At 41.0% G+C, this 121,965-nt stretch overlaps 5 protein-coding genes and 1 long non-coding RNA gene across 18 annotated transcripts; 4 read left to right on the forward strand and 2 right to left on the reverse strand.

The window, feature by feature from the left end:
• Positions 1-23,550: 23,550 nt before the first annotated feature.
• Positions 23,551-25,137, reverse strand: LOC117561020. The gene is made up of 3 exons (XR_004571275.1): positions 25,053-25,137; positions 23,961-24,040; positions 23,551-23,849 (listed from the first exon to the last, which is right to left on the reverse strand). It is a non-coding gene; the product is annotated as an uncharacterized LOC117561020 (long non-coding RNA).
• Positions 25,138-55,720: 30,583 nt separating this feature from the next.
• On the forward strand, positions 55,721-83,747 carry LOC117561070 (AP2-associated protein kinase 1-like). 10 transcript variants are annotated; one of them, XM_034238287.1, is made up of 22 exons: positions 55,721-56,554; positions 61,447-61,565; positions 62,137-62,245; positions 63,433-63,575; positions 63,711-63,832; positions 63,917-63,998; positions 64,667-64,799; positions 64,926-65,029; positions 65,483-65,562; positions 65,983-66,146; positions 67,607-67,788; positions 69,894-70,094; positions 70,695-70,882; positions 71,178-71,371; positions 71,462-71,530; positions 71,764-71,847; positions 74,292-74,396; positions 75,057-75,152; positions 75,803-75,970; positions 76,312-76,401; positions 77,001-77,100; positions 81,289-81,391. In XM_034238287.1, the coding sequence occupies exons 1-21, from the start codon at positions 56,395-56,397 to the stop codon at positions 77,093-77,095; spliced, it is 2,688 nt and encodes an 895-aa protein (XP_034094178.1). In that variant the 5' UTR covers positions 55,721-56,394; the 3' UTR covers positions 77,096-77,100; positions 81,289-81,391. The 10 variants fall into 10 exon arrangements, with proteins under 10 accessions (XP_034094178.1, XP_034094168.1, XP_034094170.1 ...); XM_034238277.1 differs by lacking the exon at positions 77,001-77,100 and having other exon boundaries at positions 81,289-83,747; XM_034238279.1 differs by lacking the exons at positions 76,312-76,401; positions 77,001-77,100 and having other exon boundaries at positions 81,289-83,747.
• A 528-nt stretch (positions 83,748-84,275) lies between these two features.
• Positions 84,276-88,326, forward strand: med22 (mediator complex subunit 22). 4 transcript variants are annotated; one of them, XM_034238291.1, is made up of 5 exons: positions 84,276-84,396; positions 84,605-84,761; positions 85,558-85,638; positions 86,258-86,466; positions 87,670-88,326. In XM_034238291.1, the coding sequence occupies exons 2-5, from the start codon at positions 84,639-84,641 to the stop codon at positions 87,866-87,868; spliced, it is 612 nt and encodes a 203-aa protein (XP_034094182.1). In that variant the 5' UTR covers positions 84,276-84,396; positions 84,605-84,638; the 3' UTR covers positions 87,869-88,326. The 4 variants fall into 4 exon arrangements, with proteins under 4 accessions (XP_034094182.1, XP_034094183.1, XP_034094185.1 ...); XM_034238292.1 differs by having other exon boundaries at positions 87,687-88,326; XM_034238294.1 differs by having other exon boundaries at positions 87,693-88,326.
• On the reverse strand, positions 88,326-92,107 carry cunh9orf78 (chromosome unknown C9orf78 homolog). The gene is made up of 9 exons (XM_034238289.1): positions 91,885-92,107; positions 91,105-91,164; positions 90,964-91,015; positions 90,792-90,862; positions 90,582-90,659; positions 89,599-89,796; positions 89,355-89,491; positions 88,850-88,954; positions 88,326-88,716 (listed from the first exon to the last, which is right to left on the reverse strand). Exons 1-9 carry the CDS (start codon positions 91,959-91,961, stop codon positions 88,619-88,621), a joined length of 876 nt encoding a protein of 291 aa, XP_034094180.1. The 5' UTR covers positions 91,962-92,107; the 3' UTR covers positions 88,326-88,618.
• Positions 92,035-95,615, forward strand: nfu1 (NFU1 iron-sulfur cluster scaffold homolog (S. cerevisiae)). Its single transcript, XM_034238290.1, has 8 exons — positions 92,035-92,175; positions 93,222-93,322; positions 93,412-93,547; positions 94,281-94,347; positions 94,444-94,561; positions 94,663-94,726; positions 94,830-95,004; positions 95,237-95,615. The coding sequence occupies exons 1-8, from the start codon at positions 92,117-92,119 to the stop codon at positions 95,273-95,275; spliced, it is 759 nt and encodes a 252-aa protein (XP_034094181.1). The 5' UTR covers positions 92,035-92,116; the 3' UTR covers positions 95,276-95,615.
• Positions 95,616-95,975: 360 nt separating this feature from the next.
• gfpt1 (glutamine--fructose-6-phosphate transaminase 1) lies at positions 95,976-121,207 on the forward strand. The gene is made up of 19 exons (XM_034238288.1): positions 95,976-96,101; positions 98,489-98,596; positions 99,116-99,223; positions 99,307-99,432; positions 99,544-99,602; positions 99,678-99,812; positions 99,900-99,961; positions 100,045-100,124; positions 100,204-100,312; positions 100,473-100,636; positions 102,896-102,991; positions 103,379-103,476; positions 103,662-103,782; positions 104,149-104,306; positions 107,081-107,195; positions 108,428-108,555; positions 109,930-110,097; positions 111,037-111,198; positions 119,675-121,207. Exons 1-19 carry the CDS (start codon positions 96,095-96,097, stop codon positions 119,717-119,719), a joined length of 2,049 nt encoding a protein of 682 aa, XP_034094179.1. The 5' UTR covers positions 95,976-96,094; the 3' UTR covers positions 119,720-121,207.
• The last annotated feature ends 758 nt before the right edge of the window (positions 121,208-121,965 follow it).

Below are 121,965 nucleotides of genomic sequence, written 5' to 3' on the forward strand. Positions count from 1 at the left end.
AAGTAACAAATGCATGGACTAGTTTCTCTACATCGTTTTGAGGCAAGATATGCCTAATTTTGGCAATGTTGCGTAGATGGAAGTAGGCGGTCCTTGAGATTGATTTTATGTGGGCGTTAAAGGATAAATCCTGATCAAATATAACACCAAGATTCCTTACAGTCTCACTGGAGGCCAAATTAATGCCATCCATAACTAGTATATCTTTAGATAGTTTGTTTCGTAGATTATTTGGGCCGAGTACAATAACTTCAGTTTTGGTTGTGTTTAACATCAAAAAGTTTAAGGTCATCCACGTTTGCCCCAAGGTCCCCGCCGGCGGGTACCCTTGTTTTTTTTTCTCACGACACTGTGTCTCAGGGGATCTTAATATTTAAGAACCTATTAATGTGTTATACCAGATTAACGGGAATAATCTCAGCTAACTGACGATACAAACCATTTTTACCAAAACAAAACACAAGTCTCATAAGAAGCATTCTAAATGACCCCTGAGCGAAATATGCTAACCTATTACTGCACCTATAATCACTCCTAGCTCCCTTATTACTTATACTAGGTGCACATCTAACACATCGTTTATGAACGCAAGGAGACACAGAATCTAACGGTGCCCACCTCAACACTGAAAGATACAAACTCACGACGTTATCAACAAAAACGTACATCAAAACATATGGAGCTAGTTAGCTCAAAATGGCTCTGGTAGTCTGGTCAAAAGTGGTCTTCAATGGCATTAAAACGATAAAAACGATGCTGAAGTTAATCCATAGGTTAATCCAATGTGTCTGTGTCACTTTGAATGATTTCTGATAATCCATGAGCAACACATCTGCTTTTCGGTTTTGAGATGTCAGAGCTAGAGACAGCTTCGCTCTGGAGCAAAACTGTGTGTGAAAAGCCCCCACCTTTTCGTTTTGCCATGTGTGTGTGTGGGGAGATTCCCCTTCGATTTTATTGGCTCTAACGGTCAGAAAGAGATGTCACATGTCAAAATCGAAGAAGGGGGGCCAGAGATAAGGAAAATCCACCCAAATGGCCCCAGAAGAGGTTTTTTTGTGCTAAATCTGTCTAAAAAGGTCAAATATCACTTGTTTTGCATCAATCTTGATACAGGGTACTTATTATATGTTGTACTTTGAATTCCTAAAGCTTTTAGTCTACTAACCCATCATCCAAGGTTAGTTTTCACTATAAGTACAGCCATAAACCTCAGGTTCTTTTTAATGTCCTCGACTCGATCATTAATCCCTGTGATGTTTCTCCAATTGTGCCATCGACTACTTTCTGTGATAAGTTTCTTACATTTTTTATTGAAAAAGTGTCTGCTCTTAGGCTAGCCCACACTAGTGCTACCCCAGATTCTGCTCCCTTTCTGTGCCCTGCTGTCCTCGACCACTTTGAGCCTGTATCCCTCTCTTCTCTCTCGGATGTAGTCATGCACCTGCGGCCGACAAACTGCACCTCAGACAGCATTCCCTCTCGCCTTCTCAGAGACGTCTTCGAATCAGTTGGAGCAAGTATTTTATTACTTATAAACACCTCTCTTAGCTCAGGATGTGTCCCAGCTGCCTTCAAACATGCCATGGTCAAGCCACTACTTAAAAAGAAAAATCTTGACCCCTCCATTCTCGCAAATTTTAGGCCCATTTCCCAGCTACCTTTTTTATCAAAAGCCCTGGAGCGAGTAGTTTACGCCCAGCTGCAGTCTTTCTTAACCACGCATGGCATCCATGAAAAGTTTCAGTCTGGCTTTAAACCCATGCATAGTACTGAAACAGCCCTTTTAAGAGTTTTTAATGATCTGCTCCTAGCCGCCGACTCAGGCAGCCCAGCTGTCTTGGTGCTGTTAGACCTGACAGCTGCCTTTGACACTGTGGACCATAGCATCCTGTTGTCAGGGCTTGAACAGTCCGCAGGCATCACAGGCTCTGCCCTTGCATGGTTCAGGTCTTACCTGACAGACCGTAGCTTTTTAGTGCAGGTAGGTGTCTTCTCCTCTGCCAAAGCCCCTCTTACCTGTGGGGTCCCCCAAGGCTCAATTCTGGGCCCCATCCTCTTTTTACTGTACATACTGCCCCTAGGTTCAATCCTCACGAAACACAATATCCCCTTCCACTGCTACGCGGACGATGTACAGATCTATCTGCCTCTCAAAGCAAATGTCAACTCACTACAGCAGTTGATGGACAGTTTAACAGAGTTAAAATCCTGGCTGAGCAAAAACTTCCTCAACCTCAATGAGAGCAAGACCGAGGTAATCTTTTTTGGACCCCAACCTCTAGCCTCTCCGGTTGATATTCTGGGCTCCCTAAGTAAAAACATCCTCCCCTCTGTCTTGAACCTTGGAGTGACCTTCACTTGCACTTTTAAATTCGACAAGCAGGTCAGCACCGTAGTAAAATCCTGCTTTTTTAAAATAAGACTATTGGCCAAAACCAAGTCGTATTTATCTTTTAAAGACCGGGAAAGGGTTATTAACGCCTTTGTGACCTCAAGACTGGACTATTGTAACGCTCTGTATGTGGGTATGGACCAGGCATCAATTAAACGCCTGCAGCTAGTCCAAAACGCAGCTGCACGTCTCCTGACTGGCCACGAAAAGCGTGACCACATCACCCCAATTCTGGCCTGGCCAATTCTGACTGGCTTCCAGTCCGGTTCAGAATTGATTTTAAAATCCTTTTATTTGTATTTAAAGCACTAAATGGGTTGGCTCCGGCCTATATAGCTGAACTCCTCCAGCGCTACACCCCAGCCAGAGCTTTAAGATCTGCTGACCAGCTGCTGCTGGTAGTGCCTAAGACCAGGCTCAAAACCCGAGGGCACCGAGCCTTCGCAGCAGCTGGCCCCAGGCTCTGGAACACTCTTCCCCTCCATGTGAGGTCGGCCCAGACCCTAGGGGCTTTTAAATCCACACTGAAGACACACTACTTCTCTCTGGCCTTCTAGTTAGAGTGGGGTTACGACTCCTGACTGTTCCATGTGTTGTTTTTATCTGTTGTGATTTATTGTGATGTAATGTGTTTTTATGTGTTTAAATTACATGTACAGCACTTTGGCTCGACCAAAATCGTTTTTAAATGTGCTCTACAAATAAAAATTGATTTGATTTGATAAGTACAAAATATTTTTTGGACGGACACTATAATTTACAGTTTTTTACCATGTTCAATCTGAATTTTCTTTAAAATAAAAAACATCTATATTGATTCTGACTTTTCTACATCCAACTCACAGGTTTATCATTACTTTGAGAAAAAAGATTATTAATGTAACCCTTTTAGAAGGGAAGATATGGTCATTTGTTCTGGGAATGTCATTTTCGAGTCTGAAACCTGAAAAACAGGCTCGGGGCCTAACAGGTTAAGTCCTTGAGGCAGTCTTGAATTTTATTTAGGTGATTGGTTTCATCATGCTTGATGGATAAATATAGTGTCATCCGCATAACAGTGGAAATTTACAGAATGATTCCTTATAATATTGCCTAGCGGGAAGCATATATAGTGTGAACAATATCGGGCCTCCCTCATGTATTTGTCCGGTTGCCGTTGGCTCCCATCCACGTAGCAAGTCCTCGTCGTCCTCTCCATCTCCTCCTCCAACAGATAATGTCCCTCCTGTCTGTTTTTCCTCTCCCGCTATTCCTTCGTTATCAGAACCAGACGGCCTACTTGGCTCCGAGGCCCTGCGGCCGGCACCGCTGCCGCTCGGTACATAACTAATCTGTCCTTCCTCATCCTGGCCTACTGGTTTCAAATAACCTGTAAGCTTCGGCATTTTTTGTAATAGCTGCTTGTCTCGAAACTCCTTTTCGCTCAACAATTTCCTTTTCCGAGCGCCACTCTCAAACTTTTTCTTCTCCGACATTTTCTCCTAAACAACCTTCATCTGTCACTCAATCACTCGCAATTTGAATAAGTCACATGTGAAACATATTCTCATTCTGATTGGCTATTAAGTGGTGCCCACTGACTGTTACGGAGTCATCATTTTTGGGAAAAATCTCTGGAATCCATCGATCTGATTGATTAGCAGAGCAAATAATCAAAATAGTATGGAGGGAAGATATTTTCGTTTGGATTACTGGTCTGAGGGAAGCTCGTGTGTGTGTGTGTGTGTGTGTGTGTGTGTGTGTGTGTGTGTGTGTGTGTGTGTGTGTGTGTGTGTGTGTGTGTGTGTGTGTGTGTGTGTGTGTGTGTGTGTGTGTGTGTGTGTGTGTGTGTGGTGTGTGTGTGTGTGTGTGGTGTGTGTGTGTTGTGTGTGTGTGTGTGTGTGTGTGTGTGTGTGTGTGTGTGTGTGTGTGTGTGTGTGTGTGTGTGTGTGTGTGTGTGTGTGTGTGTGTGTGTGTGATGTGTGTGTGTGTGTGTGTGTGTGTGTGTGTGTGTGTGTGTGTGTGTGTGTGTGTGTGTGTGTGTGTGTGTGTGTGTGTTCTTGCGTTTGTGTATTCTTGCGTTTGTGTGTATTGTGTTTGTTTCCCGGGGAAAACACTCACGAGAAACACCGGCTGTTGTTATTCCTGCTGTGACGTCAAGTTACTCCGTTCTCCGCTTGTAATTATGCCGTTACAAGCTGCAAAGTTGTATTTATCATCTGAATTTGCCGAAACAAGTTTAATATTCTGAAAGCCAAGACTTTGTTTATTTGAAATCAGATGAAAACAAACTGTAACGGACCCTGCCGTGTTATCTATGATTACTATAGTATACGCCTTACATTCATAATGTCAGAGGAGGGAGGGGAAGCGGCGCTGTGGAACAGCAGAGTGGCGAGGGAGAGCTGTCATCTTCCCTTTACAAGCTTCAAAAATGTATTTATCGTGTGATTTTGGAAATAAAAGTTTCATATTCTGAAAGCCAAGACTTTGTTTATTTAAAATAAAAATAAAACACCCTTTTTTTTTATTGGCTCATGATAGGCCCCCGATCTCCGTAGGCCCCTGGGCTTCAGCCCAGGTCAATCCATGCATTAAGGCGGCCCTGATTACATGAGTGTTTGATTATGATATGGGTTCTCAAGGCTTCAAAACAACACATTTTGTTTTGTAGCTTGTTGCATTATTAGTTGAGGTAAGAGTGCGGAGCAATTGCTTGTGAAAATGAAACCGGTTTGAACACATTGTGAACATCATGTTCAAGATGGTAAGATATAAGTAGTTCTAGGAATCAGTTCTAGGAATCGACTCCCTCCAAATGATCGCGACCTAAGATACAAAATATTTTATTATGTGGCACCACGTGAGATCGAATCCAGTTAAGTGGCTTTTTTTTCTGTCTATAAATATTCCATTTGTATTACCAGAAGTGGTCAAATTGTTCCAAGCAAATGCTCTGTCTATCCACAGCAAACACAGCAAACCCTGTACTGCTCCAATATTCTAACATTAGTGAAAAATCTAACACTGTGCAGACGTTACCTGTAGTGACATACTGACATGCTCCAATACCAGTGGCAAACCGTCAGGGCCTTCAAGGTATTCAGAGAATACCCTGGAACACTCAGATAAAACAAACAAAAAATGGATTTAATTATATAACTAAAATGTAATAAAATGAATAAATGAGGATCGTATCTGTGTTGTTGATCTGTAATATTACAGTGGTACGTTGATTTGTTTGTCCTTCTCGGACCATGCACTACGCATTTCAGTGGTGTTGTGTTAGAAAAGAAAGCAACCAATCAGATCTTGTTCTGGGTCTCTGGGTAGAATAACCTTCAACCAAGGTATTCTACATCCTTGATCGAATGCACTGGCCGTTGCACTGAATGAGAGCGTACGTTTGGACTGACAGTTTGATCAACCAATTGATTTGTAGCCCATGGGCGTATTCTTTCAGAGTTTCCCTCGGTTCCAGGGTATTCTAGAAGGCCCGCTAGTTAACTGGCTCGAGGCAGAGGATCTAGATGAATGCGACGAAGCAATTCATGCCGTTTTATTGTTTTTAACGTTGAAATGACATGTGCAACAGGTGAAGATGAAGTTGTTGCGGAATTGTTGTGAGTACCCTTTTCAAGACGACAATTCAGTGAAAAGACGGACATTATAATGCCGCGGAGGGGGGGCGGCGGCAGAGGCGGCGGGGGGGTGTGTGTGTCTACAGAAGGTCCAGTTGTGATAGACACGGTTCGCCACTGTCCAATACACAGTGTGTACAGTCTAACATTTTCCAGACGAAAGTCAAAGCCCAGGGCAGTAAGTGAGCAATTTGGGCCTTGCTTAATAAACAAGGTGTACCACCCATTTTCTCTTGTTGCATAAAGTCCACTGTATAATAATTAAGACAGGTGAAGTCCGTCAATCAGCCTTAACTTTTTCTACTAAGTCCATGAAGTTCTTATTTCGGCCCACAAACCCCTGTAACCAATGTTTCCAAGGACTTGTCATGTTCATTTGAAAGCACAGTACCTGTAGCCACAGTGTATCAAGGCAGGGTATTGTATCTTGATTTGCAGCGCACCACCCACATAAATTGGCCTCATTATAGAGCAAGTCATTTATTGTATTTTAAGCGTCAGAAGGGAAAGCTCTCCGAGTCATTTTTGGAAAAAAGTAAGCTGTTTTCAATTAATATAAGTGATTCACCTGATAAAACACAACACATACAAGTCAACACCCAGTGTGCTGCACTCATTTTACCTTGTACACATCCTTGTTTTCTAAGAACATTTAGACTTGTATTCATCCCTTAATCTCTAACCTTAGTGTGACCCTCACTACTTTCCCTTAAAGTGGCCCTATTGTTCTTTTGGGAGATTTTCTCTTTCCTGTAGTGTCATGTGTTTTTGTGCATGTCAATAGGCGCGTTCACACCAAGTACTTTTCCCACAAAGGTTCCTGAGAACTACGATTTAGTTGCGTTCACACCAGAAAGTCCCAGAAACTAAATTAGTTCTAGAGAACCTTTTTTACCCCCTTTGCAGTCCCTGCTAGAGAGCAGAGACTTTCGTGGGAGAAAAAGGTTCCTATGTCTGATTGGCTGGGCGGAATGCAAACCACGCCCCGTAAAACTCCCAACAACTTTTGTGAAGCCGCCATTTTATTATCCTCGCATTGCATTATTAGCATTAGCCCAGCGCAGAAACGCAGAGAGACTAACTTATGACAACACAAAATAAAACATGGGAGCGGTGGAGATGAGGAGGTGTCGGCGTTCTGGCCGTTTACTCCCCAACTCCGGGGACTTCCGGCCAGGGATTTTGGGCGGCAGTATACGCCGTGAAGTTGTTTGCGGCCTGCCAGTAAACCCAAAGCAGAAGAAGAAGAAGTGACGTCAGCGGCTTCATTTGCCTAATCCACCCCCAGGAACAAATTTCCGGTGTGAACGCGATCTGTACATAGTTCATGAGAACTAAAGAGTTCTCAGGAACCTTTGTGGGAAAAGTACTTGGTGTGAATGCGCCTAATGGTCTGCAAAGGCTAGTTTTGCTAGTTTTTGTGAGTTTCTCTCCCTCTGCCCCCCCCCCCCCCCCCGACCTCCATTGGACTCCTTTGTTTACTTTCGTAACATAATGACTTCACTATGTAATACTCGTGCTTCTATTAGCTAGCGCTCCAACATATTGTACGTGACATCTCTATGCGGTTGACCAATCACAACAGATCCAACCAGCTAACCAATCAGAGCAGACTGGGCTCTGGTTTCAGACAGAGGGTGAAAAGAGGTGCTGCAGCACAGGCAGTATGATAATATAAAAATAAATACCTTTTTGAACATTACAGTATGTAAACATGTCCCAGTAGAAGAACAAAATATAAATATGAAAATTAACTCAATAGGGCACCTTTAATTCTTGCTCACACAATTCCTTTTATACTCCATTCCTTCGATTATCATCCTCCCAACATCCACACATTTACACTCATGTAATGAACATATACAAAAAGCATCCCTCTCTAATATATGCTAGAAATGTAAAAATAAAAGATCATAAGTAGAAGATAATCATGTTAAATAAAGTCATGTTAAATGCAGCTTTGTCTTTCATGTCAACATTGAATTATTTATTTAAAATTAACTCTACCTGCACTAGAAGTAGTTGGGCAGCTGAATGTTATTTTTACTTACTATTCATGTCCTTTTCCATGAAAAAGGAGTTGGGTTGAAACCCAGGGTGACTGCACCTTTAAGACGTTGTTAGAGGGCTCAGCCCCTGGCGCCATGTAAAGCATATTGTAATAAGGCTTAACATGCTGATTGAAGATAAAGCTGAGAAAAGGAAATGTACTGTAGAGGAAAGGGAACTGGGTTGTGTACTCTACTACTGAATGATCCCTCATTGAAAAGAACAACATGTTGTAGTATTTTGACTTTATTTTTGTAGGGACTTTCCTTGTTGAAATAAATCATGTTCAGTGTTATTGGGAAAGCTTCATGACAGTATCTCTAATTGGTGATCCCAACAGGCTTTAGAGATAAAAGGACAGGAGGCCATGGGGAGAAGGCGGCATCTGCCTTCCTTTGTTTCTAAATTCCTCTGCTGCACGCAAGTCCCTTGACATGCTCACCTCCTCAATGCTAGTCAGACTAAGATTAGAAGGACACAACTCATCACTGTAGGTTTGCAAGAATCTTGACCGTCCAGTTAATGGTTGAGTTGCATTGAGGAGCCCGACCGTGCAAAAGGATAGATGTGAGCGTGGGTGGAGGAGATAGGTGAAGCTGATGTCGAGACAGCAAACGGACATGAATGGCATGAAAACACAGCAGAGCGCCATGCGATAGCATCTCCTCAGTCGGCTTCCTTTTTGCTTTGGAACATTGCTCGCATTGCTAATGGTATATGTAGGCATGGACGAGCTTAGACCTGTTCCTCTGACTTTTAAAATAGAACAGCCGGTCTCTGCGTTTTGGTTCTTCCTTCAGTGCCAGCTGAATAAACAACATGGCTGGAGAAACATGCCTTGTTATCCCCAAAGCCATTAGAGAGACAGCCTTCCCACTGAGCCACAATGCAGATAGTGCTGCCTTTTATAGATTAATTGGCACAACATGCCCAACCTATGTTTTGTGCACTTACTGGAACAGCATCCATGCCACCTCACTAAAGCCAGAGGATGAAGCACATTGTCAGGCGGGTTTTGTATTTCATCTTTGTGAATATCCACCTTTTTCCTCATTTCAAATGTCCTGTATATATTTACAAGCAAAGTGTTTGTGCAGCTCGTGTTTCACATTATTTCGAGTGAGTGAAAACGGTTTGACGCAAGCAGTGTCGACAATGTCAGCCAAAAGGTAGGGAAGTGGGAAATGAATCCACAGTGTCACAGTGTTGATTACAGTTTAGGAGAGTAGAAGGATTTCTAATAGGATTACATGTCATTGAGACGTAAAATGCTCCTGTAATTGTTTATCAGGAGCAGGCTAATGGCAGTGATCAGGTGGACAACACTACCATTGTGTGATTCTCTGTGACTGTTAAGATATTAATGTATGATAGTTCGTAAAGATTGATATAAATCTGACATCTCAAAATGTCTTCGGAAATGAGAACCCGGAGCCATTTGTTAATGCGCCCTGACCTCTGAACACTTGGATTTGAATGCCAAGTCGCACAAATGTGAACTTTGTTTCGATTTGACTCCTTTAAGACTTTTATTTCAAGCTTAAAAATAAATAAAAACAGCATTGTGCATTTACAATATGTCTATCGTCAATACTCAGCTATGTTTAAAGAAACAAAAACACTATCAACTGCATCTGGAATGGAAATTGATATGGAGTCACTTGGTCAAATGAAATGGAAACTACTAACAAAAAGGTACATTATTTATTAAATATTCATAGAAAATAGGAAATGAAGACTAAAATCTAAGTTAAAGAGCCTACTCGTCCAGCTGAGCATCACGATGCTGCATTGATTTGGTGTCACAAGGTCATGTGAAATAGAAGCTATTGACAACTATAAAAACACTCAAATCCAATTTAAAGAGGTCTGGCTACTCATCCAGTGTAGTATTTCAATGATGACAAGGAGTCACTTAGCATGGGAGCTATTGAAAAATAAAAAGACCCTTTGATGGAAAAATGCTGAATTGTCAATAAAATATTCATATAAAATAGAAACACTCAAAGTTTAACTAAAAGAGGTTTGTCCAACTCCTCCAGTGTTCAGATAAAATGCTACATTGGTCACATGACATGGAAGCTATTGTGATACAGTGCTGCATTGTGGGCAACAAAACAGGAAAGATGCTAAAACCGAGCCTAGCGTGTTTGTTTGGGTTTGTTCATAATGCGGACCTATTTGACATACATACATTTTGATACATTTTGTACAGTGGCGAACCGTGTCTATCACAACTGGACCTTCTGTAGACACACACACACCCCCCGCATACGCTCAATCCCCACCCCACTGAATTGTCGTCTTGAAAAGGGTACTGACAACAATTCCGCAACAACATCATCTTCGCCTGTTGCCAATTCAATGTTAAAAACAATAAAACGGCATGAATTGCTTCGTCGCATTCATCTATCCTCTGTCTCGAGCCAGTTAACTAGCGGGCCTTCTAGCACCCTGGAACCGAGGGAAACTCTGAAAGAATACGCCCATTGTATGATTGGTTGATCAAACTGTCAGTCCAAACGTACGCTCTCATTCAGTGCAACGGCCAGGGCATTCGATCAAGGATGTAGAATACCTTGGTTGAAGGATATTCTACCCAGAGACCCAGAACAAGATCTGATTGGTTGCTTTCTCTTCTAACACAACACCACTGAAATGCGTAGTGCATGGTCCGAGAAGGACAAACAAATCAACGTAACACTGTAATATTACAGATCAACAACACAGATATGATTCTCATTTATTCATTTTATATACATTTTATAAAATTGTATTTATATAATTAAATCGATGTTTTATTTGTTTTATCTGAGTGTTTCAGGGTATTCTCTGAATACCTTGACTGCCCTAACAGTTCACCATTAGTTTTACATTATACAGAAAAAACTGCTTTAAACATGTCCTGACTTGTTATGAAGACTTTTAACTTATTAGCTATCTTCGTATATTCATACTTCATTTGCGGCCAAGAGCAGCCCTGCCACAACTTGAATAGGATGTTTGTTTGTTAATGATTTTAAGAGATTCGTCTTTAATGCATTTTCTGTGCAGAGTTTCCACCCAACAAACAACTATTAATCCTCTGTGTTTCCCTGACTTTCACTCTGTCTGCTGCACAAATCTCCACTTCCCATTACTGCTGTAGCCTGATGTTGGCAGATTAGACCTGGAGTTAGCAGAAGAAGTGTCCCTTTATAAACTGATTTGAATGGCACTAAATGGCAGCGCCAGGTCAAATGGGCACTTAATAGCCAAGGAGACGATGTTTGCTGAGATATGGAAGCGATTGCCTTTTTCTCATTGTGACTTATGCTTATCGCTATGTCAAGAGTATCATGTTGTACATGATCTGCATGCTCTTTTGCTACAGCTATTCCATGTTTACGCTTTCAGCACATTCTCCATTCTTGTGATTAGAGCCTTGTCCTGTTTTTTTCTTTGTCTTACTGTTGTTGTTTGTGATGTTGTTTTTGTTGCACGCCATGAGAAAATAGTTTTGGTTATGTGTAGCGTGTTTGAACAACTATCTAAGTAAACTGCTACTTAGATCTTGAGTTTGATGTCATTGCTTTTCCACAGCTACAGCTATGTTACTCACTTTAGTTTGGTATGATACTGGATAAATAATGAGACCATACTTTTCATGAACTTACAATATTTTAGAAAGATTAAGCTAAGCGCTGGATGAACCCATGCGCATCCATCCATAGGACCATTATTTTCTGCATTCTGCATATGTGTGTTAGCACAAATCCTTACATGGTTTTGTACAGCATGTGTCTGACCAGCAAATATCCAACTGCACAAACCATTTGGTAATGATAGTTTCTCTCCAAGTGTGCCAGGTGAGACTTGTCTGCAACATCTGTGAAGTCAGGGTACAAGAATCTAAAGTAAACAATTTATTCATGGTCCTTTTTTTCAGGGTTAGGCTCAATAACTCATCTTTAAATTGAGAGATTTTGTGCAAAGGAACTTCCCACCGGAGGACAAATACTCCAAAGAGTCTGTACTTTAAATGTCATGGCCATACTGATCATAATTCCATTGTTGAGGTATACTAAAATAGATTTATATTGTGCAATTTTCCAAACTCACATTGGTTTCTCATAGTTTCTCAAGTATGTGTATTAACCGGTATTCACTCTCTGTCCTAAACGGCTTGTTGGAGCTCCGGCCCCCCCCTCCCTGTGAGCCCAGTGTGCTCTGATTGGTCGGGACGTTGCGAGGCTCACTGCTCAGTGAGCTGGCTTACTGGTGTGGTTTCCGGGTCGGCGATACAGCGAGAACAAGCGAAACTCATCCTGAGCACACACAAACACTCACAGCTCAAGTAAAAACAATAAGTGTGGCTAGATATTGAGTAAAAAAAAGGTTTATAAACGCTGTGAGCATTTCTCCGCGATCCCAACTCGTCTATTACCAACCAGGGAGCTCTATGCAAGTCAATGGGACTCCCTGTTAGTTGAAAATGTACGCTAAATGTCCCCCCCACTGCGTTTGATAGTGACGCCTGTGAGGAGCTCCGCGGATTGGTCCATTTCGGTTTGGTTTGGTTCCAAGAAACAAATGGAAAAAGAAAAATCTCCAACGAGGCGTTCTGGGGCAGCATAGACAGGTATTTTCTGTATTAGAGTTTTACTTTTTACTCGCTACAGGGTGTAACATAACACACAAGGGGATGTGTAATAACCAGAAAAGCATGACATGGGAGCTTTAAATCCAATAAAGTTATCTGATTATCCAGTCTAATGTCATAACCAGGGACGTGCACAGACATTTGGAGGGGCTATTGCTCTAAACTGGAAAAAGGGCAGCCCCCCCTCATAAAAACACAACACTGTCATTGCAAGTGACACTCAGTTGACTTTTATGTCCAACTGCTAAATTCGTTATTCAGGCACATTTTTTGTTTTGCGGTCCATTACTCATTAAAATATCTAATGTTAGTAACTATTAAAGAAAAAATGGGGACAATTCTGTTTTAATGTAGTTTGACCATTGTAACTGCTATGCAAACATACTGATAAAATAGGGCTTCTAATTAGGCTACCTTAAATAAACTCACTAATGAATGAATTATTTATTTAATTAATTAAACCAGTTCAATACGCATTATTCTTATCATTCTTTATGAGCTCAGTAACGGTAAGGCATCTAATTACTTATTTATTTAGTATTCCATAACTTAATAACAGAGATGGTCAAACTAAAGTGGTAGAGACATGGCAGAAATCCTACAATGAAGCGGGACAGTGAAGTGTTCTCCGTGAGAGGGCGATCAAGAGCGAGCGGCCCTGTTGAGGGAGTTTACAGATGAAAAGACACAGAAAGACAGAAGCACAATAGCAAGTATATTTAGGTGTTTTTTTTGTAAATAAACGACGGTGTCAAGAGGATGTTAAGTCCCCTGGTTTCTCCCCTTTACTCTAACTGGCATGAGAAAACTCAAAATCAATATAAGCCTATTTAAAAACGGGGACATTTCCGGGGACAGATTGACCTGGGGATTGGCCACCAAAGCCATGCAGGAACATGGTATGATCACCATAGCCATATGAGGCCGGAGGGCTTTCCTTTTTTTTTTCAAACCTTTATTTAACTAGGTGGTCCCATCGAGATCATCAATCTCTTTTTCAAGGGAGACCTGCAGTAAGTAGGTTACAACATGAAACAGAAAACAATAAAGGACATCATACATCACATTTACAGGGCTACATTTACATACCTATCGGCATTGACAAGTACCAACAGTATCAAATAGCATTGCACCTATCCGAGCTTTAAAAACATGCAGCGGAACCAATTTGCTCAGTTTCAAATATTTTTGAAGACTGTTCCAAGCAAGAGGAGCTGCGCACATAAAAGCTTTCTTACCTAAATCAATCCTCCTAGCACTTGGCACATGTAACAAAACCACAGCATGAGATCTCAGGCAATAGCTACCTGCAACTCTCCGTGTGATCAGAGAGCAGATGTAATATGGGAGTTTACCCAACATGGCTTTATAGATGAACATGTACCAGTGACTGAGCCTCCGTACAGTTAGTGAAGGCAAACCTGCCCTGGCATACAGGGTACAGTGATGAGTGAGTGCTTTACAATTAGTAACAAATCTCAGTGCACTGTGATAGGCAGCATCTAACTTGTGCAGGTCTGGGCAGGTGCATTCATATAAATCAGATCACCATAGTCCAGCACAGGTAAAAAGGTCACAGAGACTAGCCTTTTCCTGGCCTCAAGTGAGAAAAAGGAATTGTTTCTGAAAAAGAAACCAAGCCTCAACCTCAGCTTTTTAAGCAGATTATCGACCTGACGTTTAAAAGAGAGGCAATCATCAAGCCAGATACCAAGGTATTTATAACAGGCAACCAAAGTGGTCTCTGGTGTCTTCCTTTACTTCCAGCTGTCAGATTGTAAACAAAGTCACGTGACTGGGGGCAGATGACAGCGCTGACAAGGTGTGTTTCCTGCAGCGAGACGCTACAATACTAATTGTGGGCTTATCATGTTGATTCGGCCACAATAGAAACAAAAACAAAACTCTCGCTCTATCCAGAGGGGCAGGTCAGCCAAAAAGGGCAAACGGGCTGTTGCCCGGGCAACATTAGCCGTACTTGTGCACGTCCCTGGTCATGACCCACTTAGCCTTAATAGAGTTGGTAATAAAGCCTGTGAGCTAATGTTTTTGTGGGAGCGCACTGAAGAGATTAGTTCAGCTCAGCTGGCGTTAACAACACTAATAAAAAGTTGATTAAGCACGCTTCAGTGATTTCTTATGCATATTTTTAACACCCACTCTTTTCACTTGCATGGAGAAAGTTAATGCAGGCGTATACAGTGAGCCATGGGAACACCAGAGAGTTTCAGAGTCTATGAATTGCATTGGATTGGAGTTACTTCAGTGTATATACGTCTATTAAAGCCTGCTAAATCTACAGACAGTTTTCGATTGTATTAATTGTACATAGCAATTAAACATGTTAATTTAATCCACTTCTTGTTTCACTGCTGTTTCGGCCGTCTTACTCTTTTCAGAGTTCTCACAGAGAGTCTTCTAATTGAATTCCTCATTTATCTAAGAGTGAAATCATGCTTCCTTCTCGAGTTAGAGGCTTCCTGGGTTGATTGTCTCTTACATTCCCCTCCCGCCCCCCCCCCCCCTTAACGAGAGATGTCTGATGAGAGCTATCCAAGCATCAGGCTAAACACAATTTGATACTTTAGAGGTAGGATTGGGTGTTCACTTTATTGTTAACATGTAGTTGAATTGGCCTACCCAGAAGTAAGCATTACATTGTTCCTGTGGCAAACACATGTTTATGATACTAACACATTTTGTTCATTTGGATTCTTCCTACAATCACACTCTTTTGATTATTTTAATGTGTGTAAATGCAATCGGCAGAAGTAAAAAAACTAATGTAAGGTTATGAACAAACTACAACAGGGTCTCATGGCTGGGAATGACCACCACTGCAAAGGCAGCTAATGTTCTGCATGATGAAGTTTAGTAGTCTAATTTAGTCCTGTGTTAGCAATCGCTGTTTTTAACAAACATAATAGCTTTGGACATTCTCAAGTGGGGTATTTTTTGACATCTACAAAATAACATGTTTAAAAAAAGCAATGACTCTGAGACAAGGTAAGCGGATATGATCAAATGCTAACTCATTCTCCGGTTTTAGGACTCATTCCTGCACCACTCTGTTCTCTGACCTTAAGCAGAAGAAGAATAAGAAGAGCCTGATGTCAACATGTTTACCAGGCACACATTAGATCTGACTCTAGATTGCACACTGTCTCCATCAAATCTTATCACACGTCACAAACAGAGTTGCTCTGTTGATGTGTATCTAAATACGTTTGAACATAATTTGTTTTTTTTAATAAATGTAACAGATACCACACTTCTGAATGAACCTACTCAGTGTTTATTCTTAACAGGTGCACACTCTCAAACTGTGTCACAGACAATTTCAAGAGCCGTGGTGAATCAAGTTTCCCTATTGAGCTTTTTTTAACCCTCGATGCGATCGTGGTACAAGGGAAGTTTCCAGTGCCGCATGCGGGTGTGTTGAATGACGCTGTCGTGTGTGTGCTGTGTAAACTCTACCTCCATCTGTGGTGCAGGTAGAGCCCAGATGGCAAGATTGCAACTCACCAGGCTTTGACCCTGAAGCTTTCCAATCAACAGCTTTTCATCCGCTATGAAGAAAAGTGTTTCACTGTTCATGCAAGCCACATAAAGGAGAGATTGACTTGTTTTGCATAGCTTATGTCTCGCCTTCCTCATAAGAGAGTTGAAGAGTGATGAAGCTGGCATTCTGTTCCCTCTGAATGCTTTGACAGATCATCATAACTACTATAAATGGACTGCATATAAAGAGGCCCTATTGTGCTTGTTTGGTTTTCACTTTCCTGTGGTTTGTTATAATGGTTTTTGTGCATGTAAATGGTCTGCAAAGGCTAAAATCCCAAAGTTAGTTTCTCTCCCACTCTCCCCCCTCTTGTTTATTTCCGTAACATAGTGACATCACTATGTAGAACTCACGCTTCTATTGGCTAGTGCTCCAACGCATTGTATGTGATAGGCTAAGAGGCGGGACATCTCTAAGCAGTTGCTCAATCACAACAGAGCCGGCCAGATAACCAATCAGAGCAGACTGGGCTCTGGTTCCAGACAGAGGGTGAAAAGAGGTGCTGCAGCATAAAAATAAAGACCTTTTTGAACATTAAAGCATGGAGGCATGTCACAGTAGAGGCACAAAGTACCAATATGAACATTATAGGGCCCCTTTAAATAGCCTTTTTGCGACGATTGAAAGCATTTTCTGTCGTGAGGAGTAATACAATTCATACACACATCGTTGGCCGTGCGTTTGGGAGCAGTTCAGGGTTAATTATCTTGCCCAAGGACACATTGGCATGTTGACTTCAGTGGCCCGGCATCACCCTGCGATGGATGTGGATGACCACTCTTCAATCTGAGTCACATGCCTACATTATTTGGATTTATTTCAGAAAAGTAATTCAAAGACTTGTATTCATGGTGCAAACGTGATGTCAGCTCATCTAACAACATATTCATGTTAACTTAAAGGAGACCTATCATGCAAAATGCACTTTTTAATGTATTTTATACATAAATATGTGTCCCCGGTGTGTCAGGGAACTCACAAAGTATCAGAAAACAAAACCCTCTCTCTTTTCCTCCGTACCCACATCAAAAAAAAGGGGGGTGCTAACAAGCAGATCCATAATTTTCTCTCCTATTACGTCATTGGCGACATCCGGCCGACGTGACACGTCCCAACCTATCGTCTCTGTATACAGTCGCAGCTGTGTGTCTGTATTCTGCCCTTGCAAGAATATTTTGGAATTGCAGGCTTGGCAGATAACTTAACACGATCAGGAATAAACACCCAGGAGACAGCAGGTCAGTTTAGGATGTTTACTGATTAATTTCCATTTCCATTTTCATTTCCATTTCCATTTTTGTAAAACTGAAATACAAACAAAATACACAGTCACGAGACATTGTCACATTAAGCACTAAATACAGATAAACAAGACTAAACAGCAGAGTACCTGTTAGCATAAACGCTACAAACATTTCAACTGCTGCTCACCGGCTAACAAGTTTAGCATCATTCATTGTTCTACATGTTTGCATAATCAATTTAAATGTGCAACTAAGTATACAGACACAATATATGGAATGGTACTTACAGACATAAAGACCCTAGGATTTGAGCAAGGACTTTGTTGACAGGAAACAACCCATGTGCTCCTAGACAGACAGAAACAGGAAACTACAGCAAGCATTTATGGACACACAGTGCAAAACCCAAAACCCTTTGCAGGCCCTCTTAAAGGGGCAGCACAGTCTGTGTATTCAGCAGGATGTCTGCAGGAGGCACTTAGAGTAAAGTTGGTATATATAATACATATAATGGCACTGTTCTAGCGGTAAACACTTAAAAACCTGTTAAGCCCCAAGGTCCCCCTCGGCGGGTCCTTTTTTTTCTTTCACAACACTGTGTCTCAGGGGATCTTAATATTTAAGAACCCATTAGTGTGTTATACCAGATTAACGGGAATAATCTCAGCTAACTGACGATACAAACAATGTTTACCAAAACAAAACACAAGCATCTAAATGACCCCTGTGCGAAAAATGCTAACGCACTTTGGCACAGAACTCAAGATAAAAGATACCCTTATTACTTATCGTAGCTGCACATACAAGATATCCGATTAAAGCTGAGGTTCCACAGATTATTTAGGTATATTACCATCACTGAGTGATCCGAACTCGCGACAGGGGAAGCAAACACAGACATCACAACACGTACCTTTACGGAGCTTTTACGGGAGATTGTCCGTAGCTGTCAATCTGATCAAAAGACTTGTTCAATGGCATTAAAACGAGAAAAAACGCGGCTGAATCGGTTAATCCATAGGTTGATAATGTTTCTGTGTGATAATTTTTTTAATTTATAATCCATAATTCCATTTGTATGTAAAAATCGGAGAGTAAAAGTTAGCTGCTAATGGTAGCCACCAGAGTTATCGCAGCTTCCGGTCTTGGCTATGCGGCAGTCTCTCACACACACACATGATGTGGGAGTTCCCCTCGATTCCATTGGCTCTGATGGTTAGAAAGAGATGTCAATCAGCAAAATCGAGCAAGGGGGGCCAGAGATAGGTCAAATCCACCCAAATGACCCCAGAAGTGGGTTTATTTTTGCTAAATCTCTCTAAAAAGGTCAAATGTCACTTGTTTTGCATCAATCTTGATTCAGGGTACTTATTATATGTTGTAGTTTGGATTCCTAAAGCTTTTAGTCTGCCATCCCATCATTCAAGGGTGGTTTTCACTATAAGTAATTTTTTTTGGACGGACACAATCATTTACATTTTTTTACTGTGTTCAATCTGAATTTACTTTAAAATAAAAACATCTATATTGATTCTGACACTTCTACATCCAACTCACAGGTGTAACCTTGCTTTGAGAAAAAAGATTATTAATTTAACCCTTTTAGAAGGGAAGTTATGGTCATTTGTTCTGGGAATGTCATTTTCGAGCCTGAGACCTGAAAAACAGGCTCGGGGCTTAACAGGAAGAAGCTATGTGCTGTATCAGAAACAATGAGCAGCGTGTTTTGGGAGTATTATGCTGTGTGTTTACATTAGCAAGCATGCTAACACTCAGCTAACCATGGAGCTAACGCTGTAGGCTACTGGAGAGAATATGTGTAACGTAATGTCCTTGTGGTAAACCCTGCGAGAGAGAAAGGTTTGAGCTCCATACTGTTTCAGAAATAATGCTTGAAGTGGTTTGGAGCATAATATGGCATTTAATCACCGCAGCGTTTAGCTGAGTTTCTCCCGGTAGAAAACTCTCTTAGCAGGGGAAAGCTGCATGACGCTACAAAGGGGCGTGGCTAGCAGCAGCCGTTCCATTTAAAGCAGAATCAGCCTTTTTGGAACAGGGCTGGAATAGAGGGGTATGAGCAGTATGAGGTATGGCTACAATGGGTGATCTGTTTGGTATTGTAAGCAAAAAACTTCACAGACCTGTTTTGTATAGGTATGGCCCTACAATATATTTTTCAAATATAGCATAATAGGTCCACTTTAAGCTGCAGTAAAAGCAGACATTCTGTCCACAATGACTGGGTCAGCAGAAATAGCCAGTCTTTGATCAGGCTGTAAAAAATAAATAAAGGAAACAGCTGTAGTTGTGCGTGTTGTCTGAGTACAAGCCTCTCCCCACTCAAACATCATATTGTTTCTGTCCTCTCTGCATCGCCTCTCCCGGGCTTTAGGGAGTGACCTGAATCTGAAGGATGGTATGTTGCTTTAGTCTTGCTGTTTGTAATTCCAGACACGTTGCATCAGATGATCAGATTCCTTCAGGCTTTCAAATCCAGATCTGATAAACCGGCATTCAACCTTTCACCTCGCATCCACCTGCAGCTGTTTGTTTTCCAATCGCAGTGGAGGCAGAAGATGAATCAGCATGAATAAATCTGAGCTGATTGGACATCATGACATACCACAGTGTTGTTTCCTTATCAGTATATGAATTATGCAACAACACAAATATGCTGTAACTCTGATGTTGGTGATTAAGCAGCCCAGATAGATTTCTAGGAAGACAGGTCTGTTTTTAAACTTTAGTAATACTCTTTACTCTGATAGTGGCGTCAAAGTAAAGAGGCTTTTCGGGTGAAATTAGTCTATAATGGCTGAACAAACAGTGTTGCATTTATGCAGCTGGCATTATCAGCAATCCAGGAGATAACATGCCTGTTTTTACTGGAGGATGCAACGGGAAATGAGGACTTGGGTAGGGGATGGTGGGAGTGAAGGGAGGGGTGTACATGAGACCATTGTGAACTTGGACATGTCTGGGTTTCCTTAGGCCAGCATGACTAATTCACACACACATACACATACACACACATACCCATGGAGAGTCATTGCCAGTGAAAGTTTGTGGGAACTTTGCTTGGACCAATGGAAATCAATGGCACAATTATAGCATTCAAAGCCTAGTTCCCTACAGACGTTAGGTATATGGTGTAAATACAAAAACAAGAGATAGTTGCTTATATCTATATATTTATTTAAAGTTCCCGTGGGGACTATTTCAAGCTCAGCAATACAGTTGACATAATGCCTCGTGTCTTTGTAAATTGGGACATTTACATTCCAGTCTTGTTCTCAGGCCCTCATGCTGCGCTCCCCATGACCATTCTCCGGGCAAGTCCCTGACACAGTGCGGCCGCAATGAAATCCAGTTAAAGTTTTCTGACTCAGTACATCAGGACCTGAGGACCGAGAGGCAGTTGATAAACAAGTCAAAATGGTCTTGTGTTGCTGGTATTTGCCAAAAAAAGGGGCTTGGGAAATGAGTTCACATTAGGTTTTATTAACTTTTATTGTTGTTGCGAGAACAGTAATTGATTACAATTTCACAGCTTGAACAACACCAGGGAATAGAAAGCATGTGTAAACAATGTGTTTAGGCTTAACCTCATTTTCAGGTTCATATTTGTATTGTGTGTCTCTACTGTGACATGTTCACATGCTTAAATGTTCAAAAGCTCTTTATTTTTCTCATACTGCCTGTGCTGCAGGACCTCTTTTCACCCTCTGTTTGAAACCAGAGCTCAGCCTGCTTTGATTGGTTTGCTGGCCGGCTCTGTTGTGATTGGTCAACCACTTAAAGATGTCCCGCCTCTTAGCCTATTATGTACAATGTGTCGGTCAGAGCGCTAGCCAATAGAAGTGCAAGTGTTACATAGTGATGTCTTACATTTTGGAGACCAACTATATAACACACTACAAGAAAGGGAAAACCCCAAAAAGCACAATAGGTCCATTTCATTGAAACACTTTCTGCTAATATTCTATCTGAGTATTCTCATACTTGCTCCTAATGCATCCTTCCTGGTCGAATCAGATCTTCGTTCCATACATTTTGCATTAACTTAGTTCACTTTAGTTCATACAAGGAATGCATTACTGTATTATACCCATACCTAATGTGAAATAAATGTACTGTAGCTGTGCAAGCTGCTCTGCTGTCACGGATGATCTTTGTTTCGCTTTGACATTTTGAACATTAAACCATCAAAACGACTGCTGCTTATGATTAACACTCAACAACTCTTCCCCCTGACATCCATTTTTCACAGAAGATAAAGTGAAGATCAGTGGCGGCGCTAGGGGGTGGCTACCTGGGCTCAAGCCCCGGATTTTTTTTTTTTTTTTAAATGTCTCGGGAGTAATGTGCAGTACCGGAGTCCACCAGAGAGGCAGCCGCTGCGGTACATTAGCCTGCGTACGGCGTAGCCTTCCCTACCCTGAAGAAGAAGTGATCCTTCCTAGTGCCTGACGAGTTTTAAGCTAATAGTAATAGCCTATAGGCCCTGTGCACAAGATGGCGTCTATCAACTTCCGGCGGCTAGGTGTGCGGCTGAGTACTTCCGGTTTGAGTACAGAACTTTGACAGCTTGACAGTTTATGTCACACCGAGAGCAAGAATGAGCGGATTTCGGGGTAAAGAAAAGCGATTGGCCTTCCAGCGTGTAAGAAAGTCGGCACTACATTGCTGTGTGCCCCTTTGTACAAATTCGTCCCGTTATCAGAATCAGAATACCTTTATTAGTCCCACAGAGGGGAAATTTGCAGCGTTACAGTAGGAAAGAGCCACAGACAGCTTAGTGTTGAATATCTTACATGCGTTAAAAAGTACTAAGTTATAATATAATAAAAAATATGCTAAAAAAGTACTAAGTTATAATATAATAAACAATATGCTAAAAAAAGATAAAAAGTTACATAATTTTCAAAAATACAGATAAAAAACAAATCAAATCTACAAATCAAATCCTGTAGCAGTTCTTAGGATTTAGCAGCCCGGTATATATATTACAGTTATTAAAGATGGCATATGTATATAAAGTATATATTGCACATAAAGCACATATTGCACATAGTTTGATGGTATTTAACAGCAGCAAGTTACACAATGTTGTAATCGGGAGATAAGTTTCCATTAATTTCGGCAAGCCTGGGCAACAACGATTAAAAGATTTCTTGCTCCCAAACCAATTGTGTATTTCATTACAAAAAGCAGTTATACCATACTATGTTTAGGTACTAATTAATTATATCCTCAAAACAAACGCACACACAAATAACAAAGGAAAATACATAATTTAATAAATCCACAATATGATAACATTTTACAGATTAATTTAATAAACTTTTACAAAACATAGGTTGATGTTATATCGGGGGGGAAAAAACATATTTAAACATTTCAATTAGTCTGCATATTTAAGTAATGCTAGTTTATATAACAGATGAACAGATGTACAATATCCAGAAAGTAGATGCAAAAAATATATATAATGTGTGCATTTCCAACATATAGACATTTTTATTGATTGGGATAAACCCCTTGAGATGCACCATCTCGTTTTCAAGGGGGTCCCGACAATAGCAACAACTTACAGACATACATAAACAAAAAGACAAAATGCAAAACATGACAAACCACATACAGTCTGTTAAGTAAAATTCAAGCAATGCACACAATCATTACAATTTGAGACAGTCAAGCAAATCAGTTTCATCAATATCAGTTATAACAAGTATAGACCAGTTGAAAGTGAGATGATAATGCATGTTTAAACATACCCAATGATGCAACAGATCTAATAGCAGCAGGTAAAGTATTCCAGTCTGTTGGGGCTTTAAACATGAACGCTCTTCTGCCAATCAATTTTTTGCAGAGGGGACAGAGAAATAAATCTGAACAGAATGTCTAACTTGATGATTTGGTGAGTAGGGTACAAAATACTGCTTTAAATAAGGGGGATAGTTAAGATAAATGCATTTAAATATCAGCTGAAGCCAATGCGTGTGTCTTCTTACATTTAAAGAAGGCCATTTAAGTTGGTTATACATTGTGCAGTGATGTGTACGAAAAGGACAACCAAGAACAAATCTGCATAATCTGTTGTAGGCTATGTTGAGTGGAGCAAGATCTGATTTATGTGCATTTTGGTAGACAACAACAATAGTCCATAATCTGAAGAATATCCTCTGAAAGAGTGTTAGTCGTTGAGTTGAGTAGTGAGCCATTCGTTTTTTTTCGTGGTGCGATGTCTGCTGAGAAGTCCTTGTATACTTCGCTGACTTGGAGGACATCTGGGTCTGGCAGCTCCCCCCGCACGGCCTTGTAACGTGTACTCCTTTGAACATGTTTATATGATAATCAGGACTTTAAGAACAATTTTACACTCAGACAACAATCACAAAGTTGTCGCAGGCTACATACAATTACTTAGGACAATATATATTACCTTACATCGTCAGCAACTGTAAACTGCTTTGGCATAGTGGAAATGAACACTATGTCACTCACTCTGCCTGGTTTCACACCCTATTAATTACACAAAAGAATTGTCAATTTAATTGAAAAGGTCGTCGATGCAACATACTAAATCAGCTCTTGGCACAAAGGAAATACTCATTAAATCGTGGATTGGTTGTGAACACATACTGTACTTACCTTGGTTCTTGTTAGGGTTAGGGTAATGTTGTGAATCGAGTGGCCCATGGTGGTGGTGGGGTTATGGTATGGGCAGGCGTATGTTATGGACGACGAACACAGGCCACTCGATTCACAACATTACCCTAACCCTACCCCTCACACCAGATACTGCCTGGTTTTCGGACCCCCCCCAGACCCCCCCCAATAAAGCAAAACTGCACGTTTCAGAGTGGCCTTTTATTGTGGCCAGCCTAAGGCACACCTGTGCAATAATCATGCTGTCTAATCAGCATCTTGATATGCCACACCTGTGAGGTGGGATGGATTATCTCGGCAAAGGAGAAGTGCTCACTATCACAGATTTTTCAGATTTGTGAACAATATTTGAGAGAAATGGTTATTTTGTGTTTATAGAAAATGTTTTAGATCTTTGAGTTCATCTCATGAAAAATGGGAGCAAAAACAAAAGTGTTGCGTTTATATTTTTGTTCAGTGTAGCTAGCTACCAGTTGATATGAGCAAATGTATTGTCACTATGTAATCTGTTGCAACACGTCAGCTAGCTGGGCTTATTTGAATCCTAAATCACAGGTTACCTACTCTTGCCACATCAAAACCCCAGAACATGAACCTGATTGAGGCTTTGAACCGATTAACACTTTTTATTTTCCTCCCTACTCTGAGATCGTGAGGCTTTTCATGCTTTCTCATGGACCTGTAACAGCTAACCCTGACGCTCACTCTCCCTGAAGGTAGATCTTTGTTTGAAACTGTGGGGAATTGGATATCATTCATGTTATCCAAAAAAATGTAATAGTACATAATTAAAACGCTTTACACTGTATCAAGACTATACATTTGTCAAAGTTAGCCAGTAACTACAGCTTTGTTTGTCACTTACCTTCATAATTGTCGACGTAGCTGTATATGTAGCTACATCTTGAACCCCTTTTCTCTTTTGCTCCTCGGGGCTGAGCCTGCCGCTTGTACATCACTGATGTTAACCTTCGGTAGGTCTTGGAGACATCGAGTGTAAAATAGTGCGTATATAATATCTATACGCTATCTATACGCTATCTCTCTCGCTATCTATACGCTATCTCTCTCGCTATCTATACGCTATCTCTCTCGCTATCTATCGCTCTTCCCTCTACCGCTCTACTGTAGACCGGAAGTTTACAACCGCACACCCAGCCGCCGGAAGTTGATAGACGCCATCTTGTGCAACTAGCCCATAAAGTTATGGATATTAGAAAGTTATTTTCATCGAAGCAGGCAGCAGCAGCAGTATCAGCAGCTGACAACAATGTCATCACCAGCAGTGAAGAAATGGATGATGTTTCAGGTTTGTGAATCTAATGGTGATATCTGCACTCTGGCTGACTGAGTAAGAAGTGAAAAAGAGTGATGTACTGTAACGTTAATCTTATAGCTAGTAAACATGGAGTAACCAAGGCAAGGCAAGTTTATTTATATAGCACCTTTCAACACAAGGCAATTCAAGGTGCTTTACAAAAATGAAAGACATTCAGACAAAGGCATTTAAAAACAGTAAAAGATAATAAAAGAAACATTAAAAGAAAAAATACATGAATAAAAAGTACATGAATACAAAGTTACAGTGCAGTTTAAGATATGAATAGTTCACACAGAAGTTCCACTTTACTGATGAACACAACAGCTCAGTTTCAATTAAAAGCAGCGACAAAAAGATAAACCGCACTAAGTCAATACCCTTATATGTTAGTATGTATACAGAACATGACTACAAATTATTCTAAGATGTAACGTTAACCCTGTAATATGATTACATCTCTCCAGAGAGTCTGAGAGCCCCTTGGGATTTCATCACATTAATGGATCTGAGTTCAACACAGAGCTGTTACGGACGGTGACATATTGGCCCACTGCCAGCACAGTGCAGCTGAAACCCCGGCCTCTTCTCTCATGATAATTGGCAGCATCATGATAGGATGCATTAGACATTACTGATTGTATCAGGACATTGTGTTTTTGAGGGCACTGAATTGCCCTGTTTATGTGATGTTGTCTTTGGAAGAAGTGAAGCCGACCATGTTCTTTATGCTGTCAGCACCTGAAGCAGACAATGTTGGGTTTCCACCTGGGATAACATTAATGATGTGAGGCTGTGTTGATCCCGTAGGTTAGAAGCAGCAGATACAACAGGGGGAATGAGTTTTGTCTCTTGAGGAGAAGTGTACTTTAGCTCCTGTGGTGACTCCGGTAACTCTGGACACTCTGCCCAATCTCATACTTCTTTAATCCTTCCCCAGCCTGACAATGCCTTCAACTAATGATTTATCGGAAGAGTATTTATCACAATTGTCACCCACTTACCTACTCATCTGGTACTGTGATTTATGGCCCACCACGACCAAGGAAAAACAAACGCAGAAGTTAATAGTTTGAGACAGAGATTTATTGAATTGGGTCAGAAACAGAAACAAAATCCCTCCAGTTATTGCCAACCATACTTTTGCAAAAGAGAGTAAGTGTTTCTTTGGATCAGTCTTATCTGTTGTTGATGAAAATGGCTTTAAAATATGGAGACATACTCTGGTGTCCAAAGCCAACTTTCAAGTAATAGCTTTTCCACGATACAACAACACACACTATGGTTTTGTATTCAAACAAAGCCACTTGCTTCTGTTTTATGAAAATTTACTCAGTGCTTCAAGCATTGGAGAAAAGTCACCAGTCACCTTTGTGTGCCGCCTCTAAAGAAACCATAAGGAATGAGTGAGCTCTGACACTCTGATAAGAGATCATCAGGTCAGTTTAAATGCTTTGTGAGCGGGTGCTAAATGTAGTTTGACTCGCATGGATTGGACTTAAAGTATGACATTTATTTTGTTGCAATGCTGCTTGGTATTTTGTGTCACAATTTCCCTCAGTTGTAGTAACATTTTAAGTCACCAAAATCAAACACAGCAACGTTGATGAGCTGATCTGACAGGTTATAAAAAACCTGAACGCTCAACTCAATTGTCGACAATAATTCCATAATTTCACAGAAAAACTGTGTATCATGCACAACAATGCCAAGTATGGTAGTTCTGAGTTGGACCAGGAAGTCATTCTATAAATTGTGACCGTGATGTTTAAAGCAGACAGTTTTGGTTTGGCACTGATTTAACTTTCATCTTCTAAATGATGTTTTCTAACCTAAAACCCAGGTCCTTTTTTCTGTGAGATAGTATTTTGAGAACACATTTCAGCTAAGACTTTCATTAATGACTTTTTTTCTCTGTCAATATTATAATGACTAATGATTTGATCCAGAGCAACTTCGAAAAACAAACTCAAAAAAGCAAATATCTTGCAAATACATTTGCTTAAAAAAGTCAAACATTTCTAAGTGCTACAAACAAAAGAGAGAGTATTTTTGTTGGTATGAATATGATTTTCCGAATTTTGAACAGCCGTTGAAGCAAAAACAAACACATTAAAACATTTGAATATGTCTGGGTCTTATTTTCATTCCTGTGGGTTACGAAAACTTTTAACTTTGCACATCTTAGTAATTGTTGATATCTGGGGAATCAGGGTCGTAGGTCAAGCAGCTAAACAAGCAATGCATGCAATACCAGATCACCACAATAAAGTAAGCAGTGGTGGAAAACGTATTTAGATTCTTTACTAGAATAAAATAATAAGACCACAGTGTAAAAACCCTCAATTTCAAGTATAAGTACTGCATGGAGAATGGTACTTAAGTTAAAGTTTTGAAGTACAATTAGGAAAATGTACTTGTCATGCTTTTCCGGTTATTACCCGTCCCCTTGTGTGTTGTGTAGCTTTTTCTGCATGTAAACGGTCTGCAAAGTCACAAACCCTCAAAGTACACCCTGTAGCGAGTAAACACAGAAAATACCTGTCTATGCTGCCCCAGAACGCCTCGTTGGAGATTTCTCTTTTTTCATTTTTTCCTTCCTGATCATCATAGTGACGTAACGGCTCCTCACACACACGCACTCACTCAGCGGCTCAGCCTTATCTTTTCTCAGCCGCGGCTCCGCAGATCTCCGCGGACACAGTGTGTGTGTGTGTGTGTGTGTGTGTGTGTGTGTGTGTGTGTGTGTGTGTGTGTGTGTGTTGTGTGTGTGTGGTGTGTGGTGTGTGTGTGTGTGTGTGTGTGTGTGTGTGTGTGTGTGTGTGTGTGTGTGTGTGTGTGTGTGTGTGTGTGTGTGTGTGTGTGTGTGTGTGTGTGTGTGTGTGTGTGTGTGTGTGTGTGTGTGTGTGTGTGTGTGTGTGTGTGTGTGTGTGTGTGTGTGTGTGTGTGTGTGTGTGTGTGTGTGTGTGTGTGTGTGTGTGTGTGTGTGTGTGTGTGTGTGTGTGTGTGTGTGTGTGTGTGTGTGTAAGCAAGCTGAGTTCCGTGGTGTCTCGCAGAACCCGCAGAAACTAGGAAACAACACCAGTAATCCAGCTCACGCGCTGTCCGCTCCTCGAGCCTCACAGGGCGCCAACACAGCACCCAGACCCCACGCAGCATTCTCATCTGTTTGTCGTTACTGGTGTCGTTTTCTGATTGCTAACAAACGCCATTGTAACACATAAACACACATCAGAGCATAGGGGAGGGGGCGGCAGGAGCTCCAACAAGCCGTTTAGGACAGAGAGTGAATACACATACTACACAGAGATGCTACATGAGAAACCAATGTAAGAAATCTTCTTGTAGAACTCAACAATGGAATTATGATCAGTAGAAATGTCATGGGACCTTTAACAGTGGCCTCATTCAGTCACAGTGGAGTCATGTTGACAAGCTGCTTCAAAGGCATCGGATTGATCTGTGAGATCAAACCAATATCATGTCTGATCACTGATACTGTAGGCAAATACTCTTAAGGTCAGGTTAAGGGTGTGACAGGCTGGAATTAATTCCCTCCTAACCTACTTCTCAACACCTCGACACTCCTCTCTTATGCAACCGTTTCAACACCTTTTTTGGTTGTTTTAAACCAACAATGTGAAAGGAAATGTGGTTGCTCCAGTTTAAGTGTGAACAACCCACTAATAGTTTGGTCCCTTGAGGCATAGACTGATGTTGTTTTTGCGTTATAAGGCCACCAGTCAGTGAGTGATGTTGGATGAGATGGACTGAAACAGAAAGTGCAGCCTCCTCCCTGACACTGTGAAACAATCTGTCTTAATTACAATTTCTCGTGTCATATTCAAGAACTAGTATTGATGCTGTGTTGTTTAAAGTACTCTGGATCTTGAGACAGGACTTAAGATGTGAAGCTGTAGGTAAAGGATTATACAAAGTTTACAAACAGGCAGGGCCGGCCCTAGACTTTTGGGGGCCCTAAGCGAGCTTGGGGGCCCCCCTCACTCTAGCGCGTTCTCACAACACGGAACCAACTTTTGTCTTATGATGTTAGCATAAGCACACATATTGTATAAATAAGCATGTAAACACCGTGGACCTAACCTCCTCTAGGGGGTCCGGGGGCATGCTCCCCCGGGATTTTTTTTTTTTTAAATATTGAAGTTAAAAGCATCAATCTGGTGCACTTTGAGAGCAAAATTAAGAGATCTATGGATACATCTCTCAACACCCATATGAAACAGAACTGTAAACAGATTTTTCTTTATGGATATTTTACAAATCACTTAAACTGTATTCTTGTTTTGTCATATAGTATTTCATAACTGTTTTTCATTTATTCTCTCTGGCTGTCCATCTCATAATGTTCACATAGAATCTAGCTGTCAATAGGAATATCATTCAGAAGAATTATAATTTCTTGCAAATATCTGTCACAAAAAGAGGTTGCACATTTAAATTCAGGTGTTGTTATGGCAACGTCAGTGGCCAAACAGCCACATTTACTGCTGCAAATACGTTCAAACATGCTGTTGACACGTAAAGCAGTGGCAACTATGCCACCATTTCAGCTGACTTTTTCACAGAAATACTGTCACATAACATCCATATATTTCAGTGCTAGGTTGATGCTTAGCTAAGCTAACTATGAAACACTTTAACTGACAGGACTCCGGATCAACTGTGCTTCTAGCTTCTAGCTTCATGTCGAACAGTAAGTCAACATTTCCCAGGGAGCTTTCTTTGAAATCACCAGGTAACGCTAAAAAACATAACATTTAGATTGTATGACAAAGTGTTTATTTAATATATCTGGCTAGCTATAGCTACTTGCTAACGGTTTAGCTTACCCCCGCGATTCAAAGTAACGTCAACGTAGCTGTAATTTATGCTTTGCTTACATGTTCGCATAACTTGGAAGTTTACTGACATTTACATACATTACCTTGTTTACCTGGCTCAAGTGGTGGCTCTGGGGTTGTTGTGTGAGCCACCATGAATTGTCGTCTTTTTTAAGAAAATGTTTTCTTATGTCCATCTTCAAAAACTCTGAGTCCGACTGACAGTACATTTTAAACATTGTCACAGCTCACAGGATAGGTACCTGTCAGCCAATAAGACAGATGTTTATTTCCATTCAACTCTCTGGTTGGTCTGGTGTCATGCCTCTGTTGCATTCACTGAACACGGGAAATTACATACCTGCCGTCCTCTCTTGTGTCATGATGAGGTTCAGATAAAGCACGGTTAATGTATTATATTATTGACTCAATAATATAATACATGACTTTGAGTGTAGGCAATCAATTAATTAAACATACTTATCACGGCGACTGTGTACTGAGATTATTTATTTATTTTTTGCTAGGGGGCCCCTTAGTGGCTGTGGGGCCCTAAGCGGCCGCTTATGTCGCTTAATGGGTCGGGCCGGCTCTGCAAACAGGTAATATAAAAACATGATGAAAATATGAAAGGCTCCAACAATTAATCAAACCACTAAAACACTTACATAATATAAATTAATATGAATTAATTGGGATTATTGAATTTGCCGTTTTGTGCCGTTTAAAAGTTGCTATTTAGGTCACTACACTTTGACAGTACCAACGCAATGAGGCGATACCACATATCTAAATTGGCACAGTTCTCCTCTTTGTGACCATTCAATTTTAGTCTTTTACGAAAGCAGCCTTCTTCCTGACAGTCTGATAAGACGGGGCTGAGTCTCAGTTTATGTCAGGGATGGGGAACCTCCAGCCTCCGGGCCGTATACGGACCGCGAGACCATTTGGTACGGCCCTCGAGCTCGAGGTAATTTATAAACACACGCAAAAAAGAAAAAATGTAAAAATCTAGACCGCAAAATAATTGTTTTTCCTGGCCAAGGTCAGGGTCCTTGAACATAACACGAGCCTAATGTGTCATCACGTGGTATATGTCTCGTCTGACAGGGGTGTAGTTCTGCCGGAGAGCACCGAAACGCCGCTCCGGCACTTCAGAAATTGCAGTAGGCATACCCATAAGGAGCCGTACACATGCATGCCGCAGTTTTTGTGTGGCTGTGTCTTTAGTCGAAAGCCCAGTGGCGATCTGTTCCATAGTAACACATAAACAGTGATGTTCCACTGTAACAGTGGTGGACTCATCAGAACAGAGTGGGCGAGCTGACCAATCAGAGCACAGTGGGCTCATAGGGAGGGGGGGGGCAGGAGCTCCAACAAGCCGTTTAGGACAGAGAGTGGATACACATACTATGAGATGCTGTATGAGAAACCAATGTGAGTTTGGAACATTGCACAATATAAATGTATTCTAGTAGACCTCAACAATGGAATTATGATCAGTAGAAATGGCCATGACATGGGACCTTTAAAATATTAAGAGTGAAAGTACTCATTGCAGGAAAAACTTCAATAATGCAATTTTTTTTTAAATAATTAAAGCAAAAGCAGCACATCTCCACATTTAAGAAGCTGGAAATGTGAAATATTTTTGAACAAAAAACTTCTTCATTCCAATACATTTTCTGTTAACCCACCCATGGTTTCAGCAAAATCCCAAGAGTTTTTCCTTGTGTCAAAATCTGAATTCATAAAGTAACTCCTAAATTAATCTGTAAGCTAAATATACTGGAGTCAAAAGTACAAAATTGGCTTTCAAATTGTATAAAGTAGTATGAAATGAAAATACTCAGATAAAGTACAAGTGCTCCAAATGTCTACTTAAGTCCAATACTAAAGTTAATGTACTTAGTTTCTTTCCAACACTGAAAATAAGTCAGTCAAAGTTGTTCTAGGTATAACTGAAGGCAGGTTAAAAGCAGCAGTGAAACAGTAAGGACAAAAAGTACATATATATTTTTTTCTCATTAACTTTCAACAGTTATCTGCCACATTGCCATGGTTCCTGAAAGGAGGCTCAAAGCAGGAGATAACATTATCCTACTGTATGCCGCTCAGTTTATTATTTCAATCTATAGGGCTCTGCCTGCCAGAAACCTGCAAGTTATGTTGGAGAGCAGAGATGAGATCAGACTCAGGAAGCATTGCAGAAGCGTATGACTACCCCCGTAATGCCTGCTTCAATTCACACCATCTGTCTCATTTTACAGTGGCTGATTGTCAACCTTTTTCCCTCAGCCAAGCATGAAGTAGGCTCCGATCTGCACGTACGCAAGGAAGGTTCAGGGATGGACTCGCATCTGTGCTCTCAAGTCAGACCTTCACATCTCTTGAGTACTATTTATTTTAGGCCCCCTGAAATGTACATGCACTGTTCACATTATGACGGCGTCAAAAGGTTATGTGTATCTTGATGATTTGACCATTGGGGTCACGGTCGGATCAGCTAATATAGAGGACAATTACTTTAGAGTTAAGAGGAAGGGAAAGGTAGTAGTAAGTAGCTTTCTATTTGTATGGGTTCTTAAAAGGCCATGCTGGCAAGCTGTTAGATTCAAGATTCAAGGCTTTTATTGACATTCGTACATAGCTACAGTGTAGTTATGATAACGAAAATCTTAGGTCACAGGCTCCTCCAACAGTGCAACACAATAAAACTGATCAAATAGTGCAATTAAATACAGATAAAATAGGTTAGAAATAGTGCAATAAGTCTATATACAAGTAATTGGAATATGATAGATAGATAATTTGTAAGTTGCAAACAGGTGAATGTTATGCATGTTCTAGTTCAGGTGTTTTACAGTCTTATGGATAGTTGGGCAAGAAGTGTGGGATTACAATTTAAAGGAGCCCTATATGCTAATGTTCAGGTTGTGTATTTTGTTCCTCTTTTTTGTGAGTAACAGGACTTCAGGAGTGTTTTTGTGCTGTTTTGTTTTGTATGTGTCAATCAAAGCTGCACATCATATACAACTAATTTCCGTAAGCACTCAATAATAAGGTTATTTTGAAATACGGACATTGAATTACAGTAATTATGACACTAGAACTACATAAATACAAAGCAAATATATCGGAGAGTGGGACCACTTGTCGAAACAAAAGGCCTCGCTGTAGCTTGTTGCTTGGAAACAACTGTCAGTCCCATCTCATCTCTCTGTACTGTTCATCTGAAGGTGAAGCCAATGTCTGATTTTTGCTCAGAAATTGCCTCTCTCTCTGTGTGTGATTAAAAAGTGTTGAAGTGGATTTTCAGTTCCATAAGTTGACTTGTTTTTTTGATAATTTCTATTGCTAAATTTGTTTCCCTTTCATTTTATACAGGATGAAACTGTCCAATTACTTCTTGCTTTATGCCGGAAGACCTTTGTCTTTGTGCCAGTTGCTGAGAGTATAATGACAACCTACAGAAAATGTATAAAATAAATAAATTCAACAAAAAGAAAGTTAAATATTAATAATAATAGAAACATAGTAACAAATAATAATAATAATAATAATATTTGCGTCAAATGCTTAATTATTACTGCTAAATACACAATTCTACCCCCCAAAAAAAATTGAAAGTGAAAACTACATCTAAAGAATGAAAAAATAAAGTTAATTAACTGGATGTGTTTGATTTGAATTGTTTTGTCATTGTTGTAAAACATATGAAATGTCATGTAGAAGCATTCTGTAATTTTATTCAATTAAAAATGTACTATTGGATTGGTATTTCTGTTGATGAATGTATTGACCACCTGAACCATCTTTATTCAGAGAGATGACTCAACAGCAGCTGATGTTACAAACCAGCCGTGTCAAACATGGAAATAATGAAACCATCCATGATGAGTTGTGGCCGTGCCATGGTATCTATTTTGCTTTGTAGTATTCTCCTGGGAGTTTGAGGTTAGCTCCAAGAAATCCGCTTACTTCTCAGTAGCGTGTTACTACAATCCACCGGGGGTTTGTTGTGCATTTGATGAATGCAGTCTGATGTGCCAGTGGTACTCTGGGATGAAAGGGGGAAGGATATCCATTCCGGTCAATCTGAGGAACAAGCAGCTTTATTTTTCATCTACAGGAAGTGGTGTCTAAATGCAGTGTGAACTTTCCAACAACCATGCACCACAACTGAGCTGTATGCATCTGCTGCTATCAGCCCACTGCTGATCATCTTTTCCTGACATTGGTGTCATCTGTAAGAAATTACCAGAGTTAATTTAGCTGATTGTCTCCCCCCTCATATATTTAATAAGGATCAAAAAAGGATATTAAATCCGGAAATTGAAAACTATGAAAAAAGGGATTTTTAAAGTATTCATTTTGTTTCCTCAACTACTAAAGAGACGTGATAAACCATAAGATGTTTTATTTTTGCATTTTCAGCACACATGCAAACAAATAAATCAAAAAGTTAACTCAAAAGTAAAACTGGGCACCAGCTAGAGAATCTTACGCAGGGAAAAAGATCCAAAGTCCAGGCAAGAACGTGGTTATGTGCAGCTTTATTTAGATTATCCAAATCCAACAACAGTACAATGACAACGTTTTCCTATATTCCTTTCCTGTGGCATTCCTTGTGTCTTCATACTGTTAAAAAAAACATTCTAGTGCGCTAATCCCATAGACACCTGTCTCCAATATAATCACCAGGAGCCAAAATCCCCCAGTGCACAAACTTAAATATGACATTTCGAAGAACGACATATTTATAGCAGCTTTTCCACTGTGTTTGTTCAGTAATACCCTCTGATCTGACATCGGAAAACCAAAACAAACATTGGCAGATTCCACCCTGGGGAATATCATTTATTGAGTTGTTTTTAAAGCATTGAAACAGTTTAAACAGTCAGAGAAGTGTCCTCCTTAGACCTCTAGTAAACACATGGTCAGTGGCGGCCGGCCCATAGGGGCGCCGCCCCCCCCCCTTCCCACATGTTTGATTGTCATTAAAAAAAAATATGTATTTTTATTTTTAATGAACAAGGTAAATATTATATAGTTGGTATCAGTAAAATGTATAATCTACAATAAAATCTCATTTAAAATTGTTTTACGATGTCTAAAATTACTGATAAGTCACATGTTTCCTGCCTGGCCACAGCGTGCATCATTACCCTCTCTCGTCCGGGCGGTAGAAAGGAGCCCTCAGTCAGAGCAGCAGCAGCCAACAAGCTGACTGTTGCTATCTGTAAACTATGCAGCCGAAACATAATTTCAGCCAATCAGCGTCGTCAGATCTGATGCTCAAAGGGCGCCCTGTCAGCGCCCCTGGCCTGTGTGTCTGTGAGTTGTTTAGACTCGTATCCAAGGCAGTAGTTGTCGAGGATGGCTGCGTCTGCAGGTGGAGACTCCGGTGCTAGTGGATCGCCGGAGCTGTAGATTAACATTTACATGCTTATTGTAGTTGTAAGGGCAATGCCTGTAGCACCATGGAGCATATGTGTGGGCTGGACCTCTATTTTACAGGAAAGGAGTGAGCAGAGGGTGGAGTTGTCGATTCTTGTTCAGTTTTCATCTTCCTCACCCTCTCAGACTTTGAGTTGCGCGCGCTGCTAAAGAGACGCGCTACCATGGAATGCAAACAACGGTTTTGTCAGAAATCGGGAGAAATGCGGGAGAAATATGACCCCGGGAGGAAACCGGGAGAGGGCAATGAAATCGGGAGTCTCCCGCGAAAATCGGGAGGGTTGGCAAGGATGACACACACACACACACACACACGTATTTAGTCTCCTGATTTTAAATGGGAATTAAATCATTTGAGTGTTCCCAAAGCACTACTGTTCTGCAGTTTGTGTGGGTCTACCGTACTGTTGCACAGTTTTGGAAGATTCATAGCTAACCACACTGAAGATGATGGATTATCTCATATTACCCCCCCCCCCCCCCCCTAACATCACCAGAAGTCATAATTTAAGGGGTCATTTCTCAAAAATGTTTTCCCCCCGGACCGCCCTAGTATAGTTTGGTCCCTATTGCCATAGCCCCACCAAAAATATTTTCCACCAGCCACCACTGCACATGGTACCACTTTACAATAAGACTACCCGTATAAAGGATTCATAAAGGGTTCATAATTAAGTTATGAATTAGGTTGTAAACACTTTATTAATCATTAAGAACCATTTATCAACCAGTTCTAACATAGACAACACAGGCTCACTATTTGGCAAGATGGCTAAGCCTTATATTGGCACTAGCTTACTTCGTCTTCTTCATCAGCCAACATCCTTGGTATCTGTTGTTCACTGAGTTGATTCTCCCCCCCATCCATCTTGATGTTTCTTGGCATCTCTTTAGGACCATTTATTTACGAGTTACTAACATTTATAACTGCCAAAAGGGAGCCTTGTAAAAAGTTATATTAAGCCTCAAAGTTATGCATAAATTAGGGTGTGGTCACATTGAGTGATAGGTCTGTCCAGTGACTGCTGCCGTTAGCTTTCTGCTCTGCTAGCAGCTCCGTGATGCTACAGGGGCTCTGCCTGCTCTGCTCATCCGGGGAATATAACTTGAACTCGGCCGTGTTTGTTGTGCTGGTGCCTTGTGGACTATTCTTAATGCATAAATATCGGACTATTGTGACTCGCTCTGCGGTTAAAACAGACGGTGCATGAATGCAGTTTTACAGTAAGTGAAATTCGAGTACTTTATTTATGTGTTGCTTATGTTTTTAGTCAGCTAACATTAATGAATGTTAAGGCTTGGGTTGGCATGCCATGTAGTAAGCAAGTGGTAGCTACATCTGTGCTAGCTATGCTAATCGTAGCCTCCAAGTTAAAACGTAATAGAGAAGTGTTACGTCTTAAGTGGGATAATACTGTAGAACAAACGGCTTCTGTTTGAGGTTGGTATAATAAGGTCATCCTTGTAAGTTAGAGATATTTTATTAGGAAGGTAACTTTATGCATTGATAAGGTTAATTTTAATTTGCTATGATCGATTATGTAGACAAGCTAACGTCAAAGTAGTGTTGAAGAGCGGCCTAGTGTATGTGAATTCAACCTCACAATAAGATGTGTGTATATTACAAATATTAATGTCATATTTCAAGATGATTACTTAGATATTACAATATGGTTGGTTGAGCTGGAGTTCATTATTGAGGTTACACGTTAACGTCACAGTCATATCTGAAGAACGAACCCACACCTTGTTCTTTTTATTAATTGTATTACCAAATTGGTATCAAATAAATAGTAAGCATTGGTAACACCAACGCTGATAAAGTAAATTATTTCATTTGAGTATTTGTGTCTGGGAGAAGGTACTGTACCCAGTTCCTATTTTCGGCAGTTATAGACTGGGCTTTCTTGTACAAGAGAATTTAAAAAAAATCATCAATATGGACCATTACTGTATAATTATCCTTAAATGATGTTATACAATGCACCTAATAAACAAGTATGGTATTTTGAAACATGATGTGCAACCATTTTTACTGTAATTTGTGTGCATTTTGTTGTTAACTAAGATGATGTTATGATTTTTGTTTTGTTAGTATGCACGTGGACATACCTGGAGAAGGAAGAAATGGGTCTTCGGAATGATGGGAGTTAAAGACAAAAGGCGGAGACTAGTGGAGAAACGATCAAGATACCACCTTGTCCCTCTGATTAGACGGCATGTTAAGTCAGGAAGTAGCATTATTAGTGATGAGTGGAGGGCATACAGGAGAGTGCTGAGTAACATGGGGTACAACCACTACACCATAAACCACAGCAGGTGGCACCCCCAGACGGCAGTCATATCCCAACATATAGAAAGAGCTAGGTCGACCGTCAAAGGACATGTTCGTATATAGACTGAGAGGAAACCGTGCAGAGAGTTTGTTGGAGGAACACCTCACGGTTCTTGAATGGTCATCTTGGCTTGGCTCTGCTCACCCTGATGGACTGCTGCTTGGACGCTTGTTCAAGGATACACACAAAGCCTTTCCAGTCTGAGTACCATTATGTCTTACCAAGTCTTTTATTTATGTCTGAGAAAAGCTTTTATGTTTAAATATGTGTATCAGTCATACTAAAACAGTCATTACTTTGAGTCCTAATGTGTGAATAAAATGTTTTGCTTGGCTCTGTTGCATCTTACTTTGCATTTAATGTGAAAAATGTGTATTAGGTAAGCGTGAATGTTATAACTCATTCATAAATGGACATGTGTATTAAACTTTTAAACAACGCACCCTTTCAGTAGTTATAAATGTTAGTGACTCATCAATAGATGGTGATGTGTTTCACACTTTACAATAAGGCTTCCTTTTACCAATTATAAATGTTAGTAACTCATTCATAAATTGTCATAAGAGATGCCAAGAAACATCAAGATGGAAGGGGGGAGAATCAACTCAGTGAACAACAGATACCAAGGATGCTGGCTGATGAAGAACACGAAGTTAGCTATGTAGCCAATATAAGACTTAGCAGTACAGATAAATGTGGGCTCACTATTTGGCAAGCAACCGGTCACAGTGGCCCTGTTTATCTCATGTCTTATAAAAGCTTATTAATGATTTATAAAGTGTTCACAACCTAATTAATAAATGAATTCGTAAACTAATTCATTTATTAATTATTCGTAAACCCTTTCGTATACTATTCGTAAACCCTTTATAAGGGTAGTTTTATTGTAAAGTGGTACCAAACACACAATATATTCCACACATGGATCTAATTTTAATTTTAATTTCTTTTTTTCTTTGATTTGCTTTTAAAAGGCTTCACAATTTGATCCCTGATTGACCAAGATCTGTTGCTCCAGTACGGGTCCAACTCTGACTCAAACACATTTTAGATAGATGCATGATCAAATGCAACATTTAAAATAAAATGAAGGGCAAAGTCGTATTAGCTTCCTGTAATACATACATTCTTATACACATACACATTGACATTAATTTGGTCTTGGTTTCCCCTAATGACTTATTTCATTTTCATCTTTTCTACTATATTGCATTCGTTTTTTGTGCACCTTATATGTCTCTATTATGTATGCCTGCAATGAGGTATTTCCTAACCTAACCTGCCTCTATTGTAAAGCACTTTGGGGTTTAAATGTGCTAAATATATATAAACTGATTTGACCTGACTTACAATGGTTGGTCTTCTTGCCTTGTGCTTCCCAGTCACTGCCAACTGGTTACAAACAAGTTAAACGTGCTGATTCATTCGAGGCCCTTACATCACATGGCCATTTCCTCATTGCTGCAAAAGGAGCCTTATCTTACGAAACAACCGCAGGTATTTACTAACACAGGGAAGTATTCTTGTTTAGTGTACTGTGACCAAAAAAGATTTAGAAAAAAAAATAGAAGGAATCGGGTAAAATGCTCCCCTCTTCTGTCTGTGAGAAGCACTCCACCCTGCAGGAGAGGGGCACATTCCTCAGGAAGTTTACCCTTCGCCTCTTCCCTTCATCCCTCGGTTTCCTGCCTCCAGTGATCGTCCCTGATTACTGAGGGCTGGGTGGGCCGATAAGAGATGCTAATGAGGAGAGGAGACCCTTAGACTTTAATGGTGTGAAGCTTTTTCACACGCAGACATGAAGGAAATGGTAAAAACTGTGCTTTTTAAATTATCAATGTCAAGATTATACACAGTGTTGGAAGAAGTACTCAGTTCCCTTAAGTAAAATGGTCTTAAAGTACTCAATTTCTTAAGTAAAGGTACAAATGTATCAGCATCAAACAATACTTAAAAGTACCAAAAGTGAAAGTATAATCTGCTGAATGTACTTCAAGTAAAAGTACTTGTTGCACAATGGATCTTTTCACAGTACTATATTATTATGGTTATTGTATTATCCTGCATTTATACATGTAAGAGCATTTTAGTATTGTAGTTGCTCAATGTGGACCAATATAGATACTTGAAATACTATGTAAATTAGTAGTACAGTACTGCATTATAGCATATCACATATGTGTTTTGTATGGTATCTGTGATTGCTAAATAAATGTACTGGAGTAAAATAATAATGTTTGCCTCTGAAATACAGTGGAGTAGAATTACAAAATAGCATTACATGGAAGTACAAATATGTCAAAAAAGTACTTAAGTACAATACTTGAGTAAATGTTGCTTTACGCCAATGAATATACATAGAAATGACAATAAAATGTTATGTTATTTATTTTTGACAGTCATAAGTCAGTGAACACAGCACATATTAGGTTGAAATTCCAGATAGTTTAAGAGCTCGGCACAAACTAACACAAAAACACTTTTCACTCAAGGGTCAGAGATTCGATTTTTTCTCCACTAATGTTTTAGCAGCTGCCACAAGGTCGATCAGATAGCTTGATTTTTCCCGGCAGTTTAACTGTTTGTCTCCATCACCGTCAACACAATCCAATCCTTGTCACCACACCTGCTCCTCTGCCACCAGAGGCTGATCCAGAAGCTGCTGCTGCACTGTCTGCGGCTGACAGAAAGGCTGCCAGTCAGCACAGACTTGTGAGAAGAAACACGTCCCAGCGCTGCAAACACTATGCGTGCATGTGATGAGCTGCTGCTGACACACAATCACACGCAGAATTTAATTCAGGAGAGTGCAGCCTTCATCAGTGCGGCTCAGTTCTGTCTGCCTCACAACATGGGGTCTGCATTGCTTTCCCTCTCTAAATGCATGCATGTAGATCAGATCAGTGGATCAGTGTTAACGCAGGGTTTCCCGACCTGCTGACCCCTGTTTATCCAACCCAGTCTCACGGCATTTCGTGTTCACCAACATGATTTTTAATCTATTGATTCGTGTTCACCAACACGATTTTCCCCTTTTTTTCGTGTTGCACAGCACAATTTTAAAAGCAATGTATTTCTACTGGTAATGTGTTTTGTGCCTGCAGCACGTCTTTTTCTCCGGTCGGGTCTTGGAAGACCAGAAGCTGTGTGGTTCATAAAAACATGTTCTTACTCAATATCAAGCCACAATTATTGCTTTTATTTTAAATCGTATAATTTCAGACTTTTGTTGCCGTCTGTGAGGAAAATAAATGGGGCTCAGAGCCTCAGGATACTGAAATCTGTATTTTTTTAAATATTTTTTTCCTTTTAATTTGTTATTCTTTTCAAAATAACACACTGTTATTTACTCACCAATAACACACAATTATCCTTGCTTTTATTTATTGGTTTAATTCTGGTTTAATTCCATAATCTCGGGCTTTTTTGGCGTCCGTCAGGAACTGAATTTCAAAATCAAAATAACCGGAAATATACTTACCTCCATCTCGAAAGTCATGGAAAAAATAGTATATGAACAGGTCGAAAAGTACCTCGCGGAAACTAATCTATGAATTTCAATCTGGCTTTAGAACATCCCACTCCACTGACACATGCCTTCTTTATTTGAGCGACCACATCAAACAAGAGGTGGACGAGGGCAAATACTGCGGCATGGTGATGCTGGACCTACAAAAGGCTTTCGACACTGTCAATCACCCCATTCTGATTGACAAGCTAAAAGCAATTGGTTTTGATAAACTATCGGTGAGCTGGATGCAATCCTACCTGGAGGGGAGAGAACAGATGGTGGAGGTAAACGGTACTCTGTCCCCCCACTCCCAGTGAGCTGTGGTGTTCCACAAGGAAGCATATTAGGTCCGTTACTGTTCCTAATTTATGTAAATGACATGTCATCAGCATGTGACTGCAACTTGTTCCTGTTCGCGGACGACTCAGCCCTGCTGGTCTCTGACAGGAGCAGGTTGCAGGTTGAAAAAACCCTCAGCTCCGAGCTCGGCAGAATCTGCACCTGGCTCGCCGATAATAAATTGTCATTACACCTGGGTAAAACAGAGTCCATTCTCTTCGGTTCGAAACATAATCTCAGCAAATCCGACGACTTCTCAGTTGCAGTGGGCGACATTATTGTTACAAGTAAGAAGGAAATTACATACCTAGGATCTATTCTTGAGGCAAACCTCTCCTGTGACAAAATGGCATCCAATGTAATAAAAAAAGTCAATCAAAGAACTAGATTCCTATACCGGATCTCCTCTCTGGTAAACAAAAACACCCTGAAAACTCTGGCAGGAGCACTCATTCAAGGGTACTATGACTATGCTTGCACGTCATGGTACCATAGCACCTCCAAGGCGCTAAAAATAAAACTTCAAACATCGCAAAATAAACTGGTCAGACTACTGCTTGACCTTTCATCTAGAACCCACCTCACCTCTGCCCACTTTGACAACCTAGGATGGCTTAGAGTAGACGACAGAGTACAGCTACTTGCAATGGGCCTGGTCTACAAGATCCACTACACCTCTATGGTACCCATGTACATGTCAAAATTCTTCCCAAAGGTCAAGGAATACCATGATCATAACACCAGAGGGAGCTCCACAAATCATGTGAAACCCAGATTTGGCACAAAAAAGGGGGAATACACGTTTCGCAATTATGCCACATCAAGGTGGAACGCTCTTCCCACAACTGTAAAGGAAAGTAAAACTATACTTACCTTCAAACCCTCTCTTAAAGAGCACCTTCGGGGGAGAGCATTGCAAAACTGGCCCCGGTAATGGTACAAATCTGTCGTTCAATGGACAGCTTCCCCCCCCATCTATGTATATACTCACATTTTAGACTCTGTTACTAACTGTATATCTGTAGACTTGGTATGTCTTAAATGTCCGGTTAGGATGTATTAGAACAAAATATAAAATGAAAATTGGAAATAAGCAATCTGTATGTAAAAAACCACCTGTATGTAAATTGTAAATAAGCCATCTGTATGTAAAATATGTCTTATATGTCTATATGTCTTAAATGATATGATGAATTGGAAATGGGGGACCCTGATGTAAACAAGACGAAAGTCTTTCTCTGGTCTGCAGCATCCCCTTAACAATTGTATGTTTTGAGCTGTACTGTACTGTACCCAATATACAAGCTGTTAATAAACTTTTCAATCAATCAATCAATCAACGTAGGCATTTCGAGCGATTACCCAAGATCCTCAGCTATGGTTCAAGCTCGCTGATTGGATATTTTAGCCGCAATGCATGCTGGGATTTGGTGTTTATATTATATGAAATCCAGAAAACATTTTAAAAGAATAAAAGAATACTTAATTCCGAGTGCTCTTGCTTTTCTCTTTGAAAGTCATCACATAACGGCATTGTAATACACGGTTCGGCTGCATTACATATTACAGATCTGCCATAGTTCTTTATTTATAGAGCCCTGATGAGAAGACCTTTGGAAAAACTGAAGAAATGCCGCCGAAACTGAATACTTGACGTGGATCATAAATATATCAACAATTAAACAACATCTTCAATTTCTCTTCACACAATACGTCTCCTTGCAGTATCAACACTAATTCGGCTGACTTTTACATTTAATCTAATTAATAGATAGGTTATATTTACACCATAACGGTGCACAGCTGATATAAAAGGACTTGTCGTTTTTAAAGATATTACTGATTTTCTTTGAATGTAAGAATGTAAATACTGAGTCTGAAATAGTATAGCAATATGCTGTAAAATTATGTGAAAGCATGAATAAAACTACACATCTTCAGATGTTGTACATACATACAGTGGGGCAAAAAAGTATTTAGTCAGCCACCAATTGTGCAAGTTCTCCCACTTAAAAAGATGAGAGAGGCCTGTAATTTTCATCCTAGGTACACTTCAACTATGAGAGACAGAATGGGGGGAAAGAATCCAGGAAATCACATTGTAGGATTTTTAATGAATTAATTGGTAAATTCCTCGGTAAAATAAGTATTTGGTCACCTACAAACAAACAAGATTTCTGGCTCTCACAGACCTGTAACTTCTTCTTTAAGAGCCTCCTCTGTCCTCCACTTGTTAACTGTATTAATGGCACCTGTTTGAACTCGTTATCAGTATAAAAGACACCTGTCCACAACCTCAAACAGTCACACTCCAAACTCCACTATGGCCAAGACCAAAGAGCTGTCAAAGGACACCAGAAACAAAATTGTAGACCTGCACCAGGCTGGGAAGACTGAATCTGCAATAGGTAAGCAGCTTGGTGTGAAGAAATCAACTGTGGGAGCAATTATTAGAAAATGGAAGACATACAAGACCACTGATAATCTCCCTCGATCTGGGGCTCCACGCAAGATCTCACCCCGTGGGGTCAAAATGATCACAAGAACGGTGAGCAAAAATCCCAGAACCACACGGGGGGACCTAGTCAATGACCTGCAGAGAGCTGGGACCAAAGTAACAAAGGCTACCATCAGTAACACACTACGCCGCCAGGGACTCAAATCCTGCAGTGCCAGACGTGTCTCCCTGCTTAAGCCAGTACATGTCCAGGCCCGTCTGAAGTTGGTTAGAGAGCATTTAGATGATCCAGAAGAGGATTGGGAGAATGTCATATGGTCAGATGAAACCAAAATAGAACTTTTTGGTAAAAACTCAACTAAACGTGTTTGGAGGAGAAAGAATGCTGAGTTGCATCCAAAGAACACCATACCTACTGTGAAACATGGGGGGGGGAACATCATGCTTTGGGGCTGTTTTTCTGCAAAGGGACCAGGACGACTGATCCGTGTAAAGGAAAGAATGAATGGGGCCATGTATCGTGAGATTTTGAGTGACAACCTCCTTCCATCAGCAAGGGCATTGAAGATGAAACGTGGCTGGGTCTTTCAGCATGACAATGATCCCAAACACACCGCCCGGGCAACGAAGGAGTGGCTTCGTAAGAAGCATTTCAAGGTCCTGGAGTGGCCTGGCCAGTCTCCAGATCTCAACCCCATAGAAAATCTTTGGAGGGAGTTGAAAGTCCGTGTTGCCCAGCGACAGCCCCAAAACATCACTGCTCTAGAGGAGATCTGCATGGAGGAATGGGCCAAAATACCAGCAACAGTGTGTGAAAACCTTGTGAAGACTTACAGAAAACATTTGACCTTTGTCATTGCATATTACAAAGTATTGAGATGAACTTTTGTTATTGACCAAATACTTATTTTCCACCATAATTTGCAAATAAATTCTTTAAAAATCAGACAATATGTTCTTCTGGATCTTTTTTTCTCATTTTGTCTCTCATAGTTGAGGTATACCTAGGATGAAAATTACAGGCCTCTCTCATCTTTTTAAGTGGGAGAACTTGCACAATTGGTGGCTGACTAAATACTTTTTTTCCCCACTGTAAGTGTCCTACACTAATAATACAAAGTTATTATGGCTGTGTGTACTTTGTGTGCACCGCCTAGTGGTTAAAGCACGTTATTGAATTATTGTTTTTATGTGTTATATTTGATTAAAAAAATATTAAGAGTACATACTTTCATAGGGGGAAAGTAGAAGGTCTGTGATAGAAATATAGAATATAAAAAATCAAGAAGATACTATAAGTGATAAGTGATCTCTACAATAAATAAAACAGTCATTGTTTAAACATTAAATAACAGATTAAGGTCTTCTTTTAAATAAGAAAAAAACTTTGGGGGTATCTACAGATAAATATTAAGCCTGACAAAGTACTTAACGTCTAATATATTGCTTTCCTGCAATGTTAACTATGTTGAAGCACTTATTTTAACTGATATTATACATATGAATTATACTTTTATGTATGTAGAATAAGAAATTTGCAGAATATGACAGTTTAATGGTGGAGGTACACACATTGATAGATGTTTGTAATGCACTGTTGAGGAACCTGTGACCCAAGTTTTTCATTCATTGCATAACTACACCGTAGTTGTGATATGTCAATAAACCTTTGAAAATCTTGAAAGGGATGTGCAAAATAGCCATAATATACAGTCTTTAATTAACTATTAGTAGAGAATAACGAGTAATGAATATACTTTATTACTCGTTTCCATTCATTTCAATTGCAGATACATGTTTAGTCTTCTCAAGCATGCAACTATCAAATATCTCTCCTGATTGTTGGCACTTGACAATCACCTTCCCTGAATTTCACTCAGGTGTAACTAAATTCTGATTTAAGGGTTGTTTATATTTCGCATCATTAATCAGAATCTGCAAAGTAACTCAAATAAATAGTGGAGTAAAAAATACCAGGTTAACCTCTGAATTGTAGTGGAGTAGAATTACAAAGTAACAATGAGCTGTCATGTGGGTATATATTAATGCTGCGCATTATGGACACAAGCGATTTTCACCCATTTATTAATTATATGTTTTACATTTGATAACACCAATGTGTTTAATACTGGCAACTTCTAATTGTAGGAAAAACGAAAACGTTCAGTAGAGACGTCCCATAGAACATTTTGCGAAACACAATAGCCAGCGGCGCTGGCGCTGGCGCTGGCCAGCATGTGTAGTTCTGGGGGGGCGTTCGATTCCAGTTTTGGATAATCTGGCGTGGTTTCGTTCCATTTCAAACAGCTGTTTGACGCTCGGCGTGACCTTAGAGGCTTCTCAATTCTTAAATTTCCCCTCCTCGACTCCCCTCCTCGAGACTTAGTCCCGCCCTCAGGAGATGCGAGCGGAGGACCGAGGAGGGGAACCGAGGAGAGAGGAGGGGAAGCAGCAGACGTTTAAAGAAATGAGAACTCCTCTCCTCTGAGCGGTCATATTAAAGCGACGTCCGTTCATTATTACGTGGCAACAGCTGCATCAGCTGTCGAGTGTTTTGTCATAGCGCTGTATTTTATAATCTCTGTTACATCAGCTGAACATTGTTCCCCCACATATTTACTTTGAATTCATTGAGAGTGCGCTATAATGAGACAATAACAGGCTACAGATGCGGACACACACTCACAAATATATTTATATAAATATATACAATTTAAAGTATGAGAGCACTCTCATAATAACGTAACACAATCAGAGACTGGATATATCCCCCCCCTCTCTCTGGTCGCTGAAATGGGGAATTGAAATTACGGGCAAAAAGTTGTATTTACAAGTATTAAAAGTAAGCAGAGGATACCAAACCAACTGAGACCCGTCTGTCCGCCGCATCTACGCACTGTACCACACACACACACACACACACACACACACACACACACACACACACACACACACACACACACACACACACACACACACACATACTGTAGGCTACCACACACACACCTACAGCTCCTAAAGCAGGGGTCGGCAACAGGCGGACCGCGGTCCGGATCCGGACCCAGACGCCGACCTATACGGACCCGGAGCTATAATCAATACATTAATACGGGATTTTTCGGCGCCTCCCGCTTTTTTAACACTGATTTGGGTGACTTGTGTAATTCGTGGACAACCGAAGAGTTTTTGTTTTGGGGGTGGGGGGAGGGAGTCCGTCCGTCCGTCAGTCCGACTGACGGACAACTTCTCACTTCAAAAAATAAGAGAAAATCTAGACCGCAACAATAATTAAACAAGCGAGTACCTGTTTTTCCTGGCCAAGGACAGGTTCCTTGAACACAACACGAGCGTAACGTGTCTTCACGTGGTATATGTCTCCTCTAAAAGGAGTGCTGAGCACCGGAACGCCGCTCCAGCCCTTAAAATATTGCAATACCCATAAGGAGCCGTACACATGCCGCAGTGTTTGCGTGGCTGTGTCTTTAGTTGTAAGCACAGTGGCGATCTGTTGTTATTAACATCTGGTTAGCTAGCTATGCTAACGAATTTAAAGAGCTTTTCTACAACCAGGTGGAAGAGAGCTATCTCCTGAGAGGCTCAAATAACCTCAGCTCAGTGAGGTTAAGGCACACCTTGATATGATCATTATTATAGTTATTAATGAGACTAAATGAAAAACAGGTATAAAATACTATATGACAGTAACAAAAAAGTTGTTAAAAATAACAAAAAAGGGGAGTGATTTGTAAAATATCCAAAAAGAAAAATATGCTTACAGTGCTGTTTCATATGGGTGTTAAGAGATGTATCCATAGATCTCTTAATGTTGCTCTCAAAGTGCACCAGATTGATGCTTTTAACTTCAATATTTAAAAAAAATCTTCCCGGGGGAGCATGCCCCTGGACCCCCCTAGAGGAGGTTAGGTCCCCCCCCCCCCCCCCACTTAAATCATGTTCACATGGATAGGATACTAAATACATTTGCACACATCTTGTGTCCATATCTTTCTGTTTTGGTGGTCATGCCACACCGTGCACATGCATGCATGCGTGAGTCATGGTGAGATATCTGGATTAAGAGGTTGCTTTTTCTTTGCACAGCATGAAAGAAAGGCCAAATGAATGGGCTGTGATTTTAGTTTTTTTAAGCAAATGTTGAGTTCAATAATTTGTACGACCCTCGGAGGATGTTGTAAAAATTGAAAGGAAAAAGGTTCCCCACCCTTTCTGTAAATAATAATAAAAACCCTTGATTTTTAACTTAACATCTCTGTCTCCTATTGATCTGAGTATATTAAAGAATAGCCAGTTAATTGAAGCATTATAGCAGAGGCCTTTGTCAGATGGTATATTACGCTGTTTTTTTTCTGCTTCGAATAGTTCACTCTTTTTTCACCATACCTGTGTTTGCATCACTGTAACCAATGAGCACCTGCATGTGTGTGAGAATGGCCCTGACACCATTTCAGCCCAGATTTACAAACTCCTGCAGGACAAGCTCCAGCTCAATTCTCGCACTGAATAAAACAAAGTGAGTGAGGGACTGCAATATAAGAGGGAAAGAAAGATAAACTTTAAAACTGCTCAATTGTTATGATGTAAAGACTGATATTGTTCTATAATCGGCTGAAACTGTTAAGTCATGATGTGAAACGGTTAACAAAGAAAAAGGGAAACTCAAGCTGCTGCTACACTTTATTTTATTTATCTAAAATTAAGCACTTTTAAGATGCACATATTTTCAAAAGCTATTTTATTTATTTTCTCTATTTTATTTGTAAATGCAGCCCGAGAGGAACATTACACATATCCGCAGTATTTAAGTAATGTTAATTGACAATAAATGTTGTTGTTTTTGAATTGTACTTTCAGTTGTTGATTACATGCAGACGTTGATAAAGCTACAGGTCACTTCAATATATATCACACTAATTCATGAAGCAAGTTAGACATTTTGATGTTCCGGACCTTTGCATGGGGAGATTTTCTCTAACTGGACCTCGTTGAATTTAGTTGAAGACCCCTGTCCTAAAGCATAATCAGGCTACAGCCGTTGTGTATTTTATTATGTGAAGCACTAAATGGTCTTAGAAAAATATCGACTCTTTGTTTGTAGATATCTACTAAACTACAGCAAATAAAGAGAGTAATGTAGGCCTGTTATACTGAGTGATATATATTATACACACTGCTCTGCTTTCTGCACGGACCTCACAGCTGTTCTCACTGTAAACATCGCGACGCGATGAAAGCAGTTTCTAAAATAATATCCAGAGGATGCATGCAGAGCTGTCATTGGCTGAGATAAGTCCGGCCGTGCGTCACGCCTCCACCGTTCCCGGAAATGCATCGGCGGAGGAGCCTTGGAGGAACCATCAGTGTATCCTCGGTTAGAGCTCCTCCAGAGAGCCTCCTCGACGCTCGATCCTCGAAGTGCATTTAGAGAAATGAGATGTCCTTCAACATGGCGCGCTAAAATTCATTTCCGGTTCACTACCGGAGGACCGAGGAGTCGAGGAGGGGACATTTGAGTATTGAGAAGCCTCTCTTGGCGCACTGCCACTCCAATATCCAATCCCAGAGTTTGAAGATTAATCACGGGGACTGTAGTCCTAAACGATAGCTGGGGATTATGGGTAGTGTAGTGTCTTCGGCCATCCTAAACTCAGAAATGTTGACAATCGCAATGATGCTGGAAATGTCCCTTATAGGCCTACGTCTGTTTCCGGTTATTTTCCTGACGGACGCCAATAAAGCCCGAGATTATGGAATTAAACCAATAAATAAAAGCAAGGATAATTGTGTGTTATTGGTGAGTAAATAACTCATTGTTATTTTGAAAAGAATAACAAATTAAAAGGAAAAAAATATTTTAAAATACAGATTTCAGTATCCTGAGGCTCTGAGCCCCATTTATTTTCCTCACAGACGACAACAAAAGTCCAAAATTATACGATTTAAAATAAAAGCAATAATTGTGGCTTGATATTGAGTAACAACATGTTTTTATGAACCACACAGCTTCCGGTCTTCCACGACTCGACCGGAGAAAAATACGTGCTGCGGGCACAAAACACATTACCAGTAGAAATACATTGCTTTTAAAATCGTGCTGTGCAACACGAAAAAAAGGGGGAAATCGTGTTGGTGAACACGAATCAATAGATTAAAAATCGTGTTGGTGAACACGAAATGCCATGAGACTGGGTTGGTTTATTAGGAAGGGCTGTTGCCAGAAATAGTAATGCAATGTTCACAGCAAGACAATCCACCATCTTGTTAAAATCCTGGGCTCTGACCAATAGATCACTTGATGCTAATAGTTTACAGCACTCTGAGTCTGAGATAACAGCAGGGGGTCATAATTGGTCCATTTTTTACACATTACTGCAATTCCTGGGAAAAAAATAACTTGTCAGTTCATTCTTTGGATTCATAGGCAACTCATTTGACAATGCCGTTACTTAGAAAACACCCTTATATTTTTTCTAAATCTAATCAATGAGTTGTCTGTTATTGGACCATGAGAATAGTTAAACCCAACATATTAAATTACCAAGAACTTGACCATGTGTCCTCAATAGGAAAGAAGGTCCTGATACAGTGGGCAGTTAAACGATTAGGCCTAATGATATTATGAATATAAATACGATAACAAACAAATAAACTGCAACTGAACCGGGCCCTTTTTTAGTTTAAGCAGTTTTTATATTTGGACATGAAAAGATGTCTGTCCTCCTGGATTTTGAAAAACATTTTCTGTTAAATATCACTTCAAGGGGAATTAAAAAGGAGTTGTGTTGGCTGGTGAGATAGGAAGCTTACACGCATCACCACCAAACTTGAAATGCAAAAAGGAAATTTGCTCTCAATTTTATGCACCGTTACTCCGTGTATTTTTTTTCTAAAACCAATTTGGTGCAATATGGTTGGAAAATCAATTAAAGGAGTCCTATTCAACGCATTCAGACACACATCCATGATGCCGGAATATAAAGGACAATAGACCCTGCAGTAAGTATGTGAACCATGACCTAAATCTGGTACGGTCAGAGGAATTCATCATCTCGTTCATCCAAAATGTTCCTTTGTTCTCTCTATGCACTTAACTGCACAATGTCAGCAGTCTTTAGAGAGCCAGATTTCTTTCTAAACGTGCCTGCTCAGCTTCCAGAATCTCTTTTTAATGTCAGAGTTTGGACTGTGCTTATGAAAATCTTTACTTTGACAAATGGGCACAATAATTAAGGCTTGAACCTCTATTGGCGTGTCCGTGGAAAGTCAAGAGTGTATGCTCAGGTATGTAATGATTGGCTTTCCTTACAGAGGGATGAGATCCAGATGTGTAGTGTGTCTGCTACTGGAGAGAAAGAGGGCACTCCAGTTCTGTCTCACACACTCCAAAAAGTCAAATAATCAGCGACTCTAAAATAGTCAATGCCAAACAAACCAGCAGAGAGGAAGGAAGCTGACGAACCTCTTCTAACAAACGTGTTTGATTTGTTTTTCAAAAATAAACTATCCATCAGGAACTGGGATCCATCTGCTTTGATTTGGATTAAATATACACAGACTTCTTTTGTGACTACTTTGTTCTGTTTTTTAGCAAGCTTAACGGAATATCTAATCAAAACTTGGATGTTGTTTAAAGAGTTTTTAATGGTATGCATAAGTAGACGTATTCTTTTTTTAATGTGATTATGCATGAACAACATTAAAAAACATTTTGCCATTAGAAAAGTTATTTCTACTGTCTGGTATTGAGTCACCTTAATACATCTTAACAATTAGCTGTGACACCTAGCTGGGACAGACAGTAGACAATGCACTGACATTAACCTAAGAACAACGGACATTTAATGAAAGGTCATTTTGAGCTGAACAAAGGGCATCCAAAGGAGAACAACCTGGAAATGAGAAAAGATAAAGGTCAGGCTGCGTAATTGATGTGAAGTGGTTTCATCTGCATTAGTGCGCTCAGGAGTTAAAACATTATCAGGCTTGCAATCTCAATCTTTAAGGAGGCATTCTTGTGGTTGAAGTTGAGGTTAAAGCGTAAAGTTTCACCGTACGCATGCACCCCAAACTCGTGCGCCATCATGTGATTCTGATGTGTTTTGACAAAACAGGGAATATATGGAACATATCGAGTATACAGTATGGATGTATAAAAGCCATACAGATTTTAACACAAGTCTTTCCACATGGGTGTTTTGATACTATTCTTGGAAGCGAAGTAGGCTACTGGTCTCCATTGACACATCTTGCCTTAAAGTCCACCAGCTTTTCCTGAGATTTTTCTGACTTCCTTTCAAGTCTACAGAGGGTTTTACACTCCAAAGATAGATTTTGGTTGGAGGATCACTCCCATATTTTTTAAATATTGAATATTGCATGTGTAAGAGGCTTATTTAAGTGACCACAAATCAACTAAGAGAAGGACATTGATTAATATCAAAGTTGTTGAGTTATTTGTAAACTCAAGGGACAGATTTGTCTCTAAGGATGTAATTCTCACTCTACTCAGTTCACAGGCCCTGTTAGAGACTGTTCTAGTACTTGCTGGCATGCATACATGATGCTTGCTTTTCTGACCCAGCATTTCACATGATCTAACCCCAACAAATAAGTACACAGTATGTTTGCTTTTGGCTTTTTGGTCAGCAGAGATCTAGCATAGTGTATGAACGCAGAGGAAAGAATGCATCACAGCTTTGTCATTTATCACCAGAGCACTAACGACTCTCCGGCTCAAATAGCTTAATGGCTCTATTATTTTAGAAAATGGTCACCACATGTTTTAAAAGTGTGGCTACATGAATGCCAAGGCATTAGCTGTGCTAAAATGAACATCCTGTACTCTTTAAACAAATAGTCATGCATACATACATTGTTACAGACAGATACATGAGAGATTGTTATGAATCAACAGCAGTGTTTATTAAGCAGCTCGTTGTGCATTAAGTAAAACACTAACAGTTTAAATGTAAAACATGCATGTAGTGCTTGATTATTATAGTTTGCAAACACGTTGAGTTGCACAGGTAGTAAGGGATGTGGGAACGAATGAGGAAAGTCGTCGCTGTGGAATTTAAACTGTCCGTCAATTAATACAAATATCAATAAAAGAGCTTGACAAGTATTTTGCAGAAGTTTGTTGAAATCTTAACATGACTCCCCCAAAACAAACACACACAGATGGATGATGGATGCAACTCAATATTATACAACTTTTGAGATAAGAAATGAATAATGATCAAACTTGAATGAAGCTCTGTAAGTTGGCGAGTTAAAAAAGCAGGTCCTGCATACATGTATAAAGTAATGAAACAGGGCCCCCTGCAGGAGACATTATCACAGTCAGAAAGGCAGCCAACCAGGCCTTTTATCAATTTGAAAACCAATTCAGAAAATGTGTAACCTTTGAGCTGGCTCACTGGATTTCACTCAAGTATGAAGAAGTTCTAAAAACAAATTGATATTCTGAATATATCTGCTACATTTCTATTAAAAGATACTGGAAGACCAACTGTGTCTGTGGTTAAAAAAAGCATGAAACTATAAAAACATGGACGTGCAGTGTGAGGAGGGATGTGTATTCACAACAGACCATATATGAATGTTGTGGCCCACATTTTCATATTAGAAACTAGGAGGTCTAGAGTGATGAAATATCAGTTCTGTTATCTCTGTTTTACTATAAATATTCAAGGGGGTTGACACATGAGCAGAGTTCTTGTTTCATGTGTCACTGTGTATTTAATCGTGTGTTTATTGTGTGATAAGACATCGAAACCAAATGGGATTCCTTTAACTGAAAAACAAGGTCCTAGCTCATTTCCAGTGGGGTTGCATTTAAAGTTGAACATTCCTCACTGTCTCTGCAGCAAGATTTCAAATAGTGATATGAGTAGGTTTTAGTTCATATAGACAAGAAGGAAAGGATGTATTTAACAGTTTCCTACCCTATATATTTATCAAAGGAAATAAATCGATAGAAAAGGCAAGGAAAGGAAAGACAATTAAAAGAAAGAGCCAGACTGATGAATGCAAGGCAGCTCATATGCAATTTAAAATACAAATCGTCTTGGTGTTGGTTGAACAACTTGAAACTGTTGTAATATGTCTGCAAATATCAGTACAGACAACTAATGACAAGACTGTTGTCTGTTTATTTTGTTTTCAAGACTCTGATCTCACACTAAAATACCAGAAGGCATAGAGCCCTGTGAATTAGGTTTTCTGTGCCCCAGCAACTATGTCAGTGGTTGAGGTGTTCACCTTCTGCTTGCATCTACTGCAAGATAATTGTGTATTATAGTTTTTAAACAGCCTATGTTCTGTGTTTGCTCTGCTCCGTCACAGCTTTGGCTGCAGTGTAGGTCTGCTAATGGCCTTTTTATCAACAGGGATCATTAAATAATGCCCTGCATATTTGGCAGCAAAATTGTTGTTTAGCAGAGGAAAATGAAGACACAGATAGATAATGGGTGCTTGTTGTGTCTGCCAGCCCAGTTTAGTGATGGAGCACTTTCATACACCTTCATGACCTCTTATGATTATACATGATTTTCAAGTACATTGGCCGCTGTTCCTTTTTACATATTCCCAGATGGTTTATGAAAATGTAATTTGCATATTTGCTCTTACATATGCATATTTTGCTCCTTCGCCCCTCCGCGGGGAAGCGCCTGTCTTATAAAAACACGAACAAAGAAATATGCTGCAATCCCTAGCCTTTTTAGTGTTCTTCGTTTTTGTGAGTGCAAACTTGCATTCATGCTCAACTTGAGCCGATTAAAACAATCTCACTTTCCTCTATTTAATTCCATTTCAGAATAATATAATTAATATGTTTGATTATGATTATTGATGCATTAATGTGTTTATCGAAGCTATGCAGCTAGTTTGAATTACTTTGTATACTACAGGGTAACTTGAAAATGTTACTGTAGGTGTAACCAAAGTCCTTTTAAAGTGTTGTCTATATTTCACATTATTAATCCAAATCCAAAGTAACTAAAGGTATAAAACAAATGTAGTGGAGTAAAATTACACGAATTAGGCTACCTCTGAATTGTAGTGGAGTAGAAATACAAAGTGGCATAAAATGAAAATACTCAAGTAAAGTATCTCATGATTGTACATTACTTGAGTAAAGTACTTCGTTACTTTACACCTCTGCCAGAGGGACCAGCATACATGTATTAGCAGGGGACTAGCGTGGACTGACAGGAAGTTGTTGTTTCTCTGACCAATCACATGAAGAGAGGTCCAGCAGCGCAGTCCGCATTGGAGACTATCCCCATAGCATCCTCTCTGTTTGTAGCTACGTTAGCTCTGTCATTAAGTTAGTGGACCAGCCTCCACACAGCCTGCAGGACGCACAAAAGCAGTGGAGGTCTGTCATTTTTTTTTATGCGACAAAGATTAAAAGGGCAGCAGATGAACTAAGGTTTATTTCAGGTGGAAGATATAATTGGAGATGTGTAATAAACTGCATTGGACACTTAGGACCTACCTGGCTTCCAGCCTATCAACTGACAGCTGTCACCGCACCTAGCTGCTGAGCTAGCTTTGTGCTAACGGCTAACAAGTGTTTTTTTCGGGCTAAATTAGCCAGCCAGTGCTACTCTCGCTTCAGAGAGGAAAATAGCTGACTTCCGCATGGACGTTATATCGTATTATTTTCTCAACAGAATTTGACTCCGCCTGCTGTTTAAACCATGAGTTAGCTAAGGTGCGTCGGACCGCAGTGTTTGGAATATTTAAGGTCCAGCTAAGTAAGCTAGCATTTAGCCTCGAAGCTAGCTTTCATTCAATTTTTGAAAAACTGCTTACGCGTTAACACCAGCACAACAGCGCACCGGGACTGCTTCAATCCAAACTGTTGTTACGATACTAATACATTTTGGATTTGCTTTGAATAACCTCTGGGGGGGAAATGAAGAAATTCTTTGACTCTCGTCGGGAGTTGGTGAGCTCCGGGCCTGGATCTGGAGCCGGTGGAGGAGGCGCTGGATCCGGCGGCGGAGACAGCTTCATCGGACGGGTCTTCACCATTGGACGGTATCAGGTGACCGTGGAGGAAATTATCGCAGAAGGTGAACTATGTGGCTTTCTGTTGTGTGGATTACACCCATGTCACACAAACACGTTTATCTAGATCCACAGTCTGCCCTGTACCACATTGTTTTGAGTCAAGTAACATTATGTTTGGGCCTGTTTTTTGGGGGGTTATGGCCTGAGTAGACTACAAACCAAATGATATATCATACATTTATCATATGTTAATTATGAGAAAGGCAATGGTCATTCGTATTGGCACATTGCCATGACAGTTGTATGAATTGTGACCACCAAGGAAACTATTTTAATATTCTTTCAGTTTCCAGTCAGACTACTTTTGTGCTCTTAGGTTACTTTCTTACCTTTTCTTCTTTTGTTTAATTGCTCGATTGAAAAAGTATTTAAATGTAGGAATGGGTGTCAGTATAATTGTCAGTTACTCAGATTGTATTTTCCTTGCAATACAGCACATTTTAGCTTTAGGCTAGTAGGCTGGGAGGAACCCTAATTGTACAACTGGATTTTCTACTGTTTTGTTAAGGACCAATGCCATGCTGACTCATCTGTCTTGATATTTACAGAGTGAGTAACAAATTACAAATGCAGATATTAGAAGTTTTGATGTTGGTTAAAAAGAGGGAAAGGTTATCGGGATGGGTAGACACATAAAACCTGACCTTGTGACAAACCTGGACTTTCATAACATACCTGGGGCCTGCACTTATCTATCTTAAAACAATGTTTATTAGCTGTAGGTTAATCCCAGTCATTGAGCTGAAGGCCGAGAAATGTTTTGCTGAAAACTGGTCTTAACCAGAACATGGTTAAACAAACGTATTGATATTGGGCGAACAAGTTTCCTATGGTCATTTGTCTGCAATGAGTCTGCCATGCCCTGTTAGCGAAGAGTGGCTGTTACTGAATAATAGATGAAAGAAGACTGATTAATTCATCAGTACTATAGATGGGCCACATCTTACCTTTATGAATGTGTTAGACATCCAACCGCAGTTATACCCGCATTGACATGCCAGTGGAAACATATAGTGGAATTTGTGCAGAGTGCATCTGAGTTTTCTAATCAGTTCTGAAAAAAGAAACGTTGGAACTGCTAGAGACTCGAGAGAGGCACCACTCATCCTCATCAACCAGATTTAGCGTCGACCGTGACAGATACTAATTCCCTAAAATTATAGATCCTTTCACAAAATCCTAGTTGGAATGTTTTTTCTGCAGATCATATGTAATCTTGCTTTGGGAGTGGACCAACTGCTTGCAATGTGACTCCCCCCTTGTGTCACTAAGTCTATTTGTTCAGATGCTTTTGGTTGTAGTCTGGGCTATTCATTTCTGTGGGCTTTCTGCTTGATTTGGAAAGTGTGTCTACTCCCTTTGTTGTTATTGTTAAACTCTGTTGCCTTTAGCTGAAATGAAGCCTGTTTTACAATAAACAGACACAAGCAGTCAGAAGGACAAACTGGTGGCTTTGGGCCTCAAGGTTTGTTTGCAATCTCATTATTGAAGTCCTTTTTTTAGACATTTGGGCTTCTGGCAGCTGTCTGTAATTTGTCCTCACAGGACTTTCCGAGAGACAGCTTTATGTCTTCATCAACAAGGTGTGTTTTCTTCTGTCCATATAGAGTTACTCACTCCTCGTACCATTAGCCCTGTTCTGGAAATGTAACATGTTGCATTGAATCAGTGTCCCCCCCAGTTACTGCGGGGTCATGTAACCCTGCTGCAAGCATGTTTGTTAACAACATAGTAGTTGTAAGGACATGTGATGGTAGTTATATAACTTCCATTACACTGATGAGAACTTGTAACAGGACACTTTTACCAATCTCTGCGCTTTTCATAGCAGTGCCTGAAGGTTTACATTTGTGTGCATTTGCTTGAGCGTGGCTACAGCTAGAGGGGTATAATCCTTAAAGTCAGTTACGTCACGAGGCAGTGGCTATTTGTAGTTCTACTTACAACTATTTGCTCGCACTGTCTGTCACATGCTGAGATTGAAGACCACTGCTAAATATGTTGCTTAAGAAGGCCGCTAATCCTTTTAATTTCCTACTAGCATTTCAGATTAGGCTCTGAAAGTCATCTGTCTGAACTCTGACGTACCACACACAAACACACTCACAAGCGTGTTTCATGTGTTCATCATGACCAGTGTTTCCGCCAGACCAGGGCTGAGAGGGCGTCCACCCCGAGAGCGGGGGGTGTGATGTCGTGTCACGTAACTTGAATTTTGAATTGAGATATAGATACTATCTCTTTACGTATTAGTGATGGGAATTCATTTGGCTCGGCTCACTAAGAAGAGCCGGCTCTTTCGGCTCCTAAACGGCTCTTCATGTTACCACAGTTTACCACGGAGCCTCGGTTTCGCGCTGCGAGGCTCCGGCGCTCGCAGTACACGTGCGTGCTCCACTAGCACCCCCCGTCAAGGCTCGCCAGCAGTACACTTTCCGTCACAGGAACACGCTTTGCTGGCGGCGAAAAGAAGCCCACCAGATTCCTTTCCCCCTCCATCAAAGGGATGTCCTTGTCCTTTTTCCTTTTCGTCATTTCAAGCGATAAAAACTCGACCTTCTCTCGAATTATTATTTTTGTTGGACGCCCTCGGCTCAAATGACAGCAAGACGCCCCCCCTGGCGGAAACACTGTTCATGACGTCTCTTTATTCTAATTCACGATAGGCTCTCTGTTAGTTTGATAGTGTCCTCATTAAAACCCATGTTCCGGAGCACAATGTTTAGTTCTCTGTGTCTTAAGAACACTAACCACTCAGCCAAGTGCTCGGACACTAACATGTCTGTTGGTGCAGCTCTGTGTTGCACATTTTTGCACTTCATTGTGAATTTTCCAGTATTGAGTTTATAGCTGATGACATAAGTGAAATTGTGAGGTGTGTTGTCATCAATGCTGAACCAGCTCCACCCTGTTCCAAACAAGATATAACACTGAACAAACATGATTTAATTGTAGTGTGAGGATTGTTGTATTAAATGAATCATTTAGGCAAACCTGTTGGAATGTTTTTAAGGGAGAATTTGTTGACTCTTATCATCTTTTTGTACTCTGCATGTATTTAATGATACAGCTCATAGTCCCAAGGCAGTCTTTATCAAATGTCATCCAGACCATTCACATGGAGCTGCGTTGGGTTTAGTATTGCAATCTGGATGAGTCAGCCCAGTGCATGGCATTAACACAAGCTGTGAACAGAAGAGCTGCACTAACACAACAACCTGCTACATAAAAAGAAGAGATAACAAAATGCAAGCGGAGGCCAGTTGATATCTGCAATCCAGTGAAGACAATAGATTATCCCACAGTTCACATTCCAGTGCGGTGCAGTCTGTAGAAAAACCTGCAATGTAAGCTTCATTGGTAAATGCTTTCTCCTTGTGACTTGACCGGTATAGTTATTCATATCTGTTGAAAGACGTATTCTTTATTCATTTGTGTGGTTGCTGGGGGCTCGAGGATACACACAGCTGTCATGTAGTTTCCCCCATGTGTCAGCATCACTGCGAGCGAAGGTGGGATGATTCATTCTCTCACTTCCTGTATCCTCTGTCAGTTGTGTCTTCTTCTTGCATCCTTTTCTTCAGCGCTGCTGCTGACTCACACAGTCAGGGCCGGCCCTTGGCATAGGCAGTATAGGCGAATGCTAAGGGCGCATCAACCCATCGGGGGTGCCGAAAATTGGGGATAGAAAATAAGAAATTAAAAAGATATATATTTTTTTATTTCATAACACAATTTCCCAATTTTGGATCAACAAAGTACATCTTATTATCTTATACTAACAGAACTACGCCTATATTGCGTACAGCACCCATAAACTGGCGCCCCCCCCCCCAAATCAAGTTGAACTGCCCCAGGTAGGTTTATGTGAAATAGCTCTTCTTTTGAAATAATGGTTTTAAGTGTGCAATTATAGGTTTTCATTTTGTATTTGTGTTAATTTAAAATAAATCAAACTCCCAAAAAACGTATACAGCTTTTATTAACATTGGAATTGACTGTGTAAGCGGCCGCGGGGGGGGGAGAGCTTTAGAGAGCTCTTTCCTGAAAGACTGAGAGGCTCTGATAACCTCAGCTCAGTGAGGTAAAGGCACACCTTCATATGATCATTATAGTCGTAAAAAATAAGAGAATAAATGAAAAACAGCAAAAATCTTGCCTAGGGCAGCAAATTGTCCGGCCCTGCACACAGTGCTGTACACCTCGTACCAATCTCCCAGCCCGCCTGCCCGCCAACCATTCATCTATTTCTCACAGTTTTTTCTCCCTGTGGTTGGTAGGGAGTGATTGTGGGTTTTCTCTGGAAGTTTTTCCTTGTACGATGTGAGGGTCTAAGGATAGAGGGTCTAAGGATAGAGGGTGCCGTTTTTCTCATACTGATATTCTGAACAATCTGTGCTGTTGTATTTGCTGTAAAGTGTCTCTACTGTAGGCTATTTTTTATTATATGTACAGCACTTTTGCTCGACCAAAAATCGTTTATAAATGTGCTATATAAATAAAACTTGATTTGATTGAACCTTAGCATTATAATAACATGAAATCCATGTCTTAGTTAGGGTTTGCACAATTCCGGGAATTTTCAAAGATGGAAACTTTACATGGGAATAAACTGGGAATTTTCTAAATTGAAGGTTGGCTCTTCATAGGGAACTTAAATATAGTTGGGGAAAGTATATTTTAGCATAATCTTGACTAAAACACTAAAACAAACAGATGCCATTCAAGTATACTTGAATACCCATGCCATTCCTCAATCACATGCACATAGCAAACTGCTTACTGCATGGCTATTGAGACCACACCCCCTACAGGCATTCCTCCATCACATGCACACATGATTTCTTGAAGTATTATTTAACTCAACATTCTCCATCTCTCCATTCATTTGCAGGAGGTTTTGCCATCGTTTTTCTGGTGCGGACTCATCAAGGCGTACGTTGTGCACTCAAACGGATGTATGTCAACAATGACAATGATCTGCAAGTCTGTCAACTTGAGATTCAGATCATGGTGAGTAACACGGTCCAGTATATTTTTATTTTCTGACACTACTAGTAGATGGTCATGTAGGAGCAGATTGTGTTATTGTGTGTTTGTGTTACACTACTTTTAATCTATAACAGGTTAACACAAACAGCTGAAAGAGTTTTCATTGAAATACTTTCTGAAATCTGTGGTCTGAATGTGACCAAGCCCTAAATGCTTTAAGACCTATGCACCTTAAGTAGAAACACTTTATCTGAGACAACTCTTTGACCCAGGAATAGTGATAGTAAGAGAACCAAGTTCAAGGGTTGTATTGTAAGAAATGCAATCTAAGCTCCCTTGCAGACCTTACTGTAAGTGACACTAACTCAGTTCCTGCAGCCACACCCTGGGTGGCGTGACTGTCGCTGGATGGTTATCATCATAACGTCCGGACCTTTGGCAGAGAATCAGCAACTCTGTTAAAAATAGACTAAATATCTATAAACATGGGTGTTTTCTTTGTTATTTACTTACCCAAATGTTTCAAAGCCTGTAGAATGTATGATTATGTTGTATCCAAATTGTCTGTCACTGTTGCTTTCTCTGTACACAGAGGGACCTAGTGGGCAACAAAAACATAGTTGGTTTCCTGGACTCCAGTATTACAGCAGTTGGAGCTGGCGATGTTTGGGAAGTCCTAATCTTAATGGACTTCTGTCGAGGTAAATACACCCCACCCCCCCCCACCCCCATGTCTTTCTGTCTCTATTGAACTCAAAGCTCCATTACCCTCAGCTTCACACAGATTCCTGTTCAGTTCGATACAAATATTTAGACAACAGGAGTGGAGTGCACCAGCTGGGCGTAAACTGGGCGTAACTCTACGTCCGACGTAGAACCGAAGGTTAAGACCAAACTAAAGTTATGACTAGTGCACCACTTAGACTTAAGCCCTGTATGCGTTGCGCCCGGGTGTAAATGTACGCCTAGTATGGAGCAGGCGTAAATCGGAAAGACAGACTAGTATCCATAGTAACGTAAAACAGGTAAGAAGGATATTAACGATGGCAGGGCATCTTGTTTACATGTTTAACAATGAAAGGGCATTAAGAAGAGTCAATTTCTCCTTCTCCAGCTCAATTTTTTCGTGTTCCGCTCTCAATTTGACGGTCTCCACCTCCACACGAACGATTTCTTTCTCCGTCAGTTCCCGCTGTAGCTCTGACAAATGCCTCTTTCTCTTTCGGGGTGTGGCCATTTGGGTTTCCCCTTGAGTCATCGCTGACGCTGTGGGTGTGGGAATTCCCTCTTCTCTGCGGTCCTCTGAGTCTGTAAAATGGTAAAATTTCTGTTTCGCGTGTATTCACGTGGACGCGCATCTTAAGACCAGGCGCAGCTACGCCCGAGACTAGTCAGGCTTGGTGCACTCGGTGTAAATTCGAATCACTACGTCGGACGTAGCTAAGCCCGACGTTAGAGTTAAGCCCTACTTTTTTACGCCCAGCTGGTGCACTCCACTCCAGCTGTGTATGGTCAATATAACGTCTGTTTAATTCAATACGCTGCTGAGTGGTGTTATTTATAGAATGTATAAATATTTACATCACTGTCTAGTTTCTCAATCGAATATATCTTGTGCTTGTAACATAAGATCTATTCCATTCAAACAAACTTTCCATAAAACCCACAATGTTAATGCAGTGTTGAATTTACAGTAATTAAACAATTCTTTCATCTTCTTTACAATATGTTCAGTTTTAAAGTGTCTCAAGAATTGATTGAAAAAGAACGGTGTAAGCTGTATCTCTCACTGATTCAAATAGTAAAAAAAAAATGTAGTAACTCAAATATAAAATGACACATTAAAGTTATTCATTATACCTTAGTTGACTGTATCTGTTCTATGCAGGTGGGCAGGTGGTTAACCTAATGAACCAGCGGCTGCAGACGGGCTTCACTGAGGCCGAGGTGCTTCAGATCTTTTGTGACACGTGCGAGGCGCTCGCTCGTCTCCACCAGTGCAATACTCCAATCGTCCATCGAGATCTTAAGGCAAGTCTACTTCACTTTATCTAATGCTTCTCACGGCATAAGGATAGTTAATTGGTCATTATTTGGAAGAACTGTAATGTGAGGTCTTTTCATGCACTATAAGTTCTGACAGGTCTCTTTGTCTTGTTCATGCAGGTGGAAAATATCCTTCTGCACGACCGGGGACATTATGTGCTCTGTGATTTTGGAAGTGCCACCAACCGCTTTCAAAACCCTCAGACAGAGGGGGTGCCAGTGGTGGAGGAGGAAATCAAAAAGTGGGTTTTTTGGGCTCTTTACTCTTATGATCCTTTCTCTGCTTAAAAAAAATACAAAGCTCATTAGTGTGTACTTTAAACCAGGTACACTACTCTGTCATACCGCGCTCCAGAGATGGTCAACCTCTACGCTGGAATGATTATCACTACAAAGGCTGACATTTGGGTGAGAAAGCTGTGTTTATTATCACTCTGCCACATAGCTAATATTAATTCACCATGACAGTGACATCAGTGTTTCCCACAGAATTTGATTCTATTTGTGGGGGCACCGCACCCCCCCCCCCCCGGCAAGAAAAGCCAAAGGCCCCTTAACCTATTCGGGTGGCCCACGCATCCACCCCCCCCTCAAATAAGAAAATACATGCGAGTTCATGGCTACTGTAGACAACGTTCTTGTTGCTCTGTGTTGCGTTGTTAATGAGCGAGACACACTGGAGTTGAGGATCTGTGGGGTTTGTTCTCCCAGAAATATAATTCACAATTCAGGCATTTAGCAGACGCCTTATTCCAAAGCGACTTACAACGACCAATTACACGGACATTCTCCCTGGAGTAACCGAGGGCTAAGTGCCTTACTCAAGGGTACACTAGTAGTGGTGTTCCAGGCGGGATTTGAACTCGCAACCTTCCGATCATCAGCCCACCTCACTATCCATTAGAGTAGACCACCAAAATAAAATAAATAAATAAAAAGATTATTATTATTATTTTCCATTTGTGGCGGACGATATTTAATTGTTGCGGCCCGCCACAAATAAATCAATGTGTGGGAAACACTGTACATGTAACCTTACATTTACATAAAGTGACTTGATTTTCTTGTCTATACAGGCCATGGGTTGTCTACTCTACAAGCTGTGCTACTTCACGGTTCCTTTCGGGGAGAGCCAGGTGGCTATCTGTGATGGAAGTTTCACTATTCCAGACAACTCCCGCTATTCCCAGGACATGCACTGTCTCATCAGTGAGTAACCTTGATCGTCACAATAAACACACGCCCTACTTTCGGCATATGCATCCTGTATATGTGCAGTAACTGTAGGTTTGGACGTTTTTTTTAAACAAACTTGCTTTGTTATTGATTTCTCAGGATACATGCTGGAACCTGACTCAGATAAGAGACCAGACATCTACCAAATATCCTACTTTGCCTTTAAACTGGCTAGACGAGAGTGTCCAGTCCCAAATGTACATGTAAGTCACCATGGCAAGAGCAATGCCAGGAATTTGAGATGATGATATTCTGTAGGGTTAGTGTTATATATTAACACAGCTATTATTTTAACAACCATATAGGACCTCTTATGTATCTCACATAAAGTGGTTTCCGTGTCCTTGCTGCTTTCTAAGAAAAGTTATCTAGGAAGTAATGATATTAAAGGGAAGGGATGCTTTGTAGCGTTTGCCAGTTGGCCGCCATCCATCCATCATACCCTTTTTTCTAAAGTATTTCAAAGTAACAGCAACATGTCTGCCAAATTCACCTTTTTAAATTGTATTAAACTTGGCAGTAATGGTGCGGAAGTTTCAAATCAATACTGGATTGTGTCTTTAACACTCAAAATGTTTCCTAATACCCCAAGCAATTTAAGAAATGTGATTACCTTTTGATTTAATGCAAAAATTAAAATCCTCTTACTCTTGTAGAATTCCCCGATTCCCGCAAAACTTCCCGAGCCCATCAGAGCCAGTGACGCAGTGGCCAAAAAGAGTCATATCAAAGCCAGGTAAGATAAGACACACACAATACAAGGTGAGGGAAGTATTTAAAGGTCACCTGTTATGCAAAATCCACTTGTTCATGTCTTTTATACATAAACTCTGTGTGAAGAGATTCTGAAAGTTTCAGGAAAAAAGATTCTCTCACTTTTTGTCCTGATCCATCTATACAAAAATCCTTGTTTTCATCTACAGTAACAGATAGAGAATCAGCACTTTTGAAACAGGGCTGAAACAGAGGGGATTATGGGTAATGCTGCAATGATCTGTTTGGTGTTTGGAGGCAAACACTTCAGAGACATGTTTTGTATATATCTGAGACCTAGACTATATTGATGAAAAACAGTATAATAGGGGACCTTTAAGTTTCATTTTTTGGGGAAAAAACGTTTACATTTCTCGTCACATTTCTCTTTCCCTTCCATCAGGCTCTCAGACCCCACTCCTACCTTGGAAACCTCAATCGCACCTCGCCAACGACCCAAAGCTGGCCAGGCTCAACCTCAGCCGATATCATGCATCCTCCCCATCCAGCCAGCTCTCACCCCCCGCAAGAGACCCAATGTGGCCTCTGGAGCCCCCCAGGCCATAGGTATGATCTGTGATACCTCTGTGTGTTATCGTCATTCATACTACATAAAGGGGCCCTGTGTTAATGGAGATAGTTATCCTTGACTCAGTGACATCTTGTATTGAACTCAGCACAGTAAAATGCTCATTCCTATTAAGGGCTTGTATGTTCAATTAGCTCGTTCTTGTAAGGCAGGGGTGTCAAACTCAATTTCATCGAGGGCCACATCAGCATTATGGTTGTACTCAAAGGGCCGGTTGTAACTTTAAGACTTTATAAATATACATATATAATGTATTATATTACATGATTGCCTCTGCATTGGATTATTATCGGATAGGGTAATAACTTCATAATTAACTACATCTGAAAGAAGAAGTCTAGGACAAATAATTGCAAGTCTCTTCAGTGAGAATGTCACAAAATGATTTAAAAAGAAAAGCCAAATTCTGAACAAAAAGTCAAAATAAAAAAGTGTGAGCTTTAGATAAGAGTTCTGCAGCTCCAGACGGAGACAATAAGGAGGACAATATAATATGAACTACCTTGATATCAAAGCTGTCTAAAAAGTGACGTTTTGAAAAAAAAGAACAATTCTGAGAATTTGAGATGCATTGTGGGACATGTAGTTTATGGGCAACGTGCTTCTGTAAATCGCCATGTAACCGTATAACAAACATATTATATTCTTTGCAAGCTCTTGTGGGGCCACAGAAAATGAAGTGACGGGCCGGATTTGGCCCCCGGGCCTTGAGTTTGACACCCCTGTTGTAAGGCTTTTAATTAACTTCAATTAACAGTCATTTGACATTTACACTTTTACATATCCATTAGTGTCACAGTCACAAAGACAGCAAGGACGGTGGAGTAATGTCACATTAATTACTGCAGCACTGGGTACTCTTCTCAAAGGAAATAATGTGTGTAATTTATGCGTGAAATACTATATCAAAGCGAAATCAAAAAACGAGCCAAATGTTTTATGCTTAATACATTTGTTAAGTTTGTGAGTATTATTTTGTTTTTAGATTAAAGTGGATTTTGGACTAAAAATATTACCATTTATTAAAATAATTTCTAATTGGAGGGTCTTGTTTTTTACATTTAAAGATTAGTCATACCCTTAAATCCCTTTTTTATTTTCACATCATTTCAAGTGTGTGTGCCAAATGGATGAAAACAAGAACACGGTTCTTCAGGGCACCAGATAAAAGGGTTGCATCTTCAAAAGAAAATCTTAGTAGATAGTTCAATCAATCGCTACAGACTTTACAGTTTGTACTGAATATGAATACGACACCCTCTGTCCTCGGACCCTCACATTGTACAAGAAAAAACTTCCAAAGAAACCCCACAGTTAATGGTAGAAACCTCGAAGAGAGCAACAGAGGAGGATCGTGCAAAAGCTGCCGTGTGTAAATTGAAAAGATAATACATTTAGTTCTACATTATTCTCATTCCCCTTGTCTTATCCCTTCCAGGTGTTGGTATCAATGTCCCTCCTCCAGCTGCAGCCGCTGTCCAAGCAGCTCAACAGACTCCTGCATCCCCTCAGACCCCTCCGACCGCCAACATGCAGCCGCAGGCGACCCCTCAGCACCAGCAGCTCCTCATGAAGCAACAGCAAGCCGCCGCCTTCCTGAGTCCACAGAGCAACCAGCAGGTATGCGTCCGGGCAGAGCAGGAGTGTAAATACGCTTTGGCTACATTGAGTGTGCTAAAACATCTCACAGGGACACCGATGGACGGTGTGTTGCGATGCTGTCTACATGTGGTGACACATTCTCGAGCAAATTAGGCTTATTTCCAAACAAGAAAAACAGCATCCGAGGATTTTAAGCAAATAGCTCCAGGTAAGATGTTTGTAACTAATGTAGGGAGAGATGTTCCTTTGTTCAGGCAATACTGCTTCCTGTAGCCCACCCATGCTTGATCTTCAACTATGTCTCTGAAAAGGTGTAATTTCTGCACAATATTTACAGGTAGAGCACATTCATTCTTCCTCTTCCTAGAGAGATATCTGTGGTTAAAAAAAGCATGTGTGTAGACCTTGTTTAACTACTCCTGCTCTAATTCACAATATCACTATTCATGCAAAAGAGAAGCAATGTGATACAACACACAGTTTGCTCTATTGACCTGAATGAATCTTAAACATACAAACACATGCAGAAGGCCTGCCCGGTTGCTTGCCCAGGGTCTCTTTTTATCTCATGGTTCAGACTGTAATATGCAGCTACCATGATTTATTTGTAATTTAAGTGTCCAGGAATGGACCGTGACCCCCTCTAATTCTTACCTTCTGTTATTGTTTGTTGGCCTTAGCTCGCTCTGTAAGCTATTTGGAAATGTATTCTTCAAAAAATGGTATATTAAAATGTAACATAATTCCAATTAGTGCTGCACGATTCTTGCTCAAATGTGAATCACGATTTTCCTCCATAAGAGTTGAGATCACGATTCTCATCGTTTCAATGAAAATATTTATTGCACTCTTACTCTTAGACGTCACGTGAGTACAATGAATTTAAACAGACAACATTTGTCTCTTGTAACAAAAACATAACTTCGTCTTTAGTCTGTAGTTGCTGAATACTGAACGAACATTACTACATTCAAAATGTGGCACCTGGAGCCAACTACTGTGGCTTTAAACAGACACCATCAAAGTGCTTGACTTAAATCCAAGTCTCAGTTTCTTGTAGCAAAAACATAGAGTAACTCAAATGAATTTGACAGCCAACTACTGTGGCTTTAAACAAAGTGCTTGACTTAAACTCAAGTCTCTCTGGTAACAAAACATACAGTAACTCAAATAAAGATATTGCTGCTGCCTGAGTGCTGAACATAAAACATTGAATTTTTGCAGCTTTATAATAACAAAATGTAAACTTTGCAGTATCACCTGTCCACAGTGACAGGACACCCAACTACTGTACAACAACACCAACCTGTTTGTTACAGGGAGGAATGCACTTAAGTTACTCAAAAGACCTCACCACAGTGCTGAATATAAAAACAGAACAGTCACAGCTTTAGAATAATAATATTAAAAAAAGGCTAGCCGGCTAGCACCCACAACTACTGCGGTTGTGAGCTTGTAGATAGGTTATTTTCAAATAGCCGACCCGACATATATAGGTTTAAAGTGCTCATGTTCTTTTGCGCTTGTGTTCATAGGCCTGGTTGCTTATTCCTTCCGCAAACCTGACAACCCTAGTGGCTGCAGCGTTAACACGGCGTGAGAGGAGGAGAGACAGACAGAACACTCCCATTTGCATGCGATCATGGTACTTTAATGTTAAATGTTTAGAGTATATTTGCTTTATATCGTTTAAGTATGATTGACATTGCAAGTTGGTATTATTCAGAAGCAAAATAATAAAAAATAAAAATAAAAATCAGCATGACGTCATAGGATCGCCGTAATTTAGAAATGAGATCGCATAGGTGTCTGAATCGAGATCACGATCTTTTTTCGATTAATCGTGCAGCACTAATTCCAATACTATTTATCTCTGGTTTGTTTGGATAGGATCTATGCTTTTAAGGCTCACATGTTGTGAATGAATCTCTCACCCTCCCTCCCCCATGTCTATCTCTCTCTGTCTGTCTCCCTCTTTCTCATGTTATGTCTTCATTTCCATTGTACTGTCAAACAGGTAGAACATAAATACTTTGCTTTAGGAGGCTGCACTTGTCAACTAACTATAAATCAATCACAAACTGGGCCTTCCTCATGCTCGGCTGTGTGATATTCCTATGTAGCATCACCTGGCGCAGAGCGTCCAGCAGCACGCAGCGTCTCAGGCGTTCACCCTGCTGCGGTCCAAAGCTCAGCCTGTTCCTCCTGTTATTGCCCTGCAACACCAGCAGCAGCAACATGTAGCTCCTGTCCATGAACCCACAGCTTCTCATCTGACCCCGATCCCAGAGTCTGCAGCGGTTGGTCCCTCAGCGGACCCAGAGGTTGGGCTAACATCCTTCTCCTGATGCCGTCTGCTGCTCTTTTGTGCCGCGGAGATGATTACCAGCTCGTGTCTTTCACATCCTTACTATTACTTTTCCTCTTCTTGGGCACAGGGAAGGCCAGAATGCTCTCATATGGAAAATATTAAATGTGACAATGTTTTTGTGGTGTGGCTAGAAAGGCTTTCATTATTGCTATGTTGGAAATACTTAATTGCTTCAGTTTGATGCACAAATCACATGATAACCAAATCAGTATGTGCTCGTCTTGCTTCGCTCAACTATCTAAATGAGGTTATTTGTATTACTTTGTCGTCCTTCTCAATGTGTGTTGCCTGTACTCTTTGATAAGATGTTTTTATACAATCTATGTATGGAAACAGTTTCCCCTCTTTTTGTTGTGGTGGTGGTTTTCTTGGAATCTATAATCAATCTTCTTTTGCAGATTTTATTTCCCCGTTGATCTTGCTTGCCTGGTTGTGTATGTTTCAGGCTCTGATTTGTTTGTTCTGTCCTTGTGCGCTAAACAGAAATGCTCTCCGTTGGCATCAAGGATATTTCATCTGATATTTCCCCATCTGTTTCTTGTTTACTTTGTAGACGGCCGGCCGGTTGATTCACAAAGTCGGCTCCCTGACACCCCCCTCGTCGCCAAAGATGGCCCCTAAGAGCGGCCACCGACGCATATTGAGCGATGTCACTCACAGCGCAGTGTTCGGGGTCCCAGTCAGCAAGTCCACCCAGCTCCTGCAGGCGGCCGCAGCTGAGGCCAGCCTCAACAAGTCCAAGTGAGCAGAAAGAAGTCCCTTCAGTGATCTGAGGATGAACTGTCCTTTCATTGCACTGACTGAGTGAGCTGAAAGGGGGAATAGACGGTCCATTCATATGACATGACGGAGGATAAACAACCCTTTTACTTCCTACAGCCTCCAGCTTAGGAAGAATCACTCAATTGAGTCTTTAAATAGCTCTGCTCACTCTCTAGTATTTGCATACATCAGTAAGCCAGTGTCCACAGACTTAACAACCATGATCACATTTCACTGTGCAGCATGTTTACGTTTGCTCCTCTGTGCACTGCAGATCAGCCAGCACGACTCCCTCCGGCTCCCCCTGCTCGTCCCAGCAGAGCGTCTATCATCCAGGTGATTCTGACGCCAAATCCGCCCCAACTGCAGCCAACAATCAGCCCAGCTGGAACCCCTTTGGGGACGATAACTTCTCCAAGCTCACAGCAGAGGAGCTGCTCAACAAAGACTTTGCAAAGCTAGCCGAGAGTAAGTGCAACTCGTTCAGTGCGACTTCACACCGGTACATATTTGTGTGGTCTAAAGATAATCACTTCTTTGTTGTCTGCTTGTTCACAGCTGCTGCGCCAGGAGAGAAGGTCACGGGCTCCAATGAAAATCTCATATCCGGGATCAATGCTTTTCCTGGTAAGTCTTTGCCTAATTCTTTGCAGGATGCCGTCTCACTCTGTCATCAAGCGGACATTAAGAGTGGTGGAACCCTTCTTTCTTCATTGTGACTTCTTTGTGTTGCAAAGTAAAAACATTTGCATATGGCTTCTTACTCCCTAGTGAGTCCCCACCTGCTTTCTCTTTTCTGTTGTTCATGCTTTCACGTTCCCTCATTTGTTCTTCATCTTTACTCACTGTGCAATGTTAAGCTGAAAGACCGTCAGACATCATGAGTGCAGGTTCAGCGGTGTTGACAGCCCCGGACCCTTTTAATCCCCTCTCTGACACCGCAGGTAAATCTCCTACATCACACAAACGAGCCGTGGCTTTTTGATATTCTCAGACCTTAAATAAATATATTCTTAGAGCTCATGATTCATTTTTCTTATTTACTGAAGTAGTTTCCTGGATATCACACTTCCCGCAGGTTAGTTTATGAGTGCTCGTTGTGTGGTTTGGATTTGTACCCAGTCCTATCTTGTTGACATAGCATCCAGCCTCACAGTGGCTCCTTGTCAGCACCATGAATACAGGCTGCAGCTCAAACGCATCTCATTTGCAGATCTGTGCTTTGGCTGTTGCTTGGTAACGCAAAGGACAAATTCACCTTTGTTAATTGGATTGCTTTACTGCTGGAGGAAGCTGCTTAACAGTGCGACAAAGAACGAGAGAAAGTTAAGCATGCTGCCTTGTTAAAGTGATGATCTAAGCTTTTTACGTTGTCCTCTGTTTAGCCTTTAGTCCTTTTGGAAGTGCATTCTTCTTCACTGTGCAACCTCCTTTTTGTATTTACTGTTTAAAGCCACAACTGAGAGGATGAACATGTTGAGGCTATTACATAATGAGGGTGCGGTTAATCTTCTCCACCCAGACTAAGCTGGATGCACACAAGCAAACACAGTCTGACTCTTGCTAATGGAGCAGAGCGGGATTAATGAGCAGCGGTTTCGATAACTACTAGGGATGTAACGATAACAAAAACTCACGGAACGATAATATCGCGATGACAAGTCCACGGTACGATATTTATCGCGATATTGAAAAATGTATTGACTTTTTTTTGTTTTACTTGAAATAATGTTCTTTATTAAATAATAAATCTAATTTGTACAGCATTTTAGTAGATAGTAGTATTTTAAAGTGTCAACAATATAATAATCAGACCCTGCAATAGGATAAATCAAGTTTCACTTTAGTTTTTCAAGTAACTCAACTCTAACTCACTCGCTCAGCATCATCAAGGTTATCTTTTAGGAATATGAGCATGTCCACATTTCCAGGTAGAAGCTGGGATGTTTGGGCGTTTACAAAATCCCCTGCTGTGGAAAAAACTCTCTTGCTTGGTACTGATGTTGCTGGGACAGAGAGATGCTTTGGCCATGGGTGACAGCAGTGGGTCAAACTGTGCATTACTCCACCACTTCAAAAACAGTTGTTGCCAAGAAGGTGAGGCTTATTGACAGAGATATAAATATACTGTTGGTACTTGTCAATGTCTCTAGGTGTGTAAATGTAGCCCTGTAAATACGATGTCCTTTTGTGTTATCTGTTTTATGTTCATGTTGTAACCTACTTGCTGCCATGTTGGACAGGTCTCCCTTGAAAAAGAGATCACCAGGACCACATGGTTAAATAAAGGTTTGAAAAACAAAAGAATCGCAGTAGATTTTCTCAGTCTCACGACGGTATCGAGACATTTATTTATCGCGATATTCGATATATCGTTACATCCCTAATAACTACTCTTAAAACTACGTATTAAATAATAAAGCATATTTTACAGACATTTTAATATAAATATGTTTCATATTGACTTTAATTGGAATGAGCTTTTTGGCATTACGGATTTCTAAAAGATTTTAATAAGTGTTGGCCTCTTTCCAATAGTGCAGGGGGCAAAGGGTCACATCTGCTGTGCCATTATCTGAGCCAACACATTCCTTGCCCCCCCCCCCTCCACCACATTTGTCCCATAGCAGTTTCCTGTAAGTATGACCTGCGGTTGAAAAGCCAGTCTGTTGTCATGTCATGCATGGACTGTATTTCCGGGTGATTAATTCACATATATATTAATACGAGTGCGTCATTTTACAGCAACAGTCCTAAAAATGAGTTGAGAGGGTTTGCATGCGTGGACAGTGGCGTGGCGTTGTGGCAATCTAAGACCGATGTGAAGAAACTCACTGAATGCTGTGGCTTGTTTTGTATAATTACATGTTTTGAAGTTTTGACTGCAGGAGCGTGAACACTTTCTTTGCACCATACCTCTATTAGGAAAAGCTCGTTTTCCATTTGAGTTGAATCTCACAGAACTTACAGGTCTTGGAGTGTATGGCTGTGGACAGCAGATCTTAACAAATAACACAATAACACAATAATTGTACTGTTGCATTATGGGTTTAGTCATGTAACTATTCAAATGACATTTAGATCACATGTTGGTCTTTGCAGTCATCATCCATAATAATATTTTGTTTCTTTGTGCCTCCTAACCATATTAATTCCCTAACAATGTAGGCCATGTAGGCATGTTGAAGTCTACAACGCTTCACACATTGGCCAACTGTATCTTTATTCATTTTGTCATTATGTAATATTCTCCCACATTACTAGAGTCTCATCTTTAGTTTTTTCACTGCATTCTTATTTTTATGAAATCTTTTCTCGTCACCTTTCTCTCTCTTGCCTTCTGTCCTGTCCATCACGTCTCTCTGCCTTTCCTCTCGGCTGCTCACAGAGAAGCTGATTGAGGGTCTGAAGTCCCCTGAATCTTCTCTGCTGCTCGCCGACCTCCTAACTCCAGCCAACCCCTTCAATAGTTATTCAGAGAGCTCCAGCCATGGTACTAGCGCTGCTTTTCTCCCAGGCCTTGCCATTACATTCCCAGTATGCTCTGCATGTGTCCTTCTTGTCTTCCTTCTCCTCTTTCACTCACCTGGTCATAAAGTCAGAAATACCCACGGGAGAAAGGGGTAAAGTGATTGTCTTCCTACAGAGACGATCTTACCTTTATCATTACTAATTTCTTTGTACCTGTTGGGAAAATACTGAATGTACTCCTCCAGTATCAGAGTAGCACATGATAACAAAGGCCCTACGTAGCTGTGTACGTGACCGGATGTATGATTACCTAGAAGAGCATCAGGACTGTTTTAGGCATATGATAGCTATGTGATTAACATGAAGATTCAGCCTCTATGGAGACAGACATATGACTGTCATGTGTATTGCTTACGCCGGCCTTAGCTAATCTGAACTAAGCATTGAATACTGCTTTGAACCGGTATTCTGCATCTAGTGACTGTAACACTCTCTTGTATATAAAGCATGTCAAGGACACTATTCGGGAACTATTTGTCCCACGTAGCTCTGTGTGTGATGACTACTTCCATTCTTGCAAGGATAATAAATACATGTATCCTGATATTGAAGCTCAAGCCGCTGACGAGTGATTTTTTTCCTAACTGTACCGCTGTCTTTTCCGCTTTCTGTCTCCCTGTAGTGAACTCAGAGATGTGTGTGGATTCACTGATTCCCGGGTTGGAAGCCCCCCAGCGACACTCGGGCCAGCCTGAGCTCATCCCCGCCAGCATAACAGGTTAGCGTCCTGACCTGGACCCAATAGCATAACATCTTAGCATCAATTGATGCAGTAATCTCGTAAAGTCATAATAGTTCCCAGCCTTGGTCATTATGTCCTTGTCACTTGTTGATATCATCCCCAAGGTTTTTTTGTAACCTCGTTAACTTTGTACAGCTGCAGTCACTTTGTTTTTTCCCTCACAGACTCATTTATCATTGACAACCCCCATCATTGTGCCAGATCACGCGGCTTTGACAAAAACACTGCAACAACAAACAATTTACGGCGCGTTTAAAATGTCAACACGGCACTTTAGCGGATGGAACCGTTACTTCATCGGCTTTCTAGGGTGTGAAGCGATCTAATGAATGAGAACATGCAACACATGATTCGATCCATCCACAGTCCGCATTCTGCTGTAATGGTTGATATTAGCTGTGGCAAACTGTAACGTCTGGACCCACAGCTCCTGCCAAGTGTACTTCCTGCACCTGGCAGCATCTTTTATTATGGGATTCCCACCAAGTCTTTCCTTTGATAGTGATGATTATATGCTTTCACAGATACAACATTGCACTGGCTTACTAACAATACATTTTCCTCCGCTACTTAAGCTAACAATCTTGTTTTGACTGTCCGTCTGGCTTTGCTTCATCCTGTCTCAGACTCTCTCACTGGGGAGGACTCTCTGCTGGGCTGTGATCTGTTCTCTCGTGCTACTCTTCATGGAAACCAGTGTGTTTCTGCTCTCCCACCCTCCTCCTCCTCCTCCTCCTCCTCAGCTCCTCCTGGATCCTGTCTGGAGGAGCTGCCGGCTGCTCAGACAGCTTCTGGTAAGAGCGGCTATTTGCAGCACCCCTCAGCAAGTCTAACGGGCGTATTGTACCATGAAACAATCACAGACTACAGATCCTTCCAAAAATGGAGGGTTTGTTCAAATGTGATATGGAAAACAGAAGTAGGCACGTTTTAAATGACAGCTTCACAGACCCTTGACTCATGTAAAAGAGCCAAAAGCCACCTAAAATGCATGGCTTTGAAATACTGAGCGTGCCCTGGATTCATCTATTTTTAATCTACTTGCATCCTCCTTTTCCTTTTGCTCTTTCTTTTGGCTGAGTTAACTTCTTTTCCCCCCTCCACCATTCCTCCACTTCCTCTTCCTTCACCGCAGACTCTACTTTCCTCATGTCGTGTGGGGAGAAGGGCAATGACGACGAGTTTGACCCTATTCCTGTGCTCATCTCCAAAAACTCAAACCAAGGTAAGGTTAACAGAAAGTCCCGAGATGAGCACTCACACCTGCTGAAGCCCAGGCTATGAGCCGTAGAGATGAATCCCCCCTAATTCAGTTTGAATAGCTCCTTCCTGTGACTGCTGAAGTGAAGGCTTGTATGGGTGTGCTCGTCACATTCAGGCTTTATACCCCATTGAGCTCTCACATTAGCCATCTCTTTTGTTTCTAATGTTATCCTGCCAGTGATTCTCCGCCTTGCAGGTGTTTGGCTCTTTTCTAGCTTATCTTAAAAGTCTCCTCATGTTACAATGGCATTCCCTTACTCTCCCCTGTAATGATGCAGCTGTGTAAAGATGACCCCGGCTCACTCTCTGCCTGTTTCTCTTTCTCTTTCTGCCCCCCCCGTTCATGCATCTCTCTGCTCTGCCATCATTTCCCCTTCATCTCCGTCAACTCTTAATTTTCTCCATACCATCTCTGTTAATATGACTTATTCTTTTGCTCGTTTTTTCACAATCTCCCTTTTGGCTCTCTTTCCATTTCCATCTCTCTCGCTCTCTCTCTCTCTCTCTCGCTCTCTCTCTCTCTTTCTCTTTATCTCTCTCTCTCTTTCTGGCACGTTCCAGGTGGCCACTCACGCAGCAACAGTGGCAGTTCAGAGTCCAGCATCCCCAACTTGGCCCGATCCCTTCTGCTGGTGGATCAGCTCATCGACCTCTAGAGGGGGTGGGAGAGGTCGAAGGGGCAGTGTGCAATCCTAACAGAAGGAACAGGGGGAGGGTGGGGGATAGAGATGGGGTGTAGCACCTTAAAACGTTGGTTCAGTGAAACCTCCTTGGCCTCGCCTGATAAGCTGGCTTCATGTAACTCTGCTGGCCGCTCACATTCCTTTTTCATTAATGCCTGAGCATATCGTTTGCTTCTGCCCCGCGACACCTTGGTCTTCTCATGCTTTCCTCATACTCGCATTAATATCCCCTCATTAAGTGCACTGCCATGGGGATCACCATTATTCACTTTGTCCAGGGTCGAAGCTTTATTTAAATAAGCCACCTGCAGGCATCTGTGTCGGGGGTCTGAGTAAAGAGCGAGGAGGCAAAAGGCTGCAGACCAACAGGAGAATGTGAAGCAACTTCCTGTTAAAACTCAACTATTAGTCAATCAACGTTGCAACCGGAGTGAACCACTTAACAGTTCTCAAACCAATGAAGACTTACCTTAACCTCTTAGGAAGTCAAATCTTTCCAATGATGGGCTTTTATTCCAATATAGATCAGTTATCCTGTTATTGACAGCTACTTCTCAAAGCTAACTAAGTGCAAATATATGCAGCGCTGCAGCTTCAGCATTACTGTATATTGCCTCCTCTTCCTGGCTGCTAACAGAGTATTCATTCTCCTAAAATTACACCTGTAAATATGTCCGTCTGCAACTTGTGAAATCATTGTTTACATGGCTGATCTACTGGGATCCGTTGCCATGGCAGGACGCTTTATTGTTGTGCAGAACACTTCATAATTTGCTTCCATTCATGATTTTATAATGACATCTTTTATGGTGGGAAAGTCGTAAATCACCATCATATCTTCGACCGATTGTCAAGATAAGCACAGCGGAAACAACAAGGAATCCAATTATTTATTAGCCATGCCAAAGCTAAAGGAAACACTTTATTATTATGCTATTTAATGCCATGTGTCAAACTGCCCTCAGGTCAGTGAGGACGAGCAGATTTTTAGCAGCATACCACTGTTTCAGAGAGGGAGGAAGATTACATTTTTGTGTAGATATTATGAGCTTTACATGAAAATCTCCCTTTCCCATTGTCATCCTCTCTATCTCACTTACGCACCCACGTTGAGTTCATTTGGGGGAGTTCATTTCAGCCAGAAGAAAAATAAAATTAGGTTCATTCCTGTACATAAAATCACTTTTAAAATGTATTGTCAGCACTGGTCAAAGTTGCATTTTTGTTGTGTGTGTGTAATAATTACCGGCATTTCATCTATCATGGTACGAATAAATGTGACTTTTATTGATGGCGCTCTAGAATGAATGTATGAACTGAGTACCATTATTTAAAATATATAAGGATATATAGATTAAAAAAAGACTTGTGTATAAAGCTGTATTTAAGAGTGCACAGACCCTCTTCGTCCAAAGCCCCTCTGTCTTTTCTCATGTCAAGCATTCAGAGAGTGCTTTTGTTTTAGATACCATCATCGATTCAAATGTGCTCATGACTTGTCTGACGGGGTAGTATTTGAAAATGCAGTACTCACAATTCTGGTACTTGTAAGATACTGTATATAACTTTTAGAGATTTTATTTAACAGACGCCAAAACAGAGCTAATGACGGAATTTACTTCCTGACATCTCTGGATTATAACTTCACCTCTTTTCTCTTTCATGTGGCAGATGATCATAAGGAAGGCTAGCGTGACTTAAAAAAACAGCTGTAAACATGCAAGTTACATCACATCTGATTAAATACAGATGGATCACAAGTAGTACCTTCATATTAAGACTCAGATTTAGCCAAGGTTGGTCTATTGCACGTTGTAGGGTCCATATTGCCTTGGATGCAAACAAAAAAAGTAGATTTCTCTGATATGCCCTCACATAAGCTTCATATAAATAGTTCTCTCCTCCTCCCCACAGTACATATTGTAGAGGTTAGTCATACAAATAATGTTAGAATCGGCATGGGTAAATAAAACTATGCTTATCTTTTCTTTCCATCAAATGTTGTTCAGTTAAGTCATTGGCATTTTTGTGGCTAATCTATGCAATCCTACAAAAACGCTTCATGTTTCTATCAGACACTGCAGCGCTGTTTCCTGTAGAGCTCTCGCCTCGGTCGTAGACTTTGACTTGTGTTGCCGTGTGAAACAAAATGTACTTGTTGTGCTGGTTGGGTTGAAATGACTTTGGTTGGATCCAAAATGTTTGACATGATTTGGCTCGTGTAAATATGTCAGCAGGACCATTGTGGAGTGTGTACTTCTATTTTTATGAATTAAGGTTCAAGAAGGGAGACTCTGAATAAAACGTGTTAATGTGAATGTAAATGTTCCCTCTTTGTCATTAGGATTTTTCTCGGAAAAGCATGTAGGAGCGAGCCGTCTTTGTTGACAATGAAAACTGATTCTTCCTTTGCATGGTTTTTAATTAGCAGACAGATTATTTTCCTTCTAGAAACCACACTAGATTACATATACTCCAGCGGTTTTCAAAGTGTGAGGCGCTCCTCCCTTCAGGGGGCGCAGCGTGAGAAAAAGATAACGAGGAACAGTTAAATCTAGCTAGTTAACTTCAGCTAACTTTATGCGAACGGCAATATGGATCGATTTTTAGTGAAATGACCTAAAGTGAGAGAGGAGACAGCGTCTGGCAGAAAACGTGTGTCACTTGCACACTTTAGGCTGTCTGTGGAGACCGAGTTCCCGCACCTCGCCAAAAAGGCTGTAAAAGTGTTCATTCCCTTCACCTCCACCCAGGGGCGGACTGGCCATCTGGAGAATCACAGAACGGCCGGTCGGCTCGGTTCGCTGACGGCCGGCACCGACCTTAATTTGATATGTTTTTAAACGGCATCATCGAAGTTGCACTGACAGGCGACAGAGGTCCACCGTTTCAGCGCGGCGAGGCTTCCCCCCCCCCCCCCCCCCCCCCCCCGTTTACAGTTCACTTCAATGCAATTGAATACCCCTGCATTATAGCAATAATAATAATGGCAATAATAATTGGGAGGGGGGGTCGCGGCTGTTCTTATGTTCTCTGAGGGGAGGCTCACCTTCCCACACTTTGAAAACCCCTGCTCTAATCTAACTTACTTGATGGTATCCACTGAGGCCTTTTTTGCTTTGATTTCAGTATTCAAACATGAATTAGTGTGGGTAAAATTGGTGCAACTCTTAACGAAAGCATCACCAGACACTGGCAATTTCTGCTGCTCCTTTTAGAGCTTTACTCCAATATTTAAAGTGCTATTTCAGAGTTTTTTTAGGTGTTTTCTTACTCGTCTTTCTTGCCGTCCTTGTTCTAGGCTTCCTTGATGTTGGTAGTCATTTAAAAAAGAAAAAAGCACACTACTCTTGACTGCTTTTGTGATTCCAGACCAGACTTTTTGAGGCATTAGTTCATAATACTGTTAGATTGTACCAAGGACAGACCATAGAACCCATGAGCTGTATCGTGGGGAATCTATGTCTCTTATTCAACACCAGCCGTCACTGTTTGTTATAATTTTGCTAGCTTTTACCCGTGAGAAGATCTTTAGGTGATTTTTCAGTTTTTCATCAACTGTGAAAAGGGCTGTGGACAGTTGGAAATAGAAGAATGATGAAGGAAATTACCTAAGTAGTCAAACAAAAACTGGTGTTTACCTTTTAATGGCTGCCACTAACATCCTCCCAAGAGCTGCCAGCTAACTCTTCTGCCGACACTGCTGAGGTAAGACTGATCTGTCTCTGCTCCTCTGTGCTAACCTGTCTGTCCCCAATACCTCTGTGAAGGCTCTTTGTCCTTGTTTCCACATAAATACTCACCCTCTGCCTTAACACAATCAATTCTCACTAAAAGCAACCCTAACTCCCCTAACACGAGGCACTGCCTGAAGCCGTGCTGAAACCTATTTGTGGAAACAAGGTTATGTGATGTCGCTGGCTAGTCCTGTCTGTCTTATGTGAGTCGTTCAGAGTAGAATATGTTGTTGTGCTGGTTTCTCACTGTTGGGTAGTTGTTATTGATGCTTCAGTGGGTACCTCGGTCATATAGAATAACGTGAACGAGGCTTGGTAGATAAGTGAGCAGCTGGACCTCAGGTGGTAAAGCTGAGCATATTCATACTTTTCTGACATTTTTAGTTCACCTCTGATATGTATTTTCTCCATCTCTGCTCTCTAATACAGATGTTCCAGGTGAGAGTAATGGCTACTCTGTGCTTGGGGAGGGACAGGAGACTGAACCTCGAGATTTTGAAGCAAACCAGGTCTGTGAGCACTCCAGCGATGATGAAGAGGAAGAGGAGGAGGAGGAAGAAGAAGAAGCCCATGAAGAAGAGCAGCAGGATGAGGAAGCCGTTGAGAATGACACAGCAGCTCTGGACTGCAGCGGCTCCAGACCTCTGCTGATGGACTCGGAGGACGAAGAAGAACCCGGTTTAGCCCTCAGCTCGTCGCCGGACCCCAGCGCTGCACCAACACAACCACCTACCTTCCACCAACCTCCTCCGAGCACATTCGTTCAGAATCATGTACACGAGCCAGCGAAAGGGGCTGCTGCCGATGTTTTCTCCAAAGCCCCTTTTCCCATCACGCAAGATGAATCGGCCGATGTGTTCGCCAACGCTCCGTTTCCATGCGCCTACGTTGCGGCTACGCAGCCGTTCGATGTGTTTGCTCAGGCTCCGTTTGGGAAGAGAAAGGAGGCCGCAGGGTCTCTGCCCTCGTTCCCTCATGCTGTGACCCCCGACCCAGGAGCGCTGGGACAAGTTGCCCAACAGCCTTTCCGCCCACAAGCTCTGGCCAAATATTCCCGACACTTTGAGGGACCCGCGCCCCAGCTGCCAGTAGCAGCTCAGCGCATCGCTTCGAACGCGGCCTCAGTGCCTGCTGGACCTCTTCACTCATGGACCTCAGAAGTGGGCGCTGTGGACCCTTTCATCTCGGCCCCCTTTCACTTCAAGGCCCCGCAAGAAAAACCCTAAATGCACACTCAGAGGTCAGGGCACTCATCACTGAATTATGCAAACTGTATCAGGCGTACTGCATGCTGTCACCAGCGCTGCAGCTGGACTGCAGGCATGCATGGGTCTCACTCTTAACTGGCTCTGATTAGTGATGGCGCTTCTTTACACTTGAATGCTCTGAAAACTGACATCATCACATGACTCCTACTCACTTTATATTCCTCCTGACATGTTCTTTTGTCCTTATTCCTTTTGGTACGTACATCTACACATGGTGGTAAAGCATTTGATTGTTTTCTTGCCTACCTCAGTTACTTTTTTGTGTCAGCGTTGAAACACCACACAGAGAGGGGGTTTGTAGTCTGTCTGCGCCTTGGGTTTCATTTCCTGTGCGTTTGAGCTTCACTGTGAAACTATGATGTGATAACGCCTCATTCCTCCATAGCTCTCAGAAATGTGTGATTTAGCTTGAATCAAATGATCATACCGTCACAGAAGCTCGGAAGAGGACAAGATGTGAAGATGGAATTTATATCAAATGTGTAAACAACATGAAAATGATGCCCTCAAGCCATGAGTTGTGGGCTTTATGCCTGACAGTGTATGAGGCAGGTGCTGGATAATGATGCATAGACGGATAACATTTGTTGATATGAAATGTTGTTTTTTCATTTGATTCCAAAATGGTGTCGTGTATTATGTTTGTGGTCTTTGTCGTGTCTTATGAAAGTGGAATATCAGAGTTTCTCCATGTGTGTTATCGTACAAACCTTGTTTAAACGTTAGGCATAGAAAATACATAATAGTAGTTCCTATGTTAGATCAGACTCACTTTCTTGGTTTCTACTCATTCTACAAGATAAAGCCTTACACTCTTACAGTACGTCCCTCCGACCGCGTCAAACAGCATTCATCACTTTTGCCTTTGGTGCCCTCCTTAAAAAAAATGCTGCATTGACATCATTTACCAAATACCTGGCATACAGTCATGTACATCTCTCTTTTGCTGTCTGCAGTATGATAATGCATCTCTATCAAAGGTCCTATAAACTCCAAATGTGTACCAACAGGGATTTATCAACAACTGAAGAGCAACGTTTACAGAGAAATGCTTTCCTGCAGTCACACACATATCTACAGCACTTATGATTTGCATTTCCAGTCAGGGATTGTATTAGTAGTATCTTGTGAGATCTTGAATGGTGACTGACTGATGACATTCCATCTTATTTCCGTCGACATTTAGGGATGTGTTATTGTCTCTGTAAAATCATTGAACACTTCATGGGTTTCCACCATGGCACTTTTTTTAGAAAGGGGATCCAACCTGTTTCAGCCCAAAGTGTAATTCATGTATTCCTCTGTTGCAATGTCAAATCCTGTATTCTTTTTCTTTTTGAAGTGTACAATCTTTTTGTTATAATTGCTCACTTTTCTCACCCACCTTGTATACATGAAGGTTGCACATAGAACCTGACACAGAGTCAGTGTTCCCTAAGAATGTGTTTTGATTGTAACACAGCTGTAAAATGTATTACAACCCGTGTAGTATAGGAGGATTCAACAACTGACGATACTGTTGGACATCGAAAGCACTCTAAATACTTGTTATACTGCACAGCCTGCCTTTGAAAACTATGTTGTATGTCATAAAAAAACTATTAAATGAATGTAAATCTATTTTCTGCACAGTTTTTGAGTCATTTGGCAGCTTTGAAACATATAGTTGTGGATGTTACTTATCACACATACTCTGGTATTGTGTTTGTATTACAGAATGAGGCATTTTAATTAGATTGATTAGCTTCATACCTCCGTTACATTTCTTTGAGAAACTGTGTACTCTTGCTATGATTTGTACATCATAGTTTTTACTTACAAAGCTTCACCACGACCCACTACATGATTAAATTGCCTTTATATTTATAGTCATGCAATCAACAACAATAATATAACATATAACAGGCACTGTATAATGAGAACTACAAGTTGTCATACTTCAAGTAAATGTTTATAATAATATTAGTGTGCTTTTGCTTTGAAATGTACGTCTTTTGTCAATTAAAATCCAGCTCAAAGGGTTCATTTTCATATTTTTTTGCGTTGAATTTTGCTTTAATAAATTAAATAAATGAATATAAATACTAACATGACTTTAAAAAATACCCACTAACGGGCCAGTTGCTGCAGTGTGAAATCATTGTCCACTAGAGGGCGGAAGCACACAGACACGCCGGAAGTTAGCCACCATTACATATTACGTAGAAGAAGAAGGAGCTGGGTTTCTTTGAAAACAATTACAACATTTTGTCAAAGTATGCAGTAAGAAGTAAGTAATAACTTTTACAGAACCTTCAATAAAATATCTTAATACAATATTTATAAAAACTGCGTAATGTGCACGTTTCTCTCCCGTTTCATATCAGACCGCGCGCCTTTCACGCGAGTGGCTCTTTCCACAGTGATGTTTTCTCATGTTTTTTATTACAAATCTCGTCCTCTGAATGGATTTCTGTGTGTTAATGTAATGTGTACAGGTCAGGCTCGCTGTGTTGCTTTGTCCTGAGCACGATGGCTGCTCAGAGAGTTCTCCCTCAGAGCAAAGAGTCTCTGCTGCAGAACTACAACAAGAGACTGAAGGACGACATCAGGTCCATCCTGGACAACTTCACAGAGATCATCAAAACAGCCAAGGTACACACATCAAGTTTCTCTGCTGTCTAACAAGTGTTCTATGTGTTGTTGTTTTTTAATGAAAGCAGGAACCATACAACTTATTTCTGATCTGCATCTGTCTGAATGTCTCCTATTCCTGTGTTAACTATTGTTCCTGTTTGACCTTCCAACATATACCTGGATCCTTTTATTTATTATGTTATCATGCCTGAAACTCAAAGGAACAGGATCTGACTGTAGAGGAAACTTCTGTGTAGCTATGTAGTGGGAGTCACCGACTCAGGAAGGAGACACGGGAAGAGCAGTAGCTTTGATGTCAAACACATGATGGTTTATTTGGAGTTAACGGCCGGAGGATTCACATCACAAGTCCAAGAGTCAGAGGTTCTGACTTCACGGTAGAGTTGCCACGTCAATTCTGAAGAACTCTACCCCAGACCCATGTATTTAGCTAGTTCAGAGAGCATCATCAACATGCTGCATAACAAGATAGAATGATAACACCTCTATCAGCTGACGCCAACAGGCAGGAACAGGGAGACAGAACACTGAGAGCACAGCAGCCAAGGTTACAGGTGCGTGTGCTCAGTCAGGACAGTTTGAACTGATACACTGGGTCAAAGTTATGGGCCTTGGAAAATATTCCACAACACTGACAATAATTGGTGTAATGACATTTTTTTCAAAAGTTTCCCAATCATGGTTTAGTTTATAGCATTTCTATTGTCACATTTCTGCATCCCTTTAAATTATTGAAATTGGTTGTGATTAATTTAAGTATGTGATATTGTCCTCATATTGTGTCTTCCTGCAGATAGAGGATGAGACTCAGGTTTCCAGGGCAACCCAAGCGGAGCAGGATCATTACGAGATGCACGTCAGAGCTGCCAACATCGTGAGTATTGAGCAAAGCAACCTTTTGATACAAAATGTCACACATCCTTTTAGAAACAAAGTGCTTCACATGGTTAAAACATGTCCGGACGGCAAGGACAATGATAGAATTCAACAATTACATGGACATTAATATTTAAAAAAATGTAGACCTGTTGGAAATCAAAAGATGCACACATTAATAGAAAGCATTTCATCAAGATGTTATAAGTAAAGACAGATTAGTTAAACAAAACAGTTATTATGTTGAATTACTGTTTGGTTGTAAACAAACGTGTCTAACTTCGGTATTGACTTTTTCCAAGATTCGATATATGTTTATTTTTAGTGATTTAAAAAAAATTCAGACCATGTGTTTTGAATTCGTACCATTCTTTTTAAAAGGAAACATTTTTGATGGCTAATTTAAATACTCAGCCTGATGATATTGGTATCTTTGTAAAGTTTGGGATGTAGACGAGAATTTCAAATCAAGTTTTGGAGAAGAGAACGGTTGGTTCAGTGGGTTAAGATGAAGTGAAATGTATCTGTACTGATTTCTGTGACTAGCTAATGTACCCAGTTGTGAAAAAATACAATTATTAATCTCCAATTTCCCCTCTCCTGTGTTTTTGTGTCAGGTGCGAGCGGGGGAGTCCCTGATGAAGCTGGTGTCCGACCTGAAGCAGTTCCTGATCCTGAACGACTTCCCCTCGGTGAACGACGCCATCAGCCTGCAGAACCAGCACCTGCGCTCTCTGCAGGAGGAGTGCGACAAGAAGCTCACCTCGCTCCGGGACGAGATCGCCATCGACCTGTATGAGCTAGAGGAAGAATATTACTCCTCCAGGTACAAGTAGGCTCATAGTTGCCCCCCATGCCACGCCCCTCTCTTGTCCGACACCATGTCCTGTCTCACCTTTACCATCACTGCTGAGCCCAGGGAGGGTTTCATTCTGCCAACATCAAACACCTTTCAGGTTGAATGTATCTCATCATCATATCCACACAGTACCATTCATCAACTCAGATCACTGTTTAGGGCTCGTTGTGATGGAGATCATCTCACTGAGGGATTTGTTATTGATCAGTAAGTGCCTTGACTTTTTTTCTCTTCTGACACGTGTCATAATTGGTCAAATAGAGAGGACGTCAGCATCAACGGGGTATGCAACTGAATATGACCGGTGTAAAAACGACCACATTTTGTGTCTTTTTGAGCATTCAATGCAGTTAATTGATGCTGCTAGGTAACAAGGATGCATTTTAAATCCTTGGTGTTGATCAACTGCTAAATGAAATGATAAGAGGCGATCAGCCTTTTTTGGTTTTCTGGTCTGCAGCCTTAAATAGAATAAAGACATTGTAACATAAATGCAGACTCATGGGAGAGATGTATGGGTTAGTGGATACAGTAGTAAGGGTTTGACTTGTCATTTTCAAATCATAAATGGCATAGTGATGGCAGATTTTAAGGATGGACTTTGGATGAATGATTGGTTTAGACATTACTGTTTACTCTTATTTATTCGAGATCAAATCTGAAACTACTACGAGTTTCTTTTTTCTGTAAAAGCAATCAGATCCTACTTTTTTTAAATCACTCTTTCCTTAAGACTCAAGTTGTTACCATGCAAGCTGTGTCAATCACACGTGCTGTGGTTGTACCTGTAGACCTTTTAATGATTAAGAAATAAAGTAGAGACAAAACACTGGAGTAGTTTGTCTTGTTTTCTGTGAGGAGTGTCTCTCAGAGCTGTTTGGAGCATGCTGGGTGTGGGCCTTCCTTCCTCACTGCACTCGCTCTGCTTTCCCCTCCATCGGCAACTAATCGCACCTTTTTGCTGAACTTCAAATCAACCGTCACACCTCTAACTACTACTTGAATAAACAGCTGTTGTAAGGTCCAGTTTCCAGCGCTTCTGCATAACCTCCATGCTTCTACTGTATGTGTGCCCTTTGATGTGCTCCTCTATGTGGATGAATGTGCTTATTCTGACCTGCCGCTCTGCTCCTCTCTTTCTGTGCTGCGCTGACCCTTTGCCTCCTACTGGTTTCCGCTCTGCAAAGCTACAGTGAGTGGGACAGCACTGACCTGCCGCTGTGCGAGGCGTACCGCAGGCGGGACAGTTGGGCGTCCCCGGGCAGCAGCGGCAGCTCCTCCCTGGGGGAGCGGGAGGACGTGGAGGCCCCCCCCTCACAGGAGGCCCACCCTCAGCACCACCTCAACGGACACGGGACGTCTTCTATAGAGAAACCTTGAGGAGAATTACGGACTCTGAGCTCTTGTGGTCGATTTGTACTTCAGTAGTTTACATTGTGAAGTAACGTCTGCCAGAGTGATGTGTTATGGACTCAAACAGGTATTACAGTCAAATAAAGAGGGCAATAAACCAGAACAATACATGGGGATAATTATTAGTCCAAATAATGACATGCAAAATGTATCAGAAGTAACATTCCCCTCAGCTTCATTTTGTTTTTCAATTGAATGTATGTTTCTGCATACTTTAGCTTATTTTATGTTTATACAATACTGAGGTAGGCAAACACAAATCAGACAACTTCTTGTGTAAATGTCCATCATTTAATAACCCGTACACGTGTTTTATATTATGTTGGACTTAGCTTGAGTATTGAATGTTCTTATGTCATGTTTTATTTCTGTGTTTTACTTTAAGCACTGGGCACATTAAAGAACTTAAAGCGTTTGGTTTTACGTTTTATTAAATCGTTTGAATGCCAGAAATCCAATTCTACAACTAAAAGTCAACATTTAACAATGCACTGACGAGCAAAGCTTACGTGATACACCTCATTTAACAATTGATATGCTCCTTGATCCCCTCAATGATGTTGAGTAGACGAATAACCCCAACATTTTACAAAGTACTACTGGCTTGGGAGCACTCCAATAAACAGCTGTTTGAGAAACTGGTCTGCAAATGTTATCTTCAAAAAGATGGACATCAAGTTGGGTTATAAAAAAGACACCGAGCTTCTCAATATCGTCGATTCATCTTCTTGAACTTCTCATAATGGTAATCATCTGTGGCCTTTTCGTTGTTTGGACGCTTGCGATAGTTGGGTGGAGACGGAGCTGTGGAGAAAAGCAAGACGAGGCGTTAGCAACACATGAAGTCTAATCCATAGAGTTTATAGAAGCAAGTACAAGTGTATATAATCCTGTCAGGGTGTGCTAACGAGTACAACAGCGTGTGGCGGTCTCTTACCCTCTAGACCTGGTTTCTCAGTGTCTCCCACACGCAGCGCCCTCGCCTTGGGCTCCTCTCGTTGTCTCTGATGCCTCTGTGGTGCGTTCACATCCTCACGATAGACTGTGAAAAGACATATTACATATTTAACCAACCTTTCACCTCATTAACAACAACTCACCTCTGGCTGGCAGAGAACTCACTGATCCATAGTTTCTGTTTTGAAAGCTGGACTTTTCTTCACTGTACATTTATATTTAATTTAATATGCTATTCCTTGCTCGCTCAATGTAAATAATATCCTACTTTTACATTGTGTTAGCTGTCATTTGGCCCTTCATAGTGTTTGACCGATAGTCTACAGGTCTTTCACTATCAACATGTTTATATTTGATGTTTGTTTATTTTCTACTTGTTTTAACATGCTGCTGCTGCGACGAAAATATTTCCCAATATGGGATCAAGTAAAGTCATATCTATTACTTTCTTACCGTTTGATATCTAACGTCTACAGATTACTTACAGCGGTTATGTTGGACATAGTTGACGGCGATGTTGGTGGGAACAAATGAGGTGCCGTTGTCTTTTTTCTTGTTCCTTTGTTCTTGCAGAAGTTTGGCTTTTGCATCCTCTGTCTGGATAATGTTTTTAATCTTCGCACTGTGAAAGGAAAAAACAGAGCGTCAGTAACAGAGTGGTTTCCTTCTTCTGTCCGTTGGTCACGTCCATGCATCTACAGGACTCTCTTTAAACTGTCCTGTACGTACTCAATGCCGAGGTCGACTTCAGGGATCCCGCTCAGCATCTGATTGGACAACATCTCCTCCGTCTTCTTGGCAGAATTGACGTTGATGCTGTCTGGCAGCTCATACAGGTGGTCCTCTGCATTCTTCACCTTCACTTTCTGTTCCACTGCTTCCACCAAACCCTTCTTCTTTTTCAGCTCTGTCTCGATATATTTCATCCTGTGAGGGTAGATAGAAACATTTGGGTTTCAAAATATTTCAATGACTTTGAAAAACAACTGTGTGTAATGGCGCATTTCCACTGCAGGGCCTCGTACGGTATAGTTAGGCCAGGCTCACTTTATGCTGCGTTTCCATTACAGTTTAGGAACTGGGGCAGTAACTATAGTAACGCAGTGTAGGCGGAGCCGTGACATCACCTTTGATGCGAAACACAAAACCAACATCAGCCATTAGCACTCAGAGCTCACAGCTCCTCATATCTGTTCAGAAACTTGACAAAAGTTAAACAAGTACAAACCACAGACTGCCTGTGTCATGGAGAATACAGTCGCTGGTTTATTTATGTCTGTATAGGCCGTTGTTGTGAGTGTGGACGGTCGGAGCATATACTGCGTTAGCTTAGCCAAGCTACATTTAGAAAACACGCATTTTAACAGGTTGTTCGCCTGCCGTCTGTCTGCAGACTTGTCAAAGCATTAATTCATGGTTTTTACTAACCGGTATCAGTATGTTGTTACTTCGGCATCATTTTGAAACGTGTATTGCAATTAAATCACGGTCAAATATGTTCATCTTGTTGTAGTTGCCAGCGATTCTCTCACTAGTTTAGCAACTCAGTCCGGTTGTTGGCCCGGAAAGAACCTCGATTTTGGAGAGCCAGAAAACTGAAAAAGTACCTGCTAGCCGGAACTACGCCTAGTGGAAACGCAACCAGTGGGAATGCGCCATAAGTGTCCATAGTCTGGACATCTCTGAATTCAAGAAATACAAAATAAACATACATGTCTGCATCCTCGTCTCTTCTGTTTGTTTCAGCAGAAAAGGAAGTGCCCAGGTTCAGGTCCGTCTCCTCCTCTGTCCTGCATTCGGAACAAAATGTAGCTCGAGTCAAATCATTGTCCTATGCGATGGTTTATTATGGAATGACATTCAAGTGCCTACACAATGTTTTACACTGACGCAATTAATTGGACCGCCACAGATTTACTTACAGGCCCATATTCCTTTCTTTGATTTTCTTCATGTCTATAACCCCTCCAGACTTCAATTTAAAAGGGTCATCCTGTAAACAAATAAATACTTTAACAACGATGTATACAAATGGCTGTTAAAACCATTTTGATTCAATCCAAATAAATGAACAGGTCCAAACAGATGACTTACATCAGCATCGTTCTCTGGTGGCAGTAAGTCCCCGATCAGCAGGGCGGACACACTGAAACAAAAAGGGAATATCAAGTTAAGTCCCATATGTTCCATTATGCTTTATTATAAACAGCGTTACAAGTGCTTCATTCACATTACCTGACTCCAGTCTGTCGTTTCCGCAAACTCTGAAGCTCCTTAGCCTCCTCTACTTTTGATCTAAACGACCAAGAAATACACATATATTTGTTAATGATATTAGTTGAGACATAACATTCACACCACAGACAACAATTCCATCAATGAAAAACGTAGTTAGGGTTTCTAAATGTATTTTAACGGCCGAGCTGGGAGTAACTAAGTACATTTACTCAAGTACTCCAGATACTTGCTCGAGTATTTACATGTTATGCTACTTTGTACTTCACTACTTTTTCAGAGCTAAATGGTGTACTTTTACTCCACTACATTAATTTGTACCTTTAGTTACTTCGCAGATTTGGATTAATGAAGTGAAATATAATCAACCCTTAAATACAACTTAAGTTACATTCACAATCTACCCCACAGTATACAAAGTAATTACAACTAGCTGCACCTTTACCAGCTTCAATGAACACTTATAATGCATCAAAACATATAATATATTAATCTGAAATTGACCAATTTGATATTGAATACTTTTGGTACTGCGTATATTTTGATGCTAATACTTGTTGTACTTTTACCTGACTACATTATGAATGCAGGACTTTTACTTGTGACAGAGTATTCCTACAATCTGATACTTCTATTTTTACTTTAGTACAAGATCTGAGTACTTCTCCCTCATCTGTTTAAATGTATTTTAACGGATGCAGCAGTTGGCTCCGTTAGCTAACATTAGGTTGATTTAGCTAGTATGTTTGTACATGGAATAGTCTCGAAATAATACTTTACCTGACTTCTTTGGTTGTCTCATCTTCTTCTACATCTGAAGAGTTCCTTCTTTGTCTAAAGTTTCTACCACTCGGCATGTTGTATGTTATCTCTAAGCTTTTTGCTAAAGTACGCTTGTTGACGATAGCAGATGGTTCGATTTTCAGGGGAGAAATTTAGCACGTACAATAATACTGCGTCACTTCCGGATGTATGACAGACCACTTCCGTCTTTTAAATAACCATAACAAACATGGCGGCTTACAAGCAGGTCGGCAGGTTATTGGGAATTTCAGCAAGGCTTTCCCGACCGTAAGTGTCCTTGTTTGTCAGTTGTGAAAGTGCAATGTCTGTCATTTTGCTGTAATACTTATAAATCAAGAGCAACGACCTCTAACGTACTAAGAGCAGCTAGCTAGTTAGCTCAGTTCCATGGTGACGCAGAAAGAAAGCACCTATCAGAGCAGCATGATAACAAGCATGATGTAATTGGTGTGTCTTCTATTACTTATTCATCTTAACGAATTGCCCTTAAAATAAATGACGTGTTGTATTATCCCTTTTGCACCATTTATTTCAATTGTATTAAACTGCAACATGTAGCTTTTTTCTTTCTTTTCTTTTCCTGTCATGTATATCATTTAGATTTGCATTGCCATATCTACACTGCAGCTACTGTTCATATGACAATAAAAGCTTTGAAAATCTTTGAATCTGGAACATTCTTCAGGGTTCTTACGGTCATTCAAAACCTGGAAAAGTCATGGAAATTCAAAATGCTAATTCCAGGCCCTGGAAAAGATATGGAAAACAATATTTTTCCCAAAGTTTAGGAAAAGTCATGGAAATGTAACTAAAGTTGCATCAAATATAATTTATATGTCATCTAATCCCCGAAATAGTAATACTATAATGATAATAAATACTGTATTGTATAGTAATGAAACGTAAAATGGCATTTAACTGACGAGGTATTTTGCTGCTGAGAGATTTTAGTGGCTTTAGCCTGTAGGAGCTAGTAAGCCTATTTGATTTGTTTTAGATAGGCACAACATGTTTCATAGGCAGACCTTATTTTCCTGTTCCATGTTAAAATAAACTATTTTCAGTGGTACCGCTGAGAAAGAGTACTTTTTATGGTCATGGAAAATTAGGTAAAAGTCATTGAAAATCATTGGTGAAAAAGTGTATGAACCCTGATTCTTAGTGAACTGATTCCTCTTTGAAACTGTTACATACAGAAGTGGGAGGGAGGAAATAAAACAGGGTTGCAAGGGCACTGAATATTCAGATTTTTAGCAGCATATATTGAGTTAAGCTGTTGTAACTCTTTACATGTTTCTTTTGTTTTGTCCCAGTCTTGCAGTCAGTGCTTATCAGTGCGCCAGATTGCACTTGCCTTCACATAACACAGCAGTCCAAAACAGATGGCCACAAAACCCCCATTGGATTGTTCCTGGTTTGTATGCCTTCAAGATCCTTGTGTTCTTCTGACTTGGGACAACACTAAATAATGATTCACTGATTATTGTTTTTTGTTTTTTCCAGCAAGGACCATGTTTGTGCGGACGCAGGACACACCAAACCCAAACAGTCTAAAGTTTCTTCCCGGTCGTACAGTTCTTGAATCTGGGACTATGAATTTTGCGGGTCCTCGTGATGCTCATTGCTCACCCTTAGCCAGGTATATTACATGTTAAGTAAACAATTACTGAACAGCTAGTTCAGTATCAAGTTCAACATCAAGTTCACAGCCGGCACTTAGACACACAGTAGGAGCAAATGCACAAATGACACTTGAGTGGTGCTTATTGATGTCGGCTGTGTTCCAACTATTCATAGTCAAAGGAATGCAGCCATTACGCTATGTATCAGTGGCCCTTGGGTTTGGTTTGTTATTCAACCGCATGACAACCAATTGCATCTGTACTCACAAAACAAGAAATGACGATATAAGACTTCTGTGTTCTCCTCTGGTTGTCCTTGAGTCCCATGCCAAGAAATGTGTCAAACAATGCAATCAGTAGATTTTGTTAATGTTGAGCTTTTTTTCATGTCCTTGAGCTTTAAATCACTTTGGCTCGACCACAAATCGTTTTAAAAATGTGCTATATAAATAAAACTTGATTTGGTTTCATTGAAATCACTTCATTGTTAAATATTCCAAACATAACTACTGTATATGCTGTAATAACTTGTAGATTACATTACACGTATGACATGTATTACACATGGGTGCTGTTTATGTAAAATAAATCTGTCTTTTAGCATCATATCTATTATTGGTTTGGTTTGCATAACATATTTTTTATTGTAGTGTTTTAAGCTATATAAATAAACTTGCCTTGCCTTAAGTGTCAAACTCTAATATTTCACAAATGTATCAAAACCTCAGTCAATTTCTGTGTTGTCTTCAGGCAGCTGTTTAGGATCGATGGAGTCACGGGTGTCTTCCTAGGCTCTGACTTTATCACCATATCAAAGGTTAAACCAGGTCAAATCTTATATAACCCTTACATAGTGGCACATTATAATGTCATTACTGAGAATCATTTGTTTTTTCTCTCTGCCTCCATTTAGTCTGATGAAAATATGGAATGGAGAGTTATCAAGCCAGATGTGTTTGCTGCCATCATGGACTTCTTCACATCTGGACTTCCTGTGGTGAATGAGGACAGCACACCAAGTGCAGATACAGGTATAGATGTTAACCAGATGTGCAGGGAAAACACTGAAATAGACAGAATGAGTTGGGCAGACTATTTGTGAATGCTGAGGAATCTCCATTTGTCTTCTCAGCACCATCAGAGGATGACGATGAAGTAGTCGCTATGATCAAAGAACTGCTGGACACTCGAATAAGGTAGCTGCTTGTGAGGAGGCACTCTGATACTGTATAAGTATCTTTTCTATTGACCATGGCTTCCTGTCCTTTCTCCACGCTCACTGGTGTTTTTCTCCCCCAGGCCAACAGTGCAGGAGGATGGAGGTGATATAGTGTATCGGGGGTTTGAGGACGGCATTGTTAAACTGAAGCTGCAGGGCTCCTGCACCAGTTGTCCCAGTTCAATGGTTACTTTGAAGAGTGGAATCCAAAACATGTTGCAGTTTTACGTTCCCGAAGTTGAATCAGTGGAGCAGGTTTGTTCTCCTGACTCATTGTTGTTGTAATAACCTGCATACATTTTTATTTGATGTTGTATAAGCACTGTCATTTTAAATCTCTTGTATTATTAGATAGACACATTGGTGTCATGACTCACAAATTGCCATCTACAATTAGCATACATTAATTAATATATAAAGGCAATATGTGGTTTGGGAAAGTCTGTGCTACTTAAGGTGTGAATTGAACTTGTTGTTTTTTCCACAGGTGACGGATGAGGATGAGGAGGAAGCTGCTCAAGTGTGACTTGCACTGAAACCACATTTACACATTCCTCGCTCCGCCCACCAACTCTTTTGATTCAAGCCATAGTTACAATAAAATGGAATACAGCACAGCATAGCTGTCCTCATTATTCATCCAGATGCCAGTGATTTTGATATCTATTTTCTGTACAGTGATTACAAAATTAAAATATATAGGACGGAAGAGCCTGGTCATAGGAACTGATTGCCGTAGAGCTGAAATGAAAGTGATTCTTATTTTCACAATGTCCTTTTTAATTTCAGTCACTAACCTCAACTCACCTTAAAAAGGCTTTAAATAATTATACTGTATGTATATAAATAAAGTTTGTTGAAATATGTTTCGACAGTTTTGCCTTTTTATTGTCTTCCTTACATCTAGATATGTTTTCAGTAAATGATGTATTACTTACAATTTTAGAGATATTACTTACAGGGCAGGTTTAACGTAATCTAAGTGTGCCATTGCTTAAAACCCGGATAATGTCCTTTGTGTAATTTTAAATGTTATTGACAAATTATTTTTGCATGGTTTTGCAGTAGCAGAGGGCACAGGCTAGGCATTGCGCAGTAATGTTGACTTTAGGTGTGCTGTGTGTCTGGTGGCTGTGGCTACGGATCTGTATCCTGATGCCACGTCAGGAGTGTCTACGTCGGTAGGTATACCTTGATTGATAGGCCTTTCGACCAATCAGAAGCTGCCATGGTGGACGACGGTTGGCTCTGACTCAGTGAAAACAGATAAGTGGGCGAAGTTGAACTGACAGGCGTTCCCGGCTACCGTAGTAGCTGTATCTGGCAGCGAAACTGAACTGAAGACATGTGTGGTGAGTTCTGAATCAATTCTACATTTATACTATACAGCGGAAAAAGTAGTTTGTTTCCTGATTCCCAGAACAGTAACGGTATAATTGTAAGTACTGCTGGCATCATTGGCTCAGGCTAAAGGTTAGTCAGTTGAAATTAGCTAAAGGGTGGCTAACCCGAGTTAGCTTACATGAGATGCTTTTAGCTATCCAAATATAAATAAACCACTGTGTCCTTTTGCTGCAATGTCACATGATATCTGTGTTTTTGATGTTAACGCCAAGTCAATCTCTGGGGATATGATGTTTCATCATGTCAACGCAGTTTACGTGGTTTGCGGTGACATGACGTCCATCTCTATACTTCCCACTGCGCGTCTGTCACTCTGGTTTGTTGTCTTCAGAGGTAGAAGAAGTACTCAGTTTGTGTACTTCAATACAAGTAGAACTAGCAGAGAGCAGGACAACTTGGTTACAAGTTATAGTCCTGTATTTCAAAATGTTCCTCGAGAAAAAGTACAAAAGTATTAGCATCAAACTATACCTAGTATCCAAAGAAAAGTACTCTCTATGCAGACTGGCCCATTTCACAATCCTATATTATATGTTGTCATTAAAATCATTGATGTATTAATGTGTTTATCAAGGTGGAACTCATTTGAAGTAGCAAGAGCATGTTGTAACTTGAGTTTTAATTAAGTGTTGATCATATTGTTTATCATTAATCTATATCTGCATAGTAACTAAAGAATAAAGTAATAGAGTAAAAGTCCAATATTTACCTCTGAATTTTAGTGGAGTGGAAATGCAAACTAACATAAAATGAAATGAATCAAGTAAAGTACCTCAAAATGAGTTACTTTACACCACTGGTCATACCGATGTCATTACGTTAAACTTTGATCGAGAAAGTATCCGGAAAACAACTCCTTTGTCATCATCCTTTGGACAAATGTATTTGAGATACTTTGCAAGTACCTGCCCATGTCCCTGATTGTCTTCTTCTTTCACGCCTGATAGCTGATGTCTCTCTGTCTCCCATCACTGTCACTACAATCTCAATCACACCATCAGACCAGAGTTGCTTTTCTCAGGGAACCAAGACACATGCTTCTATTTCATTATCTACTGACATGTAGGCAAGAAGCCACTTTCCTCGGGTTCAGTTTTCTATGATCAACATATTTCTTTAACAAAGGTTGGTCTTGTGCCTTCTGCCTGCTGCTGCAACACTTTCCTGTGGAGATCCCCCCCCCCCTGCTGATCTGAATGAATGCTCTGTTGGACCAGGCAGCTCTCTGGCTCTACATTTGCATGTATCTGTTCATGCTTAGCTGTGTAACTGGGCTGTATTTCATTCCTTCCCCCTTTGGCTAATTAAGGTGACATTGATGTCAGTGTGAGTAAGTTGCTGGACTCGCAGAGGAGTTCAAAGTATCTGCAGGAAAGACTGTGGATTATTGCTGAAATGTGTCATTGAAATACTAAAATAGGGATTGATGAGGGTCGGTTATTGCACCGTTGAGTAACAGGAATATTTTGAATGAGATGTCACGTGTTGTTGTGTCACCTACACCTCGCTCCCTAGACAGAAGATATCGGCTTGGGAAACATCCATTATATAGATGTACTCCATTGTCTCTAAGCAGGTCTTACTGCCAAGGACTTAGTTGTGTGCATTATGCACAACACACCTCCAATGTATTGACTTGTAAATAAAGCGTGGCTGTCATCTCAAAGCTTGTCCTACTTCGTAAGAATCGCATTACACTGTCATTGGTTTCATCAGCCGCATTTTCATATTCATTCTTATTGTAAGTGTTGGTTGGATTGTGAATGAATGAATGAAAACTTTATTACAGACTCACGGTCCAGATACGAGACATTACATATAATTACATACACAGCATAAAAATAATTCATAGTTTAAGAATAATTAAAATCAGTGTCCTACAAAGAGAGAACTATACCAATGTCTCCACAGCTGCGATTGGTAGCGTGTACTAAACCTTATGTTCGATAAGGCCAAGAGGATTTCATTATCACAGTCATTAAGCCGGCAAATACATTTATACATAAGATTTCCTAAGACAGCTTGTAGAGTATTGACTCCTGCAGCCACAAACATTTCACTTGCACTACCATCGAGGTCTCTTCAGCAATATTCTCATGGCATCAATATCTTTATATTTATATTTAATCCAAGAAGATTTTAGTATAATGTAATGACAGTAGAACACAGATTATTTCTTTTTTTGCACACATTTTTTATTTCCTGATAATCTATATATATTCAAAAAAGGTATTTATAGTGTTGTATTATTATGCTAAGCCGTTTCCCACGGGGATAGTCATTTTTCTTCCTTAAATCTTCAGTGGCTTGATATTCTATTCCTTCCTCTGCCCAGGAATCTTTGCATATCTCAACTACCATGTGCCGAGGACTCGTCGGGACATCCTTGAGATCCTCCTCAAAGGTCTGCACCGACTGGAGTACAGAGGCTACGACTCAGCCGGTGAGAGACATTTAAAAAGCTCATATCATCAACAACACACTTTTTTAATCGGGCCTCTTTATTCACGTTCCCCTTACTGTCTTCCAGAGAGCTTTTTTCTGATAATGCCCAATTTGCTGATGGTGAAGTGTTTATTTGGACAATAATGCAGCGTTAGAATCGCCTTATCACCATTTGTTTTTCTTTGTTCCCGCTAAGCAAGACTGATGTTGACCCTAAATAATTGAACAGCCATTATTGTATTTATGGGTTACACTTACCGCACCATTAATGCAGCGATGTACTGTATGTGAAGACTATGTACTGTATGTGAAGACTATGTACTGTATATGAAGACTATGTGCTGTATGTGAAGAAGTTTTGTTCTAATGTTTTGGATAAATGTAGCTCCATGTTATGTTGGAGTTCTGTTCTGGCATTGGACCACAACGAGTGGGAACCATACAGTTATCATATACATGTTTGTATACTTCATTCACTCTAATTCACTCTCATGCTAATTTATTTGTATTTGGTTAGGTGTGGGAATTGATGCTGGAAATGGAAAGGACTGGGAGACAAATGCCAAGTCCATCCAACTGATCAAGCAACGTGGAAAAGTGAAGATGCTTGATGAGGAGATCAACAGTAAGTACCGTGAATCAAACATTCAACTGAATTTTCATTGTTTGGTGCATTTTGGATACTAAACACTCCTGTCTGACCTTTAGAGCAGCAGGATATTGAAATGGATGTGGAGTTTGACGTCCATCTGGGCATTGCTCACACCCGCTGGGCCACCCACGGCGCGCCGAGCCCAGTTAACAGCCATCCTCACCGATCTGACAAGACCAATGGTCAGTTGTGTTTGAAGATTGTCAGCTAACAAAGCTAAATATTTGGCAGGTCAGGTTTTTTGATCTGGTTTCAGGTGTCTTAAAGTTTCTGTTTATCTTTCTGGTCTACAGAGTTCATTGTCGTTCACAATGGAATCATCACCAATTACAAAGACCTGAGGAAATTCTTGGTAAGCATACATTTCTTTCATTTGTTGACCACTCTGATATGAAACAGGACTAACTCTTTTTTCCCACCTCCACAGGAGAGCAAAGGCTACGAGTTTGAGTCAGAGACTGACACGGAGAGCATTGCCAAGCTGGTGAAGTACATGTTTGACAACAGGGAGAATAACGACATCAGTTTCGCAACACTGGTGGAACGAGTGACCCAGCAGCTGGTGAGGACCTGCTCATGCACACTGCTGCTATTATATTGATCAGCAGATAAAAAGCCTGTCTGATTTATTTGTTCTTCCCCTCACCAGGAAGGAGCTTTTGCCCTGGTCTTCAAGAGCGTCCACTACCCCGGAGAGGCAGTTGGCACAAGGTACATTCCTACTGATGCTGTCAAACGTATGGCGACTACTTCAGACTGAAGTTTTGTTTGCTCATAAAATAGTTTCTGTGTAGGAGGGGAAGTCCCCTGCTGATGGGAGTGAGGTGTGATCACAAGCTGTCCTCGGATCATATTCCTGTGGTCTACCGCTCCAGTAAGTTTCAGTTTGTATTCTAAATGATCCATCTGTGATTGCAGAAGTGTGACTGAGGCTCATTTCTTTTTGTCTTCAGCCACTAAAGACAAGAAAGGCTGCACTGCCCTACCCAGGTCGGACCGGGAGAGCTGCTTGTTCCCTGTGGATGAGAAATCTGTCGAGTATTACTTTGCCTCCGATGCAAGGTTAGCACATGCCCACATCTTTGTTTCACCCTTTTTTACCAAAGCAATATTAGATTTTTTTTCAAAGATTCTCACCGAAGTCCCATACCTTTAGACTTCATTTTGGAGGGTAAATCAAATGATTGACGTTGTCTTCCGCTCGCCTCTCTTGTCACCACAGCGCAGTGATCGAGCACACAAACCGGGTGATCTTCCTGGAGGACGACGATGTGGCCGCCGTGGTGGAAGGCCGCCTGTCCATTCACAGGATAAAGCGTACGGCCGGAGACTATCCAGCCCGCGCCATCCAGACCCTGCAGATGGAGCTGCAGCAGATCATGAAGGGTGAGTGGAGGGTCAAGTCTTTGATCTGTTTGTTTCAACTGCTTGTTTAGCTGAGCTGGCTGTTAACTTCCTGCCCTGAAGCCGCCCTTCTTATCATCCAGCTCGTTACAAACCCACTGTATCAGCTGCACCCCCAGGCCAGCCACTGTCAATACAATGATTGTTGTAGGAATGTATCGCCCTCAACTTCCCTATCTGAGCCTGAGCTGACATTTAGTGCAGTCAAAAGATAGAAGTACAGAGGAGCATGTTTTAATGTTTATAGCTTTGTTAATTAAACAAAGGGTAATGAGTTTTAAAGTGTATATTTGAGCTGCAATTGAAGAGAAGTTACATTTTAGTTTATTTACTGTTGAGACTTGGATGAGAAGTGGGACTTTCATGGCTCAAATCTCCCATGAGACTGTTGGCTGGTCTCAGCTGGTTTCCTCTTCGTGCTGTTTCCCTCTGTTCTCACTCTTTGTCTAAGCCAAGTTAAGTGCATGTTAGCTTTAGCTTCACATTTACTCTACAGACATAAGAGAGGTATCAGTTATATCACATAACTCTCCTCAAAAGGGGAAAATACTCCTTTCGATTTGGACTAGGGCTGCACGATTTGGGGAAATAATCTAATTGCAATTTTTCTGACAGATATTGCGATTTGCGATTTTTGTTTTTAAGCGACCCATCGGAAGTTTATTGTAAAATGCAGCCATATCTCCGGCTAGGAAGGTCGTATCAACGTGCTCCCGTCTCTAGCACCCCCGCAGCCCGAGCTACGAGTGAAAGAACTAAACTTACATGAAACTTCCGTTGGGTTGCTTTAAAGTGAAGCTTCAGTTTAAGATTCACCCTGTAATAGATGTAACACATGTGATGGAGCATTACTAACCTGACTCAGATGGTTCACCAAACCATCTAGGAAAGCTCCATTGGAAGCCATTTGGAAAGGGCAGGCACTTTCAAAAATACTTGGCAGGTGATTGGATCAATCTGTCTATCACCTTCTATCATGGGCCACTTCTGATTGGTTAACAATGGCTGGTTCATGTGGAGCACAGCACTTCTGATTGGTGTGGATGACTGACACACAAGAAGAACAACAAGAAAATGGCAGGCTTTGCGATTTGATAATTGCGTCATTTCAAATCGCTTAATCGTTCAGCCCTCATTTGGACTATGCCTGCATTGTTATGATCTCACTTTTTTAATTATTGGTTAATCTGCAGAATATTTGTAATTAATGTATTTATTCCAAAGTGGGGGAAACAGCTTTCTCGACCTCTCAGGACCCAGTGTGTCTTTACTTTGGTATTTCATCCAAACAGCAGTGCAAAACCAGACCGTCCTGTATGACAACAAGTGCAAATTGGCAACAGCTATCCAGCATTCATGCGTTCACACAAAACCTCACATCCACTTGATCTCATTCCAAATGTTTCTCTGGGCGAAAAACTGAGGCCGCCAGAGGGTGGGGACATTTTTGTCAACCGACCCATAGAGCAAGCTTTAGAGCTCATGGTTGCAAACGGAGCAGAACACCCTCATGTGAGAACCTGGAAAAAACAAATAGCTAATCGTTGCAGTTTTTAAAGAAGGACATATTGATGGAATAAAAACATGTGTTCATTATCCGGGTGAAATGTTGCATAAAATGGGTGACGTGCCTCACTGTGTATCGCAGATAGCTGTGAACACTTAAACCTCTTGGCCGTCCACACAAAGAGAAATGTGACTTTATAAATCACGTTGTTCTCCACTCGCTCTTCCTGAGTAATCCAGCAGAGGGCAGAGGTAAACTGATGCTGGCTGCTCTCTACATTCCTTTGTGGTCCTGTCATTACTCAGCCTTTCCTCCGTTTCACTTTCTGGAGCCTTTCTGCTGAATAACCCAAATCGCATGACCCAAATAGCTGGCTCAAAAACACTCGTATACTTCAGTGTCACTGATTATTATTGATGGAAAAACACTATCTCCCTTTCTCATGTTTGCTTTTACAACATTTAAAGGATGCCTTCACCCTTTGGCTATGACCATTTTAACAAAGCAACAGTAACTCCCCGCGTTCCAAACAAAGCCTGATTTATCAGTAACACATTGTAAAGATGTTCGTGCTTCTCCAGGAGCTTGTGGTTTTCATTTTCAGGCACTTAATCTGAGTCGAGAAGACCCCTTCAGGCTCACACTTTATTAAAAAGTCCATCAGTGTTCTTAAGAGGCATCAAACCTCTTTAAGAGTGGAAATGTTGGACTGATTTCTGATCCTCCCACCACAGGCAACTACAGCTCCTTCATGCAGAAGGAGATCTTTGAGCAGCCCGAGTCTGTGGTCAATACCATGAGGGGGAGAATCAACTTCGAGAACAACACAGGTTAGTTTTCTCAGTCGGGCATTCATGTAATAAAACAGCTAATGGATGCACTATTTTCTGCTCTGTCCTACCGTGCATGATGCTGAAACGCATGCTCAAATGTCTCTTGTTAAGGATGTATTATAAGCAAAGCACATGTATTAGTTTGTTCAGATGACTAGCCTTGCTGTCACTTTGTTATAAAAATCTTAGTTTGAAAACGAGGAAAGTTAAGTATGTATCCAAGATGAACTATACATGTGCTTTTGTCTCACTGTGCTTAAGAACATTTGAATGAGCTACACACTTGTTGTCTTAAAAGATTCTCTCATGGGCTCCGTGTGGACCTTTTGTAATGAGGCGGAAACTAATAGAGTAGCATGATGGATTATTTGTTTTGCTTTTCAGTGACACTGGGTGGACTGAAGGACCACATCAAAGAGATCCAGAGGTGTCGGCGGCTGATCCTCATCGCCTGCGGGACCAGCTACCATGCTGGTGTAGCGGTGAGTAACGGCTCGCCTAGTGCTTTCTCTTCTTTGGTGTAAACACACATTACGGGAAACATGTCTGTTTTGTGTTTCCACGTTAACTAGTCGGTCGTGTCTGTAATGTGGACACAGGTGAGGTTTGAGCACACTTTCTGTTGTGGGCTGGATGATGCTGAGCAGTGCTTTTCTTTCCTCCCCAGACCCGGCAGGTCCTGGAGGAGCTGACCGAGCTACCGGTCATGGTGGAGCTGGCCAGTGACTTCCTGGACAGAAACACCCCCGTCTTCCGAGACGACGTCTGCTTCTTCATCAGCCAGTCAGGTGTGCAGGCCGGTGCCATCTGGACTTAATCTGAATACACATTCCCCATTTGTCCACTTCCCCCTCCTGGAAGATTTATCTGTTCTTGTGCTCATCTTGAGCCTTGTAAAACGTCTGCAGCACAGCTGAGTTTTCTCTCTGTTCTGCTGCAGTCTTGTGTTTCTTTGGTGTGAGGTTTATTTATTTATTTATGCGTGTCTGATATTTTTGAGACGGTTAAGCTGTTTCAAATCAGCCCTGTTTTAGTGAAAAGACCATTTCCTAACCAACTAATAGATCAGCATTATTATTTTGTCAGAGCTGTTGCTTCTGTTCCATTGCATAAACCGTTGTCTAAATGTTTTTCTACTCCTGCCCATCCTCCAGGGGAAACAGCCGACACCCTCATGGCCCTGCGCTACTCTAAGGAGAGAGGAGCTCTGACCGTGGGAATCACCAACACCGTGGGCAGCTCCATCTCCAGGGAGACTGACTGCGGAGTCCACATCAACGCTGGGCCTGAGATCGGAGTAGCCAGCACCAAGGTGAGCCTGTCTTTGTGTATTCTAGAGAGCTGCAATGTCTGGGGATTGTGTACAGTATCTTCCTCTGCAAACAGGCATTTTCAAGAAGGGTAAGGTCGCAGAAAATACAATAACTCTTATTTTCCTGGAGGTGCTTGTTAGCTGAGTTACATTGCTTGCCATATAACGGCAATGCCCTGGTTTAAATTCCAGCCTTGGGACCTTTGCATGTCACACCCCCCTCTCTCTCTTTCTCGCCCTTGCTACACTCTGACATTGTCTTACCTGGCTGTTTGTCAATACCTTTGGACAGTACATACCTGTTGGAGACAAATATACATGTGACATGAACTGTTATCAAATATTACATTTAATAGAAAATATAGCTACATCTTTTCCATTGCTCAGTTGAGGAAAAAAACCCAGATGTTTCCCTGAAAAACTGTCCCATTTTCTCCTGAGTGAGGAGGTGTACCTCACATCAAATCCCTGAGAGTAATTGCATGCGTAGATGGCAACTGGTTTGGAGAAAACACTTGATATCTTTGATGAACTGACCTTTTTATACTGACTTTGACAAAACTGTCCACCAAGTTGTGGAATTATCTCATGAATGAACTCAACGGCCACTGACACTGAATGAAGCCCAGATGAAAACTCAATCGTGAGTCTCCCCCCGCCTCCTGACATTTTCCTCCTCTCTGAACCCTCAGGGGTTGAATGAGCCTGATATTCTCATCTCAACGCATGTCAAGACAGGGTCCTTCGTTTTCTGCCTCCCCCCCCCCCCCATCCCATCCCCTTCTACTAAACCAAAAGGTTTTGCTCATTTGGACCATTTGGACAGAGAAGTAGAGGAGCCCCCGCCCCAGATGGCCCGGCCCTGGCTTGGCTCGGGGACTCTCTCTCTGCGCCAAAGTCCCAGAGCACGCCTCGGAGACGCCATCATTAACTGCTTTGCTGCCTGGGCCACACACCCAAACCCAACTCCACCAAATGCTGCAACCTAGCTCGTCAAATCCCTGCACTATACATACATGTGACTAGGGCTGAACGATTAATCGATTTTAAATCGAAATTGCGATTTTAAATGATGCAATTATCAAATCGCAAAGCCTGCGATTTTGTTTCCTTCTTGTGTGTCAGTCATCCACACCAATCAGAAGTGCTGTGCTCCACATGTACCAGCCATTGTTAACCAATCAGAAGTGGCCCATGATAGAAGGTGATAGACAGATTGATCCAATCACTTGCCAAGTATTTTTGAAAGTGCCTGCCCTTTCCAAATGGCTTCCAATGGAGCTTTCCTAGATGGTCTGGTGAAACAAACCATCTGAGTCAGGTTAGTAATGCTCCATCACATGTTTTACATCTATGACAGGGTGCATCTTAAACTGAAGCTTGACTTTAAAGCAACCCAATGGAAGTTTCATGTAAGTTGAGTTCTTTCACTCGTAGCTCGGGCTGCGGGGGTGCTAGAGACGGGAGCACATTGATGCGACCTTCCTAGCCGGAGATATGGCCGCATTTTACAATAAACTTCTGGGTCGCTTAAAAACAAATATCGCGCATCGAATCGCAATATTAGTCAGAAAAATCGCAATTAGATTATTTCCCCAAATCGTGCAGCCCTACATGTGACACTAAAATCCTCTACATTGCTTCTATTTTCAACTGGATAAGCAAAAATAAAAAGGAGAAAACAGCCTTTTCCAATTCGCATGATCATATTCAAGATTTACGGATAAATGTCAACTAATGAAATGGAGACTGTTTGGATTACAGTGCAGTATCCGTTGGTAATTTACAGCGTTGCATCGTTGGTTTCTAGTCAACAACTTCGTCTCTTTGAAAATAAATGTGTTATGTAAGGGGGTTCATCTCTGCTGGGGAACCGTTGGCATGTTATGCATGAAACACGCTACTAAGTTGATGGCATGAACACTTGGAGAACCCCACAGTTGACTATGTTGAATAAATATGTTGCCACCTCTGACTCGCTCGCACAGACGGTCAGAGTTCTGAGGAGCTGTGGTTAGCGTGTTGTCTGGAGGGGGGAAATAAAAAACGGTGTAAAGGTTTTACAGCCATTTTCTTGGCAATAGACACTGGCATGTCTGAGTCCAGAGGGTCCCGTGAAATGACTTGGCTTCACTGGAGCACTGATTCAATCTCCCTAATGGGCATGGAAGGCCTCCAAACGTGCCTGCAGATGAAGGAAAGGAGACAAAGTGTGCGGGGATGACGGCAGGCAGGCATGGAGTCTCAGATGTGCCGCGGTTGTGTGAGCGGTGACATTTGCAGAATGATCAGAGGGTGTGCGCTCCGACGGGATGTTGTGTGTCCACAGTTTTCCAGGATGTGAGCTCCTCTGCTTGATGTGTACTAAATCCAAAGTCTCCTATTCTCATCTAGTGCAGATTATTACTAAGACAGAGTTCAGTATGATAAAACAGAAAAGGGAGAGAGAGAGAGAATATTATTAAACCACTATATACATTGTAATATTCACATTTTTAAGTATTTATTGTTATATATTGTAGTACAATGTGCACATTTTTCCCAACGTATCTATTGCACTTTTAACTTGAATTTAGTTCATATGAATGTTTATTCTACATTATGTTATGTTTATTTTATTGTAAAATTGAGCACTTTTCATGAAACCAAACAACCCAGGATTTTAAAAAAATGAATCAATTAAATAAAGATTCTGCAAAGTTGAAATTCGACCCTGAAGTTGAAATGTAAATCTAACGTTAATAACACACTCTGCTCTTCTGACTGCTCTGCAGGCGTACACCAGCCAGTTCGTGGCCCTCATCATGTTTGCGCTGTTGATGAGCGACGACAGGATTTCCATGCAGCCCCGACGCCGAGAGATAATCCAGGGCCTGAGAGTCCTCCCAGGTAAATTAAGCCACGACTTTTCTGACTCAGACACGGAAATCCTGATCACATGTGAAATCAAAATGTATAGGGATAGAAAGCCAGCCCTCCGAGCAGAGATCAAGTTAACCCAAAGCATGGTTCATATTTGTTTGTTTATACAATCCTCTTGGATGAGGAAGTGATTCGATGAGAGCGGGATCAGGTGAAGAGAGCGCTGTAGGCTATAGCTTCTCTGGATCTAAAGCATATGATCCCTCATTGCAAACTAATGCCTGCACAACAGTATGAGTTCACAATCCAGCATTTGATGGGAGCAGCATGTTGACAGTAAGACAGTTGACATCCTCACCAGAGTTGCGTGTAACTGTAATAATATTACTTTTGTCGGTAACGGAGTGGTGTAACGCGCTACTTTTATAATTCAGTAATCACACTACAGTTACTAACATTGCCCCGACACGCGTTACTTCGTTACTTTTATCAAATCAGTCATAATCACACTGACAGACAAGAGGGGTTTCCGCCGCAGGTTTATATGTACGCAATCTGCGCGACTTGCGCGTCCACATCTCCACGTGCAGTGCTGCATAAACATGGCTGAGTCAGCGATAACTCTCGAGGGGTGGAGGTATGCCCATTATTCTGAGTTCGTCCGAAGAATAGACAGGAATGTGACGGTGAGGTGCAAACTGTGTCCAGGCCAGAAGCTGTTATCCACTGCTGGAAACACCACGTCAAACCTCAACAAGCACCTGCAAAGAACACATGCTAAGGTGAAGCTAATAGCTAAGGACCCCCGAACCCAGAGTGAGGATGTTGTGAGTGCGCCGCCGCCGACTCCGAAGCAGCAACAATTAGAATTTGGAGGACAGGTAACCAAAGCAGAGATGGACAGGCTTGTAGCATCCTTCATAGTAGAGGAAATGTTGCCCATTTGCAAAGTGGAATCACCATCGTTCAGAGATATACTGCGCAACATACAGATAGCAGGAGACAGAGGACAGCCATGGTCAGAAAACATTCAGGAGCTATCTGGATCAGTCTTATGCGACAATGGAAACTGAACTAAAGAGAACATTTGAAACTTTAGCAGTCCGCGTGATCTGCCTGCAGGGAGGGGCGGGCCGGCCCTGCGAGTAAAGTAACGAGTTACTTTATGTAGAGAGTAACGAAGTAGTGTAATATATTACTTTTTTTAAAGTAAACATTTCAAATGTCAAATCCACAATTGCATATTTTGTCTTTTACAGATCTGATAAAGGACGTGCTGGCTCTGGATGATGAGATCCAGAAGCTGGCGATGGAGCTGTACGAGCAGAAGAGTGTGCTGATCATGGGCCGAGGCTACCATTATGCCACCTGCCTGGAAGGAGCTCTGGTGAGAACACACATCCTTCTCTCTCTGAATGCTGTCCCTTAAGCCCCTGTCACACTGTCCTGAAATTGACACCCGATGGACACACGATAAAGGAAATGTTCAAATTCGGCTGTGATCGTAGCAACATCGGGCCATTCGTGAGGGCATCTAAGCCATCGTATGACCGCCGGTGGAGTTTCTCAGGCTCCGGCAGCAACTTCGTGAGCGGCAACTTCGTAAGGCACTCGTGAGGGCATCTTGTCAAATCGTGTCATCTTCGTGTTATCATCGGTGCCATCGGGCATTCACCCTCACTCTGATCGGGGCGAATGCCCGATGGCACCGATGATAACAAGATGCCCTCACGATGGCCTTACGAAGGGCACAATTGACACACGAATTCAACACGAAAATGAACCTTCGCAAGGTCCTTCGGCAATTTTTTGGCATGCCAAAGATTTTGCCACCGCTCACGAAGTTGCTGCCGGAGCATGAGAAACTCCACCGGCGGTCATACGATGGCTTAAGATGCCCTCACGAATGGCCCGATGTTGCTACGATCACAGCCGAATTTGAACATTTCCTTTATCGTGTGTCCATCGGGTTGTTTTATTGCACAACAAAATTATGTAAACATATTATGTAAATAACCCAATTTGTGTTCTGTGAAACTAAAAAGGATATAATATATTATTTTGAAGGACAGTTGACAGGAAGTTGTTGTTGTTATGGAAACAACATTACGGAGAAAACGTAATATTTTCTACATATAACGACGGATAAAGTAAAGAACAAAGTCTGAAGATATCAGTACAGTATCATAGTACTGTAACATAATTGTTTTTGGTACTTTCGTTGCAGTTGTATGTCTTAAATGTAATGTAAATGTTGCCTTCGTGTGTGGTTCAGGGCCATCTTCGTGCGAAATTCACAATTCCATATTCGTGTGTCCATCGGGAGTCAATTTCGGGACAGTGTGACAGGGCCTTTAAGGGCTTCATAACAGTTATATTTAACTGCAGGAAATATTTTGCCTTTTTATTTACACTAAGAAACCAAAGAATGTAGATATCTAATATTGGAGATCATTGTTTTGAATATGCATCTTAATCTTAGAAAACTACGGTTCATACCAATATTTAGGTCTTAATGTATACATATGAATAAATGTGTCTTTTGATTGTGTATATATATATATATATATATATATATATATATATATATGTTTTGTATTTGGGATTGTGGGAAACGGTATTTCGATCTCTCTCTGCGCACACAAACTGAAAGATTGACAATAAAGTTGACTTTGACTTGACTTTGAGATGGACTGAGTTTTGTGGTTTTACGTAAGCTTAGATTTACTTAACCCGTGTTTTTTTCCATTATTCTGCTTAGAAAATCAAGGAGATCACGTACATGCATTCAGAGGGCATCATGGCTGGAGAGCTGAAGCACGGCCCCCTGGCTCTGGTGGACAAACTCATGCCGGTTATCATGATCATCATGAGGGACCACACCTACAACAAATGTCAGAACGCACTGCAGCAGATTGTTGCCCGCCAGGTAAGAACTACACACACCTCAACAAATCAGATGTAATGATCCGTTTCATGAATGTTACGAGTGGATGCCTGCGCAATTTCCCAGTTTGTGATTATATACATATTGTACACCTTTTTATTTATTTACTAAATAAGGAGACAAAGAATATAGGAAATATTAAAAGGTATTACATTTGACTTCAGGGTTCACTCAATGAAATGCTCTGGAAACAAACATCTAATCTATTACGGTTAACAAATGAACAATACATTGTGGGAACGGATCTACATTTTATTCCGATTTGACAAGAATGGTTTTTTTTGTGCCATCATCGTGACTGAGAAAATCTGAAGAATATATCATTGTTAATTAAAAACGCTTGCAGACGTAATGACCTCTGTTTTTATGACCTTTTTGTCTATGACTCATACACCTTGACCACTCACATTTCTCCTATTGGGATAATAAAATGGACCTTGACCTTGAATATTAACTAAATCTTGATGTATTAAGAACAACTTCGAATCAAAAACAATCCAGATTTAAATACTGTTGCAATGTCCAGTGATCGACCTTGCAAATTGTTTAAAAACTCCAAAAAATATTGATGAAACACATTTTCAAACATCGAAATCTAATCTGTGATACCGTCATTGTTATTGAGAACATCTAAAGCGTCCCGTATTGAAACCTTAACTCTCTGAACCCTTGATGACCGCAGCACATTTAGCGTGTCAGGTTAATTTCCACAGTCCTGTCCTGCACCACACCCCCGATCCTTCACCTCAATAAACACAAGGGAGGGGTTAGGCGTGACATCACCGCTGTTAGTAATCTGCAGCAGATGTGGCTTTAAGAGGTGTTAAAGTCAGCTGACATTGCGGGAAGAAGGAGGGTGTTTTTTTACAGATCCAAGTTTAGGACCACATTGACGGATCATTTGCTTTGTTTGATTTCCAGGGCCGACCCATCGTGATCTGCGACAAAGACGATTACGAGACGGCGAAGAACTCGTGCCGCACCATCAAAGTGCCGCACTGCGTGGACTGCCTGCAGGGCGTCCTGAGCGTCATCCCGCTGCAGCTGCTCTCCTTCCACCTGGCCGTGCTCCGAGGATACGACGTGAGTACTGACTGTTCCAACAGATGATCAAGGTTCAAGGCTTTTATTGGTCATACGTACATAGCTACAGTTTAGTTATGACGATGACAATCTTAGGTCACAGGCTCCTCCAACAGTGCAACTCAGAAAAAACGGGAAAAAATAGTGAAATAGTGCAATAAGAGTCTATATACAAGTGATTGGAATATGATCTATTAGATAAGTAATTTCTAAATTGCAGCCAGATGAATGTTATGGATGTTGTTTCAAAAGTTCAGGTGTTTAATAGTTGAGATGTATTGCCTCATCTGTAGGGATGGGTACCGAGCCCCGGTATTAAACGGGCCCCGGGGCTGAATTATTAAAGACCGCGGTACCGTTAAGCTCCGACGTTATCGGTCTTTTTATCGGTACTGGAGACATGTAAAAAATATGTCATGTGTATTATTGCTACACAAACATTATATTGCAGTTTTAGTGTCGCTATCTCCTTTTCTAATACGTGACGAGAGATCTCTCTCTCCCCCCGTCTGTGTGCGAGGGGGCGGAGCAGTTACACACACGCAGCTGCTACATGCATGCAGCAACACACACACACGGAGGAGATGGCGGAGAGAACGCGCTCCGAGGTGTGGTTAAACTTTACCCGTCTCGATGTGGAGAATACTCGTAGCAATAAGAGTTTAGCATGTGAGGGCGGTAACAAGAGCAATTTGTCTAAACATTTATCAAAAGTGCTCCACATTCAGACGGAGAAATGCACCGGGTTCGACTGTTTCTAGCAGCTCTGTAGCCCCATCCACGAGTAACGTTTCCACGTCAGGTGTTATGTATGCTAGCAGCAACACACGCAGTTAACTACATTATACAAACATGGGTTAATGATTAGAGGAAACTGAGTTACTCTTTATTTTGTTAAAGTTTCAGCTATTCTGTTTACAGTTCTGTCATCACATTATTTAATACGATTTGTTAAAACGTTGTTGTTTCTTTTGATGTGAAATATTATTTATTTAATTTAAATAAAAAGCAATGTTAGTTTTGTTCACAATTTGTTTAGTTAGTTTACCTTATTTTTTTTTCCTCTAAAAGAACCGATAAGATTACCGTTAAAGACCGGATCGATAAAAGTAGTAGTACCGTTAAAACCTTAACGATACCCATCCCTACTCATCTGTCACTTAAGACCAGAGGTGGGAAGTAGTGGACTACAAATACTTTGTTACTGTACTTAAATACATTTTTCTGGTATCAGTACTTTACTCCTAGACTTTTTACTTTAACTTCTTACATTTTGAACACAAATACCTGTTGGCCTACTTTCTACTTCTTACATTTGAAAACAGGCTGGTTACTTTAGTTTGAATGTGTGTTTGGTGGCGTGATCATTATTCCGAGTCATTGAGTGCCGTTTGATTTGAACACGATCGGTGTATCCAGCACTTCCTGGTGTTCTCTAAAGAAGAGGGACCAATGAAGACTTTGTCCTTTTGCCGTTGTTCAGTAAGACTTTACAAGTTTACATTAAGATGTGGACTTCAAAGCCCCTTATCTTAGCGGAGATGCGTTTGTACTTTCAGTCTCCTGGATTATTTGTCTGTGAACCCGTCCGGTGGCAAAGGCAAATCAAATCAAGTTTTATTTATATAGCACATTTATAAACGATTTTTGGTCGAGCCAAAGTGCTGTACATATAATAAAAATAGCCTGCAGTAGAGACACTTTACAGAAAATACAACAGCACAGATTGTACAGAATATCAGTATGAGAAAAACGACACCCTCTGTCCTTAGACCCTCACATCGTACAAGGAAAAACTTCCGGAGAAAACCCACAGTTTAAAGGGAACATGCAGAAACCTCAGGGAGAGCAACAGAGGAGGGATCCCTCTCCCAGGACGGACAGACGTGCAATAGATGCCGTGTGTAAATCGAAGAGATAATACATTTTACAGCATATAGACCGAATGTAGGAAATGCACGTGTCTGTAATAAGAAGATGAATCCACGAGGATGTCAGCTCGCAGTGTTTATGTGCAGATCAAAGTGCTCTTAACTCAAACCATTATTGTTATTTAAGTCAAAGCGTGTCAAAGTCATAACTCAGGACACTGGAGATAATAAGTTTAGCTGTCGTAAAAAAGGATTTCAATTGTATGTAGTATAAACATCCCAATGTGTTGACATACAGTCTCCCTTTGGTCCTTAAAGGTATTTGAATTTAAGGATGGGATCAAATCACATTTTGTTTTGCTGTGCTGTGTTGGAGAGGACCACATCATCTGCTAACACACATTTAAGCACTACTTTTTATTAATTGTTCTTCGTTAGCTTCTGTAAAGCCTGCTAGTTTAATTATTCCCAATGTTCCCATGCATCTGTGTCTCAGACTATACGAGCCCTGAAATTGAGGCATGTCATTTGTTAGTTTAACAGATTTGATAAAGAACAGTTTGTGACCGTATTATTGTCTCTTCATTTTCACAAGTTGCTTACTTTTTCAACAGGATTGGGCTAGCTGTTGAACCTTGTGTACACTTCCCTGGCTCTGCTTTATAACACGATGTCAAAGGACAAAGTAAACGGCTTAACTGAAGTACACCATGTAAATATTGTCCGTGTGGAGCACTTCACTTCAGAGAGCTATTTATAACTGTGCCATATTGGGCTGCTGTTCTGACAGGGAAGCAAAGATGTGTGCAAAAACAGCTCTGTTGCACTCCGCCCTCCCTCTCTTTTATAAAAGTGTCAAAGCATCTGAAGTCTGTTTTTTAAAGTAATGAATCATAGGACAGGGTTCGTACGGTCATTGAAAACCTGGAAAAGTCATTGAAATTCAAAATGCAAATTCCAGGCCCTGGAAAAGTTATGGAAAACAATATTTTCCCAAAGTTTTGGAAAAGTCATGGAAATGGAACTAAAGCTGCGTCAAATTTAATTTACATTTGATCTAATCGCCGAAATAATCTGCGGTGGCGAGTTTTATACAGTCTATGGTCGCGAGCCATCATGACGCGCATGGTGTTATTTTTTAATAGCCTATATGAAGCGCGAGCTGTGTGCTCGAGTCTTCCTGCCTGTCGGCTGAACTCTGCTGCTCCGGGATGAGGGTCAGCTACATTATCTACGGTGTGTTCGTTAACTGTGCGGAGTCACTGTGGCACAGACTGAGCCGCTGGTGAACAGCTGTTAGAACGGGACGTTCAGGTGTTCAGAGCGGCAGAGCGGCAGAGCGGCAGAGCGGCAGAGCGGCAGAGCGGCAGAGCGGCAGAGCGGCAGAGCGGCAGAGCGGCAGAGCGTGATGTGCACTGAAAAGTTTTTCTGTCGCAATATCATTTAAGGAATCGTTGAGCAAGCTAGCTAGCATACATTGTTACTATCTGCTAACGTTAGCTTTAGCCTTCGTTTTCTAATAGTTTTTTTCATAGGCTATAAACAGAGGTGGTATAAATATAGATATTGTGCTAGAGTAAAAGTAGAAGTACTCAGATCTTGTACTTGAGTAAAAGTAGAAGTACTCAGGTATTGTACTTGAGTAAAGGTAGAAGTACTCAGGTATTGTACTTGAGTAAAGGTAGAAGTACTCAGGTATTGTACTTGAGTAAAGGTAGAAGTACTCAGGTATTGTACTTGAGTAAAAGTAGAAGTACTCAGATCTTGTACTTGAGTAAAAGTAGAAGTACCAGAGTGTAGGAATACTCTATCACAGTAAAAGTCCTGCATTCAAAAAGTTCCTCAAGTGAAAGTAGAAAGTATTCTCATCAAAATATAGTGAAAGTAGCGACAGTAAAAGTAGTGATTGAGCAGATTGGTCCATTTCAGAATAATATATATATGTTTTATAATGATTGATCATGAAAGTGTTCTCAAAGCTGGTAAAGGTGCAGCTAGTTTGAATGACTTTGTATACTGCAGGGTAGCTTGTGAATTTACTCCAGCTGGAACTAAAGTCTGATTTAACACTTAATTAGATTTCACATCATTCATCCAGATCTGAAAGTAACTAAAGGGATTAAATACATGTAGTGGAGGAAAAGTACACCATGTACCTCTGAACTGTAGAGGAGTAGAAGTACACCATGTACCTCTGAACTGTAGAGGAGTAGAAGTACACCATGTACCTCTGAACTGTAGAGGAGTAGAAGTACACCATGTACCTCTGAACTGTAGAGGAGTAGAAGTACACCATGTACCTCTGAACTGTAGAGGAGTAGAAGTACACCATGTACCTCTGAACTGTAGAGGAGTAGAAGTACACCATGTACACCATGTACCTCTGAACTGTAGAGGAGTAGAAGTACACAGTAGCAAAACATTGAAATACTTAAATAAAGTACAAGTATCTCAAAATTGTACCCACGTATAGTACTTGTTGAGTTTATGAACTTAGTTACTTTACACCAGATGCCATAAAGATAGAAAGACTACGCCTTGCACAGAGGCATGAAAATACATTTTCAAAATGCTCAACAGCCAGAATTATAAACCGACTGCTACACAATTACAATAAATGCTTTTATATATTTCTATTGGATGTGACTCTTTGGCGTTTCTGTTATTATTACCTGCTGCTTTAGTTGTTCTGACTGCTAAAATCCTCAGTTATTCCTCATTTTAAAGCCGATATTCCGTGGGGTCGGGGGGCTCGGGTCCTTGTCACCTTTTCCATACCTGATGAGTTTGCCTCCCTGACTGCAGTTGCTTTAGCGTGTAGAAGCTAGTAAGCCTACTATTTGATTTGTTTTAGGTAGGCACTACATGTTTCATATGCAGACCTTATTTTCCTGTTCCATGTTCAAATAAACTATTTTCAGTGGTCATTTTTTTTTGGTCATGGAAAATTAGGTTAAGGTCATTGAGAAGTCTTGGAAAAGTCATTGGTGAAAAAGTGTATAAACCCTGATGGGAGCATTAAAGTGTCTTTTTGGTAAATCCAACTTAGCATTTAGTCAGAAACCCTGTCTTACTTCAGGGGGTCCGCGGGGTCTTAAAAAGTATTAAAAGTTGATCAATCAATTTAGCGAAAATGAAGGCTATTAAAAAGTATTAAACGGCATTTTCCAAGGTATTACATTTTATATCTTGTTTTCAGTAAGTACATAAATTGTCCAAAGAGGTTGTATTCTACAGTGTGCCTGAATGTAATCATTGCGTAGGTCAGGGTTGCCATCCTCATTTCAAAATAAACGTGGATTTACGTAAAAAACTATTTGTTCGGGTGTTTTGTTTGATTTTAAACAAACAAAGTCTTGGCTTTCAGAATATGAAACTTTTATTTCCAAAATCACACGATAAATACATTTTTGAAGCTTGTAAAGGGACGAAGACAGGCACCTCTCCCTCGCAATCTGCTCTTCCGCAGCGCTGCCCCCCTCCCTCCGGCTGACATTATGAAAGAGTATAGTAATCATAGATAACACGGCAGGGTCCGTTACAGTTTGTTTTCATCGGATTTCAATTAAACAAAGTCTTGGCTTTCAGAATATTAAACTTGTTTCAGCAAATTCAGATGATAAATACAACTTTGAAGCTTCGGCATAATTACAAGCGGAGAACGGAGTAACTTAACGTCACTGCAGGCACAACAACAGCCGGTGTTTCTCGTGAGTGTTTTCCCCGGGAAACAAACACAATACGCACAAACGCAAAAATACACAAACACACACACGTAGCCTATACACACACACACACACACACTCGCGAGCTTCCCCCAGACCAGTAATCCAAACTCAAATATCTTCCCTTCGTAGTATAAATTCCACGGGTGGAGCTGTCAATTCTTCCTGGTCCTCCGGACCGCCTGGAAATCTCTTACCGGTACTAAGGACCGGGTAGGACCGGCACACTTTCAACACTGGATAAGGGTGGATATAGCCCCCATTGTTCTGTGTGTCAAAATGGTAGACAGCCCACATACCTACCAATCATCAAACCGTGGGGTCTTATTTCATTACGTGTTGATTTCTATCAACACGTAATGTTGTATCGATGTATATAGAGATGTACTACAGCAAAAGTATTCTCCGTCGGGACTTCCTGGAACAACACCACGCCGTTATCTTGATTCTGATTGGCCAGAAGACATTATCAAAGATGTTCTATTGAGAAGACGATCACTACGTGACAACAGTTTTCAAAACCGTTTCTAGTCTTCGGTATTCTTTTTTTGGCGTGAGAATAGTTTGGGCAGCGTGAGAGCGTGAGATTGAGAGTGAAAGCGTGTGTCACACGCCAGATGCGTGAGAGTTTGCAACCCTGGCGTAGGTGTGCAGTGTGATTCTGTGTAGTTTATTTATGGCATCCCGTTGGATTTGACGTCATCTGAACAGGACATCGCGCGCTCACTGCTTGATAGCGCGAAGGTCCGTTTACGCCGGTTGTTGAACAACATCGTTATGGGGAAATGCAAGCTTGCGTCCAAATGGTTGGAAGATAAGGAGGAAGGACAATCAATACTGTATATCAGGGGTAGGCAAGTAAGTTTGGCCTTGGGCCAATTTTTTGCTGAGCCACAAGATGGCGGGCCAGAACATAATCAAAGCCTAATTCAAGGAATTGATTTTGGTAAGAGGGCGCAGCGCCCCTGTTCCCCGGTTCAGAAAAAACTCTATCGCTGATAACCCTCCATCAACACTCTGATGCGCAGTCAGATCCGCTGATTGGTTCACTGATGATATAGGCGCCCAATCCAGAGCCTCTGGCTAGACCCGCCCAAAGGGAGGCTCGTCCTCTCTAGCCCCATTTCAGTCCCAAAGCCAGGGCTATTATCTGTATTTTATCAGACTTATCTTTTAAATTGAGGTGTAGCCTATTTATTGTTCTCTTCAAAGTTTATTTTTCTCTGAAATGTTAGGGAGGATGGTCCTCCCTTTCCTCAATGGACGAGCCTCCACTGAGTAAAGTAGAGTTATTGACTAGGTAGCAGTGTTATTTAACATACTTTCATTCTGATAAGTATTGTCAAGTTCTCTGGGTTTTTGGCATTTATTTGAGTGTTTGCCCATTTGAGAGGCTTGAGGGGCAACAGAGGACGCATGGACAACTGGAATCCTTGTTCCTTTTCTTTATTTCAACTTTTCAAGGACACATTAGGATTCTTTCAGGTTGAAAACCTTTAAAAAATACCAAAGGACAAAATAAATCAATTACAGCAGTTTTGCTTTGCAATTTAATATATTATAACCTAAATTAATCAGTAACCAAGTATTTTACTCAAACTCAATGTATTTAATAGTTAAATAAGTACTTTAATTGACCTGGTTCCCCACAACCACACATTTGCCATATGTGACCCACTCTATCGAAATCAGTCGAAAGTCGCAACGGCTGTTTGATTTTAAATAAACAAAGTCTTGGCTTTCAGAATATGAACATTTTATTTCCAAAATCACACGATAAATACATGTTTGAAGCTTGTAAAGGGAAGATGACAGCTCTCACTCGCCACTCTGCTCTTCCACAGCGCCGCTTCCCCACCCTCCGCTGACATTATGAATGTAAGCGGATATGTCGGGACAGAATTTATTTTACCAGACAAATTTGAAACTTACCGGTCATGTTTCAATAATAATAATAAGAATGGTGGAGCAGAGTTTCCGTTGGCAGGTAATCACCGGACTATGACCGGATATGCTGATGTTTAAAACTCAGTTAATGGGGCTCATTTTTATATTGCTTCAGTTTATAATCGTTACAGATCGAAAAGTTCAGATTCATTTTTCAATAAATGATTCCACAAACAACAAAAAACATCATTATTACATTCAAACAAACTAGCCTAGGCTAGATGAAGTACATTATTCAAAAGTTTACATTAACTTTGAATAATAACACGGGAGAAACGGATGCTCTCTTTTCCCCTCTCCCTCCCTCTCTCCTGACAGCCCGTCAGTTTCTCATGCAGCTCGCTAAACAGTGGGCGGGGCTTCAGGTGATTATGCAGAGCTGCGTGTCTCCGTCAGACTCAGCAGCTGATCTGATCTCTCTCGGTCCGGTTATACTTCACTCGCGTGTATGACCATATCGATCAGATCCAGCTCTCCTGATCGGCCTTTATAGAGAGCACCGATCAAACTATTAAGAGTGAATATCGGCCGATAATGACCGGCGGCCGATCGATCGGCGGCTAACGGAAACCCTGATGTGCGACTGTCGGTCCTATGTTGTAAATGTTTTTTAAATCTCAATAATATTTTATTTTTTATTCTCAAAATTATGGGCCAAATATTATTGCTGGCGGGCCAACAATGGCCCGCGGGCCGCCTGTTGCAGACCCATGCTGTATATAGTCAATGTGAGGTAAAGTGTGTCGCCAATGTAACCGGTTAAAACTCCAAGTGGCAATGAGGTCTTAAAATGTGTGGAAAGGGTCTTCAAAAAGGTCTTCAAAGGTGTTACATCTGACTTCAGGATTCCTGCATATACCCGGTCTGACTTGTTGTTCATTTAAAGGGCTATTGTTCATCGTGTAGTAAATAACTTATTGTGTTTAACTACAGGTGGATTTCCCAAGAAACCTGGCCAAGTCAGTGACCGTGGAGTGAGACGCAACATTCATCACAACAACAGAAGCCAGGCGGACGCTCACTCATACAGACGGAGAGGGAGCGCCTGTATGCAGAAAGCAACGTGTTATTTTTAATGCAATCTTTTACCCAACAGTTGTGTATCCCACTGTTGCATATCCTCACTGTCTATATTTTCCTAGAATCCAATGGCATCGTTGTTGTTTTACCGTTACAGAAGCAGTTGTCTGTGGTGGGGAGGTCTGGGCTGGTTGTGAATCTGTAGCAACTGACGGTTACATATTTAGTTGTGCTGATTAGCATCACTAGGAGACAGGAGTTGGGTTTTACAGACATTCATGGTTTTTGTTTTTCTCTTCCTTTCCTGCAATATGGATATTTTTCTTTGGCAGCTAATCATTTGAAGTGTCTTTAATCTATAGCAAACGACCGCCTTAATTCATTCCAAGCCACAGGTCGTCACGTATTGGTAATTGCAGCGCAGTTTGCCTGCGTTTACCTTGTTACACTTTCTTCTGAGGACTCTCATCTCAAAGGAGCAAAATCACAGAAAAAGCTTGAAGACACTGCTGTGTAAGGAATCTTCTTGGGTAGGTTACACAAGTTTGTCCTTTGTATGAACCTTGCGTTTCAATATGAAACCCTAGTCTTCTTGGTGGGATTGGTTTGCGAGAAGAAGCCTCTTACTCAGAGTGTGAGATTGTGTTACCTCACACTCGCGCTTCTATTACTTTAAAGCTTTTTCTGCATAATGACTCTTATACTGACCTTATTGCTGAGCTAAGGTTTACATTTAAACTGAAGTGAGATGAAGTTACTGACATGGAGTAGAAGTTTCCAGCCCACGCCTCTCCACCACGACTCCTGCAATTGGGACCATTTGTAGCTAACCTTTTTCTTTTCTTATATTTAATTTCTTTTCTTTGTATTATTGAAGTTACTGTGATTTAAAATGTGAATCTTACTGTCATTTGAAATGTCCTGTCGTACCAAAAATCACTTTGGCAGTTGTAAACCAAAACATATATGTTCATCGTATATTGTAGCCAAACGTGTACTGATGTTGGTAGATTGTGTCATGGAAGGATGCTTTGAGGCCTAAAGCGGACATGTATAGTTTTATGGCAGGGTGTCATGCTGCAGATGTTTATTTAGATAAAAAAAGTCAGCTGTGTGTGACCCATAATGTCTATTGGAAAGGGAGATGTTGTACACACACACACACAAATATATTTATCTTGCTTATGCAATCCAGCCTTAACTTTAATTTCTTCCCCCCCTTCATTGAGTTCCTCCTGAACCAGTGTAAGGTTTTGAAAACTGGACAATGTTACAGGTACAACAACAAAAAAAGCACGTAGATGCGGTTAGCAGATTTAGATTTCTTGACTGGAGGCGTTGACAAAAGATGCTGCACTGAATCCTAGCAACATCTGTTACTGAGGGCATGTGGCACTATTCATTAGTGGACCCGATGCAATAAAGTGTCAAGTACTTCCCTTTAAAGTGTCCGAGTTCATTTGTTCAGAAGTGCGCAGTTCATTATGTGCATTCTTGTGAAGGTGCCACACATCCTGACAAAGATGCCAGCAAACGTCAACATTTTATTAGAATGAAAACAGGCAGTAGAAATCAACTTATAACATTCTGTATGATATTAAAAGTTAAATAAATGGTCATGGTGGAGGCACTGGGTCTAAGCGGCGAGTTGCCAGGGTCAGGATGATGGTCATGCAAACAGAGCGTGAACGTTGGCAGAGATCAGGCCCGACATGCAGCGCTGACTTTAACCACCGAACAGCTCTCCCTCCTCCCCTGCACACACAGCAGCTGGTGTTTCTGAAGGTCTGATGGAGCCCAGGTGGAGCAGCTCGAGCGTCCATGTTGGTCCTGCCTCCTTCGTGAGAGCAGCACACACCTGCCAGCGTGAGCCTGAGGAATGTATTCAGGCTCAGCAGGGTGGAGAGGTAAAACGGTAAGCTGTTGGTGAAGGCAAGTGCAACCTTCAGCAAGATCTCGCTGCACTGACTAACCACAATGATGTCTTCCTGTGCAGCCGCAGAGTAGTTTCTGAAGCTGGCCACCGCGCTGATGAAAAACGTCCTCCATTCTCCAACCACAAAGAGCACATGGCTGTGGGTAGTTTAGCACACACAACTGCTTTTTGATGGCAGAGTGATTGGATAATAGGTAGCAGGTGTTTTAACCAACGAGATCTTCTGCGACATGGTTGATGGAACACAGCACAGGTGTATTCAATAACG

Source organism: Gymnodraco acuticeps, unplaced genomic scaffold, assembly GCF_902827175.1.
Source record: "Gymnodraco acuticeps unplaced genomic scaffold, fGymAcu1.1, whole genome shotgun sequence".
Taxonomy (NCBI): domain Eukaryota; kingdom Metazoa; phylum Chordata; class Actinopteri; order Perciformes; family Bathydraconidae; genus Gymnodraco; species Gymnodraco acuticeps.

Bases quoted from the DNA above. Each gene is read 5' to 3' on its own strand.
- LOC117561070 (XM_034238277.1), top strand. From the start codon at position 56,395: ATGAAGAAATTCTTTGACTCTCGTCGGGAGTTGGTGAGCTCCGGGCCT. The intron at 65,563-65,982 runs GTAAGATAAGAC...CCCTTCCATCAG, and splicing joins AAGAGTCATATCAAAGCCAG to GCTCTCAGACCCCACTCCTA. The intron at 76,402-81,288 runs GTAAGGTTAACA...TCTCTAATACAG, and splicing joins CTCCAAAAACTCAAACCAAG to ATGTTCCAGGTGAGAGTAAT.
- med22 (XM_034238291.1), top strand. From the start codon at position 84,639: ATGGCTGCTCAGAGAGTTCTCCCTCAGAGCAAAGAGTCTCTGCTGCAG. The intron at 84,762-85,557 runs GTACACACATCA...GTCTTCCTGCAG, and splicing joins AGATCATCAAAACAGCCAAG to ATAGAGGATGAGACTCAGGT. The intron at 85,639-86,257 runs GTGAGTATTGAG...TTTTTGTGTCAG, and splicing joins ACGTCAGAGCTGCCAACATC to GTGCGAGCGGGGGAGTCCCT.
- cunh9orf78 (XM_034238289.1), bottom strand. From the start codon at position 91,961: ATGCCGAGTGGTAGAAACTTTAGACAAAGAAGGAACTCTTCAGATGTA. The intron at 90,863-90,963 runs GTAAGTCATCTG...ATTTGTTTACAG, and splicing joins CACCAGAGAACGATGCTGAT to GATGACCCTTTTAAATTGAA. The intron at 88,955-89,354 runs GTAAGTAATCTG...GTCTTTTCACAG, and splicing joins CTATGTCCAACATAACCGCT to TCTATCGTGAGGATGTGAAC.
- nfu1 (XM_034238290.1), top strand. From the start codon at position 92,117: ATGGCGGCTTACAAGCAGGTCGGCAGGTTATTGGGAATTTCAGCAAGG. The intron at 93,548-94,280 runs GTATATTACATG...TGTTGTCTTCAG, and splicing joins CATTGCTCACCCTTAGCCAG to GCAGCTGTTTAGGATCGATG. The intron at 94,727-94,829 runs GTAGCTGCTTGT...TTTCTCCCCCAG, and splicing joins CTGCTGGACACTCGAATAAG to GCCAACAGTGCAGGAGGATG.
- gfpt1 (XM_034238288.1), top strand. The intron at 99,813-99,899 runs GTGAGGACCTGC...TCCCCTCACCAG, and splicing joins AACGAGTGACCCAGCAGCTG to GAAGGAGCTTTTGCCCTGGT. The intron at 100,313-100,472 runs GTTAGCACATGC...TTGTCACCACAG, and splicing joins TACTTTGCCTCCGATGCAAG to CGCAGTGATCGAGCACACAA.